This window comes from Bubalus bubalis, chromosome 14, assembly GCF_019923935.1.
Source record: "Bubalus bubalis isolate 160015118507 breed Murrah chromosome 14, NDDB_SH_1, whole genome shotgun sequence".
Classification (NCBI taxonomy): Eukaryota; Metazoa; Chordata; class Mammalia; order Artiodactyla; family Bovidae; genus Bubalus; species Bubalus bubalis.
In genome coordinates, this window is record NC_059170.1 from 6,161,956 (window position 1) to 6,298,935 (window position 136,980).

At 42.1% G+C, this 136,980-nt stretch overlaps 3 protein-coding genes and 1 non-coding gene across 13 annotated transcripts; 3 read left to right on the forward strand and 1 right to left on the reverse strand.

The window, feature by feature from the left end:
- Positions 1-17,676: 17,676 nt before the first annotated feature.
- LOC102397866 (NADH dehydrogenase [ubiquinone] 1 alpha subcomplex subunit 1-like) lies at positions 17,677-17,962 on the forward strand. The gene has a single exon (XM_044927560.2). It carries the CDS (start codon positions 17,739-17,741, stop codon positions 17,949-17,951), a length of 213 nt encoding a protein of 70 aa, XP_044783495.2. The 5' UTR covers positions 17,677-17,738; the 3' UTR covers positions 17,952-17,962.
- Positions 17,963-31,611: 13,649 nt separating this feature from the next.
- Positions 31,612-94,243, forward strand: STAU1 (staufen double-stranded RNA binding protein 1). Of its 10 annotated transcripts, XM_025263313.3 has the most exons (16): positions 31,689-31,744; positions 42,158-42,232; positions 50,268-50,556; positions 52,212-52,336; positions 55,619-55,775; positions 57,993-58,131; positions 59,385-59,550; positions 73,101-73,199; positions 84,982-85,212; positions 86,188-86,331; positions 88,293-88,439; positions 89,681-89,756; positions 89,957-90,276; positions 90,855-90,977; positions 91,740-91,825; positions 92,707-94,243. In XM_025263313.3, exons 3-16 carry the CDS (start codon positions 50,352-50,354, stop codon positions 92,720-92,722), a joined length of 2,034 nt encoding a protein of 677 aa, XP_025119098.2. In that variant the 5' UTR covers positions 31,689-31,744; positions 42,158-42,232; positions 50,268-50,351; the 3' UTR covers positions 92,723-94,243. The 10 variants fall into 10 exon arrangements, with proteins under 10 accessions (XP_025119104.1, XP_045018525.1, XP_045018526.1 ...); XM_025263319.3 differs by lacking the exons at positions 50,268-50,556; positions 52,212-52,336 and having other exon boundaries at positions 31,612-31,744; XM_045162590.1 differs by lacking the exons at positions 50,268-50,556; positions 52,212-52,336 and having other exon boundaries at positions 31,612-31,744; positions 85,000-85,212.
- LOC123464914 lies at positions 64,394-64,500 on the forward strand. Its single transcript, XR_006640017.1, has one exon. It is a non-coding gene; the product is annotated as a U6 spliceosomal RNA (small nuclear RNA).
- Positions 94,244-100,866: 6,623 nt separating the features above from the next.
- On the reverse strand, positions 100,867-135,986 carry CSE1L (chromosome segregation 1 like). Its single transcript, XM_025263311.3, has 25 exons — positions 135,830-135,986; positions 126,997-127,092; positions 124,511-124,653; positions 122,167-122,268; positions 121,948-122,093; positions 121,523-121,613; positions 119,825-119,932; positions 118,291-118,383; positions 115,972-116,139; positions 115,737-115,866; positions 114,864-114,929; positions 114,246-114,448; positions 113,726-113,810; positions 112,585-112,646; positions 110,195-110,331; positions 108,987-109,090; positions 107,208-107,305; positions 105,861-106,011; positions 105,507-105,715; positions 105,036-105,133; positions 104,847-104,932; positions 104,216-104,297; positions 102,847-102,993; positions 101,752-101,983; positions 100,867-101,085 (listed from the first exon to the last, which is right to left on the reverse strand). Exons 2-25 carry the CDS (start codon positions 127,085-127,087, stop codon positions 100,996-100,998), a joined length of 2,922 nt encoding a protein of 973 aa, XP_025119096.1. The 5' UTR covers positions 127,088-127,092; positions 135,830-135,986; the 3' UTR covers positions 100,867-100,995.
- Positions 135,987-136,980: the final 994 nt, after the last annotated feature.

Consider the following 136,980-nt stretch of genomic DNA (forward strand, 5'->3'; position numbering starts at 1 on the left):
GAAAGAAAAATACAGTAAAACAGTTACCAGTGATTGTCTCTGGGTGGTAGAATTTATAGATGATTTTTATTTTCGTCTTAGATTTTTTTTTTTCCCCCACAATAAACATTTATTTTCATCAGTTCGGTCGCTCAGTCGTGTCCGACTCTTTGCGACCCCATGGACTGCAGCACGCCAATCCTCCCTGTCCCTCACCAACTCCCGGAGCTTACTCAAACTCATGTCTTTTTATTTTCATAAAAAAGAAAAAGTTAAAAATAAGAATAGGTAACACCTATAACATTTACTCTGTACCAAGTAATGATCTAAGCACTTCTACAGGTATCAACTAATCCTCACCGCAGTTCTCGCAGAAGGTACCATTACTCTCGCTTTGCCATTTCACAGATGAAAAAACTGAAGGCTCAGACAGGTTCCCAAGGTCACAGAGCCAGTGAACTAGAGAGCCAGGATTATAATCCAGGCAGGGCCTCGAGGGTACTTAGGAAAGAAGATATCACAATTTACCAAGAAATTTCCATCTCTGCTTGCGGATATCTTACTGAATCTTAACTTTACTTAAACACACCTCCTGCATGAAGTCTTCCTGAACTACCCATCCTCCTTCATAGCTGTTTGCTGCTTCCGTATTAACACTCTACTTGCAGCAGAGTAGTAATTATGGTGTAGAAGTAGGTTCAGTTATCTTTTTTTTTTTTTTTTTTTTTGGCCACACCTTGTAGCTTGTCAGATCTTAGTTCCTCAACCCAGGATTGAACCCCAGGCCTTCCACCGTGAAAGCATAGGAGTCTCAACCCACTGGATCACCAGGGAAGTCCTAAGTCCTAAGATTTCCTTCTTTTTAATGGCTGAGTAACATTTCATCATGTGTATATACCATGTTTTCTTCGTTCATCCACTGATGGACACTTAGGCTGCTTTCATGTCTTGGCTGTTGTTAATAATGTTGCTATGGATATGGAGGTGCAGATATGGTTTTGAGTTAGTGTTTTCATTTCCTTTGGGTAAATAACTAGAAGTGGAATTGCTGGGTCATACAATTCAGTTCAGTCGCTCAGTTGTGTCCGACTCTGCAACCCCATGAACTGCAGCAGTTCTATTTTTAATATTTTGAAGAAACTTCATACTGTTTTCCATAGCAGTTGTACTAATTACATTACCACCAACAGTGCACAAGGATTCCTTCTTTTCTCCACAGCTTCACCAACAGTTGTTATTTCTTGCCTTTTTGATGATAGCTATTCTAACAGGTGTGAGGTGATACCACCTTTTGGTTTTGATTTGCATTTCCCTGATGATTAATGATATTGAACACCTTTTCATGTATGTAACCATTGGCCATCTGTATGTCTTCAATGGAAAAAATGTCTATTCAGATTTTTAATCAGATTTTCTGGGGTGTTTGCTATTGAGTTGTGTGAGTTCCCTATATATTTTGGATATTAATTAGACTCTTACTGGATATATGATTTGCAAATATTTTCTCCCATTTGGTATGTTGCTTTTTCATTTTGTTGATGGTTTTCTTTGCTGTGCAAAAACTTAAAAACTATTTACTTTTGGCTATACTGGGTCTTCATTGCTGCAAGAGCTTTTCTCTGGTTTCGGAGAGCAGGGGCTTCTCTTTGTGGTGGTACATGGACTTCTCACCTTCTGGTGAGCTCTCTTACTATGGACACGGCCTCTAGACATGTGGGCTTCAGCGGTTGCAGCCCTTGGCTCCCACACTCTAGAGCAATAAGTCGGTAGTTGTGGCACAGGGGCTTAGTTGCTCCGCAGCATGTGGGGTCTTCCTAGACCAGGGATTGAACCCATTTCTCATGAATTGGCAGGCGGATTATTTACCACTGACCCACCAGGGAAGCCCTGTGCAAATGCTATTTAAGTTTGATATAGTCCCACATGTCTGTTTTTGCTTTTACTGTCAAATCTAAAAAATCATTACCAAGACTGATGTCAGGGAGCTTACAGCCTATGTTTTCTTCTAGAGGTTTATGGTTTAGGGTCTTAGATTCAAGCCTTTAATCCATTTTGAGTTATTATTTGTGTGTGGTGTGAGACAGTAGTCCGGTTTTATTATTTTGCTTGTTGTTGTTCAGTTTTCTCAATACTATTTATTGAAGGGACTGTCCCTTCCCCATTGTATATTCTTGGCTCCATTGTCATAAAACCATTAACCATATATATTTGTGGCTTTATTTCTGGGCATTCTATTTGGTTCCATTGATCTATATGTCTTATTTATATCAATACCATACTAGTTTGGTTACCATAGCTTTGAAATATAATTTTAAAACCAGGAAGCATGATGCCTCCAACTTTGTTCTTCTTTCTCAAGATTTCTTTGGCTATTTGGGGGTCTTAAACAATTCAAAGTACCCCAGTACTTTGGCCACCTCATGCAAAGAGTTGACTCATTGGAAAAGACTCTGATGCTGGGAGGGATTGGGGGCAGGAGGAAAAGGGGACGACAGAGGATGAGATGGCTGGATGGCATCACTGACTCAATGGACGTGAGTCTGAGTGAACTTCGGGAGTTGGTGATGGACAGGGAGGCCTTGCATGCTGCAATTCATGGGGTCACAGAGTCGGACACGACTGAGGGACTGAACTGAACTGAAACAATTCTTTATGTTAAATTTTCTGTGTTAAAATAATTAGTATAGTTTCTGTCTTGTAACTGAACTTTGATACATAAGCCAATATATATATACATATATATACAGACAAGTATACACAATCATGTACATCAGAGTGCTATTTATAAAGGTATAAACTTGTACATGACCCTACTGTGTAACAGTGACAAAATAGTTCACTCAATTGTGGTACATTCTTGCTAAGGAAAACTGTTCAGTTCAGTTCAGTCGCTCAGTCATGTCTGACTCTTTGCGACCCCACGAATCACAGCAATCAAGGCCTCCCTGTCCATCACCAACTCCCGGAGTTCACTCAAACTCACGTCCATCGAGTCAGTGATGCCATCCAGCCATCTCATCCTTTGTCATCCCCTTTTCCTCCTGCTCCCAATCCCTCCCAGCTTCAGAGTCTTTTCCAATGAGTCAACTCTTCGCATGAGGTGGCCAAAGTATTGGAGTTTCAGCTTTAGCATCAGTCCTTCCAATGAACACCCAGGACTGATCTCCTTCAGAATGGACTGGTTGGATCTCCTTGCAGTCCAAGGGACTCTCAAGAGTCTTCTCCAACACCACAGTTCAAAAGCATCAATTCTTCGGCGCTCAGCTTTCTTCACAGTCCAACTCTCACATCCATACATGACCACTGGAAAAACCATAGCCTTGACTATGTTTTGTTGGCAAAGTAATGTCTCTGCTTTTGAATATGCTATCTAGGTTGGTCATAACTTTCCTTCCAAGGAGTAAGCATCTTTTAATTTCATGGCTGCAATCACCATCTGCAGTGATTTTGGAGCCCCCCAAAATAAAGTCTGATACTGTTTCCACTGTTTCCCCATCTATTTCCCATGAAGTGATGGGACCAGATGCCATAATCTCTGTTTTCTGAATGTTGAGCTTTAAGCCAACTTTTTCACTCTCTTCTTTCACCTTCATCAAGAGGCTTTTGAGTTCCTCTTCACTTTCTGCCATAAGGGTGGTGTCATCTGCATATCTGGGGTTATTGATGTTTCTCCTGGCAATCTTGATTCCAGCTTGTGCTTCTTCCAGTCCAGCGTTTCTCATGATGTACTCTGCATATAAGTTAAATAAGCATGGTGACAATATACAGCCTTGACGTATTCCTTTTCCTATTTGGAACCAGTGTGTTGTTCCATGTCCAGTTCTAACTGTTGCTTCCTGACCTGCATACAGGTTTCTCAAGAGGCAGGTCAGGTGGTCTGGTATTCCCATCTCTTTCAGAATTTTCCACAGTTTATTGTGATCCACACAGTCAAAGGCTTTGGCATAGTCAATAAAGCAGAAGTAGATGTTTTTCTGGAACTCTCTTGCTTTTTCCATGATCCAGCAGAAAACTGTAGCCATTAAAAAATATGTAACTCCAGTTATGCTAACATAGAATAATATCTAAGATACCATAAGAAAGCAGATTATAAAATAACATGTGTGGTAAGATTCCACTATTAAACAGTTGGTATTTTGTGCTTTTTGCTGCTGTGGATTCACCAGAAGCAGTCAGTGAGATGTTAGGCCCGTCAAGGAAGATTAAATTTAGAGAACCAGAGGAGAAAGCAGCAGAGGTGTGTGGCTTTAAGCTTGTGAGAAGAGTGTTGTCCAGTGTTTATGTTGGGTTGTAGGTTTTCTAAAACTAGTAAGAGGTGGAAGCTCCTGCTTTGAGTTGAAAATGGACAACTAATCCAATCCCAGAAAGTTGTTTATTGGTCAGTGAAATGATTAAATGTATGTGTCAACTTGAGTGAGCCAGGAAATGTCCAGATATTTGATCAAACATTCTAGGTATTTCTGTGAGAGTGTTTTGGGGTGAGATTAACACTTAAATCACTTGATTGAGTAAAGCAGATTATCCTCCATAAGGAACCTAATCCAGTCAGTTGAAGGCCTGAATAAAACAAAAGACTGACCCTTTTTTTCAGTGGTCATGTATGGATGTGAGAGTTGGACTGTGAAGAAGGCTGAGCACCAAAGAATTGATGCTTTTGAACTGTGGTGTTGGAGAAGACTCTTGAGAGTCCCTTGGACTGCAAGGAGATCCAACCAGTCCATCCTGAAGGAGATCAGCCCTGGGATTTCTTTGGAAGGAATGATGCTAAAGCTGAAACTCCAGTACTTTGGCCACCTCATGCGAAGAGTTGACTCATTGGAAAAGACTCTGATGCTGGGAGGGATTGGGGGCAGGAGGAGAAGGGGACGACAGAGGATGAGATGGCTGGATGGCATCACTGACTCAATGGACGTGAGTCTGAGTGAACTCCGGGAGTTGGTGATGGACAGGGAGGCCTGGCGTGCTGCGATTCATGGGGTTGCAAAGAGTCAGACACGACTGAGCGACTGATCTGATCTGATCTGATCTGACCCTTCCCTGTTTAAGGTGGAGCTAGTTTGTGGTAAGAACTGGAGATGTGGGTTCCATCCCTGGGTTGGGAAGATCCTCTCGGGTAGGAAATGGCAACCCCACTCCAGAATCCTTACCTGGGAAATTCCACGGACAGAGGAGGGCTACAGTCCATGAGGCTGCAAAGACACGACTCAGCACCATACCACATCTTAGTATGGTGAATTCTTAGTAAGAGAGAATTCTTCCTGCCTCGGGCATTTGTTGAACTGGAACTGGAATCCTCCTGATTCCAAAATAACTTCCAGCCTTCAGACTCAAACTAGGACATTGGCTCTACAGATTTTGGACTTACCACACATGATTACATGAACCAATTTCTGATAATCTCTATCTCTCTCCCAGTCTTCCTCTGTCTATCTATATCTCTATAAAATATCTCTAGATAGATGGGTGGATAGATGTATAGGAAGGAAGGAAGGAAAGGAAAATATCCTAACCCTTCATCACACCTCTGGAATGCTGCTTCCCTCCCATTGGCCAAAGTTCAGTCTGTGGGCATACCTACCTGCAAAGAGGCTGAGAAATACAGATTTTTATCCTGAGCAACCATATGCCCAATTAAAATTCTGTGGAAGAAGTGGACAAGAGCTATTGGGGACAACAGGAAATCTGTCACAGTCAAGAGGTACATACACCCCACTTTATCTCTGGAAGGAGGGTAAAATTACAGGTGAGTTTTAGTTCCTTACAGTTTTTTTTAATACTTGATTTTTAAATAACTGAACATATAATTAGAGGAGGGGGGTAAGCATTGTCACTCTTTTCAGTTTGCGAGGGAAATACAGTTTGAATAAAAGACATGGTAAAATGATACCAAGAGGGGCTTACCTAGTGCTCCAGTGGCTTAGACTCCGTGTTCCCAAGGTAGGGGGCCCCTGGTCAGGGAGCTAGAGCCTGTATGCCGCAACTAAGACCCAGCACAGCCAAATAAATAAATGATACCAAGAGCTAAGGCAGTCCTTAAAGAAACACATCTGCTTTCAGAAGGTCTTGAGCAGTGTTCCCAAGGCAGTAAAACTTCCCTGGAAATGCTGCTCCCTTTAGCAACCCTGTTTGGTTCTCTGCACCTACAGATACTACCTGCATTGACGTGTGTCTACTTGCCTCAGTCCTGGTGCGCCAGACTGTGTTCTGGGAGCTCTGTGTGTCTCCCTGCACTGCGTATGCTGCCCCCCGGGGCTTAGGCCTCCCTAGATGTGTATTAGCCCAACCCAGGCTGCCTTCACGTCTTAATTCCCTGAAATGATTTGCCATGGATAAGATCTGGGAAGATGTGGAAATCTTAACAACCTTGCCCAAGAACGAGCAAGTCCTCTGAAATCCTTGGAAGTCAAAGATTGGCAGCTTGCTGTACTTGCCTGTAAAAATCCATCTTGACTCTCACTCCAACTCTCCCTGTCACCATCCACACTTAATTTCTTATCTGCTTTCCAAACCAAAATCTAAGAAGAGCAGAATGGAAAAAGGAAAAAAAATTGATTTCTTATTTTTCTCCCTGGGGGTCTAGCATCAGTCCCAGATCTTTAGGTGCGTTTAGAAGAACCAAGTGTTTGCTGTCCAATTCAAAGCAGAGAGTTTCCTACCGATGTTATTCTCAGAGAGTTGAAGTGAATGTTCTCAACATTTGTGAATGTTCTCAACATTTGTGAATGTTCTCAACATTCTACTTCTGAACCGTGGTACCAGCTCAAGATTGGTTTGTTAATGTCATGTTTTTATTAATTCTGCAAATATTTATTGAGCTCCTGTTTTGCTCCAGCCTCCCTTCTACACACTGGGCATATTGCCCTCTCATTCCTCCTCTCTCCCTCTCGTCAGAACCAGCCATTCTCATGAGGTTGAAGTGTAGCCTTCCTAATGGTGCTATCATATCCTCATTGTACAGGTGAAGAAACTGAGACACAGGGAGATGAAAGAAACTGCCCAAGGTCACACCCTTGGTAGGTTGTAGAACCAGTTCAGTTCAGTTCAGTCACTCGGTCCTGTCTGACTCTTTGCAACCCCATGGACTGCAGCACTCCAGGCCTTCCTGTCCATCACCAAATCCCAGAGTTTACTCAAACTCATGTCCACTGAGTCGGTGATCCCATCCAACCATCTCATCCTCTGCCGTCCCCTTCTCCTCCCGCCTTCAATCTTTCCCAGCATCAGGGTCTTTTCAAATGAGTCAGCTCTTTGCATCAGGTGCCCAAAGTATTGGAGTTTCAGCTTCAACATCAGTCCTTCCAATGAACTTTCAGGACTGATTTCCTTTAGGATGGACTGGTTGGATCTCCTTGCAGTCCAAGGGACTCTCAAGAGTCTTCTCCAACACCACAGTTCAAAAGCATCAATTCTTCAGTGCTCAGCTTTCTTTATAGTCCAGTAGAAACAGGTTATAAGTAAGATGAAGAAACCAAGGGAAGTTGATAAGGGGACTGTTCCAAAGCAGAGAACTGAAGGTGAAGAAAGGCACCAAATGAAGCTTTCTTGGAAATCCTCCCCACCCACCCCAGCCCTAGGCACCTACTAATCTACTTTCTGTCTCTATGGATTTGCCTCTTCTGGAAAATTCATGTAATTGTATGATATTTTGACTGGCTTCTTTCATTAGTTTTTTCCCCCCAGGTTCATCCATGTTGTGGCATGTATCATTACTTCATTCTTTTATACACAGCTCAATAATCCACTGTATAGATATGCCAGGTTTCATTTATTATCTGTTTTTGTAGGGTGATTTTAATGGTATGTGAATTACATCTCAGTTAAAAATAAAGCAATAGATTATAACCTGTTCAATATAAGAGAAAAATAAATTGAAAGTCTGTATCTGTACAAACTACTGTGCATAAAATAAATAAGGTACAAGGATATATTGTACAGCACAGGGGCTGTAGCCAATATTTTATAATAATTGTAAATGGAGTATAATCTTTAAAAATTCTGAAACACTGTGTTTTACACCTGAAACATGAAATATTGTACATTAACTATACCTCAATGAAAAAAATTTTTTAAAGAAAGAAAAGTCCGATGAGGAATCTGATATTTACCTAACTTCAAAGTGCCTCTCTACAAAATACATAATAAAAAGGGAAAAAGAGTAACTATACAGATGTGAAGCCCAGCAGATGCCACCTGAATCAAGCGTGCAGAGTGAACACCGTCAGTTCAGTTCAGTTCAGTCACTCAGTCGTGTCTGACTCTTTGTGACCCCATGAATCGCAGCACACCAGGCCTCCCTGTCCATCACCAACTCCCGGAGTTCACTCAGACTCACGTCCATCGAGTCAGTGATACCATCCAGCCATCTCATCCTCTGTCATCCCCTTTTCCTCCTGCCCCCAATCCCTCCCAGAATCAGAGTCTTTTCCAATGAGTCAACTCTTCGCATGAGGTGGCCAAAGTACTGGAGTTTCAGCTTCAGCATCATTCCTTCCAAAGAAATCCCAGGGCTGATCTCCTTCAGAATGGACTGCGAGGGGAAAAATCACAGTCCCATGTCACCTGGCCAGATGTCAGTGAGAACATTCCATTGTTAGTGTTTCATTTTCCTGCCAAAAACCTGAATAGAATCATGGGGAAACCTCAATTAAACCCAGATGGAGGAACATGTCACAAAACAGTTGCCCTGCAATCGTCAAACGTGTCAAGGACAAGAAAGTTGAGGAAAGACTGATGAACTGTTCCACACGGAAAGAAACAGAACAATCCGAATGCAAAGGTCTTATAGCTGGAAGTTACATTATTTGGCATATTGGCAAATCTGAAGGGGGTCTGAGGATTAGATTACAGTTCTGTATCATATTAATTTTATTTGGATGTGTGTATCACATAGCAGAAAGTCCTTATTGTAGGAAATATGCACTAAAGTGTTTGGGATGATGAGGTATCAAGTTATCCTTTACCCTCAAATGGTTCAGGACAAAATATCTGAAACATATTTGCAAGTTTTTCTCTGCAAATCATATTGTTTTTAAAAATCCATACACCAGTTTCCACTGACCCTACACGCCACAACTGCTGAAGCCCAGGCACCCAGAGCCCATGTGCTGCAAGTAGAGAAAAACCCCTGCAGCAACAAAGACCCAGCGCAGTCAAAAATAAAAAGAGATAAAAATAAATAAATTTTTAAAAAAGAAGAAAGAAAATCATCCATCCATACTGTTAAAAAAAATTTGTACGCCATTTTCCAATGTGGTTTCATACTTTCTCAATTATTTTAACATTAATCTTCATTTTATAATCTCATATCTCATTGAATATGAATATCTACCATTTATATAGCATTAAATTCTTTATACATGTGTGACAATATGCATGAAAACCCTATAATTTATCATATCACAGAGTTCAGAAACCTGCTCTAACTTAGGTAAGAAAAGGAATTGACTAAAGGATGTGAGATACATGGCAGGCTCTGTTGGAAATAGCTCCTCCACTTAATAAAAGTTTGTTGATCTTGGGCAAGTGACTTAACTACTCTGCCTCAGTTTCTGCATCCGTAAGATGGAAGAAATTATAGTACCTACCTCATAAGATTGTTGTCGGGAGTTAATTAGGACATGTAAAGCACTTAAAAGAGTGCCTGACACATAGTGTTCCTCCATAAATATTATTTATTATCATTAACTGACTTGTCCAAAGAACCCAGTGGGTGGCCAGTGCAGGATTTGAACTGAAGTCCATTGGAAACCAAAACCTGAACTTACCAGTGACACTTTGTCCCAACATTAACCGAGCCATGATTCCCCTTCTTTTCTCCTAAACCTTGATGCAAACTGAAGGATGTTCCTTCTCCCGCCCCAGGAGCAGTTACTTCCTTTTGCATTCTCCTAAGCACTGATAAACAAAAACTTGTCAAGCCAGCTCCACCCTTTCAGAAGCTCTGTCTGTGTCCACACCCTCCAAAAACTTTTGCTTCACTGGTACACTTTGTTTGCCTTGAAAGTGAAAGTGAAGTCACTCAGTCGTGTCCCACTCTTTGCAACCCCGTGGACTGTAGCCCACCAGGTTCCTCTGTCCATGGGATTCTCCAGGCAAGAATACTGGAGTGGGTTGCCATTTCCTTCTCCAGGGGATCTTCCCGACCCAGGGATTGAACCCAGGTCTCCCGCAGGCAGACACTTTAACCTCTGAGCCACCAGGGAAGCCTTTGTTTGCCTTGGGTAATGTTATTCTTTTAAGTATGGAGGACATTTAATCTAAGTAATACTGTTTATGATCTTTGATCTAGGGCTGCAACAGTACAGCTATGAGTAACAAACTTGCTTCATGCAATGTCTATCTATTACTCTTCCTACTCATGCGTGTGTGCTGAGTCGCTCCAGTCATGTCTGACTCTCCGCAACCCTGTGGACTGTAGCCCACCAGTCTCCTCTGTCCATGGGATTCTCCAAGCAAGAATACTGGAGGGGGTTGCCATTTCCTCCTCCAGGGAATCTTCCTGATCCAGGGACTGAACCTACAGCCCTTGTGTCTCCTGCATTGGCAGGTGGATTTTTTTTTACCACTAGCGCCACCCGGGAAGCCCCTTCTTTCTCATATTTGATGGGACCTATCAGGTTAGCATCTGAAAGAGTAATGTAATTCCCTGGAAGGTGTAGCATCAATCATGTTTTAAATTTTATGTATTTTCTGATGTTTTGATATCTTAAAAACACAACTGCCTCATGGTCCAGGGGTTAAGAATCTGCCTGCCGATGTGGGGACATGAGTTCAGTCCCTGATCCAGGAAGATCCCATATGGCACAGAGCAACTAAGTCCATGTGCCTCAGCTACGGAGCTCGTACTCTAGAGCCTGCAAGCCGCAACAGCTGAGTCCATGTGCTGCAGCTAATGAAGCCCGTGAGCCTAGAGGCTGTGCTCTGCAATGAGAGAAGCCACTGCAATGAGAAGCCCATGCCCTGCAACAAAGAGTAGCCCCCCACTCACCACAACTAGACAAAGCCTGCACACAGTGACGAAGACCCAGTGCAGTACCCTCCCCCCACCAAAAAAAAAAACTTGTTGATGGGGAAGAGACTGCTCCTCGCAGGGCTACTCAATCCTTAGAGATAGCAAAGGGCTCAGCTCAGAGCACATCTTTCATACACAAGGCAACGAATCTCTAGTCTGTAACTCTAATCACCTCCTTATCTAACTCACTCACCAAGTCAATACACTCATCAAACCAATATTTCCCCTACCCTACATCATCCCAAGGCTAAGTGTAATATTAGGAATGTTAGAGAAGTAATTTTTCAAGGTCTTTTAATTGGCAAAAGCAGTTAGCCAGCCAAAGTGCCTTTTATCTACATGATATACGTGTGGTCTTTCTATAGCAGTAGTTCAACACAACAGAAGGCGTAAGAACCAAAATTCTCTGCTTTGTAAATACAATTCTATGATAGGAAAACAGTTGTGTGCTTTCTGATAGCTCTAGAGCTTGAGAACCTGACAATATAGAATTTTCCCCCACCACCAACAGCAAGAAGAAGAAAGAGGAGGAGGGGGAGGCAAAGAAAGAAAAAGAGAAGAAATAAGAGAAAAGTTGGTTCCCCATCTAAGTGTAAGGTTCTAAGGAACAGATTTCCACTCCCCCCATCCCCTCTGCCAGAATAAGATAGAAAAATTCTGTGTTCTGAAGGGACAGTGTTTTCTAATCTAAAGTTCTATACCCAGCCAAATTATCCATGAACTGTGAGGATAGAATGAAGACATTTCCAGATATGTAATCTCTCAAAATCTTCTCTTTCTCAGAAAGTGAATGGAGCATGAGGGAGAGAGCCATGAGAAAAGGAACTTAGGGAATCCAGGAAACAGGAGATCCAGCTCAGGAAAGAGGCAAAAGGAAGGGTTAGTGTTGCCACTTCTAGTAGGCTGAGAGGAATCAGTCCTAATCAGAGCAAGAGAACAGAGAAGCATGGGGGAAGTCTCCAAGACAAAAAGAAAAATATTAATAGGCTATCTTATGTATTTGAGTCTATTGAGAGGTTTCTATTCCTGTCAGCGACTTTGTGGGTCGACTGGTGATAAGCACATAGAAAACAAAGTGTAGCCAATTTGTTGAACAGATGGGACCTATGAGGTGTAGGCAAAAAAGAAGTTTATTCTTGGATGCAAAGTTTATTCTTCGCATCTTCAGATTGTCTCTGGGAAGACAGTTCTTCCCTCATACCCATTTGATAAAGTCTAGGGCAAACCTCACTCTGAGGTCATAAAACTCTCATCACTTAAAACCCCCAGACAGTCTCAGTTCAGTAATTATAATGTCCCCTCTTATGCATTCTGCTGAATCACATGAACTTGTCATTCTTGTGAACATAGGTGGTTGAATACTGGCAGTTTCACTTGATTCGCTCTAATGAGTCAAAACTTTCAAATTTATTTAAAATAAAATCATCTCCCCTTCTGTCTCTTTGGACTGGTCACCTGAGGTGAAAAGGGTTAGCCTGGTGGGCTTCTCTGTTTCCCCACCCAGGCCTTCCACCACCCTCCTCCACTCAGGAGTCAGCCTGTGGTGCCTCCAGGAATGAAGCGGGCTGTGGAGGCAAAAGAGAAGAGGCGATGTGGGTGCTCTGTGACCTTGGCAGGCGTTCACAAGGAACTCTACCTCTTCCATCTGTGAGGCTCCAGAGACACTCCTCCACCCCACCCCATCCCACCTACCAGCCTGCACTCTACTCCATGGGTGGGGCCTTGGTCAACCTGAAGACCCCTCAAGTTGATGACTGCTTACAATTCTGCCTTTAGCCCCCAGCCATCCAACCTCTTTTGATGGGGTCACCTCACACCACAGGGCAAACCTCTCAGAAAAGATGCAAGCTGGTGTTTGCCCAGCACAGCCCAATCTGGTCCTCAGGACACTGTCCTGCATCCTTGAAGGCCACCTCCCCGTGCCCTCTGCCTCTGTCAAAGCAATTAGCCAGCCTCGGTGCCTTTTGTCTACGCCTCTCGGCATGAGTCAGCACTCACTGTGTCACCTGGGCTTCCTGAGACTCATCAAGCTCTTCAAGAGGTCTTACCGAAGTGCCTTTCTTTAGGCGCAAAGAAAAAACACCTTTCTCCTCCCCTCCCCACAAACGAGCAAATGTATTACCACATCTCATTCTCTCCAAACTTTTTTTTTTAATAATCTCTGGAAATTTCAACCTCAGCCCTTTCATGCTCTTGAATGGGTAAGGGACCAAAGATAAAAATCAGTGTTTTTTTTTTTTATTGAGTAGGTTTAATTTATTATTTTTTTAGAGCAGTTTTAGGTTCATAGTAACATTGATCAAAAGGTAGAGAAATGTTCTGTGTATGCTCTGACTGAACAGATCCATAGCTTCCTCCACTGTCAACCTCCTGTACCCGACTGGTACATGTGTTACAATCATGAACCTACTCAGGGGATTTCCCAGGCAGTCCAGTGGTTAGGACTCTACGCTTCCAATGTAGGAGGCATGGGTTCAATCCTAGTTGGGGAACTAAGATCCCTCATGCCACTTGTAGTGACCAAAAATTAACAACAACAAAAACCTGCACAGCCATTATTATCAAAGTCCATAATTTACATTAGGATTCACTCTTGGTGTTATATATTCTATATAATACCACATGGTATCACATGGAATCTATTTGAAAAGATATATAATGGCATGTATCCACCATTATGGGGCTTCCCTAGTGGCAATACAGGAGCTACAGGAGATGTGAGTTCAATCCCTGGGAGGATCCCCTGGAGGAGGCATGGCAATCCACTCCAGTGTTCTTGCCTGGAAAATCCCATGGACAGAGGAGCCTGGCAGGCTACAGTCCATGGGGTCACAAAGAGTCAGACATGGCTGAAGCAACTGAGCACGCACGCATCCACCATTATAGAGTCGTGCAGAATAGTTTCACTGCCTGAAAAATCCTCTGTGCTCTTTTTATTCATCCTCCTTCCCTCCAAGCCCCCGGCAACCATTAATCTTCTTCTAACAGTCTCCATAGTTTTGCATTTTCCAGAATGTTATACACTTGAAATCACATGGTATGTAATCTTTCCAGATTGACTTTTTCTCAGTAATTTGCATTTAAGTTTTCGTCATGTCTTTTCATGGATTGATGCCTCATTTCTTGTTAGTGTAGAATAACAGTCCATTGTCTGAATGTACCACAGTTTATCTCTTCACTTACTGGAGGACATGCTTCCACATTTTGGCAATCACGGATAAAGCTGCTGTAACCAGTTTTTAATCACCTCTTTTACAAGTCCCGCCTGGGTGGATTTAACTTTGGAATGGGGAAGCATCAGTTGAAACTCAGACTGAAATAGTTCTCTATTACATCCTGTTACATGAGGAAATGAAAAATCAAGGCAAATAATAACTTCAGGGAAGGAAATGTATGTAAGAAATGCAATTGAACCATGCCTGCTGCCAAGTCGCTTCAGTCGTTTCTGACTCTGTGCGACCCCATGGACTGCAGCCTACCAGGCTTCTCTGTCCCTGGGATTCTCCAGGCAAGAACACTGGAGTGGGTTGCCATTTCCTTCTCCAATGCATGAAAGTGGAAAGTGAAAGTGAAGTCACTCAGTCGTGTCTGACTCTTAGCGACCCCATGGACTGCAGCCCACCAGGCTCCTCCATCCATGGGATTTTCTGGGCAACAGTACTGGAGTGGGGTGCCATTGCCTTCTCCCAGTTGAACCATAATGCTCTATATAATCAGTGGTGAATACCATTACTTATACAGTCAAATATATATTGAGTCAAGAATTGTGATAGAACCATATTGGAAGGATGAGAAAAGGAGAAATCTGTGTTGTGGAGTGGGTTGGAATAGGACTAAGAGAACAAAATTCTCTATACCATAGTAAGCGAGCAACAGTAGAAGTCTAAATGGAAGAATCAAGAACTATCTGTACAGGCATGTCATTTAGAAATACAAAGGAAGAGACTTCCCTGGTGGTCCAGTGACTGACTCCATGCTCCTAATGTAGAGGACTGAGATTCAATCCCTGGTCAGGAAACCAAATCCTACTTGCCTCAGCTAAAAGTCCTGACCACAGCAATGAAAGATCCCAAGTGCCACAACTAAGATCCGGCCCAGCAAAATGAAAGAAAGACAGACAGACAAAAGAAGATACCGGAAGAGCTGAAAGAGTTCACAGTGAGTGGGTTGGGGTGTTGTTTCATGATAAGCTTCTTAAAACTATTTGACTCTCAAAACTATGAACATATTACATTGAGTAAGCGATTTAATTTTAAAAACTATAATAAAATATAGGGCTTCCCTTGTGGCTCAGCTGGTAAAGAATCCGCCCACAACGTGGAAGACCTGGGTTCGATCCCTGGGTTGGGAAGATCCCCTGGAGAAAGGAAAGGCTACCCACTCCAGTATTTTGGCCTGGAGAATTCCATGGACTGTGCAGTCCATGGCGTCGCAAAGAGTCGGACACAACAGAGCGACTTTCGCTTTCACTTTTGCTTTCCTTTCAAGCAATTTAATTTTAAAAACGGTAATAAAATACAAAAGCTCTCTAGAGACTACGTAATATTTGAGTATAACAAGAGCACTTGTGGGAATCCCCTGGTTAAGATTCAGAGCTTTCACTGCCTTGGGCCCGGAGTTCAATCCCTGGTCAGAGAAAAAAGATCCCAGAAGTTGAGCATCGCAGCCAAAAAGAAAAGTGCCCTTAATGAGAAATTATTTGCACGAAGCCAAAAGTTATTTTGCATGACCAGAAAGCTTTCTAGTGTTACAGAGAAAATTGCTCCCTGTAGCTTTCTGCTTGCAGGATAATGTAAAAATACATCATCTTATTTCCAAATAACCTTGAGATAAGCAGTGGATTCTCCTACAGGATCAACTTAAACTTATATCGTGAGGGATCTGTTTTCCCTACTGGATTACTTAGTAATAAATTTGAGAGATAGACAGGTCGGCTAAGCCAACAGGGGCTACCTCATTGCCCTAGAAGTAACTCATGATCACTACTTCTCACCTCACTTATCCTGGAGCCTATAACATATCCCTATAATGAAACTCAAGCAAGATTTTTTAGGACAGGGGAAGTCCAATACTAAGACTCCATGCTCCCAATGCAGAGTTCAGTCCCTGGTCAGAGAATTAGATCCCACACAGTGCAACTAAAGACCCTGCATGCAGCACAGTCAAATAAATAAATTTTTTAAAAAAGATTTTTTTGGACAAATGGGAAGAGAAAATGACCAAAAAATGAAAAAGAGAGGGACGTTCTTCATGTAACCTCTATGAGAACAGGGGTCTGTCTTGTTCATTTCAGTATTCTCAGTGTCTGGCCCATAGTTATTGCTCAGTAAATATCTAATTTTGTTTATTTATTTATTGAATAAACAAATCAACGAGTGACCCTACCTCCCCAATTTTCCCAAGGTCTAGGTGCATTGGGAGAAAGTTATATCTACCATAAATCTAGAAAAGTCAACAGGCAAGAGGCCTTAGATAAGGGTTACCTCACTGGATGTTTTGTGAAACAGCCCATTACAAATATTGGAAACGTAAAATCTACCAAGTGTGTGAGGAGATACGTGAGGATGTGGACACTAGTCTTGGTTACAATAGCAGGAAATGGCACTAACCTAAAAGTCCATCGAGGGAAGCCTGGGTAAATACAAGATGGTATCCTCATTTGATGCCTTACTCCATAGCAGTGACAATGAGCAGACTAAAGCTATGCGTATAAATATAGATGAGCCATCGAAAAATGTAACGTTGAAGGGAAAACAAGCAACTCATAGAAGAATTCAAATAGTATGATGCCATTTATATAAGATTCTTAAATATACCAAACAATATTGTTTCCCAAGCCTTCATTTGCGATGTAAGTATAAAAATGCATGCTGTTGGTGTTTAGTTGCTAAGTCGTGTCCAACTCCTTTGTGACCCCATGGACTGTCACCTGCCAGGATCCTCTGCCCATGGGATTTCCCAGGCAAGAATACTAGAGACGGTTGCCATTTCCTTCTCCAGAGGATCTTCCTGACCCAGGGATCAAACCCCCGTCTCCTGCATTGGCTGGAAGATTCATTACTGCTGAGCCACCACAGAAGCCCCAAAAATGCATGGATATAAGAAATACTAAATGTTGAATGAATGAACCTGTGCCCCCTGCTTTCAATTTTATTGATATCTGCTCTTATCTTTGTTATTTCTTTCCTTCTGCCTGCTTTGGGTTTAATTTGATCTTTTTCTATCTTAAGTAGAGACTTAAGAAAGTTTCTTAAGAGACTAGGATTGAGACTTTTATGCTGTGCTGAGATAAGCATTCAACACTACAAATTTTCCTCTCAGTTCAGTTCAGTCGCTCAGTTGTGTGCCACTCTTTGCGACCCCATGGCCTGCAGCACGCCAGGCTTCCCTGTCCATCAGCAACTCCCAGAGCCTACTCAAACTCATGTCCATCGAGTCGATGATGCCATCCAACCATCTCATCCTCTGCCGTCCCCTTCTCCTGCCATCAATATTTCCCAGAATCAGGGTCTTTTCCAATGAGTCAGTTCTTCACATCAGGTGGCCAAAGTATTGGAGTTTCAGCTTCAGCATCAGTCCTTCCAATGAATATTCGGGACTGATTTCCTTTAGGATGGACTGGTTTGATCTCCTTGGAGTCCAAGAGAATCTCAAGAGTCTTCTCCGGGAGCTTACCCGGAAGAGATCGAAGCCGGGTCACCTTTAAGGGACCTGGAAGGGAGTGTTTGGCCTCCGGAACAGCGTCGCGATGTGGTTCGAGGTTCTTCCCGGGATCGCTGTTATGGGCGTGTGCTTGTTCATCCCGGGAATGGCCACCGTGCGCATCCACAGGTTCAGTAACGGGGGCAAGGAAAAAAGGGTTGCCCATTATCCATATCAGTGGTATTTGATGGAAAGAGATAGGCGCGTCTCTGGAGTAAACCGTTCCTATGTGTCAAAGGGTTTGGAGAACATTGATTAAGGAAACGTTTTCCTGGTTGATGAAGAACAACTCAGTCATGCTCTTCTATCCCTGCTAGTAGATTATGCAGCATATTGTGTAGCATGCATTGTATTTTGTAGTGTGTAATAAAAATAAAAAAAAAAAAAGAGTCTTCTCCAACACCACAGTCAAAAGCATCAATTTCTTGGTGCTCAGCTTTCTTTATAGTCCAACTCTCACATCCATACATGACCACTGGAAAAACCATAGCTTTGACTAGACAGACCTTTGTCAGCAAAGTAATGTCTGTTTCTTAATACGCTGCCTAGGTTGGTCATAGCTTTTCTTCCAAGGAGCAAGCGTCTTTTAATTTCAGGGCTGCACTCACCATCTGCAGTGATTTTGGAGCTCAAAAAAATAAAGTCTGTCACTGTTTCCACTGTTTCCCCATCTATTTGCCATGAAGTGATGGACCAGATGCCATGATCTTAGTTTTCTGAATGCTGAGTTTTAAGTCAACTTTTTCACTCTCCTCTTTCACTTTCATCAAGAGGCTCTTTAGTTCTTCGCTTTCTGCCATAAGCGTGGTATCATCTGCATATCTGAAGTTATTGATATTTCTCCCAGCAATCTTGATTCCAGCTTGTGCTTCATCCAGCCTGGCATTTCTCATGATGTACTCTGCATATAAGTTAAATAAGCAGGGTGACAATATACAGCCTTGACGTACTCCTTTCCTGATTTGGAACCAGTCTGTTGTTCCACGTCCAGTTCTAACTTGTTTCTTGACCTGCAGACAGATTTCTCAGGAGGCAGGTCAGGTGGTCTGGTGTTCCCATCTGTTTAAGAATTTTTCCTATTTTGTTGTGATCCACACAGTCAGATAGACAGAGTACCTGAAGAATTTTCCTCTAAGTATTGCTTTAATTGCATTTCCAAATTTTTTGATGTGTTATAATTGCATTTTAATTCAGTTCAAAATACTTTTAGATTTCTCATTCCTATGAGAAACAAATTTACCAACTGGAATGAGTGTTTTTTATTTTTTCAATTTTACTTTAAAGCGAGTGTTTTTATGCAGTTGTTTTTGCATTTAACTTTACAGTTACCAGTCCAAACACCATTTTCCAATGTTATTTAGGTCAGCTGCTTTTTTATCTCACGCCATCAGTGAGATCCATTTGTTATAGTCTTCATTCCATCTTGGAATCTTTGTTGATTTTTAAACATTTCCATATGATAAAGGTCATTCTGTAATGGTTTTGGAAAATGCAGAGTCATGGATCCACCACTTCAATAGCCTGCAGACCAGTTCAATCACTGAAACACCTAGACGTTCTCTGTAGCCTGTTGGTCAACTATGTCCCCTTCCCCCAACCCCGGAAACCATTGATCTGTTTTCTGTCCCTATAATGTTGCCTTTCTCAGAACGTCATATGACCGGAAGCAAACATCTGTAGGCTCTTGGGTTTTGTTTTTCTCATCTAAAGAGATACAATCTAGTTTCATCGTGTTATTTCACACACTTGGCTCCTGTTCCTTGTTATTGCTGTGCATGGAGGGACTGCTGTTTGTCCATTCACCTATTGAAGGACATCCTGGCTTTACCCATGATTGACTGTTACGAATAAAGTTACAGTAAACATTAGTGTAAGGTTTTAATGTCTTTTCAATTCACTTGTATAAATACCTAGAACTAGGATTGCTGGGTTGCATGATAAGTACGTTTAACTTTGTAAGAAACTGCAAGCTGTCTTCCCGGTGGCTATACTGTTTTACATTCCCGTCAGCAATGAATAAGCATTCCTGTTGCTCTGCATTCTTTAATTTGGTGGTGTTGTGTGTGTAATAGTATCTCAGTGTGTGTGTGTGTTTGTGTGTGTGTGTCCTATTAGCATTTCCCTAATGACATATTTTCATGTGTTTATATGTGTTCATGTGTCTCAGTTCTTTTGACCATTTTTTTCACTTGGGTTTATTTTCTTATCATTGAGTTTTAAGAGTTCTTATGTATTCTAGATACAAACCCTTTATCAGGTATGTGACTTGCAAATACTTTCTCCATGTCTGTCTTATGTTTTCATTTTCTTTATGGTGTTTTTCATCATTCCTTTTTAAAAAAAGAAATCCCTGATTATTATTCCATTGTATAAATTTGTCGTAATTCATTTAGCCAGTCTTTGGTTGATTGACATTGATATTATTTCCAGACTCTTGCTATTAAAATCTGTATTTTCTTGAACTCATGTTGTTATTTCTAAGAACAATTTGTTTTTCATTTCCCATGAACTGTTTGATGCTATCCTTTAATTCATTTTTTAATTTTTTTTATTTTTTGGCTGTACCATGTAGCTTATGGGATCTTAGTTCCCCCATCAGGGATTGAACCCGGGCCCTCTACAGTGAACCTCAGAGTTTTAAGCACTGACCGCCAGGGAATTGTCCTATCCATTCTTATTCTGGGTTAGTGATCATTTTGTTATTCATAGAAACTCTTCTTTCCCCAGTTTTCTTCAGGTGTAGCTGACCTACAGCACTGTGTAAGTTTAGGGTATACAACGTGATGATTTGCCTCACATACATGTCATGCAGTGATGACCACAAGAGGTGAATGAGCATCCATCATTTCATATTGATACATTCAAGACATAGGAAAAAATTGTTTTTCATGTGATAAGAATCCTTAGGATGTAGTCTTTTAACAACTTTTATTTATAACATGCAACAGTGTTGATCATCTTTATCATGTTGTATATTACATCTCTAGTACTTGTTTTGGAAAAGGCAATGGCACCCCACTCCAGTACTCTTGCCTGGAAAATCCCATGGACAGAGGAGCCTGGTAGGCTGCAGTCCATGGGGTCGGGAAAAATCGGACACGACTGAGCGACTTCACTTTCACTTTTCACTTTCATGCATTGGAGAAGGAAATGGCAACCCACTCCAGTGTTCTTGCCTGGAGAATCCCAGGGACGGGGGAGCCTGGTGGGCTGCCGTCTATGGGGTCGCACAGAGTCGGACATGACTGAAGCGACTTAGCAGCAGCAGTACATATAATTATATAATTATAATTAACCAAAAGTTTGTACCTATTGATGACCTTGACCTAATTCCCCTCCCCCTATATCTTAGGTCCTCTTTACATGTTATAAAATTTGCCACACTATGCTGCAGCTTATGTGATCTCAGTTCCCCAAACAGGGATGGAATCCAAGCCCTTGGCATTGAGAATGCAGTCCTAACCACTGGACCACCAGGGAATTCCTGAAATTCGCCTTTTCTGTAATTGAGATGTAAGTCTTCCTCCGGTTTGTCATTTGCCTTTTTACCTCACATGATTATGTTTTGTATCTTCTTGAAGTCAAATACATTGATCTTTCCCCCTCAGGCTTCTCAATTTTGTGTTATACTTAAAAGGGTCTTCTCCACTTCAAGATTATAAAAGAATTCTCCCAAGGATTCTGCTGGTACGCACATGGCTTCGTTCTTTCCATTTAAATCTTTGATCCTGGGGATTTCCCTGGTGGTCCAATGGTTAAGAATTAATCCTTCCACTGTAGGGGGCATGGGTTCCATCCCTGGGCTGGGAACTAAGATCCCACATGGACAAAAACAAAACAAAAAATAAACTTCTATCCTTTCAGTGCTTTTCCAGGTATAAGATGTGAAGTATAGACTTAGTTATTAATATATTTGTTTATTTATTCAGCTGCACTGTGTCTGAGTTGTAGCACTCAAGATCTTCAGTTGCAGCATGTGGGATCCAGTTGCCTGTTGTTGTTCCGTCACTAAGTCCTGTCTCTTTGTGACCCCTTAGACTGCAGTGTACCAGGCTTCCCTATCTTCCACCATCTCCAGGAGTTTGCTCAAATTCATGTCCATTGAGTCAGTATTGCTATCTAACCATCTCATCCTCTGCCGCCTCCTCTTCCACCTGCCTTCAATCTTTCCCAGCATCAGAGTCTTTTCCAATGAGTCGGCTCATCGCATCAAATGGCCAAAGTATTGGAGCTTCAGCTTCAAGATTTGTCTTCCCAATTCAGGGTTGATTTCTTTTAGGATTGACTAGTTTGATCTCCGTGCTGTCCAAGGGACTCTCAAGAGAGTCTTCTCCAGTGCTATAATTTGAAAGAATCAATTCTTCAGCATTCAGCCCTCTTTAAAAAATTTTTTTTTAATTTTAAATTGGAAGATAATTACTTTACAATACTGGGTTTGTTTCTGCCATACATCAACATGAATCAGCCATAGTATACATACGTCTCCTCCCTCTTGAACCTCCCTCCCATCAGCTTTCCTTGTGGTTCAACTGTCACATTCAAACCGTAGCTTTGACTATATGGACCTTGGTTGGCAAAGTGGTGTCTCTGCTTTTTAGTATGCTATATAGTTCTGTCATAACTTTCCTTCTAAGGAACAGGTATCTTCTAATTTAATGTTTGCAGTCACCATCTGCAGTGATTTTGAAGAAAATAAAATCTGTCACTGCTTCCACTTTTCCCCTTCTATTTGCCATGAAGTGATGGGACCAGATGCCATGGTCTTCATTTTTTAATGTTGAATTTCAAGCCAGCTTTTTCACCCTCCTCTTTCACCCTCATCAAGAGGTTCTTTAGTTCCTCTTCTCTTTCTACCATTAGGTTGTACCATCTGCATATCTGAGGTTGTTGATATTTCTCCTGGAAATCTTGATTCCAGCTTGTGATTCATCCAGCCTGGCATTTCACATGATGTACTCTGCATATAAATTAAATAAGGAGGGTGATAATATACAGCCTTGACATACTCCTTTTCCAATTTTGAACCAGTCCCTTGTTCTATGTTCGGTTCTAATGGTTGCTTCTTGACCTGCTTATAGGAGACAGGTAAGGTGGTCTGGTATTCCCGTCTCTTTAATAATTTTCCAAAGTTTGTTGTGATCCTCACAGTCAAAGGCTTAGGGTAGTTAATGAAGCAGAAGTAGATGTTTTTTCTGGAATTCCCTTGCTTTCTGCATGATTCAGTGAATGTTGGCCATTTTATCTCTGGTTCCTCTGCCTTTCTAAACCCAGCTTGTACATCTGAAAGTTCTCAGTTCACGTACTGCTTAAGCCTAACTTGAAGGATTTTGAGCATAACCTTACTAGCATGTGAAATAAGCACAATTGTATGGGAATTTGAACATTCTTTGGCATTACCCATCTTTGGGATTGGAATGAAAACTGACCTTTTCCAGTCCTGTGGCCACTGCCGAGTTTTCCGAAGTTGCTGACATATTGAGTGCAGCACTTTAACAACATCATCTTTTAGGATTTGAAATAGCTCAGCTGGAATTCCATCACCTCCACTAACTTTGTTCATACTAATGCTTCCTAAGGCCTACTTGACTTCACAATCCAGGATGTCTGGTTCTAGGTGAATGACCACACCATTGAGGTTATCTGGGTCATTAAGACCTTTTTTGTATAGTTCTGTGTATTTTTGCCACCTCTTTTTAATCGCTTCTGCTTCTGTTAGGTCTTTATCGATCCTGTCCTTTACCCTGCCCATCCTTGCATGAGATGTTCCCTTTATATCTCCAGTTTTCTTGAAGAGATTGCTGCTCTTTCACATTCTATTGTTTTCCTCTATTTCTTTGCATTGGTCACATAAGAAGGCTTTCTTTTCTCTCCTTGCAGTTGGGCATATCTTTCCCTTTCTCCTTTGCCTTTCGTTTCTTTTTCTCAGCTATTTGTCAAGACTCCTCAGACAACACACGTCAGGTTCCCCAAGTAGGGGTCTGGGTTCTGTCTCCTCACAATGTGACCTGACCTTAGCCACCTGATCACCAGGGAAGTCCCTGAAGTATGGATTTAACTCTTTATTTTTTTCTTGAAGACGCTACATAGCAGTTTTCTCAAACCACTTATTGAATGAAATCCATCTTAACCAGTTTGAAATACCACCTTTTTTGAATATTAAATGCCTACATGAGTTTGGGTCTATCTGGGAATTTCCTTTCTCCTCCACTGATTCATGGAACTTATTAGATACTAGTACCTAATAGTCTTAATTATAATAGTAAAGGCTTTATGATACATTCACTACGTGGTCAGGCATTTTCAGAAATGTTTTCTTGTTGATTTTTCCATAGGAATTTTAGATGTGGTTCATCTAGTTCTAAAACAAAATCCTGTTTGTGTTGTTCTTGGGCTCTCATTAAATGTCTATATTATATCTCATTAACCACCCTTATGGCAGAAAGTGAAGAGGAACTAAAGAGCCTTTTGATGTAAGTGAAAGAGGAGAGTGAAAAAGTTGGCCTAAAGCTCAACATTCAGAAAACTAAGATCATGGCATCTGGTCCCATCACTTCATGGGAAATAGATGGGGAAACAGTGGAAACAGTGTCAGACTTTATTTTGGGGGGCTCCAAAATCACTGCAGATGGTGACTGCAGCCATGAAATTAAAAGACGCTTACTCCTTGGAAGGAAAGTTATGACCAACCTAGATAGCATATTCAAAAGCAGAGACATTACTTTGCCAACAAAGGTCTGTCTAGTCAAGGCTATGGTTTTTCCAGTAGTCATGTATGGATGTGAGAGTTGGACTGTGAAGAAAGCTGAGCACAGAAGAATTGATGCTTTTGAACTGTGGTGTTGGAGAAAACTCTTGAGAGTCCCTTGGACTGCAAGGAGATCCAACCAGTCCATTCTAAAGGAGATCAGTCCTGGGTGTTCTTTGGAAGGACTGCTGCTAAAGCTGAAACTCCAGTACTTTGGCCACCTCATGTGAAGAGTTGACTCATTGGAAAAGACCCTGACGCTGGGAGGGATTGGGGGCAGGAGGAGAAGGGGATGGCAGAGGATGAGATGGCTGGATGGTATCACCGACTCGATGGACATGAGTTTGAGTGAACTCCGGGAGTTGGTGATGGACAGGGAGGCCTGGAGTGCTGCAGTTCATGGGGTCACAAAGAGTTGGGCATGACTGAGCGACTGAACTGAAGTGAACTATCTGGTATCTTAATAATGTAGAGTCTTGCTAGCCATGACATAGCTTATATTTCTATTTGTTGACATTTTCCCTGTGTCAATCTATTAAATTTTTTCTTCACGTAGGTTGTGAATTTTTGTTGTAATGTTTATTCCTAGGAATTAAATAATTCTTGCTTTGGAAATGGGGTCTTTCATTATATCTTTTGTTGCATCCCTAAGATGTCTGAAATAGCCCTAGGAAATTGGTCTACCATTAATAATCACTCTGACTGGCAAGCAGTTCTCAAGCACTTTCCCCTTGCAACATGTAGTATAGGTGACCTTGACATATGCCATTCAATCCTACAGGTGTTCCTTGTTTTTTAGAGACTCCGGCAGAGAAAGAAAGGCTCTGGTTCTTTAGCAGTTGATGGAAATTTATATGTATCAGCTATTGTGTTGACAGTTAGGGATACCATGGTGACCTGAGTCCCCGCCCTCATGAAAGCTGATCACATAGTCCTAGCCAAACTGAACAAACTCAGCAAATAATTGAATAATTATAAAGATGCAAAGTTCTGCCAAGGGGCTATGAGATTGGAGCAGTGATAATTGTCAGGTGTTAACATCAATTAACACCCACACTGAAAGCTTCAATTACCTCGCAAATGCTGCTCACTCACCTGCCGTGTCTCCAGTCCTGACTTTCCTTTAAACTCCATTTCCACTTCTCCCTCAGGAGGTAGAGTCTAATCGCACTAACCCAGTCTGGACTGGCTTGTGTTTTGCTTGTAGCCAGTGAGTGCCTAGTGAGTGGGCCAATGAGTGGCTTAAAGCTCAACATTCAGAAAACTAAGATCATGGCATCCGGTCCCATCACTTCATGCTAAATAGATGGGGAAACAGTGGAGACAGTGGCTGACTCTATTTTTTGGGGCTCCAAAATCACTGCAGATGGTGATTACAGCCATAAAATTAAAAGCCGCTTACTCCTTGGAAGGAAAGTTATGACCAACCTAGACAGCATATTAAAAAACAGAGACATTATTTTGTCAACAAAGATTCATCTAGTCAAGGCTATGGTTTTTCCAGTGGTCATGTATGGATGTGAGAGTTGGACTATAAAGAAAGCTGAGTGCCGAAGAATTGATGCTTTTGAACTGTGATGTTGGAGAAGACTCTTGAGAGTCCCTTGGACTGCAAGGAGATCCACCCAGTCCATCCTAAAGGAGATCAGTCCTGGATGTTCATTGGAAGGACTGATGTTGAAGCTGAAACTCCAATACTTTGGCCACCTGATGTGAAGAGCTGACTCATTTGAAAAGACCCTGATGCTGGGAAAGATTGAGGGCAGGAGGAGAAGGGGACGATGGAGGATGAGATGGTTGGATGGTGTCACCAACTCAATGGACATGAGTTTGGGTAAACTCTGGGAGTTGGTGATGGACAGGGAGGCCTGGCGTGCTGCAGTTCATAGGGTCGAAAAGAGTCAGACACGACTGAGCAACTGAACTGAACTGAATGAGTGCTGAGGAATTGATGCTTTTGAACTATGGTGCTGGAGAACTCTTGAGAGTTCCTTGGACAGCAAGGAGATCAAACCAGTCAATCCTAAAGAAAACCAACCCTGAATATTCATTGGAAAGACTGATGCTGAAGCTGAAGCTCCTGTACTTTGGCCACCTGATGTGAAGAGCTGACTCATTGGAAAAGAGCCTGATGCTGGGAAAGATTGAAGGCAGGAGGAGAAGGCAATGACAGAAGACGAGATGGTTGGACGGCATCACTGACTCAGTGGCCAAGAGTCTGAACCAGCTCTGGGAGATGGTGAAAGACAGGGAAGCCTGGCTTGCTGCAGTCCATGGGGGTTGTAGAGAGTCGGACACGACTGAGCGACTGAACAACAACGAGTGAACTACAGCGGATGTGGCTCTGCGTGCCATCCAAGGCTCAGTCAGATGAAGAGTGTAGGTCTGCCTTGTTGTTGTTGTTCAGAGCTCTGCCTTGCTCTGTGGGATTCTCTCTCTTTAAGCCTTCAGCTGCCAAGTAAACAATTTGATCGCCCTGAGGCTGCCATGCTGTGAGGAAGCTCAAAGTAGCCCATTGAGAGATCACACGGATGGCTTTCCAGAGGCCCAGCCGGCACCCAGGCACTCTATCCCCCAGTGGTCCATTCCACACTATGCTATGCTATGCTAAGTCACTTCAGTCGTGCCCGACTCTATGTGACCCCATAGACAGCAGCCTACCAGGCTCCCCTGTCCCTGGGATTCTCCAGGCAAGAGCACTGGAGTGGGTTGCCATTTCCTTCTCCAATGCATGAAAGTGAAAAGTGAAAGTGAAGTCGCTCAATCATGTCCGACTCTTAGCGACCCCATGGACTGCAGCCTGCCAGGCTCCTCGGTCCATGGGATTTTCCAGGCAAGAGTACTGGAGTGGGGTGCCATTGCCTTCTCCGCCATTCCACACTAGAGATCCCAAATTAGAAGATCCTTGTCAAGCTCCTTCCAAATTCCAGACCCACAGATCTACTAGAGATAATAAAATGATTGCTGTTCTTTCAAGCTACTAAATTTGGGATCGGTTCGTCTGGCAGTGTAGTAACGAGACCTGGGCCACGTGTTCCAACACAGGGCTTTGCACATGCTTTCCCTCCTACTTGAAACACTTGCACTGCTTTTGCCTAGTTACCGCCTACGTGTCTCCTTGGATCTTGGTAAAGCTACAAAGCTTCTGGAGGCTTCACTCTCCAAACCTTGAAACTGGGATTTCATAATGCCCTCATAACACCAGGCATCTCTGGTACTTGTCACAGTTGTACTTAGAGATACTTTCGCTCGTCTTTTTGACAAGTCTTCAGCTCCATAGACCAGCATTCAGTCCATGCAGTTATGTAGGCCAGGCATTGTAAACTCAAACATCAAGAGGAACAGGAGAGTAACATAAATGAGAGATGCGGGGAAGGCAGGGGTTGTGGTGAAATATAAGTACTCATCTCTAGGACACAGTTGCCACTCAGCAGGCTCTGTGCAGCCAAAACTGCCTCCTTTTTAAAAATGTATTATTTATTTATCTGGCTGCACCGGGTCTTACTTGTGACACTTGGAATCTTTAGTTGCCGCATGTAGGATCTAGTTCCTCCACCAGGGATGGAACTCAGGCCCCTGTAGAGAGTGTGTGGAATCTTAGCCTACTGGACCACTAGGGAAGTCCCAAATCTGCCTCTTTAAGGAAATGACACAAACCCAGATTATTATGTGAATGTTAGAACGACAGCTTCCCTGGCGGCTCAGATGGTAAAGCATCTGCCTGCAACGCAGGAGACCCAGGCTTGATCCATGGCCACCCACTCCAGTACTCTTCCCTGGAATATTGCACGGATGGAGAAGTCTGGTAGGCTACAGTCCGTGGGGTTGCAAAGAGTCAGACAGGACTGATCGACCTCACAATGACAGCAACAAATTAAAACTAAAAACCTAGAAGAAAGAAAAGCGGAGAAAAGAAAAACAACAATCACCTGAAGATTTAATACTCCTTATTTTTTTAGAACAACTTTCAACTCTCACTTTGTATAACCAAGGAACTGTATTTAACTGAGGCACAGGTTAGCCGTGGGCTGGCTGAGGTTCAGGAGTAGGTCACTTGGATTTGTTTTTCTCTATTTATACCTAGAGACTGTCAGTCAAATTCTCTTCCAAGGGCCAGAAGACTTGACTCTTGCCTAATTATTAAAAGAAAAAAGAATATTTTTAGGAATTACTTATTTTTCTTTAGGAAGAAGGTGGAAGTGAGGAATTGTGACCATTAAGTTACACTAAATCCTGTGCATTCCTTCCCGGAATTTACATTATATGTATTTGTAATAAGGAATGGGAACTCGCAGAGCTCATGAAGGTCCTGTGAGAGGTTGATATTTATCTAAAGATCATACCTATGATTTCACGTATCGGTTAGAAAATAGAGAAATGAGCTATCAAGCTATGAAAAGATATGGCTTGATATCTTTTCAAGGAATCAAGGAGGATGGACTTCCTGGCTGTCCAGTGGTTAGAACTCTGTGCTTTCACTGCAGTGCCCCGGATTCAATCCCTGGCTAGGGAACTAAGATCTCGAAGTTACACAGCACAGCCAAAAAGAAACAAAGAGCAGTTGGTCACCTTCGCTGATCAGAGCAGCATACTTAATTCTTTACAACACTAAGGCGAGTCCTACGAGTCTTTAGATGGGGAAGCTGAGAAAGGGTGTCTTCAAACTACTAATTCTCATGACTCCTAGGTCAAACGGGAACTTGTTCCTATTTAACTAAGAGGAAAACTGAGGCCCAGCTGTATTGAGGCCCAAGGCATAAGATAACATCCAAGGATTGCGTTGGGGCTGCGGGATGGGGAAGAGAAATACCCCCTCAATATATAGAAGGAGGGAAGAAAGCTGAGACAGGAAGTCACAGGCCCATCAGCTGGGTCACCAGGGGTGACAGTAAAATGGATCAAAACGCTACCTTCTACTTTTAAACCTTTGAAGAGATTGTCTGATTGTGCAGAGACCTCAGCACTGGGTTTAGGGAAACCTTTCTGTGCTCCTTTACCCAAGTGACCTATAGGATCTAGATTGCTTGAAAGTTAGAAAGAAAAAAAAAATTAACCTTTAGCAGAGGGCTGGGCAATATCTGAATGTTGCTTAGTACTGTCTTGCTACTGCTGCTGCTAAGTCGCTTCAGTCGTGTCTGACTCTGTGTGACCCCATAGACGGCAGCCCACCAGGCTCCCCGGCCCTGGGATTCTCCAGGCAAGAACACTGGAGTGGGTTGCCATTTCCTTCTCCAATGCATGAAAGTGAAAAGTGAAAGTGAAGTCGCTCAGTCGTGTCCGACTCTTAGCGACCCCATGGACTGCAGCCTACCAGGCCCCTCCGTCCATGGGATTTTCCAGGCAAGAGTACTGCTGCTGCTAAGTCGCTTCAGTCGTGTCTGACTCTGTGTGACCCCATAGACGGCAGCCCACCAGGCTCCCCGGCCCTGGGATTCTCCAGGCAAGAACACTGGAGTGGGTTGCCATTTCCTTCTCCAATGCATGAAAGTGAAAAGTGAAAGTGAAGTTGCTCAGTCGTGTCCGACCCTCAGCGACCCCATGGACTGCAGCCTACCAGGCTCCTCCGTCCATGGGATTTTCCAGGCAGGAGTACTGGAGTGGAGTGCCATTGCCTTCTCTGTGGTACTGTCTTACGTGGGTACTAAACGGACAGTGAAGTTCCTTTGACTGTTTTTGGTGTCCTAAAATTCAGGTTTCTTGTATTTTTTTTTAAGACTACATAAAAGTGCCTTTTTATTTAGCTGATTTATTATTTTATATACAGATTATAAGTAAGGAAAATAACAAGAGAGATAAAAGTCACTTTTTTAGATCAATGGAAAATAATAAAATTTTTAACTCAATATTACTTTCTCATCAACACGCTGTTATTGCAATTGTTTTTTAATTATTTTCTTTTTTTCCCCTAACTTTAAACTTTTTATTTTTTATTGGGACATAGCTGATTTAACAATTTTGTGGTAGTTTCAGGCGAACAGTGAAGGGACTCAGCCATATATACATGTATCCATTCTCCTCCAAACCCTGTCCTCATCCAGGCTGGCAAATAACATTGAGTAGAATTCCATGTGCTATACATGGAATTCCATACGTAGGTCCTTCCTTGTATTTCATAAGGAGCAAAGTCAGGAGGCTTGCCCGATCCGGAAAAGGGAGTCCTCTATGCCTGGGGCAAGGTCCCAAAGCACTGTTTGGAGCAGCCCCATCAGCCACTTGATATCATGAACGCATGCAAATTAAACTATATTGCCCTGGCAAGAGAGATTGAGCAATAGTTAGATTGAGAGATCCTGAGAGAGAGATAGAGAAACTATTTTTAAAGAGTAAGGACGCAGTCCTAGAATAAGCAACAGAGAACGTGCCTGGACATCAGCAGTCCCTTCGTTTACTGTTCCTCAACCTCCAACAACGTGTGCGGTTCTTGACTGCGGCTGATTCAACGTTCCCCATGCGCAAACCTCAATCTCTTATATGAGGGCTGCAAAACACTACTTAGTTCATCTAAAACTCGGCGAAAGAACTAAAAACCCGGCCCTTCCTGCCTTTTAACTCATTATAAAAGTTGGGGCTTTTATTGTGTTTTACTCTCCCTAGAACGGAAGTTCCATGACGGGAGGGGTTTTGTCTGATCACCACTATATTCTCAGCCCTCGGAGCAGTGTTCTGCACGTAGCCGGCGTTTAATAAACATTTACGAAACGAGGAATTGAGAGGCGAGAAAGGAGTAACGCAGGTCGGAGGAGACGATGACGGAAAGGGGGAAAGGGAAGAACGAAGCGGAAGGAGGAAAGAAGGAAGGCCCAGCCTCCGCTCCTCTCCAGCGGGCAACCCACACCCCCCCCCCCGACCCCCAGAGGACTACAACTCCCAGCAGGCCCCGGGCGCCTAGGGCTGGACAAGGAAGCACAGGCGGGGCCGGCCCGGCTCCAGCCAGCCCGGCTCCCGTCGCGCCTCACGTGACGGCGGCTGCCGCAGCGCCCGCCGGGACCTGTAGTCTGGGCCGCAGGTGGGGGTGGGGCTGGGCACGGAGACGGGCGGGGGCCGGGAGGGCGGGCGCAGGCCCCTCCCCCGTCACTTCCTGCGGGGCTGCGGGCGCCGGGGCGGCTCTTCAGCGTTTGCGCCGGCGGCGGCCGCGTCTGGCTCGGCTCCCCGCCTCCCTCAGACCCCCCGGCCCGGCGGCGTCCGCCTCCTTTGCGGCCACTCCGCCTCTCCCAACCCGACGTCTCTTCCTTCTGCCCCTTCCTCCTTCCCCTCCTCGCCGCCGCCCAGGACCGCCGGCCGGGGGACGAGCCCGGGGCAGCAGCCAGGTGAGACGGCCGGGCCTGACGGGGCCGCGGGGGCCGGTGGGCCGCGCGCCTGGGGCTTAGGCCGCGGCGGGCCTGCGCGCTCTCGGCCTTGCTCGGCGCCCCCTCTCCCCCCGCCCCCGCCCGGGCCTCTCTCTCCCGCCCGCGGGGCCTTCCCGGAGGAGGCGGGCTCTTCCGCGCCCCCCAGCCCCCGGGCGCCCCGCGCGGCCTGGACCCCGGGGCGGCCCAGAAAACAGGTGCCACGCCGCCTTGCTTCATTCCTTTTCCTCGCGCGGCGTTGCCGAAGTTATTCTCGGGGCCGGGGCGGGAGGGGTGCGGGGGGGGGGTCCCCCCGCTTCCAGTCCCTGGGGGTCCGGGACACCCAGATCACCTCAGCCGGGTATGGAGCGTGATACGAGCGTGGCCCAGGTGTCCGACGCGGGGGTTGGGGGGCAGATCCCAGCACTGTCCCCCCCTTCGGCAATTCGCTGGAAGTCTTTTGTGTTTTGGTTAGTAAAAAAAAGGGGGCGAATGCCGTCCCTGCCTCCGAAGGCTGGTAGGGTTCAGTGAAACGGGGCGTGGGAAGCGCTTATCAGGGTGCCAGACCCACAGCGTGTCCCAGTACACCGCCTGCATAGTTTATTAGCGTGATATTAGGGTCTAACTTAATGGGTAGAGAGATTGGACCAGAGTTGACCTACCTACCCGTTTTGGGTTTCCTTAGAGGCGGAAACGTTTCAGCTTCGTGCCCACCGCCAGCGCCGGGGCATTGTTTTGGGGTGGTCAGCATCTGAAAGGGGCGTCCGTTTCATGGGGACACTCTGAGCCGGCAGTCTGTGAAAGATAAGTGTTGTTATTTCCATCTCCTCCGCTGAGTCAACTGCAGGATTTTCACCAGTTCCCTCAAGTCGATGAGCAACCTGTCCTTTTTTTTCCCCTTTTCCCCTGCCCATCATCCGGCTTCTTGTTGTCATTCCATTTCTGGGAAAGTTTCCTTGAGTTTAGCAAACCATTCTGGAGCACTTGCTGTGTTTGTCAGGCTCTGGAGGGAGGGTGTCCGTGTCCGGAGCTGGAAAAATGTCTTGTCTTTTCTTGCCGCTGCATTTCTAACTTCTGACTTTTTTTCTTTTTCTTTTTTTTTTTTTTCTCACCGCAGCTTTGCTTTTAAGTCCCCTCTGTCCCCGCGGGCCGGCCTTGCTTTTAAGCCCTTGCCCCACCTCCGTGTTGCAGTGTTGGCTTATGTGGACGTTTCCTTCTGTTCGGGCGAAGATGTGTGCTTCCGTCTGTTCTGCCTCTGTTCTCTGGCTGTGGGGACGTTTTTAAGGTCACTCTTGCCCTTTTGTTTGTCGCTTTCATCGTTTAGAGGGTGGTGGAAAAAGAGACCAGATTTTTGGTTGATTTTGGACTTTTCAGGAATCAGTGTGCTTACCAAAGGTAGATTGCACTGCAGCTTGTTGAAGTCAAAACTAAAAATACAGTGGGGTGGTGGAGGGAGCTTCAGTCATCCTGGTCACGGGTGGGATTTTTAGTTTTTAATTTTTATTTCTTTTGTTGGTGGTGATTATTTAGTTGGAGCATAATTGCTTTCCAGCGGTTGTGTTAGTTTCTGCTGTACAACCTTGTGAATCAGCTGTATGTGTGTATATATCTCTTCCCTTCTTAGCCTCCCTTCCAACAAGTGGGATTTTTACACAGCAGCTTGATTTGAAGATACTGAGTTTCTTTTAATTCTGTTTTCAGTTGTCCCCTTCTTTAAGGAAACGCAGTTTATGGGGGTTCTAACTTATGGAAGAGTGAGGAAGGTGTGTTTGCTCTGCTGACTGACCCTCCTATATCATAGGGTTGTTTTAGGTAGTACATTTCCTTCTGAACTTAAACTTTGATTTACACCCATCTTTCAGTAACACACTGGATGCAAAGTGGCCTCCTGAATTTTGACGTTTTCCTAGAATTTTCTGACACAGCCTTACATCCAAGAAATAGTTTGAAGTCTTTGGATGACTCTCTAAAAACAGCTATACAGGCAATACAAAGCATGTCTTCTGCCATATTCAAAATTGTAGTATTAGGGAAATGACTTTAACTCTGCAGTTGATAATCTAATTTTTAAAAAAACATTTTATTATGGAAAACATACAAAAGTCGAATAGTATAGAGAACCCCCTGAATTGATCATTCACATTTGATAATTATTAACTCATAGCCAAGGTCAGTCTTGTTTCATGTAGTGCCCCCTCCCCCAAACTAGGTTATTTTGAAATAAATCCTGACTATCATACAGTTTTACCAGATTGCCCCAGACTCTAATCTGTCACAAGGTTTACTTTTAGTGGAATCATAGTTCTTATTTTGTTTGTTGGGCTTCTTATCTCTGTTTATACATGATTACTGTATATCGGGGCAGGGGGGGGGACCACCCTCAAAGACCTATCCAAAATGCTGCCCTGCTTCTTTGCGTACAATAGCAACAGTTCTTGAGCTATTGACTGTAATTGAAAAGCAATCATAAATACATATATCCCTAATCTTGTTTTGGTGGAGGCCTGCCTGTTAAACCACTTTTAATGGAGAAAAGCTTTGTGTCAAAGTTACAAGTACAGTTAATAATTCATTATGAAACCTCCAAAGTTTCTTTACAGTAGTTGTGTAAATATACTGCTGTCACCTTAGGGTAAGAATTAAGCAAAGGATATTTTATTTCAAAGATTTATTTTAAAGATGGCCACTCCCCACAATCTGCTGTATTTATAAACCAGTTTTGTAAATAATAATGAATTCACAGCATGAATATTCATGTTTTTCCTTCTCATCTAAAAAGAGATCTCTCTTAGAATGGAGGTTGACAGGAATATTGTTTGTTACTGTTACTTTTGAAATTTCTGGTTATGAACAGTTTTCAACTTGTAGACCTGTCATATCATTATTTCAATTGTTCAGATTTACTTTTGAGCTTAATCAGTTGTAAATTAACTTGTTAGTTACTACAACCTGGGAGATGAGCAGGACTATGCCTGCCTCTTAAAATTAGGGAGGGGGGAAACCCAACCATTTTGATACCTAAGAAAGGACACAAAATATAGTTTATTTTTAAAAAATGCATAGTGTGTCCCAGTAGGCATTAAGTAAAACTTTTAAATATTTGGAATTGTTACTGTTAGTTCAGACTAAAGTGCTCACTTTTAAGATTCGGCCAGAAAGCCTATTTATATACAGATTATCTTAAGTTTAGAAATGAGCATGACTCATGGAACTTCCCCCTCTGCGATTCTGAAGTCTAAGCCATTAACATTCTGGATATAATTATTAAACATGGGCTATAGCGTGCTGCTTTATCCAGAGTTTCTCTCCAATAAGACTTGACAATGGGCGGAGGCATAGAGTGGGTCTCAGCTTATGGGGCAATTTTCTCTGATGTGCTTTGACTGGATGGAGTGAGAAAGAGTGAAATTCACCAGCAGAAAGATGAAACTTTCATGAAAAAGGTATCTTTCTGTAGGATGTCGTATATCAATACTAGAAGCCTAGTTTATGAATCTCCAAACTGGATCATATTTGATGTCCTACTTAGTAACAGAATTGCTCAGTTTGGGGAAATATTAATTTCTCTCCCTCAAATGAGAGCTTTTGGAGTTGCTTTATTTCTCTCAGAATAGGATTTGGGGCCTTCAAAATTATTTAGAGAACTTTTGTTTCCCTTATGTATATGTACGTATTATATATGTGTGTTCATTGAATTGTTGTGTAAAATTATTTTTTCAATCAGAAGAGTTCACAAGCTACTATTGTTAAGTTATATTGGTGCTGCTGCTGTTGCTAAGTCACTTCAGTTGTGTCCGACTCTATGCGACCCCAGAGACAGCAGCCCACCAGGCTTCCCCATCCCTGGGATTCTCCAGGCAAGAACACTGGAGTGGGTTGCCATTGCCTTCTCCATATATTGGTGCAGATTCACCTAAAAAAAAAGTTTAGAGAATTTTATAGCATATTTTTGTTTCACATTAGATCTGTAACAGATTGTTTCAGATTAACTTCTTGTGACAGAGACCTTTGTAGTTAAAGTGCTTCTGGTGAATTTTCTGCATGGGCTTTTCCTTAAATGCTTGGTTTTGACCAGGTTTTATTTATGCTTTTCCAAAAAATATAATTTATACATTTAACCATGAGAAGACATTTTAGTTGCTATGGTTATTTTTCCCTAACATTTTGTTATGAAATTTTTCACACATATAACAGTTTGAAGAATTTCAGTGTACACCTCTATATTTACCACCTACTTTCTGCCATTATTTTACTATATTTGCTTTATCACGTGCCATTTCTGTCTGTCCGTCTCTTTTAATTCATTAATCTGCTTTATTTTCAGTACATTTCCAAGTAAATTATAGTATCAGCACACAGCATGATTATCTACCAGAGTTAATCTTAAATTGAGACAATTCTACAAAGTATTCCTTGATCCTGAAAGCCAAGAGCTTTGTTGACTTTTGTTTCCAAATTTTATTTTAGTTACAGAATTCTTTGCTTTATTTTTTTGGCTGCACTGTGCAGCATGTAGAACTTCCCTGACCAGGGATTGAACCCGTGCCCTCTGAAGGAGAAGCCCAGAATCTTAACCTCTGGACTACCAGGGAAGTCCCAGAACTTCCCTTTCTAAAGGGAATTGTTTTAAGAACTTTTTGCATGAAGATGTGCTTATCCATGTATCAGGTATTATAAAGTTTGAGTAATGTTGATCAGATCCTTTCTTCTCACATAAGGAGATAATAAGATTATAAATATGCAGCTATGTTGATCTTAACAAATGCTGCCAGATGGATGGCTTGGATATATTTTGCTGACAGCTTCATGCTCTGAACTAAAAAATTCTCTGAACTATCAAAGATAATTATTTATTTTAATAAAATGGTAGAGTGAGGAAATTACTGCCAATAGCTTGTTTATTTTAAATATGTACATTTCCATAGACGTGAATAAGGCTGATGTAAAGTGATTTGTGTCACCAGATAAATGGAGGTAGAAGCAAACTCTCTTCAGACTTAATTATATTTTCTGAAATAACACATGTTCAATTGTTAAAGGAGTATATTCAGGGGACTCCCTCAAAGTATATTTACTGAAAACAAAAGTAGGAAAATCTATCCAAGAATGTATTTGCTTTCAATTAAAAATTGGTCTTCTAAATATTAAATCTGTAGCCCATCTGCTTCTGTTTAAACTGGAATCTAATTTGGAAAACTGTGATGACTTTGTGAGTTTTTAACAGTAATGAAAGCAAAACAGAAAATTGTTTTATCATATAATAGAGGTCATAATTATCCTAGAGGCCTTTTGAAATGTCTGCTGAACTACAAAGTCTAAGAAAACCTATTTAAATGTCCTGGGGTCTTTTCCCAAAATGAAAACGGTTGCTCATCAGATTGTCTGTCTACCTGAGGTATCGGTACAGTTGGTTACCCAGTGAGTGTGGGTTGATTTTAATCAGCATGTTCTCTACTTCCATTAAAAAAATTTTTTTTACAAGTGGTATGTAACTGTAAGTTTATATTTATAGATGTTTTATGACTGAGGACAGGATCAGTGAATTTGCTGGACAATAATATTTGCTACTATTTATTGAGCTCTTACCATGTGCCAGGTTAGGATTACAGGGTGAGAGTTACTTGATGCAGCAAAGGAATCTGAAAGGTCAGATTGAATTTATTTAATAATATAAAAGCTGCTGTTGATTGAGCTCTTCCTTTGTGCTAGAGGTTGAAGTGGACACTTTATGTTGTATTTCTGATCCTTCTGAGTTGCCTTTGCAGTGAAGGGTCATAATAGCTGAGGTCCATCCAGGAGGCGCAGTACTGGAGCGGGTCCTGAGCTCCTTCTACTGAGCAACACCATCTCTAATTATTCTCAGGTGCTTTTTGTTTAGGATGATTGATTCTGCCAGTCAACAGTGCTTTCTTCCCAGTTCTCCCACCCATGGCAGTTAGGATGAATTTTGTTCACTAAGGCTTTAGACCAATCCGGGAAAAAGTCTGGCTCAGTAATACTCAGTCTTTTAAATGAATGCTGTGTCATTTCCTTGAAGTAGCTTGGATTTACAGTTTCCTTTTATTTGTTGTGATAGATTGCTCCAGTCAACTTATAAACTGTTAGGCTGATTCAAAGGTTGAGGGTAGGGCTTAGAAGTAAATGGGGAGGAGGAGGTTTCATTAGCCTTTCCCTAAATTATTGCTATAATCTCCCTTCATGAAGTTTATTATAAATGATTGATTAACTATAGACAAGATTGTTGCTAAGAAAACTAGTTTCTTTAGAGTCGCGTTATTCTGCTTTATTGGAAATGAGTTAACTAAGCCTCTAACTTTATAGGGCTGTTGCCCTCTTTGGTTCCCAGCCATTTCTAACATTCATTTCTTGGCTGACGGTACTCAGAATATTTAATGTAACTTTCTATTTGGTATTGGACTGCCTCTTAAACAGTTTCTTTTTTACTTTCTTTGAATCGATGATCCCCTGAATGAGAAGCCTCTTTGGTTCTCCAGCTCTGCAGTCGTCATCTCTTATGGCTAATCTTAAAAGGCTAGATCAGTGAAACTAAGTGTGCCTTTGGTTTTGGGGTTTTAGTGAGATGGTATTTGAGTTTCCATTCTGTGTTTAATCTCAACCAAGGTGCTGTAAGTGTGTCTCATTAATCAGGAAAAGGTGTTGGAAATAGGTCTTTTCTGGGAAGGGAGTGAGGAGATAATGCTTCTTAAGTGGTTACTGTATTAGCTCCTCTCAGGCAGGAGCTTTGGGATCTACCTGCTGCTAAGTCATGTCAGTCGTGTCCGACTCTGTGCAACCCCATAGACGGCAGCCCACCAGGCTCCCCCGTCCCTGGGATTCTCCAAGCAAGAACACTGGAGTGGGTTGCCATTTCCTTCTCCAATGCATGAAAGTGAAAAGTGAAAGTGAAGTCGCTCAGTCGTGTCCGACCCTCAGTGACCCCATCGACTCCAGCCTTCCAGGCTCCTCCGTCCATGGGATTTTCCAGGCAAGAGTACTGAAGTTGGGTACCATTAGATCTTGTCTAATTCTCACACATTTTTTTCTTTTTTGAAGTCCATGCTTTCTATAGATTAAAATTAACTGAGGCATGAATTTTCTACCCTTGCAGATTCCATCCTGATACAAATAGGGCCACTGTCTGCCGTTGCCATTGTGATTTGGTATAAAATGCTAGGTGGTCCTTTCCTCTGTTAGCAGAGAATTTATATGTAATAATAAGTCTGATTATTCTTGGACGCTCATGTTCTTTGTTGCACAGTTTAACCTGCTTCTTGAAGCTCCATGACACTTTACCTAGATGACAGTCAAATATGGTTAGGTAAATAAGTTTCCTTTTGGTTTGTAATAGAATGAACTTTTAGAGTCTGGAACAGTTAGAGGATGACTGCCTCAGGGAACTATTTTTCCCTGTTAACTGAGAATTCATTAAACACCAAACAAAAAAGAATAAAGTAAAAAAATTTTTTTTGGAGGGGATGAGGTTGTTTTTCAGTTTGCTACAGTCTTTTTTTGCCCTGTTACAAGGCATGTGAGAGCTTAGTTCCCCAACCAGGGATCAAATCCACGCCCCCTGCAGTGGAAGTGTGGACTCTTAACCCCTGGACCCCCAGGAAAGTCCTATATATTTTTTTCTTTCTCAAATAATGTATCTTAAACATAATTTATTAGTATTATAATGTTGGTTACTGTGTACCCTAAGAAAGTGATGTTTAACAGCTGACTTTGGTGTGACATGTCATCATTTACAAGCATTTCACCTACATTACCAGTTAATCCACCCAGGAATAATGATTATGGTTTATTAATCATGTGAAATTGGTGGCAGTAACTCTATTTAACATATTAAAAGGTTGAGCCTATAGAGTAAATTGCTCAGGGTGATTCAGCTGAGCACCAAAATTGGGACCCAGCCTCAGATCCCCAGTCGAGAGCTTTCTTGGCCACTCCTTCTGGGTTGGCCTGCCCTCAACGCTTTGAGGGTGCACTATCCTTTGTTTACCAAATAAAATTCTGAGCTGTAATCAAGCTGTTAAAAAAAAACAGTTTTCTGTACCTCACCCAAACAGCCCTGTAATAGCTAGTCTGCCTTATCCTACATCAGTGTCTTGCAGCCAAAGTGCCTTTTATGTTTTGTTGTGTCTTCTTTAGTGATGAGGTAATGTGTATTACAAATGATGTTACTACTAATTAAAATGCTACTGTAAATTATTTGGAGAAGGCAATGGCAGCCCACTCCAGTACTCTTGCCTGGCAAATCCCATGGATCGAGGAGCTTGGTAGGCTGCAGTCCATGGGGTCGCTAAGAGTCGGACACGACTGAGCGACTTCACTTTTACTTTTCACTTTCATGCATTGGAGAAGGAAATGGCAACCCACTCCAGTGTTCTTGCCTGGAGAATCCCAGGGATAGCGGAGCCTGGTGGGCTGCCGTCTATGGGGTTGCACAGAGTTGGACATGACTGAAGCGACTTAGCAGCAGTAAATTATTTATTTAAATTTGTGTGGGTTCAAGGTTGTTCCTGTACGAATGTGGAGTCCGTGAGGACAAGAACTTGTGTACTCCTCTCTCCCTAGTGCCCAGAATAGTGCCTACAGTGTAGTGGGTGTTCAGGAATTACTTGTTGAGTTGAATACAACAGTGAGTTTAATTCACTCTCTTGCATTCTAGTGTGTTTCTTGAGTGGGAAAGAAAGGGAGTTGGGCTTAACCTATAGTCTTCTCTGCTGCTTCTTGGCGTGAGTGCTATAAACATACACGGATAATAACCATGATGGCTTTGGAAATGGTTGGGGATTTAAAGAAAAAGTTTGCTCATGGAAATGTGAACGTGTATGTGAATCTCAGCTGTCACTTACGTGTGTTGAGACATTTGAAATCCAGGTGGTTGTAGACTGCCCTCCCCTCCACCCCCATTTTCCTTGCTGTTAAGTTGCTGGCAGTTGTTTCTCACTGTTTTCTGAATCTATTAATAGCAGCTGCTTTATTCCATTTAAATTTTTAAAAAATTAATTTATTTGGCTGTGCTAAGTGTTAGTTGCAGCATGCGGGACCTTTCGTTGAAATGTGTGAATTCTTAGTGGAGGCATGTGGGATCTAGTTCTCCAACCAGGGATCAAATCCAGGGCTCCTGCATAGGGAGCACGGAGTCCCAGCCACTGGACCACCAGGGAAATCCCCCATTTTAGTTTTTTAACTTCAGGTTTGGGCTGGAAAACCAAACCTACCAAAAGCATTCAGCATAGATTTAGATGGGCTTGGATTGAGGAAAGCCCCATTGATCAAAGGCACAGGCTCTGTTAGGTGGCCTTAGACACCTGTTTGGGCTCTGCACAGGCCTTTTCAGTTTCCATTCATGCTAGTCTTTGAATGGGCAAGATTGTGGAACAGTAGGGTTCTAGATTGGAAAATTGTTAGTGTAGTATACTATTTACAGAAAGAACTTGGGTTGTTAAAATACTGTAGAACATTAGAACTCATGATTTTATTTCTGAAATTAGTTGGACAGCGAAGTACTTTTTATTGCTTATTAATCACAGTAGCAGTGTGTAATTGAAATGAGCAACATTAAAATTATTTTATGTTGTAAGAATGCAAAAAGCATCTCAAGGTAAGGAATTCTGTTTGTTACTGACTATTGGCCATTTAAAGAGGAGGAGCCACTAGGTAAATGAGACTTGGGAGTTTGAGAGTTAAACTCTTATGTTACCTGAAATCCAGTCCTAAAGAATGATTATGATTTTAGATTTACTAGAGGTAATGTGTTTTTTCATATTTTGCAGTTTAATAAAGAATACTTGTGTACAGAGTGCCTTTTTGTAAATTTTCCCATGTAATTGCATTTGCATCATCAAGCGTATGGTAAGGACATTTATGCCCTAAAGTATTTAACCAGTAGTTAAAAGAGGGGGGCTGCAAATTTAAAAATCAGACTTGTGTGGTTGGAAAATATTTTACGTCTGGATCCTTTTTTTCCTTTTCGGCCACACCATGCAGCTTGAAGGATCTTAGATCCCCAGTGAGCAATCCATTGAGCCCGTTCCCTAGGCACTGAAACAGTGGAGCCCCAACTGCTGGACCGCCAGGGAGTTCCCTTGAGTTCCTTTTAAAAAATTAATTTCCGAGGTATTCATAGTTCGCTTAGCAGGAAGTAATTAAGACTTAAAAAGGAAATTTCTATTGTCTCTTATGTTTGTGCCTGCCAAGTGCTTTGCACCCAGTTGGTCCCCAGGCAGCTGTGTCCTCTAGTGGGCGCCACAGCGTGCTGCTGCAAGCCTTGACGTCATGCTTGCAGAAACTTCCCTGGTAAATGTTTAGTCTCCCCCAAACCTCAGCGGTATATATCTTTGTTTTCAGAAAAAGATCGACTCTAGTAAAGTACCATGCTTTCTTATTTTCCAGGAGTTTCCTAACCACGTAACTAACCTCTCAGAACTGAACCAAAACGACATTGTTGCTGAAGCACTTGTTTTTAAGGTATGCATAGTTTGGCTCTATAATTTCAGGCTTGTTCATAATCTATAATGTTTTTGAATTCTTCAGTGATTTATATGGCAAATGGCTTTTACTTCTGGCTATAATATTAGAGAAACAGAAGAAACTTTATGTAGTTTGATTTCTTTTTACTCAGGATTTAATTCGAAAGTAAATACAGGGAAAATTGTTGAAATAATGTAAAACCTTCTAGCCAGCCCTACCATGTACTTTAAATGTAGAGACATGAAAATTGACCACTGAAGCGGCATTAAACATAGCATCTTGGTCATAGAAACTTTATTTAGTTTGCCTTTGATTTAGAGATTTATTTAGAGATTTGCCTTTGATTTTTGCTAAACTTGGTTTTCAAGCTGGTGGGAATAATTCAGCATCATTTTCTATTGTGAATGAAAACAAATTCCATTTCCCACTGGCTGCTTTTGATTGTCTCAACCAAAAAAGGTTTACAGTAAGCGTGTTCAGGATTTTACAGTCCTTGATCAGGATACTGCAAAACACACTGCAAGCACTGGCCCTGCTCTGTGTTCTGTAGCAGGCTCCTTCTAAGAGCTGGAAGCCCATCATCACACCCTCTCTCTGAGGTGGCCATTAGGAGACAAGTGAGCCCTTGCTTTCCTTGGGAATGAGGAAAATTGATGCAAAACAAGCTAAGTTATACAAAGCCCAGGGAAATGGATATGTATGCACTCATCACACTGAATTTGTAAAATGCTTTTCTTTTCAAAGAACTGAGTAACCGTTACAGTGCCTCAGGATTCCATCAGGGTTGTGGCTTTCAGATCACTACAGCTGAGGCTTTGTCAAAGAGCCTGTACGTGGTGCTTTGGGCAAACTGAGGCAAGCAAGCAATGGATTGCCAGGAGTTGGACATAGAATTGCTGTCTGAGTTGGGAGTAGAACTGAAAGCTACAACTCAAAAGTTTGATCTGATTTAACATTGTTGGTTGCTACTTAGCAGCAAAGGGCTTCCCAGGTGGCTCAGTGGTAAAGAATCCACCTATCAATGCAGGAGACGCGGGTTCAATCCCTGGGTCGGGAAGGTCCCCTGGAGAAGGAAATGGCAACCCACTTCAGTATTCTTGCCTGGAAAATTACATGGTCAGAGAAGTCTGGTGGGCTGCAGTCTATGAAGTTATAAAGAGTTGGACACAACTGAGCACACACTTAACAGCAAGGCTGGTTTCTTAGAAACTAAGTCTTGGCACTGGTCCGTTTTGCCTGAAGATGGTGGTAAATGCTGTTGTGTTTCTAGGTAGATGGCACAGGGCTACAGTCTACAATTTCTCTTCTCTGAAAGGAAAAGCCAATTAACGGAGTTGAACCAAGCCCCTTCTTATTCAAGATATGGTACACAGTACTACTCTTAAAAATCTCCAGCGAATCACAGATGGATATTTTGATTTAAAAACATTTCCATTTTGGGAATGCCCTGGTGGTCCAGTGGTTGGAACTCCTTGCTTTCACTACTGAGGGTCCGGTTCAGTTGCTGGTCAGTGAATTATAGAAGATCCCACAAGTTGTGCTGCATAGCCAAAAAAACATACCAACCTCTCAAACCCACTTCCGTATTTACAAAAATAATGTATTTGTGTTATTTTTAAGAGTTTCTTCTAGAAGAAGGGAGATTGGTGGGGCGGGGAGCTCTTGATAAGGTTTCAAGCCTAGAAAAGAAAGATTTGCAACTTGCTAGGCTGCAGAACGAAATCTATTTTTTTTTTTTTCCACTTTAGCCTACGGTATGGTGTGATAGCTTTTCTGTGATAAACAATTAATAATGAATTCTCTTTTAGGAAGTATTTCTTTAAATGGACTACCCAGTGGTTACATTTGTGTGGAAAGAAAGTTGTCCATTGCCCACATGGCATTGGGCCAACTGTGTGAGGGGGCTGCAGTCAGGCTCTTGTATTGGGTGCAAAGGTCTTGACTAGTCTGGGTTTCCGGGCATTATTTTTGGCTCACTTTATTGCCTTGCAAGTGATTGTGCCTCAGCATGGCTGTTTGTCCTGTGGCTTTCTCCTGGGCACCAAGTACCTTGCTGTCTCTCTTTCTTTTTCCTCTTAAGTAGTTCAGTCATATTTCTTTTGAAGAACCTTTTATTATTGTGTGATTTGGTATATGGGCCTGCTGTTGAACATTATTTGCTTGACATTGACATTGTCTTTTTGGAAATGATTATGTAGGATGATAATGACTGCCATGTTTCTGTGCTTCTGGTGCTCTGCCTACGGGTGTTTGGATAACCTTTGGAGTCAGTGAGGTGCTGTCTCTGAGGGGTAGGGGGTGGAGGATGCTGCTGGGGGGGAGGTGAAGGTAGGGTGAAGTGGTGGTTGGGGGAGTGAGTTCACTTGCAGAAAACTGTATAACCTCATTGCAGCTAGAAAGATGTCTGGGAGAAGGATCTTGGAAGTAACCTGTTGGATGTAAGGGAATGATGTGGGTATTTTAGGTATATGTTAGGAAAAGTGATTTGTTCCTTAACTTTTTGTTGTTGTTGACGAAGTTGCTCTAAGTAAAGCCTCTCAGAAGCTGTAGAGAACAGATTAATAGATGTACAGTTGGTTGCTTAAAGAGCTCTTCTTGTGTCTTTGAGGAAAAGTTTAACAAGTAGTTCTAGCACTTGAGAATGTACAGTCTGCCATAGAAGAGTTCACATGTAGTAGAGGCTTAATAGATTTTGTTGAATAGTGAATAAATGTATCCTAAAATTGCTGTTGGTACTGCTAAAGCTGTGTTATGGTGAAGCACAGACCTTCGTATCTGTGTACCCATACTATGTAAGATTTATTAAGTTGGCACAGGAGTAATTGTGGTTTTTTCGGATCGTGAATTTTAAATCACTATAACTAGGCTCAAACACATCTTTGTTACTTAAAGTAGGGACCATTACAATCAACATATTTTTGTCAATGAGAAATAAGTTAGTTTATTCCTGTAGCATAAAAATCTGTGCTTCAGGATTCAACGAGCTCATGAAAAGCATGTCCTGCCTCCTGCTGGTTGTGGAAGTGTTTTTCCTGCAAAAAGTTCTCGAGATGCTTGAAGAAGTGGTAGTCGTTTGGTGAGAGGTCAGGTGAATATGATGGAGGAGGCAAAACTTTGTAGCCCAATTCATTCAACTTTTGAAGTGTTGTGCGACATGCGATTGGATGTTGTGGAAAAGAATTGGGCCCTTTTGTTGACCAATACCAGCTGCAGGCATTGCAGTTTTTGGTGCATCTCATCAATTTGCTGAACATGCAGAAAGCTATAGTGGCTCAGACAGGCAGCAGACCACCAGACAGTGACCATGACCTTTCTCTGGTGCAGCTTTGGCTTTGGGAAGTGATTTGGAGCTTCTTAGGCCAGCCACTGAGCTGGTCGTCGCCAGTTGTCATATAAAATGACAACTTTTTTTTAATGACACTTTTCGTCGCATGTCACAATCTGATCGAGAAATGGTTTGTTGTTGGCGTAGAGCAAGAGAAGATGACACTTCAGAACGATGATTTTTTTTTTTTGATTTCTGGTCAGCCCACAAGGCACCCACTTACTGAGTTTTTTCACCCTTCCAATTTGCTTCAAATGCTGAACGGCTGTAGACGGTAGACGTTGAGTTCTTTGCAGCCTCGTGTAGTTGTAAGAGGATCAGCTCTGATGGGCGCTCTCCGTTGGTCACCGTCAGCTCCTGTGGCTGTCCACTGCACTCATCTTCAGAGCTCTCATCTCCTTTGCAAACCTTCTTGAACCATCACTGCGCTGTACGTTCATTAGCAATTCCTGGGCCAAATGTGTTGTTGATGTTGTGAGTTGTCGCCACTGCTTTACAACTCATTTTGAACTTGAATTAAAACTTGCTCGAATTTGCTGTTTGTCTAACATCATTTCCATAGTCTAAATATAAAATAAATAGCAAATAATGTCGTTAGCAAAAAAAAAGTGAGAAATGTGCATTAAAATGATATATTAATACAACATAACCACATTTAAGGATGTATTTCCAGTATCAAATGGCAGAGTTTAACAGGGCAAAATTGCAATTACTTTTGCACCAACCTAATAATAAAGGCAAGAAGGGGAAATACTTAGTGCGGTGTTTTGGCTTTTAAAAGCTTGTCCAGAATTGGGATGACTTTTTTCTTTTGTTTTTCTTTCCTTCCTTCCTTCCTTTTTTTAAAAAATACATCTTGTTTGGAAACATCACTTATTACAAAAGGGAATGATGTGTTGATTGCACAAAAGTATGGACACTTATGTGTTAATCCTGTTAAAAAATGGATATTAGTAGTAGAAATGATGTTTTCCCATAATTGCTGAAGTAGATGTTTCATACTGCGCAGTTTAGCAGTCTTGTTAGTTGAAAGGGATTAGTACTAAGCAGTACTGTAGGTGGTTCTGTAAACTGTTTCTAGAAGGATCTGCCTTTTTGTGTATTAAGTCACTCAGGCTGTGCACTCAGTATGGCCCAGTTTTGGTAGATTCATTGGCTGAGTTAGGAATGTGCATTTTGTGCCTGATCACTTTTTAGCACATCATGTACAGTTTTTCAAAATGCTTTTATAATGTGCCCATATTCCCCTTACTGCAACCCATTAAAAAGTACTTGACACTTGTAAAGTGGAAATTGCCAGGTGAGACTGTTTTTTATGAGATTTTTATGTCGCCAGGCCCAAGTTAGGATCTGGGAGGACTTGGAATTAGGAATCTTTTAAAAAGAGGTACCCATAACTCTTGTCATCTCACCACTCACAATGTTGTAGTCCTTTATTTTCATTCCATAAATTTAGGATTTGAGAATAGGATGAAAATGGTTTCTTGAGTTGGTATCTCAAGCTCCCCAATTAGAGGAAAAAATCAGGAGATGAATGGTTCACATCTGTGCTGGAGGCAGGAGGCAGGGAAACAGCACAACACAGGCTTCACAGTCAAAAGTGTTTCCAGCCTCAGGGAAAACTGGAGTCTTTGTGTTTTAAACTTTTCAACCTAATTTTCCTGTGTGTGAAATACTCTTCTTCTGTAAGAAGACTCTAATAAAGCATTTACATCTCTTTGAAGTCCCTAATTTATCTGATGGAAAACAATGCTTAAAGACAAGTGTAAAGGAAAGTGTAAGTTTTCATTTTAGGATTTAATCTCAGTATGGTTGAGCAAAAGGTTCTTAATTTATGCAGAAATAATATCTCTGAAATTCTGTGATTCCCCTGAATGCTTCCATGAACTATATAGATGGCAGTAGTGAAAAGCTTTATTTGTAGCTGCCTGACTTCTCTTAGGGGAAGAGCATCTGTTTGGGTAAAATATTAGCATCAGTATTTCAGAGCCTTTTGAGATGAAAAGGGGGTTTTCTTTTCCTCTCTGAGAATATGAACTCCTCCATACGTTCGTAAGATTTTATTCTGTGAATGCATATATATGTGCTAGAAATAGCACCCTTGCTCCTCTACCCCACTGGATCACCAGGAGGTTCTCCCATTTCCCAGATGTGACAGCCAAATGATGTCTCCAGATATTGTCAGGTGTCCTTGGGGAGCAAAATTGCCTCTTTAAAACTACTTTTTTAGATTCTATTTTCAGGCTTAAAAACACATAGGAAAGTTAAATTAGTAAATGACTTAAAATGAGTACTGTGCTGAATTTTTATTGGTCATATTGCAAACTAAAAAATTATAAAATATAGAGCCTTATTAGGGTTTAAAATATTTTCTGTCTGCAGTTTTGAACTACTTATTTCAACCAGTTATTTGAAAGATAAAACTCCTCCAGGTGTACCTGAGGTTAGCATTTTGGGGGCAGTCTTAATTAATGTCCTGTTTGTTCCATTTCTCAACTTCTAGCAAACCTATGAATTTATGCCTGTCACTGGAAATGCTGGCAGTGGGCCTGCCGTAAGGAAGCTAGCCAACAAAGATCCCTTTGGGCCCCACCCTTTATAAATTTAGTTCATTCAGTCTCAGACTCTCAAGAGCCACCCAGGGCAGAGTTGGGTTGCTTCCCTGGGTCGGGAAGATTCCCTGGAGAAGGAAATGGCAACCCACTCCAGTATTCTTGCCTGGAGAATCCCATGGACGGAGGAGCCTGGTGGGCTACAGTCCACGGGGTCTCAAAGAGTTGGACACGATTGAGCGACTTCACTTTCACTTTCTGGGATGTGGGTAGACTCTGGAGCAAACACTGTGCTTTTGGCTTATGTTTGGACCTGTGATCTGTGGTTGGTGTTGTGAAGTTGTGAGTACAACTCTCAGTGGTTTTTTTTTGTTTTGTTTTGTTTTTTGCAGGGGAGGGTAGAAAAATGCCCTCAGGACAGAGTTGAGAGAGAGGGAGAGAATGAGTAAGAGTAGGAGGGGAAGATTGAGAGAGAAATATTTATATTTTGGCAGCTGATTGAACAATGAAAGGAGGTCATAGCTGCCTTCTAAAAGGTTTTGGACTTGTTGCTTGACACTGGCAACTTGTCTGCTAAGACCACTACCCAGATCTTCAGTGCATCTCCTCTGTTATTTTGTTCTGATTTCAAAAGTTGACAGGGAACAACTGTAATGTTGGAGAATTTTGTCGTGTAAGGTAGTATTTATGCCTGTTACTAACCAAAGTCATAGTTTAGCCAGGGTGCTTTTGTTTCTGATTTTTGCCTTGTTTTGAGTTTTGTAGTCCTTTTTGCTCTCTGCAAAGGGCTTCCCTGGTGGCTTAGATGGTAAAGAGTCTGCCTACAGTGCGGGGGGAGACCAGGATTCGATCCCTGGGTCAGGAAGATCTCCTGGAGAAGGAAACAGCAGCCTGCTCCAGTATTCTTGCCTGGAAAATCCCACGCACAGGAGCCTGGCAGGCTACAGTCCATGGAGTCACACAGTCCATACAGTCCATGGAGACACGAGTGAGCAACTTCACTTTTTCACTTTGTTCTCCACAAGGGAGGGTGTTCCAAGACTTCAAGTAACTTATGTGCTTTGGTCATTCATCTGTTTGTAGAGGTTTGGCCTTAATTGAAAATCATTTTGAGACTTAACAAAAAACGAAAGTAACAAATGACTTTATAGTAGAACTTCTAATTTGTTAGTTTGCTGGTTTCTGCCTTGCTTGGCTTTTTCTGTTCTTTGTTGCTTAATGGTTATTTTTGAGTACTTTTGATTTGCTTAAACATTTTCAGCTTTTTGAACGATGGCCATGAAAATGACCAGAACTGTCCTTATTTTTGACTGGTGCAGAAATTTAAATGTATTTAGAATTAATACCTTTGGAACTTCCAAGATACAATAAAAATCTTCTCTGTTCCCTTCACAAGCCACACTAGTAAAATTGTCAGCCTGAAATCTGTTCCTCTCTTCTGCATCTTCTCCACTTTAGCTTTTAATAATAAACATACTATAGAATGTTCTTTGCTATTCTGAGGATCCATGAGCATGGTTGTGGGTGCAACAATTCTTTTTTGGAATCTGTAAATAAATGAGACTGTCTCAAACAAACCTTACAGGAGAATAAAAAGGTCTTTTATCATCATAAGGAAAAAGACATGGCAAAAATGAGAAATTAATTCTTCTCTTTCTTCAGTCAACTTAAAGGAGAGCTCCAGAGGTGCCATTCTGAGCACATGGCCAAAAAATGGAAGCCGTGTTTACGTTCACCAGTAATGGTGTTACAAACCCAGTTTACTTTGAGTTTCTTATCATTTTCAGCCCAGAAACCTTTACCATATCCCATATTCAGTGGAAAACCTCTTCAGGTTTTTAATTTGATTTTTTAATGCAGGCTATAGTTTATAATTCTTAGTATTCAACAATAAGTATTATTGTACCCTGCTGATTGTCTTTGTAAAATGAGCGTGCAGGGTATGTGGGTGTTGTAAGTGATTTTAAAACACTCTGGGGAAAAAAACACTATGAGAAATTCACAAAGCTAGTGAATATTACTGTACATCACAGTTACAGACTGAACGGGCTGTTTTCATACTTGAGTAGGTGACACCAGTTTTTGACTGAATATTGGCAATTACATATCTCTTCTATAATTTATCTTTTTATTTTCTTTCCCTTACAACTTTCAGGTAGAACTTTAGACTTCATAGCACTGAATTAACCTGCACTGAAAGCTGTTTACCTGCAGTTGTTCACTTTTGTTGAAAGTGACCATGTCTCAAGTTCAAGTGCAAGTTCAGAACCCATCTGCTGCTCTCTCAGGGAGCCAAATACTGAACAAGAACCAGTCTCTTCTCTCACAGCCTTTGATGAGTATTCCTTCTACTGCTAGCTCTCTGCCCTCTGAAAATGCAGGTAGACCTATTCAAAGCTCTGCTTTACCCTCTGCATCTCTTACCTCCACCAGTGCAGCTGCAGGTAAGCGTGTGATCCAAGTGTCTTCTGTTTCAAATGTTTTCTTAGCCTGTTTGCTGACCTGATAAGTAGATTGCAGATACAGGGAGCTCTTGCACATTTACCTTCAAGAAGCAGGAGAAAGTATACTGCCCATACTTCTTTATACCAGATATAAAACACACTTGATGATATACTGGCTCACTAGAGGCCTTTTACAGACTATTTCAAAGTGTAAGGAAGAAAATTGGAAACCAAACTGTAAAGCCTACTCTGTTATAAACTGGTAGCTGGCAGAAAAAAATTGAGCAATAAATACCACTTTGGATATTCATTGTTAAATGGGAAAATTCTGCTGTTAAAATGATTTCCCAGAACTGATTTGTAGGTGTAAGTACCCTTTTTGGAGGTCTGTAAGATTTATCCCAAGCAAGGGGACAGCCAGATTTTGGGACACAGAAGAATGTGTTGGCATTTGCTAATTTTTATTTTGACTAAGTTTAAATTGCCATCCAGAGGTAGTTGAGAAATCACAGTGAGGGCCAAAGAGAAATTGAACAAAGCAGCAGAGATGTTTAAAAAGGAAGGCCTCAAATTTGAATATTAGGAAAACAAAAATGAAATAAAAATATCCATGGATCGGAAAAGACTTGGAACCCCTGGGGAAATAACCCTTAAAAACAATATTCTGCTCCCCATATCTCCCCCTCTCCTCATCCCAAGTTGCAAAGCTAAACGGGGGTGTCCACATAGGCGTCTCTGTACTGGAGTCGCCTTATAATAAACTCTTCGCAGCCCTTAATGCCTGACATCTCCCTTGCATTTCCTCCTCCGTCCTCTCGTTTCCTTTACTTTGTATCTCTCTCCTTAGAGTTTTAGCTTGTCCCACTCTCAGCTGCACAGACTCTATCACGCTGCTACCTCTAGACTTCTTGGACCAGCTCACCAGATGGCGTTCTTGACTTGTCATAGTCCCCTAGAGGCTCCGTGTTCCCCCTATTTGCCATTTGAAAACCATCTTAATAGGAAATGGCACGGACTAGTTCAGTCCTCTGGGATTTAATTGCTGTCTCTTCTAATGTGTTCTTATATCCACATTTTGTTGACTTGATAAAACTCCCGCCCTCCAAGACCATTTTATTTTACTTAGATAATTATTAAAGATAGGTAAAGTCTGAGGACGGCAGCCTCTGGAGATAAGACGAGAAGATGTCCCAGGAAGGAGACGATAGCTATTTGGAAAAAGACAGTCGTTTGAGAAATGGTGTTGGCGCATTGCGTTTTGTGGAATAATGAGCAGGTGCAGCTGACAACTGTTGCAGTCCCCAGTGTGTGTCTGCGTCTCTGCTCAAAAGACCTCGTTGTTATTCCCTTGCTTGTAATAGCGGTCCTTCATCCGATTTCAAATCTTGCGTGCTTGCCCTGGTTTAGTTATTCCTCTGACTTCTGTTCTCTCTCTTTTGAAGACACACCCCCTCCTAGGTTACCTGACTTCAACTGGTTCAGAAAAGATCCCAGCTGTGTCTTCAGATACGTGCCCTCAGTGTGGTTCGCAGTTTTGCATCACTGTTGCTCTAAATCATTAGACGTTGCATTTGTTTTCCCTCTCTTCATAGCCCTGGAGAGCCGCCCTCTCTAACACTGCTAGTTGACGTCAACGCTCTCACATTATTTTTCAGTTCCTTCTAACATGGCACACCCTAAAGAGAAAACCCCAATGTGTCTTGTGAATGAGTTAGCCCGTTTCAACAAGATTCAGCCTGAGTATAAGCTTTTGCGTGAGCAAGGTCCAGCTCACTGTAAGGTAAATATTGTCCATATGCTTGTGCATTGATAACCCACTAGGAATGTTTTCTTTCTTTTCATACAGTTGCAAGTGATGCAGTGATTCAAAACACATATTTGAAACTGCTGAGGTGGTTTTAAAGAGATGCAGAAGTATAGATTTTGGGCGAGTCACTTCTTTTTTCCATCCTTGCAGAGTGGGTCAAACAAAAGAGATGCTTCTCTGGGGGATATTTGGCTTTTAAAACTTCAGTTAGCATGTGGTTATTTAGGATTCTGAATCAAGACAAGTCCCAAGCACCTGTGAATGGTTTCCTATGAGTTTTCCGGGCTCTGGGCCTCCTGGCTGCAGCCTCCGTCTGGCTCCTTTCCTGTTGGTTTGCACGTGCATAGGTACCTTAGGTCTGGGCAGGGAAAGGAGGTGAATGGGAACTCAGTGTTGCTTCTTGTTCAGAATCAGATACAAGGTTTGAATGTGAGAGGTGGAAATTAATCTGCTTGAGTACATGGAATTACCTCTGATTTCAGGTACCCTTGTCACTGTCGCCTTAAAGGATGAAAGACTGACTGTAATTTGAATTTTTACTATTTGTTATTCAGGAGTTCAGACTTTTAAGCTTGCTTGATATCTGTGCTAATGTGCTTGGACCCTAAATGTTTGTGTATCTGGTTTTATCTTTTGCAACTACAGTATGAGAGAGAAGGAATTAGACCTATTTCTGATTCTAGCCTTGAAGTAAGATAATACAGTTTTATAAGGATGAGTTGTTTGTCTCTTTGTGCCTCAGTTTTCCTGACATGCAAACCTTAAGCCTTGAATGATACCAAGTTTCTCTTTTTTCTTGGACTAAAAAAGTAGCATTGACCACAATTATGAACAGGCCCAGTAGGGTAGCACATTTTGGTTAGTTACCTTTGGAGTCAGGCAGATCTGGGTTTGAATCTTAGCTTCTTACTAACTTGGTGACCTTGTGCAGGTTACTACTTTTTTTGAAACTCTGTTTCCTCATCTGTAAAATGGAGATAATAGTACCTACCTGATAGGTTTATTGTGAGAATATATGTCAAAGTGTGGAGCGCAGTGTCTGGCACATAGTAAATGCTTGAGAAATGGTAGCTATTACAATTAAGCAATTATACATTTAAGAAAAACAGAAATTTCCCACTCTCATGAAGGTTGTTTTAATATTATTCTAAAGCATAATTATATTTGAAATATTTCTTTACTTTTAAAAGGCAATTAGCCAATTTTTTGGTAACTGTTCTGTTTCTTCTACAGGATTTTTTTTGCAGATCTTAACTTTGGGATTCCCTTTATTAACTGTTTTTGGTATTTTTGGAAATATGTACTGTCTCACTTGAACTTTGGTACCTTTTAGGTAATTTGGCTGTGTGTTCAGTCTGTAGCTGCAACTTTTTTTTTGCTTACAAGTTCAAAGAGAAAATTTTATTCCCTCCTAGATGATTATTAGACTATTTAAAAAGTCAGAGGTCTGGTGTGCTTTTAATTCTGTCTGAACTGAGATCTAACCTCACCACTGCCCCTCACACAGAGGCAGCAGCAGCAGCAGCACCATCGGGACAGTTGTGGAGAAAGGCAAGACTGACCGTGGAATTAACTTTCTTCTGTCTTATAGCGTTTTACCCCTTCGATGTGTTTCTATGAAAGGATCACAAAAATGACTGAGGGGTTGCACAGCATTGCAGGCTGCTTCTGCTGTCTGACTTCTCGTGCCAGCCAGGGTTTTGAGTTCATGCTATCGGTGCTTTAATGACTAACTTTATGAACTGCAACATAAATACAGGAGACCCCTAATATTTCAAGGAGGGTGAAGGATTCTTTAATTTTTAGCCCTTTAGTGGAAGCTGTGCACTGAGGGAATCCTGAAGTTAAGACCTACAAGAAAAATCAGCTCTAAAGGCAAGTTGCCCCCATCCCTAGAGGCACCAAATTTAAATGACCTACTGCTATTGCTACTGCTAAGTTACTTCAGTCGTGTCCGACTCTGTGTGACCTCATAGACGGCAGCCCGCCAGGCTCCCCTGTCCCTGGGATTCTCCAGGCAAGAACACTGGAGCGGGTTGCCATTTCCTTCTCCAGTGCATGAAAGTGAAAAGTGAAAGTGAAGTCACTCAGTCGTGTCTGACCCTCAGAGACCCCATGGACTGCAGCCCACCAGGCTCCTCCGTCCATGGGATTTTCCAGGCAGGAGTACTGGGATGGGGTGCCATTGCCCTCTCCGTTAAATGACCTGGACATACTCAAATCACCATTTCTCATGTGAATTATTTGTAAGTTAAATAAAGTGATAGATTCCGTGATAAAGAAAACCAGAAGAATAAAAGCTCCAGAGCAGTGAATCTCAACCATTGAAGTGCATCAGAACGACTTTGGGAGCTTATTGAAAATACACAGGCTCAGGCCTCCCCTCATGCTGTTCTTTTCAGTCAAAACTCCTGGCACGTGTATTTTACCAGGCTTCCTGGGTTATTCTTCAGATGGACACACGTGTTAAAGAATCACTGTGATGTGGTGGGTCCTAGTGTTTTTTGGATGAATTATTTGTCCAATTCTGATGGGATTAACATAACCTAACTTTACGAATGGAGAGTGCACACAAGTTCCCTTTATACTTAAAAAGGAAAAAAGAGGCTTGTCATTGTCCGCAGTTGTTAAGGGCAAAATTAGCTCTTTTGAATGCCTCCTTAGAATTGAGTTCAGAAATGTTAGATCTTCGCTTGCAGTGAATCTCATCTTCTGAAAGAGGGGGCAGTGTCTGAATAGTACAGTCTTAGAAAAGTAAAAGGTAGCATTGTACTACCTGAATGACATTCCCAAATTCATTTGAGGTTTTGGCCTAATGAGATTGTATTTTCAGACAAGAATCAGTGAACAAATTACAACAAATGCTGTCTTCATTTGTATGAGGTACTATTATGTGTCTAAATTAAGCTTGCTAAATTTCTTCCATGAGAAGAAATGGGAAGACAATTTTTATTTGGATGGCTTCCAGATAATTAACATTTAATATTTTAATATATAAGAGAACAGTTTTTAATTTCTGTACTTATACCCATCTTTCAAAAGATGTTTTTTCATGGAGTGCTGTGCAGTACAAGTCGATGATGTATGTATCTTTTCATGTTTCTAGAAACAGTGAAAAGCGGGTGAAGGGATAAATTACAAAGATGATGACCAGGCCTTTTAAACCATGACCGTAAATTATGTTCAAGGTCCAAGTGACATATTTTAGTCAACATCAGGTTTCCTGAATTGAGAGCTCACAATTTTCATTTGTAGGTGTTTACAGTACAGCTAACACTTGGAGATCAGCACTGGGAAGCTGAAGGAACTAGTATTAAAAAGGCCCAACACACAGCTGCTGCCAAAGCTTTGGAAGGAGCAAAATTTCCTAAACCTATAGTCCGCCCTTTTCGTAGCGAAGGAAGAAATCCAGGTATTATGCGTGGGCCAAGACAGGTTCCTTTCAAAAGTGTGTCTAGAGGTATCCGTTTAGTGTGTATATGAGTTCTTTCTTAACTAACTTGTTGATTTTGAAAGCACAGAGTCTGCACTACCAGTGGCAAATGCTTATCTTTTAGGAATCTTAACCTTACTCGAAAGCAGTGGTTCCCAGTCTTCAGCCCCTCGATGCCTGATGATCTGGAGAGGTGGTCACGGGAGGTGGGGAATGTCACCAAACGATTTCGGAGACTTTCAGAAAAGCTTAATGAAAGGAATTTTTTTTTCTTTTGATAAGGGTTCTATAGATTATGAGAATGTGGGTTTTAACTAAAATCACTTCAACTTTGTGTGTTAATATTGATTATAATATGTTGATCGTAACCCCAATTGTCAGTTTTATGTCTCTTGATAATTAGCAAGAATGAGAAAATAGATATTTATTTCTTAAATTCAGATTAATAGAACCTCTTCAGGCAAGGGTCCCAGTTGGGGAGAATACTGTTAAAGAGGAGTGTCCTGTGAAAGCTTGGGGACCACCGGCCTGGCAGCTGTAGGTAGCAGTGGCTGTTTGAGGAGAGTCGCCCCTCAAGTGTGTGAAGTCACCCAGGCCCTTCGCACGCAGGAATGATCTGGGAAGGCCTCGGCCATGCCTTTCTTGTCCTTTTGCTTTCTCTGTGGGATCTTTGCTTCACATTTATCCTCTGCTGCTGCTGCTAAGTCACTTCAGTCGTGTCCGAGTCTGTGCGACCCCATAGATGGCAGCCTACCAGGCTCCCCTGTCCCTGGGATTCTCCAGGCAAGAACACTGGAGTGGGTTGCCATTTCCTTCTCCAGTGCATGAAAGTGGAAAGTGAAAGTGAAGTTGCTCGGTCATGTCCAACTCTAGCGACCCCATGGACTGCAGCCTACCAGGCTCCTCCGTCCATGAGATTTTCTAGGCAAAAGTACCGGAGTGGGGTGCCATTGCCTTCTCCGACATTTATCCTCTGCTGCAGATAAATTTTATGGGTCAGAGCTGCTCTTACTTAAAACACAACTATTTGAATTGTGTAAAAAGTATAGTTCATATGTTAGCTAAGAAAGAAAAAGAGAGAGCCTAATTACTTATGTGACCCTTGACTTTGCAGACTTAAAGATATTCTTATAAGTTTGATTTATGCACTAGATTAGTGAAACCAGTTATGGTACAGAATCAAGTCATTTTTATTTTCCTCTACCTACATCCTAAAGATGCATTTTCAAGTGGATTTTTGTGTGCATTTCAGTTGAACTTTGCCATTGCTAGTGTTGTTCTGTGTTTGATATGAAGCTGTTGATTTTAAATGTGATTGTGCACTGATGCTAATCTTTCCAGGTTGGTTTTCTTTTACAATGATTTTTAAAGGTTTATGAATTGGATGAACTTAGAGGGGAAAAAAGAGAAGGAAGAATGATGAGTATTTTCTAAAATTGATAATTTTGAGATAACCTAAGATATACTCGTTCCTGTTGTATATGGAAACAGAACTCATTTTTCTAACAAGTATTACCACAAATCAAATCCCATTATAAATATTAAGAAAGAAAACATCTAAGTATTTTGTGGATGTCATCTGACTTCTCCAGATAGAATTTACAGTCTTCTCCTCGGCGATTCTGCACCTTTCCTTACAGCACACATAATGTTGTATCAGAGTTCTTGAAGTGTGTCTTGTGTTCTCTGGACTCCTCTGGGACAAGAATTGTGTTTCTCAAGCTCAGCACAGTGCTTTGCCTCCAGTTAGTACTGAATAAATGCATTGTCCTATGAAATAATGTGTATGGACGTCCTTCTAAGTGTAAGGCAGTCAGTCAGTACAACCAGAGTTATATTGGTTGAGTACTGCCAAACAAATGATTTGGACAGTCCTGTGGGATCTTTTAATCATGAAATTTGATGTGCATTGGAACCTTTTTCTGACAGCTGATTCTCACTGCTAACATCTTGTGTTACATTGCTGCTCCTCAATAGCTGTTACCGTATATTTTGTGCTGTTGATTGTGTATTAATACCTAGAAATCACAGCAGATTCTTGGATTTCCTGACCTGATGCCTAGCAGTGAAGTACTTAGAGCCTTTCATGAAATGCATCATGAGTCCATTAGTAGAAAGCATGCTATTCTTTTTGATTTTAGTCAGTGTCATTCTCATATCAGGAAAAAAAGTTCTTGTTTTGATTCTGTGTTGCAGAAAGCATAACCCCTACTGTAGAGCTAAATGCACTGTGCATGAAACTTGGGAAAAAACCAATGTATAAGCCTGTCGACCCTTACTCTCGGATGCAGTCCACTTATAACTACAACATGAGAGGAGGTGCTTATCCCCCAAGGTACGTGTCTGTTTTGTTTTAAATCCAGGTGAAAATATATTTGCTCTTTCATGTAGAATGGTGAGATGTATGGATTGTAGCGTGCATAATGGTCTGGCCCTCTTTGCCTGCCAAAGGGTGCCGTCTGTCTGAATTGTCCTGCTGTCACTGGAACTGCATTTTGATGCTCTTTGAACTCCTGTCATTGGAAAGGTCTTGGGCACATTCCTCACAGGCAGTGCAGCTCGTGCCCCAAGCAGTCTGGTTAAAGGTCACCCGCGTGTAACTGCTTTGTGCAGCTGAGTCATACTTGAACATAATTCCTGTGACACCACAGTTCTCAGCCCTCATCGATTTCTTGATTAGTGTTTACTGGGTACTTCTTTACATTTGAACTTACTTATGTGCTTTGTAAATAGCCTTGGTATACAGGTGCAGTGCAGCATTAGTTGAAACCTGAAAGTGCCATGCATTTAAAACCTTCTGCTCCAGGTCTTAAGACACTAGTGGAGAGATTGATGATCAAACTGGAGGTCTTCATTTCCCTGCCCTACTTTGGGGTGGGAGTGAGGTGGAGGCCAAAGCCATTTTAAAAATAGAAACCAGCCTCTGCTAGGCTCTAGGCTGTTGGGATTTCTAGAAATGCGGGTCTAATCAATAGTTACTTTAAATATAAATGGATCCAATTGTCTAATTGAAAGACACAAGAGTGGACGACTGAATTTAAAGAAACAAAAGACCCAATTGTATGCAGTCTATAAGAGACTCTGCAGTTTCAGGAACACACAAATTCAAAGGTGAAGGCAGAGAAAAAGATATTCCATACAAATGGAAACTGAAAGAAAGAAGAAATAGCTATATTTATGTCAGACAAGATAAAGACTAAAAGACTTTGGTTAAAAAATTCCCATTCTTTTCTGGAGACATGAAAGTGAATTTCAGGTATGAGAAAGTAGAGCAAGTTAAGTTTTCTTTCCTAACCAAAGTCTAATCCAGTTTAGATTTTGTAAGTATGGGTTAGCTTTATACATTGAACTCATGTAATTTGTAAGTCAGTTTATTTTGTGAAATGTAAACAGTATTTGCTCATACTGTGTGGCAGTTCTAATCTAGCATAAACGTATGAAATCTCTGGATGTGCTGATGAGGACTCATTATTGGTGAGCAAACACTGCTGTAATTAGGACCTGTGATGAAGGAAATACCTGGAATTTGTCAGAGATGGTATGGTGACTTATCTGAGACTAATTTTCCTCATCCCCTTCTATTTTTAGGTACTTTTACCCATTTCCAGTCCCACCTTTACTTTATCAAGTTGAACTTTCTGTGGGAGGACAGCAATTTAATGGGAAAGGAAAGACGAGACAGGCTGCAAAACATGATGCTGCTGCGAAAGCCCTGAGGATCCTGCAGAGCGAGCCCCCCTCTGAGAGGCTGGAGGTGAGGCGAAGCCCGAGCTGGGGCCCCTGGGGGTTGGGGTGGAGCGGGAGGGTGGTAGGAAGACATCGCTTCAGGTTGGTTTTTCTAAGAGGATGCATTGAGAGCTGTGCTTAATATTTGTTGTTAGATAACGTACAAGTTCTGGTGCCCTGTAGGTTTCTTGCCTTTTTGCCCCTCCACCCACCTCAGAAACTTCAGCAGGAAAGTCGGGTTCCTTCTTGTGCACTCAGCGGCGTAGTTCTGAACATGTTAGAAAGATTGTGACTCACTTGAGTGGTGAAGAGCATGCGATGAACTCTTCCATGTTGAACATTATTCTTGTCGGAATCTGTTTTATGGTATCAGGTTAGGGGATTTTCTGAAGCCATTTTGACCAGATGTTTTCTTTATTATCTTGAAATGCCTGTTAACCATTTGTGCTTAACGAACTGTCCCAAGACTTCGTGGCTTAGATACCTCCAGGCCTTTATCCTGCTCACAAGCCTGCGGTCCAGGGAGAGAGTGGCATGGAGACCTCATTTCTGCTGCGCAGCTCACGCCGATGTGGCGCTGCGGGGCTGGAGGGTCTGGTCCAAGGCGGCGCTCTAGCCAGTTGGCTGTGCTGTCGTCTGCGATCAAAGAGGGGGCCTCGGTCCCGCGACCTCAGTTCCCCTCCCCTGTGGCCTGAGCAGAGACTCTCTATACACCCTCACGGTATGGTGGCTCGGTCCCAGGAGGGCGCGTTCTGGAAGACAGGAGGTGGAAGCCGCTGCCAGCGTCTCAGGGCCCCGGCTTAGAATTCAGCCCAGCACCACTTCTGCTGTATCTTGTAGGTCAAACAGTCAGGGAGCCCAGACTCAAGAAGGGGCTACAGGAGCTCACTTTTATTTATTGATTTATTTTTGTATTGAGACAAAATTCACATAATTTCATAGTTTTAACCGTTGTAAGTGTACAGGTCAGTGACCATTGGTACGTTCACAATGTTGAGAACCCCACTTGTGGATGAGAGGAGTATCAAAGAATTGGGGACTTATTTTTTTTATTTTTGGTTACAGCGTGCAGCTTGTGGGACTGTTCCCCAACCAGGGGTCCAGCCCAGGCCCTGGGCAGTGAGACTGTGGAGCCCCGTCCACTGGACCCCCAGGGGACTCCCCTGGGGGCTGTGTTTTAAAATGATCATGATAGGTATAGGATGTTGTGACTAAATAGGAATATAGGTCTTAGAACATCACTAAGTCATCACTAAAATGACTCCATGCTATTGAGCGGCCAGAGCGTTAGTGGCTGGCTCTGATAAAGCAGTTGGATCACCAAAGGTCCAGGAGAGCCCACTGAGTAGAAAACGTTGTGATTTCATGGTTCTGTTTATCACAGCGGGAAATGCCTCCTGAACATATCCCTTGGAAGCATTTGACTTTTCTTGCTCGAGAAACAACTTCTCAAACAATCAGAAGATCTTGCACAGAACGTTGAGCCAAATGGGTGATAGGTATGAAGTTGGGGGGCCTTTGGCGGGGTGCTTGCAGAGGTCTGTTGTGTCCAGCTGTCCTCTAGGGTGACCCAGCTCAGGGCAGTGCTCTGTGGTTCGTGGCTAGCTGCATGGGAAGGTTTTATTTTTCTTTTGTTTCGGTGCATTTTCAGCTTGAGCGCAATCACACATTTTAACAGAGATGTTCTATTTCCAGAGTTCACTGAGGACCAAATAGAAAGGAATGGGCTATAACTTAGGAGGATTTATTGAAGTGAAAGGATGAGGCCCTTAGTGGTGAAATTTGTTAAAGTACTGAAGGTTGTGAAATCTGAGTCATTTTTGGAGGCATTGCATTTGTTGAGTTGACTTTGGTGCTAATCTAATTGGAATCAGATGGAGTAGGTATTTCTTGGTTCCTTCTAGCCAGCAGTTGTTAAATGATTACTGAACACTGGTATGTGGGCCGTCTGCTTCGGAATCACTTGAGAATTAAAAAAAAAAATTCCTTGGCCTAACCCACACGATTCTAGATTCTAATGCAGTAGGCTAAGACCCATGAATCTGGCTTTTTTTTTCTTTTTTTTCCTGGCCATGCCACATGGCATGTGGGATCTTAGTTCCCTAACCAGGAATTGAACCCGTGCCACCTGCATTGGGAGCACAGAGTCTTAGCCACTGAACTGCCAGGGAAGTCTGACTTTTTATTTTATTTTTTCCTTTTTAACAAGCTCTTAGAGTAACTGAAACAGTCAGGGTTTGGGAATCACAGGTCCTAAATATTGTCAGTGCTTCTTAGGCAGTTTTCGGCCTTTGAATCCTGCTTGGAAGTTTGAACTCACTGTATTGCTGCAAAGGGAAAGTGCCTGTCAGAGCCTTAGAGTGACCCATCGCCCACTGGAGCAGTTGGTTGCCTCAAGCCTGAGGGCAGAGGCTGGAGCAGCGGACGCCCTTTCCTCAGCTCATCTGACTTCTGTAGGCAGCTTGGATGGGAGTCATGGGCATCATTTGTGCCCTTGTTTCCTCCTCTTTGCCTGTTTTCTAGTTCTGTGTGATTTGAAGTAGAGACAGTTCCCTTAAGAAATGGTGCAAAGACTGGCCCAAACAGTGCTTCAGAAATGACATTTTCTTTGAAGTTGTAAGTGAAACACACTTGGCTTTCCACCTGACTGAGCTGTCGCTGGTCTCCCAGGCCCTCCGGAGAGTGGGCAGCAGGGCAAGGAAGAAAGACAGTTTTAAAAGATAGCTTTAATTTTTTGTTCTTAACAAGGAATGCCTGTAAACTATAACAATTTTTAACTTCAAAAAAAGAAAAAATAAATTTCCCACTTGTAGGTAGTCATTGTAAACATTTTTGTGTATATCAGGGCATATGTAAGTAAGCACACACTCCTATCTATTTCACAAAAATGGGATGGTATTGTACAATAACCTTTTTTTTTTCCCCCACTGAAGTGCTTATTATGATGTGTTGATGCTATTTACTTAAAATTCCATGGAGGACTCAAATTCAGCATGCCTTTAAGCCATCTTCAAGGGCTGCAGAGTGCTCCACTGTGTGAGCATACCAGTTTAGTTTTTCAACAAAAGAGGCTTGATTTTTGGGTTGTTTGCAATTTTTCCTGTTATAAAATAGGTAGTGAAGAACATTGTTGTCATGAAACCTTTGTGTATGTCTGTGGTTATTTTTGTGAGCCATAGTCCTCAAAGTGGAATTGCCTGGTAATGTATGTGGCCAGGTTCCCCACCAGGAAGATGGTACCTGTTTAGGCCTCTGCCAACAGGGCCCGAGGAGCCTGTCTGCCCACAGCCTGGCTGCGTTGGAAGTTCTCATTGAAAATAGTCTGTTTTGTTCTTGATAATTTTAGCACTTGTGATTGTGTGGTGGATCAGTTCATCTTCTCTAGAGCATAGCCAATAAAGCCAGCAGTTTCCATCTGTAAGACAGGTGTAGTCTGACCCCTTGACAACAGGCCCTGAGCTTGGCCATCCCTGCAGGTAAACAGCGGCAGTGCCCCTCCCCGTGTGGAGCTTGGTTGATTGGAGTGCCATCGAGAAGTGCAGCGAATGCTTGGATGAAAGTAGCACGTATCACGAGAGCATAGAGGGTCTTGTTTAGGTTGGAGTACTGATGGTGCCCTGAGGGACGAGCCATTTAAGCTCAGGATGAAGATGAATAAGAGAACAGGACAAGTACATTCCCAGCAGAGGGAGCAGCTTGTGCAAAGGTCCTGAGTTGGGAAAGCGGTTCTTTTCTGTTCTATCTATTCTGTTCCTTTCTTTTCTTTTCCCTTCTATGGCTTGTACTAATAAAAGATGACTTACTCAGTGTTGAGGTGTTAGGAGTAAGATGGTCATAGCTACAGTGTCTGTGATAGGGAAAAACAGGAGCTAGCCTCATATGGCCATTCTTAGGGAAATGGTTAAATATAATAAATGAATACATTTATCCTAAGACTACCAGAGTGTGGTAGATCTATTTACGCAGACCTAACAGAAGGCGTATAATCTATTGGATGGGCGGGGGAACCATGACGCAGAGCTATTACTGCAAGTATAGTGCTGTTGTTTGAGTTGAATAAATGAAGGCGCCAGCTGTGTGTGTGTGTGTGTGTGTGTGTGTGTGTGTATCTCTGTATATTTGGATGTGCATATTTCTGTCTTTGGAGAAGGCAATGGCAACCCACTCCAGTACTCTTGTCTGGAAAATCCCATGGACAGAGGAGCCTGGTAGGCTGCAGTCCATGGGATCGCTAGGAGTCGGAGACGACTGAGCGACTTCACTTTCACTTTTCACTTTCATGCACTGGAGAAAGAAATGGCAACCCACTCCAGTGTTCTTGCCTGGAGAATCCCAGGGACGGGGGAGCCTGGTGGCCTGCCGTCTCTGGGGTCGCACAGAGTCGGACACTACTGAAGCGACTTAGCAGCAGCAGCAGTTTCTATCTTGAAGGTTATATCAAACTTTAAAATTAGTTTTCTCTTGGTCCAGGTAGTGTTAGAAGACAGACTTCTTAAAATTGTACTGTTTGAAGTTTTCTTTTTTTAAATACCATGCCGTGCTTAGTCACTCAGTTGTGTCTGACTCTTTGCGACCCCATGGACTGTCGCCCGCCAGGCTCCTCTGTCCATGGAATTCTCCAGGCAAGAATACTGGAGTGGGTGGCCATGCCCTCCTCCAGGGGATCTCCCCAGCCCAGGTCTCCCGTGTTGCAGGCGGATTCTTTACTGTCTGAGCCACCAGGGAAGCCCAAGAATACTGGAGTGGGTAGCCTATCCCTTCTCCAGAGGAACTTCCTGACCCAGGAATCGAACTGGGGTCTCCTGCATTACGGGCAGATTCTTTACCAGCTGAGCTACCAGGGGAGCCCTGGTTTTTAAATACTACTTCTGGTGCTTGCTTCGGCAGCACATATACTAAAATTGGAACGATACAGAGAAGATTAGCATGGCCCCTGCGCAAGGATGACACGCAAATTCGTGAAGCGTTCCATATTTTAAAAAATAAAAAAAAAGAAAAAAAGAAATACTACTTCTGTAAAAATACATAAATGTAGCTCTTCCTGTTCTTGAGTTCTTATCTTCACTTGAGCCAGGGATGTGTTTAAGTAGGAATAAACTAAAATTGGAGACCTTACTTTTCATTATACTATCTATATTTCACTATACGCTCAAGGTCCATTGAACCCAATTTTTATTTTTGAGCTTTTTTCTAGTTCTGTAAGAAATGATATTACGTGACTTATTCTTTTTCTAGAGGTTTAAAAGAACAAGGTAAAAATATACTTAATTTTGAAAGTAGAATGATAATTTGTCTTACAATCATGAGGGTCCTTTGGACCCTTTTATAAATCTTAACATTATGGACTCTTAATTTTCTTGTGTTCTGAAACATTTTGCTGCTTGTCATCCTACATACTATTTCAGCACTATTATGTGTTCCCAAATCTGCAATAAACAAGACTAAAATAATAAGGAAGTGGAAGAATGATGAAATCCCTCAATGGATGATATAGTTGTGAAATAATTGTCACTGTTGCATCATCTTTGATGTTCTTATTGCATTGCCTAATATATCATGTTATCTTTCAAGAAGATACAAAGGAAGACTGGAGACACCTGTCTTTTTACTCTGCTTTTAGCTTTTGTTGAACCCAGGTGAGAATTCAGAATTTTTCTTTTTCCATCCCTACTGGCAAACAAAAGAAAACTGATGGAGGAAGACATTTTCCTTGTTAGACCAATCGGAAGATGAATGCAGAGAGACAGACAGCAGCACTCTGGCCTCTCAGGGGGACAGGGAGATTGAGTATGGATGTGACTTGGACTGGGGGTCTTCAGATGATACCTTAGATAAGTTTGCCCAGACTCAAGAGTCTGCGAGGGGACTGTGTTTCTGTGGTATATGAAAAAGAGATGTGCATTCTCTCCTGGTCAGTCATTCAACAGGAAGGACTTTTACCACATAGTATTTTACAAGAACTGAACCATCCTGTTTTGACTTTCTAAAAATATTTGTATGACAGATTTCTTGCATATGATGCTTAGCCACCAGAATTTTCTTGCCACTTAATATCCACAAAATAACTGGATCATGCAGAAGGAGGTGTGGGTGTTAGAAGGAAATTGATGATACAATAATGAAAAAAAGATCATTAGGCTGATCCTTCTCTTGGTGTTTATAAACCTGGAAATGAAAGCATTTTGTAGTTATGGAGCAAAGGAGAAGGCTGTTCTCCCTTCAACAGTTATGAGTCATTTTCAAAAGTAATATGTTTTGACAATAACAGTACAGGAAGAATCGGAACCACCATAGGCTGGCACCCACGGGAGAGGGCGTGCAGCCTGGCGGCGTTACTGTGGGCTGTGCTCTGAGGTTCAGGCGTGGCAGCTGGAGAGCTGTTAGCTGTGTTTAGTGTCTTTGCCTGTTTTGGGTATATTTGCCTTCATTCCTGACTACAAACCTGGAATAAAAAGTTAAGTTTGTTATTTTTTTTTATTAAAATCTATAATGGAATGATTTTTTGTTGTCCTCTTATTTTGTATGTTACTTGTAAAATGACTTTAAGTATAGAAAAATCTAGAGGGTCCATTGGAGCCAGATGGTAAATGGTGATGGTTGTTTTTCCCTGGCATGTTGAGGGTTAAGCATGGTTCAGAGTGTTTTTGTTTTTTTTCCTTAATGTTGCCTAGATTTTATTGCTGAACCATACACTATGGGATTGATGTTAACAATAATTCCCACTTCCTGAAGGTAAGACTGAAGGCCTGCTACAGTTTCTTCATCTCACTGGGAATGGTATTTGTGTATTTTTTTTTTTTTTTTTGAGTCATTTGCTGCTTCCCCCATTGCAACATTTTGTCCAGTCCAGATAATATTAAAATTATTTATGTAAAAGAGCAATATAATCTCTCTTCCAGATATATGTATATCTTTGTTTTCTGTTTTGCATTTTTAGTTTACTGGCTGCTTTGTCCAATCTGCAGTTCTGTTTGAAGCAGTAGCTTCGAGCTGTGAATCTCAACTCTGGTCACTAGGGGATTTTAAAAAAAAGAAACCATATATAAAATGGATATCCAGGCCCTACCTGTGGAAATTTGAGTTCACATATCTGGAGCGGGGCTCTGGCATCTGTATTTGTACAGCTCCCAAGTAATCCTGATGCTGTTATGCTTGAGAAACACTGGCTGAGAGTTTAGAATTCAGTAGTAGACTTAGGTAGTTCCTGATAGATTTAGGTGGAACCTCAATATGCAAAGTACAAAAGAAAGTTCATTAGTAGAACTTGTCAGTTTGAATTTTAGAGTATTTATAAAGGCAGTCAGTGAGAATGATTTATGTGAATTTTCACAACACCAAATTACCCTATATATTGTTTTTGTCCATTAAAAAACAACAACAAAAAACCCACATGGCTGGGAAAGATCCGGTCCCATTTTAGAGTAGTGGTTAACTCTCCTGTGGGAAGGAGTGTGAGAAGGACTTAATTGTTTTCCTTATCAAAGGAAAAAAATAATGTCAGTGGTGTTTAGTGTTGCCGTTTGTTATATCCAGTAGAGTTGTGGGTTACATTATTATCTGTACTTTTCTGTATGTTTGAAACAGGTCATAACTAGAAGTAAAAATTAAAAGGAATTGAACTGGTATAATGAACAAATAAAACAAATGGAAAATTGGGGTGCAAGTCTTGTGTCAGCAGCACCTGGTTTGTTTCCAGATTTGGTTCTGGTTGCACCTGAGGAAAACATTCTCATTGACACAGTTATGTATCATGAGAGAGTGTGAATAGCTCATGTATTGTAAAAATCTCTGAACTCTTCAAATAAACAGCTGTCAACAGATGTGGTTGTGCACAAAAAGTGGCCTTAAATACATTCTCGGTGCATGCCCCCGTCACCACTGTCCATTTTCAAGACCCTTTCTGCACGTCACACCCAAACTGCAGCAGTGACGGACCCCGCTGTCCTAGGCCCGTGGTGCGCCTCTGTCCTGCGTCTGTCTGTGCTTCCATTGGAGACACCGCGTGGCAGTGCACGTTTGTCTTCTGTGTCTCACTTACTTCATTTATCATAATGTTTTCAAGGTTCCTCTGTTTTGTAGCTTGTTTTATAATTCCAGTCTCCCACGCGCACCCCATTACTTTTTAAGACTGACCGCTGTATCTGTACATTTTTTTCATCCATTCATCTGTTGATGGACGTTTGTATGATTATCATCTTCTGGCTATTGTGAATAATACTGCTGTGAACATTGATGTACAAGTATCTGAATGCCTGCTTTTAATTCTTTTGAGTATGTGTTTAGCAGTGAAATTGCTGGATCATACTGTAATTCTATGTTTAAATTTTTTAGAAACCCACCATACTGTTCTCCACAGAGGCCACACCATCTTACATTTTCAACAGAAATGTGCAATTTCTTTCAACAGAAAGATTTCAATTTCTACACAACCTTGACAACACTACCATTTTCTGTGGCTGTCCTTATGGGTGTGAGGTTTATCTCACTGTGGTTTTGATTTGCGTTTCTCTTTGCCATTCCCTTCTCCAGTGGACCACATTTGACAGAATGTGGTCCACTGGAGAAGGGAATGGCAAACCACTTCAGTATTCTTGCCTTGAGAACCCCATGAACAGTATGAAAAGGCAAAATGATAGGATACTGAAAGAGAAACTCCCCAGGTCAGTAGGTGCCCAGTATGCTACTGGAGATCAATGGAGAGATAACTCCAGAAAGAATGAAGGGATGGAGCCAAAGCAAAAACAGTACCCAGCTGTGGATGTGACTGGTGATAGAAGCAAGGTCCGATGCTGTAAAGAGCAGTGTTGCATAGGAACCTGGAATATCAGGTCCATGAATCAAGGCAAATTGGAAGTGGTCAAACAGGAGATGGCAAGAGTGAATGTTGACATTCTAGGAATCAGCGAACTGAAATGGACTGGAATGGGTGAATTTAACTCAGATGACCATTATATCTACCACTGTGGGTAGGAATCACTCAGAAGAAATGGAGCAGCCATCATGATCAACAAAAGAGTCCGAAATCCAGTACTTGGATGCAATCTCAAAAATGATGGAATGATCTCTGTTCGTTTCCAAGGCAAACCATTCAATATCACAGTAATCCAAGTCTATGCCCCAACTTTTAGAACTAACACCCAAAAAAGAAGTCCTTTTCATTATAGGGGACTGGCATGCAAAAGTAGGAAGTCAAGAAACACCTGGAGTAACAGGCAAATTTGGCCTTGGAATACAGAATGAAGCAGGGAAAAGGCTAATACAGTTTTGCCAAGAGAATGCACTGGTCATAGCAAACACCCTCTTCCAACAACACAAGAGAAGACTCTATACATGGACATCACCAGAAGGTCAACACCGAAATCAGACTGATTATATTCTTTGCAGCCAAAGATGGAGAAGCTCTATACAGTCAGCAAAAACAAGACCAGGAGCTGACTGTGGCTCAGACCATGAACTCCTTATTGCCAAATTCAGACTTAAATTGAAGAAAGTAGGGAAAACCACTAGACCATTCAGGTATGACCTAAATCACATCCCTTATGATTATACAGTGGAAGTGAGAAATAGATTTAAGGGCCTAGATCTGATAGATAGAGTGCCTGATGAACTATGGAATGAGGTTCCTGACATTGTACAGGAGACAGGGATCAAGACCATCCCCATGGAAAAGAAATGCAAAAAAGCAAAATGGCTGTCTGGGGAGACCTTACAAATAGCTGTGAAAAGAAGAGAAGCGAAAAGCAAAGGAGAAAATGAAAGATATAAACATCTGAATGCAGAGTTCCAAAGAATAGCTGGAAGAGATAAGAAAGCCTTCTTCAGCGATCAATGCAAAGAAATAGAGGAAAACAACAGAATGGGAAAGACTAGGGGTCTCTTCAAGAAAATCAGAGATACCAAAGGAACATTTCATGCAAAGATGAGCTCGATAAAGGACAGAAATGGTATGGACCTAACAGAAGCAGAAGATATTAAGAAGAGATGGCAAGAATACACAGAAGAACTGTACAAAAAAGATCCTCACGACCCAGATAATCACAATGATGTGATCACTGACCTAGAGCCAGACATCCTGGAATGTGAAGTCAAGTAGGCCTTAGAAAGCATCACTATGAACAAAGCTAGTGGAGGTGATGGAATTCCAGTTGAACTATTCCAAATCCTGAAAGATGATGCTGGGAAAGTGCTGCACTCAATATGCCAGCAAATTTGGAAAACTCAGCAGTGGCCACAGGACTGGAGAAGGTCAGTTTTCATTCCAATCCCAAAGAAAGGTAATGCCAAAGAATGCTCAAACTACCGCACAATTGCACTCATCTCACACATTAGTAAAGTGATGCTCAAAATTCTCCAAGCCAGGCTTCAGCAATATGTGAACCGTGAACTTCCTGATGTTCAAGCTGGTTTTAGAAAAGGCAGAGGAACCAGAGATCAAACTGCCAACATCTGCTGGATCATCGAAAAAGCAAGAGAGTTCCAGAAAAACATTTATTTCTGCTTTATTGACTATGCCAAAGCCTTTGACTGTGTGGATCACAATAAACTGTGGAAAATTCTGAAAGAGATGGGCATACCAGACCATCTGATCTGCCTCTTGAGAAATTTGTATGCAGGTCAGGAAGCAACAGTTAGAACTGGACATGGAACAACAGACTGGTTCCAAATAGGAAAAGGAGTTCGTCAAGGCTGTATATTGTCACCCTGTTTATTTAACTTATATGCAGAGCACATCATGAGAAACGCTGGACTGGAAGAAACACAAACTGGAATCAACATTGCCGGGAGAAATATCAGTAACCTTAGATATGCAGATGACACCACCCTTATGGCAGAAAGTGAAGAGGAACTCAAAAGCCTCTTGATGAAAGTGAAAGAGGAGAGTGAAAAAGTTGGCTTAAAGCTCAACATTCAGAAAACGAAGATCATGGCATCCGGTCCCACCACTTCATGGGAAATAGATGTGGAAACAGTGTCAGACTTTATTTTTCTGGGCTCCAAAATCACTACAGATGGTGACTGCAGCCATGAAATTAAAAGACGCTTGCTCCTTGTAAGGAAAGTTATGACCAACCTAGATAGCATATTCAAAAACAGAAACATTACTTTGCCAACAAAGTTCCGTCTAGTCAAGGCTATGGTTTTTCCTGTGGTCATGTATGGATGTGAGAGTTGGACTGTGAAGAAGGCTGAGTGCCGAAGAATTGATGCTTTTGAACTGTGGTGTTGGAGAAGACTCTTGAGAGTCCCTTGGACTGCAAGGAGATGCAACCAGTCCATTCTGAAGGAGCTTAGCCCTGGGATTTCTTTGGAAGGAATGATGCTAAAGCTGAAGCTCCAGTACTTTGGCCACCTCATGCGAAGAGCTGACTCATTGGAAAAGACTGATTCTGGGAGGGATTGGGGGCAGGAGGAGAAGGGAATGACAGAGGATGAGATGGCTGGATGGCATCGCTGACTTGATGGACGTGAGTCTCAGTGAATTCCGGGAGTTGGTGATGGACAGGGAGGCCTGGCGTGCCGCGATTCATGGCGTCGCAAAGAGTCGGACACGACTGAGCGACTGATGTGATCTCTTTGAGTAGTGATGTTTTGTATTTGCATGTCTCCTTTGGAGAAATGTCTGTTCAAATCCTTTCTCCATTTTTGAATTGCATTATTTGTTGTTGAGTTGTTATAGTTCTTTATGTATTCTGGACATTAATTCTTTATCAAATATGTGCTTTGTGAGTATTTTCTTCCATTCTGTGGGTTGTCTTTGTTCTCTTGTGTCCTTTAATGTACCAGCGTTTTTTGGGTAGTTTTTTTGTACTAAAGTTTTAAATTTTGATGAAGTCAGAATTTACGTATGCTTTTGGTGTTCTATCCAAGAAATCATTGCCAAATCCAGTGTCATGAAGCTTTCCCCCTGTGTTTTCTTCTAAGAGTTTTATACTTTTAGCCCTTACATTTAGGTCTTTGATCCATTTTGAGTTAATTTGTGAATATGGTATGAGGTAAGAGTCCAACTTCATTTTTTCTGTGTGTAGATATCTGATTTTCCCAGCACTATTTGTTGAACAGGCTTACTTTTAAAAATGCTTTTTAATAGGTTTGTTTAAACCTATTTAAAAAATAAATTTCAAACTAAACTTCTGTGGAAACCTAGAATTCTAAGATACCTTGCTTGGAGATTTATGGCTTTAAAGATTCACTCATAAAACGGCAGGCCCTCTTTCTCTTTAGGATTTAAACAGCAAGTGTAAAAATGTGTTCCGCTTACTAAACCATCAGAAATTGCTATGTAAACAGTATATCACCAGGCAGCAAGTAAAATGAAACCAGATGGAAAGAAAATTTTATCATGAAAGGAGAAATTACATTGTCTGGTTAAATTTGTGTTTATAGGATCCTATTCTTAATTCTTAATTTTTTTTAAAATTTAGAGCTTTCTTTTGTTTATAGCTTGAAATACGGATCCTAGGTTAGGGTTAGACTCTACCTCAGGAAATACACAACAGATCGAATCCTGGATTTGGCTGCACATTGCCTGTTCAGTAATTTCAGCCACAGGTTCCTGTCATAGAAATCCTGATCTTGAAACTAAGATTTTACAAGTTCTTTGATTAAAGAATCCCCAGGAATAAGAAAAACACGGGTGCATTGCCCTGTTTTGGGATCACTGCTGATCTTGTTTCTCATATTACCACCCCTGCACAGTATAGAATCCATGTGGGCCTCGTGCACAGAGATCTCTGCCCCTCTTAGTCCAGCCCCTGGAGGTTGTAAATGAACCTTGTTACAGAGCTGGAGGCAGCTTTTGTTCAAGGCTAGTGGTGCTAGTGGTAAAGAACCTGCCTGCCTGTTCAGGAGACATAAAAGTCATGTGTTTGATCCCTGGGTTGGGAAGATCCCTGGAGGAGGGCATGGCAGCCCACTCCAGTGTTCTTGCCTGGAGCACCCCATGGACAGAGGGGCCTGGGGGGCTGCAGTCCATGGGGTCGCAAGGAGTTGGACACGACTGAAGCAACTAAGCCGGCAGGCAGTTTTGTTGGTTTGCATCTTGCGTTTTCACCAGCAGCAGTGAAGTGTGAGACCCATAGTGGTTTTATAACTGTTCCACTGCATCTTTTTTTTTAAAGTGGTTTCCAGCGACTTTTTGTCCAAATAAGAAACCCACATACCCAGGTGGAGAGTCCTCCATTTGTCCTTGCTGTGGCCCACATAGACTGACTGCTTGTTTCCAGAGTGTGGCTTGCCTGTCCTCCGGGGGCGAGGGGACAAATCCAGGGGGCTTCGGGAGCCCCACTCCCTGAGTGGCCATGGCTCTCACCATCAGGCTGATTATATGTAGAGCCCTGCTATATGTAGATTGTTTATGGTGGATTTATGAGGTGTAAACTGACCAAAATTTGATAGGACGTTTTTTAAAACCTTTTAAATTTCACTGATGCACAGTACACGTGTTGCTGTGTTCATGGGGTTAGTGCTCAGTCCATAGAGCCTAGGTTCAGTGCTTTTAATTTTAAGGTTTATCATTGCAGCTGGGATATTGACAGCTTTTTAACATGAGTTAACTCTAACCGGTTATTCTTCCTTTAGGTAAATGGAAGAGAGTCAGAAGAAGAAAATCTCAATAAATCTGAAATAAGTCAAGTGTTTGAGATTGCACTTAAACGGAACTTGCCTGTGAATTTTGAGGTAAGCTTATTTTACGCATCTGTTATACTCCTAGTGTTCATCATCAGAATAGTATTTTTCCTAAATAACATTGGAATGATGATCACATATATGCAAATCTTCACATCTAAGATTCAGACTTCATATTTAGCAAAGCAGTATTTGGTCCTAGGGCAGCCGTGAATCTCCAGACAGCACGTAGGTGGCCTCAGTATGTCTGTGAACCTCCTAAAATGGCCTGAAGGGGATCGTGTTTATGTTCCCATGCGTTTTCTTCTGGAGGAGGGTCCATTGCCTTCATAAGAGTCTCAGAAGCATATGCTACCCCCCAAATATCAAGACTCTGCTTATGTGTCCAAGTACTTGTTAAAAGAACTTAGGTTTTGTCATTGTGCGGTGTGTGCCTCCCAGTTCGCCCATTTAGTAACCTCAGTCTGTTATTGGAGACTTTGTGATCTAAAAACAGTAATTAACAATTACCAGTTCAAAATGGAAAATAAGATCATTTAGTGTATGTTTCCTTCAAAGGCACAGTGAGTCCAGATAGATTAGGCAGGTTGGGGAAATTTTTTTATTTTAGGTTTCCCTAGGTTTTGAAAATTCTTTGCAAATTCTTTCATTTGAGTTCTGTGCTTGGCTATGCAGGGTTGTGTTTTAATAGTTTTTTTAATCAATTATTTGGTTTTTCAAAATTATAAAGTATGTATATATCTAGTTTTCCAAAGAGCTTTAAGCTCAACATACTAGTTACTTCAGACAAAAGAAATTTGAGGTGGGACATCTGCTTAAATGGAGAAGGAAATGGCAACCCACTCCAGTATTCTTGCCTGGGAAATCCCATGGACAGAGAAGCCTGATGGTCTACCAGTCCATGGGGTCACACAGTCAGACCCAACTGAGCGACTAAGCACAGCACATCTGCTTAAAACAATTTTAAGTGGTTCATAAGTTCTTTTGGCCCATTTCTGTTTTAAAAAGCCTACCTGAAATTTATTATCCTGTAAAATACTTTAGCTCTGTAGTTTTAGGTAATCCCCAGATTTCATGTCTGACTTACATGACTTTTATAGGATATCTCCTGTTACGTACTAGTACCCTAAGCTGGCTCCTGAGTTCAGTCCTTACTCTCTCATTCGAATAGAGATGATTTCTGACCTAGCTGGCCGTGCTCACCTGCTGCCATGAGGCCCAGATGGGGCTGGGGAGCTGCCCTTGGGTCACAGGGTCACCCTGCATCCCGCAGCAGTACCCCGCCCTGCTGCAGCAGTCAGGACCAGCGTCTTTTCCCCGCTTCCAGGGCACAGCATGCCAGATGGGGACGAGTGTCTTTTCCCCGCTTCCAGAGCACAGCATGCCAGATGGGGCTGGCATCTTCCTCCCTGGCCCCGCATCCCTTCCAGCCTTTCTCTGTTCTGGAAGGGAAGCAGTGAGACAGGACATTCAGAATAACAGGGCTGTTGCTGGGTGGGAACCAGGTGGGCAGTCCACCCGAGGAAGCCACAAGGTCTCCCTGGGAACCTGTTGTGGAAAAGGGAAGAAACACTTTTCCCCACACTAATCCCTGCTGAAGAATTAGTGTGGCACACGAATGGGTGGAGGGAGGGATCTGAAGACTGTGGGGTGGGAGAGGCCTGCCTTCTCAGGTCACAGTAAGGTCATAGAGATGAGTGCTGGCCAGGGCCCGAGACCCTGGTGATGTGTCTCGCCTGCTCACACTAATCTCTGCCCTGCCTGAGGGTCCCCGAGCTCCCTGGACCTCAGTAAGGGATTGCTAGTTTCTGTTTTTGCTTTGGAATTTGTGGACGAGATTGCCTCTGCCCCACCTCTACTTGTGTTTAGGTTTTAGATTTGGCTTTCAGACTTTGCTGTTCAGGAATAAATAACATACAGCAGGGAATTGTCAAGTAGTCACAAAAGAAATTGTGGGAATGCCCTCTGGTGGTGACTGTCTCTTAAAGTAATTATTTTAAAACATGACAGTTTCTGTGTACGTGTGGCATTGAGTTTGTTTCATTGAGTGCTTTTATTATTAATTAGCTCTCACGGATCAAATGTTCATCAAAAGTCAAATGTTAGCTTCCATTATTAGGTTGGGCAGGAGCTTGCATTTTTTTCCCAGAGTTCTGTCTCTGGCACCTGGAAGATTAGTTGGCATATATTGGATATTGGATGCTCAGGGAACAGTTACTAAGTAAATGAAAAGAATAGTTTTTTTTTTTTTTGACAGCAAGATATGTCCTGTTGGAAGCAATAGGAGAAGACAAGAACCATTCATATAATTTTTCAGAAAAGTATAGACCGCTTGCTTTTTGATAAAATCGTTGTAGTTAAAAGTATTGTGCTGATTGACAAGTCCCTGGGAGGAAGTCGTGACTTGATCCCACTGAATTCAGATGGGCTCGGTGGCGGGGCTATGATGTGAGCAGCCAGTGAGAGTGGGCCCAGGATGGGCGTGGATTTGACGTGAGCATCGGGGTGGATACTGTTGATTCTTGGGTCTCCTCTGAGGACGTGAGAACCTTGCCCAGGGAGGTAGCGCTCGGCAGGTGGGCTGTCCGGGTTGGGGGCAGCCGGCGGGCTTGCTGAGGTCAGCCTGCGGGCGCCCTGGAGCGGGGCTCTTTGCCTCAGCCTCCTTCATAGGGCAGCCGGCCGCTCCCTGAGCTGCGGTGCTCCCGCTCTCCCCTCGGGACCACAGCACATGTGGGCTCACATGCTTTTCCTCATCGCCTTTTCCACTTTTTCCTTTGAAATTTTTCAGGCCGATGGAAAGTGGTAAGGATGGGACTGTGACTGTGGCCTTCACTGGGTCACCAGCGCTCCACATTTTAGCACCTTTGCTCTTCTGTTCTCTAAACCTACATGTTTTTCTGTAGTTCATTTAGCTGAATCATTTGAGAGCAAGAAGCAGTTATCATGAGCTTTGACTCCAAATATTTCAGTATGTGTTTCTTAAGAGCAAGGACATGCTCTTAAATAACTATAATCTGATTGTCCACACAGGAAGCATAAGGCTGCTGTAGTACTGCTTCCTAATGTACGTCCCAGATTCACATACTGGCATCGCCCCCATGATGTTCCTTTAGTTTCCTGGTCTTGAGCCTGGTACAGGATCACACATTGTGTTTAGCTGGTGCATCTCTTTAGTCTCCTTTAATTTGTCACTCTGCTTTTTTTTGGTCTTTTATGACATTGGTATTTTTAAAAGTCAGTTTTATGTAATGGCCCTGAATTTGGGTTGGTTGGATTTTTTGCCTCATTATTAGTTTCAGTTTATGCTTTTTTTTTTTAAACAGGAGCACTGAAGAACTGACGTCAGTTCTTCTCAGCATTGCATGGTGTCATTTTACCTGAGTTAGTGACGCTAATTCTGTTGTCTGCACCAGATGTATGCCCCTCCAAGGAGACTTTCTTTCCCTTTGTAGTTAACCCATAGCCTGTGGGGAGATGCTTGAAGGCTGTGTACGTCCTTACAGAGTTCCTCAGTGTTTCTAGCAGTCATTGATGATTCTTTCCAGCACCAGGTATCACTGTGGTGGATGTCAAATGTTCATTTTCTGCATGTCCAAAGAAAATCTCCTCCTGCCTTATATTATTAATGTGCGTAGTCGCTCAGTCGTGTCTGCCTCTTTGCAGCCCCATGGACTGCAGCCCCCCAGGCTCCTCTGTCCATGGGGATTTTCCAGGCAAGAATACTGGAGTGGGTTTCCATGCCCTCCTCCAGGGAATCTTCTCAACCCAGGGCTCGAAGCCAAGTCTCCCACACTGCAGGTGGATTCTTTACTGACTGAGCCACCAGGGAATGCGTTAATTTATATTAGTACAGATTCATTCTACACGTTACTCCATTATTCTCGCTTGTCATTTTAATGTTCAGATTGCCCTTCAGACTACTCCCGTATCCTTTGACATGCCTCTATTAGGTTATTTTTGGGGGGTGAGGGGATGAGAGGTCAGACTTGTTGAGTATAATCTACATGAAGTGAAATTGCCCTGTTTGTGTGTCTGATTTGGTGTGTGCTTTGATAGGCTGTGTATCTGCTGCCACCACTGTGATAAAGAACGTCTTTCACGCCGTTAAGTTTCCCCTAGTCCCCTAGCGGTCAGTCCCTTTCTCTCCATCCTCACCCTTCGGCAGGCATCGATCTGATGTCTGTCCATGCCTTTTGCTTGTTTCCAAAATATTACATACATGGCGTTATTGAATATACTGCCTTTTTTTGGTCTTTTGGGGCTTTCCCTTTGTCTATTTATTTAACAGGAATGGGTAATAACATTTTGAGAAGCCTGGAAAGAGCACATAAAAATATAAAGCCATCTTAGAAAACACAACCCAGACATGACCTTTCCGTAATTATATTGTAAATCATGATAAGAAAGGCCATCGTCCCTTGTTCTGTTCCTGCCCTCAGGCCTCTCATGTTGTAACAGATGGTCCACCAGCTACAGTGTGTTCAGTGTTGTCCCTTTAGAAATTCTAGTTATAATCTGAAAAGATTACAGATCTCCTGGCAAGAGTCTCTTATTGCCTATTATGCAGCTTCTTTAATGTAGTGTAGACTTTGAGTCCATATGTTGTATGTATCAGTAGTTTATTTCTTATTTCTGAGTAGTATTCCATTGTCTGAATTCACCACAACTTACTCATCCATTTCTCAGCTGAAGAACATTTTCATGGTTTTTAGTGATTATGATTAAAGCGATCATGTACATGTATAATCTCATAATCACCAACAACTGAAAACCATGAAGATGTTCTTCAGCAGAGAAATGGATGAATTCAGTTCACTTCAGTCGCTCAGTTGTGTCCGACTCTTTATGACCCCATGAATCACAGCACACCAGGCCTCCCTGTCCATCACCAACTCCCAGAGTTCACTCAAACTCATGTCCATTGAGTAAGTGATGCCATCCAGCCATCTCATCCTCTGTCATTCCCTTCTCCTCCTGCCCCCAATCCCTCCCAGCATCAGAGTCTTTTCCAATAAGTCAGCTTTTTGCATGAGGTGGCCAAAGTACTGGAGTTTCAGCTTCAGCATCAGTCCTTCCAAAGAAATCCCAGGGCTGATCTCCTTTAGAATGGACTGGTTGGATCTCCTTGCAGTCCAAGGGACTCTCAAGAGTCTTCTCAACACCACAGTTCAAAAGCATCAATTCTTCGGCGCTCAGCTTTCTTCACAGTCCAACTCTCACATCCATACATGACCACAAAACCATAGCCTTGACTAGACGGACCTTTGTTGGCAAAGTAATGTCTCTGCTTTTGAATATGCTGTCTAGCATATTGGTCATAACTTTCCTTCCAAGGAGTAAGCGTCTTTTAATTTCATGGCTGCAGTCACCATCTGCAGTGATTTTGGAGCCCCAAAAAATAAAGTCTGCCACTGTTTCCACTGTTTCCCCATCTATTTGCCATGAAGTGATGGGACTGGATGCCATGATCTTCGTTTTCTGAATGTTGAGCTTTAAGCCAACTTTTTCACTCTCCTGTTATAAGGGTGGTGTCATCTGCATATCTGAGGTTATTGATATTTCTCCCAGCAATCTTGATTCCAGCTTGTGTTTCTTCAGCCCAGCGTTTCTCATGATGTACTCTGCATATAAGTGAAATAAGCAGGGTGACTATATACAGCTTTGGCGTACTCCTTTTCCTATTTGGAACTAGTCTGTTGTTCCATGTCCAGTTCTAACTGTTGCTTCCTGACCTGCATACAAATTTCTCGAGAGGCAGGTCAGGTGGTCTGGTATTTCCATCTCTTTCAGAATTTTCCACAGTTTTTTGTGATCCCCACAGTCAAAGACTTTGGCATAGTCAATAAAGCAGAAATAGATGTTTTTCTGGAACTCTCTTGCTTTTTCGATGATCCAGCAGATGTTGGCAGTTTGATCTCTGGTTCCTCTGCCTTTTCTAAAACCAGCTTGAACATCAGGAAGTTCACGGTTCACGTATTTCTGAAGCCTGGCTTGGAGAATTTTGAGCATTATTTACTAGCGTGTGAGATGAGTGCAATTGTGCGGTAGTTTGATCATTCTTTGGTATTGCCTTTCTTTGGGATTGGAATGAAAACTGACCTTCTCCAGTCCTGTGGCCACTGCTGAGTTTTCCAAATTTGCTGGCATATTGAATGCAGCACTTTCACAGCATCATCTTTAAAGATTTGAAAGAGCTCCACTGGAATTCCATCACCTCTACTAGCTTTGTTCGTAGTGATGCTTTCTAAGGCCCACTTGACTTCACATTCCAGGATGTCTGGCTCTAGGTCAGTGATCACACCATCGTGATTATCTTGGTTGTGAAGATCTTTTTTGTACAGTTCTTCTGTGTATTCTTTCCACCTCTTCTTAATATCTTCTGCTTCTGTTAGGTCCATACCATTTCTGTCCTTTATCGAGCCCATCTTTGCATGAAATGTTCTCTTGGTATCTCTAATTTTCTTGAAGAGATCTCCAGTCTCTCCCATTCTGTTGTTTTTCTCTATTTCTTGGCATTGATCGCTGAGGAAGGCTTTCTTAGCTCTCCTTGCTACTCTTTGGAGCTCTGCATTCAAATGGGTAAATCTTTTCTTTTCTCCTTTGCTTTTGGCTTCTCTTCTTTTCAAAGCTATTTGTAAGGCCTCCTCAGACAGCCATTTTGCTTTTTTGCATTTCTTTTCCATGGGGATGGTCTTGATCCCTGTCTCCTGTACAATGTTATGAACCTCTGTCCATAGTTCATCAGGCACTATCTTATCAGATCTAGTCCCTTAAATCTATTTCTCACTTCCACTGTATAATCATAAGGAATTTGATTTAGGTCATACCTGAATGGTCTAGTGGTTTTCTCTACTTCCTTCAATTTAAGTCTGAATTTGGCAATAAGGAGTTCATGATCTGAGCCACAGTCAGCTCCTGGTCTTGTTTTTGCTGACTGTATAGAGCTTCTCCATCTTTGGCTGCAAAGAATATAATCAGTCTGATTTCGGTGTTGACCTTCTGGTGATGTCCATGTATAGAGTCTTCTCTTGTGTTGTTGGAAGAGGGTGTTTGCTATGACCAGTGCATTCTCTTGGCAAAACTGTATTAGCCTTTTCCCTGCTTCATTCTGTATTCCAAGGCCAAATTTGCCTGTTACTCCAGGTGTTTCTTGACTTCCTACTTTTGCATGCCAGTCCCCTATAATGAAAAGGACTTCTTTTTTGGGTGTTAGTTCTAAAAGGTCTTGTAGGTCTTCATAGAACCGTTCAACTTTAGCTTCTTCAGCGTTACTGGTTGGGGCATAGACTTGGATTACTGTGATATTGAATGGTTTGCCTTGGAAACGAACAGAGATCATTCCATCATTTTTGAGATTGCATCCAAGTACTGGATTTCGGACTCTTTTGTTGATCATGATGGCTGCTCCATTTCTTCTGAGTGATTCCTACCCACAGTGGTAGATATAATGGTCATCTGAGTTAAATTCACCCATTCCAGTCCATTTGAGTTCGCTGATTCCTAGAATGTCGACATTCACTCTTGCCATCTCTTGTTTGACCACTTCCAATTTGCCTTGATTCATGGACCTGACATTCCAGGTTCCTATGCAACATTGCTCTTTACAGCATCGGACCTTGCTTCTATCACCAGACACATCCACAGCTGGGTATTGTTTTTGCTTTGGCTCCATCCCTTCATTCTTTCTGGAGTTATTTCTCCACTGATCTCCAGTAGCATACTGGGCACCTACTGACCTGGGGAGTTTCTCTTTCAGTATCCTATCATTTTGCCTTTTCATACTGTTCATGGGGTTCTCAAGGCAGGAATACTGAAGTGGTTTGCCATTCCCTTGTCCAGAGGACCACATTCTGTCAGACCTCTCCACCATGACCCGCCTGTCTTGGGTGGCCCACGGGCATGGCTTAGTTTCATTGAGTTAGACAAGGCTGTGGTCCTAGTGTGATTAGATTGACTAGTTTTCTGTGAGTATGGTTTCAATGTGTCTGCCCTCTGATGCCTCTCGCAACACCTACCGTCTTACTTGGGTTTCTCCTACCTTGGATGTGGGGTATCTCTTCACGGCTGTTCCAGCAAAGCGCAGCCACTGCTCCTTACCTTGGACGAGGGGTATCTCCTCACCGCCGCCCCTTCTGACCTTGAACGTGGAGTGAATAAGTTGTGGTGAATCCAGACAGTAGAATACTACTCAGAAATAAAATGAGCTACTGATTCATACAACATATGGACTCAAAATCTGCACTACATTAAAGAAGCCACATAAAGGGCAACAGGATACTTGTATACATGGGCTTTCCTGACAGCTCAGTTGGTTAAGAATCCATCTGCAATGGAGGATACCCCAGTTTGATTCCTGGTTTGGGAAGATCTGTTGGAAAAGAGATAGTCTACCCACTCCAGTATTCTTGGGCTTCCCTTGTGGCTCAGCTGGTAAAGAATCCACCTGCAATGTGGGAGACCTGAGTTCAATCCCTGGGTCAGGAAGAGTCTCTGGAGGAGGGTATGGCAACCCATTCCAATATTCTTGGCTGGAGAATCCCCATGGACAGAGGAGCCTGGTGGGCTACAGTCCATGGGGTCGCAGAGAGTCGGACACGACCGAGCTGCTTGAAAGCACAGCACTGTCCGTGTGTGGCGGCTTTGGTGGTTCTGTGCCCTCTCTCACACTCAGTGTGGTCCGTTTCTAGTTGGTGTGTAGTCGTAACTTACAGTTTTAATTTTTATCTCCTTGCATACTAGCAATATTGAGCATGTTTTTCATATGCCTATTTACCATCTGTACATCTTTGGAGAAGTGTCTGTTCTTATCTTTTGTCAGGGTTTTGAGTTATCTTTTATTATTGGATTTTATTTGTTCTTTATATATTCTGAATACAGTTCTTTCCTCAGATAGGTATTTTTCAAGTATTTTCTCCCAGTCTGTGGCTTGTCTTTTCATTTTTAAACAATATTTTCCCAAAAAGCAAAAATAATTTAATTTTGGAGCAGTCTAGTTTGTTAAATTTTTCTTTTATGGCTCATGGTGGTTGTGATCCATCTGAGATAATTTGCCAAATCTAAGGTCCTTCTCCTTTGTTTTCTTCTAGAAGTTTTGTCTCTTAAGTTTAGATTTATGGTTCATTTTGAGTTATAATGTTTATATGTACCGTGAGGTAATAGGCAAGGTTGTTTTTTCTTTTGTGTTTTGTATTTGGAGGTCTTAGTGTCCCTGGGTGCTGGCTCTCAACTCCTCTTTTCCGACTTTGAGAGACCTTCATTCCTTTGTGATACAACAGTGTTTTCGCCTTACTTGGAACTTTCCCTGTTCTAACTTTGGCCCTGGCAGAAACGGAAATTCGAATACAAATGGTCTCAACTGTTCTTCCAAGGAGTTCTGGTTCCCTTTAACAAGTGGCATGTAGGGGCTGGACTGAGGGGAGGTCAGCTTGTTGCTGCTGCAAGTCATTGCTTCCAGACCCTGTTAGCAGAAGATAGCACTAGGAGATAGGTGCACTGTTTACAGAACCACAGGTTCATCCGTCTGATTTCAATCCATCATCACAGGGCTCTTCCTTGGTTTCATTCCTCCATGTTTGGATCTTTTCCCATCATGAGACTCGGGCTCCCAACAACATCAATATATTTATCCACACCCTCACCAGCAAGCATCCTAAGTAAAGTCCAAGTTATCTGAGCTTTTTATCTGCACACTGAACGTGTGTCTTCAGAGCATTGCTTTCGTGACTTCTTGATTATTCTTCCTCTATGCTAACAGTCTATTATATAGTGAATATAGGTATCTTAAGTGCACAGCCCACTAAATTTTAGTATGTGTTAACAAAAAAAAAGTTCATTACCCAGATCAAGATATGGAACTTTATCATAACCTCTGTAAGTCCCTGTGCCCCATTCCACCCAGAAACAGCTGCCTTCTGCAGTCTCTGTAGATGTGTTTTCTGTGTTCTTAGACTTCGAGTACAGTATGGGTTGTTTGTTGTTAGGTCCCATCCATATGTTTCAGTAGTTTGATGCTGAGTGCTGTTCCGCTGTATGAATAGGATGCAGTGTGTCCGTTGCTCTCTTGGTGGACACTGGATAGTTGGGAACTGCTATGAATGAGGCTGCTGAGTCGTCCTGGGTGCGTGTCTATTCAGAGCTGCTAGGTCAGGGGGCAGGTGTTCGTGTAAAAATTGTCAAACTATTTCCCAAAGTGATACACTTCTACCACTTGGTCCCTGTCCTTGCCAAGAGTGCCTGTTGAAGTATTTTTTTAATTGAGTATTTGTCTTTTTATTATTGACTTGTAGGATTTCTTTCAGTGTTCTGGGTATAATTCTTTTGCTTGGTACATATATTGCAAATATTCTCTCCCATACTCTGAGTTCCCTTTTTTACCTCTATTCCCCGCCCCCCCCCCAGATTTTAAACTTTTTATTTTGTATTGGGGTATGTAGGCAGTTAACAGTGTTGTGGTTGTTTCAGGTAGACAGCAAAGGGACTCAGCCATACATATGCATGTATCCATTCTTCCCCAAACTCCCCCTTTTTTACTTTTTAAATATTATCTTTTGATGAGCAGTATTTTAATTTTGAGGAATTCTAATTTTACTTTATGGTTTGTGTCCAAGAATTCTTTGCCAGCCTCATGGTCATGAAGTTTTCTCTTACGTTTTCTTCTGAAAGCTATTTTATAGTTTTAACTTTCATATTTGTGTCTGTTTTAGTTTACTTTTTGTTTTGGGTAGAATTTGAGATCTTGGTTCTCTGGTTGCTCCAGTGGCATTAAAAAAGGAGAAGGACTTTGCTTTTGCTTTGGTTCGTGTTTGCTGAACATCAAGAGGCTGTATATGTGCAGGTCTCTTTCTGCATTCTGGTTTATTGATCTGTTAGTTTTTCGCTAAAAAATACCATGATGTCACAGATTCTGTAACTACAGGAAGTCTTGACGTTTGGCATTGTAAGTCTGCTGACTCAGTTGTTCTTTTCAAGGGTATCTTTCCTAATGTAGGTTGGATTTGATTCTTATCTTCCTTCTGTGTGATTATGTAATCACTTTAATATACAGTTAGGTTTCTGTTCATAATCCATTTTAGTATTTTCCCCCATTTCTCTTGACTTACATTTTTAATATATGTAACAGTAAATGGTCCAAAGTGTCAAAACTACACAAAAAGATACTCAGAAGTGTCCTCTTGTTCGCCTACCTCAGTCCTTCCCCCCACCTACTGTAGGAAACTGTTTAATTCCATTGGTTTGTGCTTTATCCTTCCTGAGTTTCCTTTTGCAAAAAAAGAAGCATATAAACACATACGTATGACTATTTGTGTGTGTGTATGTATATATAGATTTAATACGCTGCACCTTTTTTTTTTTAAACACTCTTTGCAGTTTGCTTTCTTTACTTACCAAGTGCTAGAAATCACTTTACGTGTTTGGAGATTTTCTCATTCCTTTTTATAGCTCAGAGCAGCCAGTATTTAATAAGCTCGGTCTTGGCTGGCGGCTCAGCGCAAACATTAAACTTGAACTCTTAGTGCTGTGTTTATTTCTGGGCTTTGCTGGGCCAGCTGCCTTGCTGCCATTTGCAGGGGAGCACGCTAAACTCAGGACCGTCTGTGACCCTGGGTGGTGGAAGTAGAAAATGGTGCCCTGTTCCATGGCTCTTTTGGACTCATCAGACCTGAGAACTTTAACAAGTAGCAGGGAAAAAGAAAGGGGAAGAAAGCATTCAGAATTCTCCACGTTGACACTGCCTTCGTTTAGTGAGTCTTGTCCTTACGCGCCCTTTCCCGGCTGCCACGCTGAGCAGTGTGCCTCGCAGCCGGTAATGCGTGTCTGTCACGCTTTCACTCAGTCTTTCCCTCCAACACAGGTTGCCCGGGAGAGCGGCCCACCCCACATGAAGAGCTTTGTGACCAGGGTGTCGGTTGGGGAGTTTGTGGGGGAAGGTGAAGGGAAGAGCAAGAAGATTTCAAAGAAAAATGCTGCTATAGCTGTTCTCGAGGAGCTGAAGAAGTTACCACCCCTGCCTACAGTGGAGCGGGTGAAGCCTAGAATCAAAAAGAAAACAAAATCCATAGTCAGGGTAAGAACGTGCCTGAAAGAAGAGGGCGTTTCCATTGCCTGAAGACAGCTGGGGGTTTGCAAGGGGTTTGCAAGGCTGGTGAGAGAGGCAGGGCACTGGCCTGCACACACCCACCTTGCGAGTCCATCCGGGGCCGCCTGGTGCCTCTCCCAGGAGCCCTGGGTCTGGCAGCGCCAGGCTCAGCGGAGGCCCTGGGTGTGGACCCCGCGAGCGGCTGTGGTCATCTGCGGGGAGAGGAAACCCGGCTGCTTGTCTCGTGCCCGCTGCACGGTTCTGCGTGAGCGGGAGACTCCTGGGCAGAGGGGTGTCCGGGGCGGCCAGGAGTCAGACGCGTACAGTACAGTACCTTCTGCTAGGCTTTTGAGTCACGCTCGTGAGCCATTCAAGCATTACACTGTCCCCCAGCCTCCCAGGGAAGGGAGGGTCCCCTTTGGGATGTTTAGGAATGCCAGGGTCCGTTTTGTTCTCATTGTCCATACAGTTTCACGTTGTGTCAGAATACAAGTTTTCCTCACACACGACTTAGCATTCTTTGCATAGGAACGTTAGGAATATATATATATATTATATATATATATAAATGATCTCTGGATTTTGAGTCATTGTTAAGAAAGCTGGAAACCCATCCTTATAATGTAGGCTTTGGGGTAGTTTTAGGGAGAGTTTGTTAAATTTTTCTGCCTCTTTATTTATTATCATCCATTGACTTATTGTTCAAAAGCACACATTACAACGATGCTTGCCTACTCATGATGAATGGTGACATTGGTTTGCTAAGAAGACCTAAAATCACCTCAGAGCAATCAAAATCATTGAGGCATCTTTCAATGAAAAAAAATTTTTTTTTAAATGTGATTAATTCTCAGCCATTAGATCAACATAGAGGTGTTCAGCTGTTGTGTCCCGGTCTCTGAATCAGCAGGGTCTTCTCTGTGACTAACTCAGCACATGGTTTCTACCCTGACTGTTTCTCAGCTACAGGGCGGCCCCGAGTGTGGCCAGGGGATGAACCCGATCAGCAGACTGGCCCAGATCCAGCAGGCGAAGAAGGAGAAGGAGCCGGAGTACCTGCTGCTCGCCGAGCGGGGCCTTCCGCGACGCAGGGAGTTTGTCATGCAGGTGGGCCAGCCGGGCTGTGGGCGTCCTCCCGTCTAGGCCGGAGGTGGTCCAGGGCCGGGCCCCTCCCTCAGGAGGCCGGGCCCAGTGCGTTGCCCTGCCACCAAATGTTTCTAAGATCATTGCTTGCCGTAACTTGATGCCTTAACATGTGCTGCACAGCACACGTGCTGCTGTGTCAGCAGGAAGGCGCCTGTTTCTTCTTTGTTACCCCTCACAGGTTTATATTGTCTTATAAACTGTGTAAAGGATCTATTCCCGCTCCTCCTGATCCTTCCGTAGGATCTGGAATCCATGGACTGGGGTTACACTTCAGATTGTGCAGAGGGAACAGTTACTCGTACAGGCAGCTGAATTTGTGATGGGAATTTCATAGTGTTTTCTGGTGAAAAACGGAAAACTCTGTGCAGCAGTTTAGAGCTCATAGAGCACCAGCAGTTAGCCTGGTGTCTCACTCCACTGTCAGGGCAGGAAGAGGAATGATCCTTCCACATACAAGAGAAAACTGCAGCGTGCTCAGTAATTTGCCCAGAATCAGATGGCTGGTGGATGCCAGGTTGGGATTCAACCTCATAGCTCTCCTCACAGGCCAGGGTTTCCTTAACGTTTGTGACATGGGGCTTTTGGTTTTGGTCTGTCGTCAAGACCCCCTTCCCAGGTGGCCCGGTGGTAAAGAACCTGCCTGCCAATGCAGGAGATGCAGGTTCAGTCCCTGGGTCGGGACGATTCTCTGGAGAAGGAAATGGCAACCCAGTCCACTAGTCTCACCTAGAGAATCCCATGGAGAGGACCCCTGGCAGGCTACAGCCCGTGGGGTCACAGAGTCAGACATGGCTGAGTGACTAACACACAGCAGCAACAAGACCAGCTTGGAAGGGGATGGTGAGCTGTGACGTGCTGGTGTGTTTAACGTAGTAACGGCCGCTGTTAGGGGAGGCAGCGCGCTGGGAGGAAGGGTGTGTATGCACGTTACACGGACACGTGTGTGTGATGAATTTCACTGGTGGGACGCGTAGCACACAGCTCACAGGTTCTGCGTAGTAGCCGCTGTGCATTTCATGCGTCTGTGCCTTCAGTGTGACGCTCAGCGTAGCCGTGTCACAAATGAGACTCGTGTGAATTCTTTATTCCTCTCCGGTCCAGCAAGGAGGTTTGCTCATGTCATTGTTGAATGACTGGTACTAGCGTGAGTCCTGATTGCTATTTTTGTTTACATGAACAACAAACACGTATCAGAACTTAACTTATATAAACAATACGAACAGCTTCTTTGCTGTATCAGAAAATTTTCCAAGACTGGAAGTTTTGGTTTGTTGTGCTGGTCACGTCGTGGCTGCAGGCCTGATGACGCTTGAAAGCTTAATCTGCGCTGCTAACCGCCACTTGCCTGTGGGGATAGTTACACAGCTCTAAATATGCCAGAAATCACTGAATTGTGCAAGTAAAGGAAGCAAGTTGTATGTATGTAGATCATAAAGCGATAAAAAAATTTGTTTTAGATAGTTAAAAAAAATAAAGAATAGGTAAATCAGCAGAGTAACTTAATCCTGAAGAAGCAGTATTGCCGGAGTCTGTGGTGTGCATGCTTCTCTGAGCAGGAAAGAGTTGTGTCGCTGCAAGTGGACAACGAATGCACAAGTACAGAGAGCCGCTAAAGTGTAGATAATTTTAAACTGGAGTCCAGCTAGGAAGTGATGCATTTTAAGTATTCATTACCTCTGTTGGTTAAAGGAATTTAATTACAAGCTTATATAGTTAGTTTAATAATAACTACCTTTAACCACCAGTCCTCCAACCAATTTCTCAGTGTTTCATGATGCGCTGTTGCGGGCTGGTGCAAACCAGCTCCAGGGCAGCACTGTGAAGCCATCCGGGTTTTGATCGTTGTGGGTTCTCTTCCATTCCTGGCGGGTCTTTATTCTGAAGGTTTGAGCACTGATTCGAGTCCTGCCTTCGTTATGCAGGTCAAGGTGGGAAACCACACGGCAGAAGGCTCAGGCACCAACAAGAAGGTGGCCAAACGCAATGCGGCCGAGAACATGCTGGAGATCCTCGGTTTCAAAGTCCCGCAGGCCCAGCCCTCCAAACCCGCCCTCAAGTCGGAGGAGAAGGTACGCTCGGGCTCTGTGTCCTTCTCTCTAACTGCAGGATGACCTGCTTAGCTCATCCGCGGGGCCTCTGGCTCCTCCAGGGCAGAGCTTTGGGGCACGGCCGCCTCCTCCTGGCTGCAAAGCAGCCGTGCTGAGCAGGGTCTTGGCTGTTGCACCTCTCCAGTGTGCTCGGGAGGGGAGGTGCGTGTCCACGGCTCCAGGCATGGCGCTGGGTTAAGTTGTTACTGCGCAAGTGTCTTTGTGCTGTGGGATGCTTTGCTGGAGGGCAGCTTGCTCCAAACCAGTGTATGATTCTATCATTTGTGCTCCTAGAATGAGGCCTCCATAAAGGACTCATCAACCTTAGGCTTTTGTTGTAGAGCAGGCTTTGGTTTTCCTGGGACACGGGGATAGCGTGATGTTAGATCCAGGGCCAGATCATAGTCTCAGTTTGCGGTTTCTTTTTCATTATGAATTGAACGTTAGATAGAAATGATCCCACGTTGAAAATTGCACTTCTGCCGAGGCTGGTAAGCAGGACCCGCAACGAAAGCTGTGGCTGACCTTGTTTCCAGACACTGGATGGTCCTTTTGGGATAAACTTGAAAACACCAGGACTGGTTGAGTTCTGGCGGCCAGTGCTGTCAGCAGAGACAGATGGATGGCACCAGCTGTGGCCACATAGTTAATAATGGGATCCCAAGCGCTCACCAGAGAATCTGTAGAGATCCTGGACTTGGCTTTGGGGGTTTTCATTCCAAAATCTTGCAGGGCATCACAGGCACCTTTATCTTCCCAGAAAGGAGACTGCTGTGTTTGGCATAATTTTTATTGTGTAATATTTTCCCCCTCTATTTGTTACCTTTGTCACCTTATCCTTTAGTTGGACATTTACTTCAGGAAATAATCTTTATTTAATTGTTTAGCATCAACCTAAAAGTTTCTTTCTTGGTCAGCTCTATCAGTCTGGTATCTTCCGGCTCTTTCCCGTTAAACGTTCCCCTCTCCTCTCTTGAGCGCAGAGCAGAGGCCCCTCTGTTAGATGCTGTTCATGGACAGGCTGACGTGGCTGCATGTGTGCCTGGGGAAGAGACGGGGGCTCTGCTGGGGGGCACGTTGCACAGGCCTTCCTGCCTGTGCCCTCTTATTTAAAAGTTAGTAAACCAAGAATTGTTGCTTGGAGTTTGTGTAGTTTTGGACAGCAGGAACTAATTTTTGAACAGTTTCATTGATGCTCATGGCCTTTTTTTTTTTTTTTTAAGACACCTATAAAGAAACCAGGGGATGGAAGAAAAGTAACCTTTTTTGAACCTGGCTCTGGGGATGAAAATGGGACTAGTAAGTGTTATGTTAACACTGTCCTGATCTGATTGTGCTTCTGGCCTTTGCGTGGTTCCTGGTGGTAGCAGGTACCTGGTGAGCGAGGTACAGAGTTTGGTGTTTGGCTCCGCCTTGTCTCTGTGCTGTGCTGAGGGCGGGCCAGGGTGGGGCTATGTAACATTTTTCCAGGCAGTTGATTTGTCCTTGTCCCTCCGCAGGCAATAAAGAAGATGAGTTTAGGATGCCTTATCTTAGTCATCAGCAGCTGCCTGCTGGAATCCTTCCCATGGTGCCCGAGGTTGCCCAGGCAGTAGGAGTCAGTCAAGGACATCACACCAAAGATTTCGCCAGGGTAGCTCCGAATCCTGCCAAGGCCACGGTAACTGCCATGATAGCCCGAGAATTGTTGTATGGGGGCACCTCGCCTACAGCCGAGACCATTTTAAAGAGTAACATCTCTTCAGGCCACGCACCCCACGGACCTCTGACGAGACCCTCTGAGCAGCTGGACTATCTCTCCACAGTCCAGGGATTCCAGGTAACTGTTCGGCCCGAGCTGTGCGGTCTGTACCTCAGTGTGGTCCTCTCTGGTTTCTCTGAGAATCAAGTACCTTGTTTTTTAAAGCAAGCTCGGTGTCTAGGTGGATGGTTGGGGGATGCCTGGTTAAGGGTGATTCTGAGGAACGGAGTAGGCACGGGAAATGTTAGAACCCTGGACAGTAAGAGAATATCCTAAACCTTTGGTGAATTTTAAAATTCCAGGGCAACCATAATAATGAAGCCTCTAATCCAGTGGTTGTTACAAATTTAGACTTCAGTGAGAACAGATGTGTTGTGCTGGCCCTTTCCAGGGCTAGGAAAGGACACGGGGTTCTTCCAGACTAGGGTTTTTGAGTAGATGTCTAGATTCTTCGGAGATTCTGGAAGCTGAGGCTCTGGTATCATGCCTGCCCCTTCACAGCAGGCCCCACGGATGGCCTTTCGTGCCTGCAGAGCAGGAGCTGGTGTAGACACACTGGGCTGAGACAGGGACACAGACCCAGAGCCACAGCCCTGTGCCCCCTCGACCTCGCTTCCTCTCCCAGTCCCTCACCTCAGCTCTCTTTTCCCTTGTAGGTTGAATACAAAGACTTCCCCAAAAACAACAAGAACGAATTTGTATCTCTTATCAACTGCTCCTCTCAGCCGCCCCTGATCAGCCACGGTATCGGGAAGGATGTGGAGTCCTGCCACGACATGGTGCGTCCCCCACGCGGGGCCTGGCCCCAGCTTGCCGCTGGCCTCAGAGACAGGGAGAGGGTTCTCCGCAGACTGTGGGGACAGTTGGCTGTTCTGTGGATATCATATTTCTGAAGACTGCTCCTAGATTACTGGCATGATGTCTCATTCTGTTATCAGAACTCAGGGGCTTTGGCCAACCCTCTCCTGCCTTTCCTTGCTGACCTGAGGGGGACCCAGATCTTGAAAGGCTCCAGATACTGAATTCATTTCACCTCTGACCAGAACAAGGAATTGCAGCCCCAAGTTCTAGCAGCTTAGAAAGACTCTCATTTTAATGTTCTGTTCAGATGAAATTGTTACTGTTAAGAAATACTAAAACCAAGAAAAGGAATTGATTAAAATAATAGACATAAACTATGGTATATTCATCTAATGGAATATAATGCATTCATTATATGTCACTGAGGGGAATGTATTCTAATGCTAACACAGAAACAGGTTTTACATTAAAGTGGGGATATAAAATTTGTAGTCTGGTGACCACAGGATGAAATACTGTAATGTGATACATAATAAAATTAACAGAGGGTGTGATTCAGTGAGGTAACCCTGGATAACTTTGTACATTTATATTTTTAATTAAAGATGCACGTGTGAGAGGGTTATTCAGTGGCCCGTGTATTTTCTTGGGCAGGAGAAGCCTCGGGTCGCTGTGCAGTGTTGTGTACTAGAGTCCTGAGCGGTGGCCACGGTTTGACTTTGACTTTTTATTCTCTCTAGGCTGCACTGAACATTTTAAAGTTGCTGTCTGAGTTGGACCAACAGAATACAGAGATGCCAAGAACAGGAAATGGACCAATGTCTATGTGAGTGAGCTGATTTACATGGAAAGGCAGTTCTCTTCCTCATTTGCATTACATTCAAATTGTCTGCTCGACTTCGTAGGGAAACGCTTGCTGACCTAGCCACTTTCTGTCCCTTTCCCCTGAAAGTTCCCAAGTGTCGGTCGGAGGCGCTGCCTTTACAGAAAAAAACGTGTGAATAGGTAACACATCCACGTGGTGCACGTCACACTCATTTTAAAGGCGGCGAGTCTGGCCCTCGTGTGGCCCCCCGCGCCGCTCTGCCTGCCCAGGGACCGCTTCTGCGCCAGTTCCTTGTGTACCTTTCCTTATGTTTGTTTTTAATGCAAATACATTTCTTTCCTTATTTCCTCCTTTCCCCCCTGGAGATAACATACTATCTACCCATTCTCTGCTGTTTTCACTTGATTGTATGTGTTAGTTGCTCAGTCATATCCGATTCTTGGTGACCCCATGGATTATATAGCCCACCAGGCTCCTCCTCCCATGGAATTCTCCAGGTCAGAATACTGGAGTGGGTAGCCTATAGCTTCTCCAGGGAATCTTCCCAACCCAGGGGTCAAACCTGGGTCTCCTGCATTGCAGGCAGATTCTTTACCAGCTGAGCCACAAGGAAAGCCCAAGAACACTGGAGTGGGTAGCCTATGCCTTCTCCAGCGGATCTTCCTGACCCAGGAATTGAACCCAGGTCTCTGGCATTGCAGGCGGATTCTTTACCAGCTGAGCTAGCAGGGAAGCGCCCTCCAGCCCCCAGTGTGCATCAGTTATCATAAACTGGGGCCTGAATAGCAGGCTTCTTGATGTCTGCTAGTTCCATTTTTAACATGGCGTAATTCTCTTAAATTTTAAAACTTAGATCATTTTCATGTTTTTCTTTCTTAAAGGTGTGGGAGGTGCTGAACTTTATCTGGCCATGAATCATTGAAAAATCCCAACATGTATACTGAAAATGCTGAAACTGCTTTGAACATTTGGAATTTCTGATACCTCCAGTGGGCCGAGACACACGATGGGTAAAGGCCTGGAGACGGCAGTGGTGAAGACGGCGGGGCCGGAGGAGGCGGCGGCGGCGTGGCTGCTGGCGCGTGGCTGTGGCTGCTGGGGGGCCGGGCGGTCTGCAGCCGCCCTGGCTCCCTTGGGAAATCGCAGGCCTTTGCCCCAGGCAGCCTAGTGTTGGTTTTGGTGGGGTTTTTTTGTTTGTTTTGGGTGTTGTTTTTTTTTTTTTTTTCTTGCTGTGCGAAAGAAGAAACAGAAAGCACCGCCCCTTCTCAGACTGGCTCACTCAGAACACTTTGGGACAAACCCTGGACACCCGCGCTGGAGAGAGAGGGCTGAAAGCCCCAGAGAAAATCACATACGCTTCCTGCTGGGCCGCAGCTGACCTCGGCGCGCTCTGGCCCACGCCTCCCGCGGTACCCACACTGTCGCCACTGCTCTCTTCCAGGAGAGATATGTATTCTTAGTTTCATTATTTTCTTTTGATTGAAATGACACTATATAAATTTTCATTTGAGAGTTTCTCAATTGTATCGAGTTACATAGCACAGTTTAGAAACTTGTCTGAGACTGACTTTTATCAGTAATCTAACCGGCAAAGATCATATCCATGTGTATGTGGTTATACATTTTTATTTCATTGGACTTAACCCAGGACCATTTCAGTGATGCAAATTGTGTGCCCTCTGGTTTAGCTGAAACAGTCCTGGCCTTGATGAAACCTTGATGAAGTCTCCCACAGTGGTATAAATTGGACAACTTAAGAATTTTAAACTTTAACCGATCATTTGGTTCCTTTTCTATTTTATTTTTTTGTTAATGCAGCAGGATTTAAATGAACTTTGATCTTTGTTTTAAAGATTAGTAAACAAATTGTGTGTATATAATACAACTCTTGAGGACACACAGCTCTCACTACACTACAGGATATGGTCTCCATGTAGCACATATACAACTGCAGATTGATCTTCCTTGAGTGCTTTATACTGTTGATTACATCTCCATGAGGGCTGGAAAGAATAGCCCATGTTTATCTCTGTAACTGTTGCTTCTGAAGTAGTGTTGCTGTGCACAGAGATGTGTGCGGCGAGGTCCCGCATAACAGCCCAGATGACAAGCACGGTAGCCTTGCGAGTTAAGTACTGCTTGGATTCGTTGTTTATGCTGGAATTTTTTCTCCCCATGGAATGTAAGTAAAACTTAGTGTTTGTCACCAATAAATGGTAATACTAAATTTTTTTTTTTTTTGTTAATTTATTCTCAAATGCCACTACTGCTAGGTTGGTCCTTCCCAACCTGCCCCCGACCCCTTTTTTATTTTTAAGAGAAAAACTTTGTAATGCTTGTGATTCCATTTGGGCAAAATTCTGAAGATCTGAAATAACTTTATATCAAACCATTGATCAATAAACAGCTACTAATGAACGTGTGGTCCTGTCGAGCAGTAACTGAAGAAGGGAAGATGTGAGAGGGTATGAAGTATGGTGCTGGGGGCGGAGCTGCCAGCGAGGGGCGTGTGGAGCTTGTTGCTAGTGGGCTGTTGGGGAAGAGCATCTGTATCTGTCTATATGTACATATCTGTCTATACATACACACACACCTGCTGATGCCTTCGGCACCTCGGCATTCTGCAGCCTTCCCTGCTGCGTGTTTTTATTTGGCTGCGTTGGGTCGTGCAGGATCTTTCACTGCGGCGTTTGGACTCTCCGGTGCGGGCTCAGTTGTGGGCTTAGTTGCTCCCGGGCCTGTGGGGTCTTAGTTCCCCAATCAGGGATCGAACCTGTGTCCCCAACATGGCACGTTGGAGTCTTAACCACTGGACCGCCAGGTAAGTCCCTTGGCTAATTTTTCAACTGTGTATTGGCTCCAGCTGCCAAAGTCTTCTGCGGGAACTGGCCTAAGATTCCCCTGGGCCTTCGTTCTTCTGTGCGTGTCCCCCGGTCCAGGTACGTCTGCCTGTCTGTCCTGTATGCCGAGCATATGCTCACTGGGTGGATTCAGAATGTGTACCTGAAAACGCTTCTTTGGATTGTAATAACTGTCGACCGGCTCCTTGGGTTCACGGACAAGAATAGTGTAAACCAGGCTGAATCCAGCTAAGAAACCTGGGAACACTCAGACCTCCCACAGCCCAGGGACCGTGACTTCCGGAATGGTGGGTGGCTAAGGGGGGGTTAAGCCTAGACTGTGTGGGTAGCCAGGTGAGCGTGTTCGAGATCCCCAACGCCAGAGTGGGCCCAGACCCGGCCCGGTTCTCTCTGCAGTGGTTTGTCATCGCTCCCCGCAGCCAGGCAGCGTTCTCCCGAGGCCCCGGAGGCGGGACAGCCTGGGAGATGGTGGTTCTGTGTGGCCACGTCTTCTGTGCGGCCACGTCTTCTGTGCTGTGAAGAGCGCCTGTAACTAGATCACCTGGTGAAGGGCCCAGATGTTTTAACAGGTGGATGCTGGCCCGGAAGCAGCTCCCCAGTGTGCAGAGCTGGTACTGCTTAGTCAGCACCTTCCACTGTTATGCAGCCCAGGCGCTGGTGCCGTTTCGTACAGTCCCCCCTCTTGGGGGCTGAGGCACGCCCTCATTCTGTCCTCCTGTCCTGTGCTCAGGGCTCTCCTCTCAGGGACGCAGACCCTCGTTTACTCCTGAGACTCTCCCAAGAAACAGGGCCATGAAAGCACGAGTTCCTGTCCGTTTCAGCTCGGTGGGAGAGAATGGATGACTTCTGGAAGAGACCCTGAGGCTTGTGGCTCTGTCGGCCACAGCTGTGATGTCTGCCACCCTTTATGCAAAACTGAAGCCGCTCATTCCGTATCTTTGAAGTACGATCCCTTCTCCCTTCCGAGCCCATAAAACGTTGAGACTGACCGTGTTCACAGCTTTTGCCATGCCCACTTGCCTTTCCGATTCACTTTTACTTCATCCAATCCTTGTTCAGCTGCTTGAGCACGAGCATCCACTCCCCGGGGAGACTTGTGTTGAGGCTGCTGGGTGCCATTCTCAGAGGTTCTGTCGCAGTAGGTCTGGGTTCGAGAACGCGTTTCTAATAAGATCCCAGGTATTGTACATGTACTTCTAGAACTAGCGTTCTGAGCCGCAAGACCATGACATTGCTAGTGATTTTTATTCTGATACAAAACACAACTCTAAATGATGGATGGTTCTTTGGATGGCACCCCCAAATTCTGCAAATTATGGCACGACGTGGTACCTTTGACTAAACAGGAAAGACGACTTTGGCCTCACTGTTGGGGGCTCTGCAGGCCACTGTCCCAGCGACTGGAGGCAGTGTTCTCAGCTGCCTGTTAGGACGGGGGTGTGGAATGTTCAGTCTGCGGCAGTTGGCTTCCTTCGTCTGTCGTCCCCAGCCCTCACCCCCGGCTCTTGTTGGGAAGGTTTCTCTGCAGGGACTTCTTCCAGCCTGAGACCTACAGTCACGACAGTGGGGCTGGCCTCAGCTCAGCCACGGCTCAGCAGGACTGTCGGCCTTCCGAGGACACCCAGCTCTGCTTTCTTGAGTGGCGGGACCTGGTGGGAGCGAGGTTCCTCCCCGCTGCTCTGCGGACCCACCTGGAGACCCTTTAGGATCTGTCTCCTTAGGGGACATCTCCTGAGAAACCCAGCTTCCTGGAGCAGCATTTCCCTCTCTAGATTCGGAAGGGTTGACTCAACTGCTTGCAAGGAGCCGGACCCTCTTCCCAACACAAGGTAAACCCCTCCTTTCGCTCCCCACCTCTCCAGTCCTCCTCCCTCTCACGTCAAGTCTGAGCAGCTTCTCCCTGCCTGCAGTGGCTGCTCTGCTCTTCCTTCCATGTTGCCACGTTTGGCTCTCACATCATCCACTGTGAGGGAGAAAGGAGACTTTCCTAACTTTTAAAAAAGTCTCCTGTCACACAGCAACCCCAGAGAAGGGCGGGTGGCTGAGGGCGGCTGCCTGCCCAGGGGCAGCGTGTTCGTCTATTACTGCATTCTTAGCTCATAAGATCCACAGGAAACTGCCTTGTACATTCTTTTCACTGGATTTCAATACTCCTACCAAGAATACGCCAGGGTGGACCCAAAGCTCTATCTTGCCTTGTTGCACATGTAGGTCATGTTTCTCAACCAAGGAGCAGGGAGCAAGGAATAATAATGAGTTGGGTTACAGAGCCAACACTCAGGTTTTCTGAAATGGAGGAAAAGATCACAACCAAACAGAGGGGAGAGACCGCCAACAACATTCCCGGTGTTTGCCTCGCAGTCACACCTGTATTAACAGATTGCACGTGTGCTAAAATGCTTTAGTCATGTTACTCCGTGACCCACGGATGTAGCCCGCCAGGCTCCTCTGTCCATGGGATTCTCCAGGCAAGGAGTGGGTTGCCACGTCCCTTCCAGGGTGTCTTCCCAACCCAGGGATCAAATCTGCGTCTCTTATGTCTCCTGCATTGGCATGTGAGTTCTTTACCACTAGCACCACCTGGGAAGCCTTGTTTCTAACTTTTGTGGAGCCACGGCATAGCGGCCAAGTCCTGAGCTCCAGAAACCATGCTGCCTGGGTTTCAGTCCCAGTGCCAGCCAGCTGTGTGGCCTCTCAGACCAAAGCCTCACACCTGCTTCTCAAGTTTCCATGAGACACTGGATGAAGGAGGCGCAACTGGAACTCGTAGCAATTCACCTAAAGAACCTGCATGACCCACAAGAGCCAGTGAGTTGTACAAAGAACATCTCAGAGAAGAGTGGAAAGGATTCCATGTAACCCTCAGAATGAAGAAGGCTAATAAAAACCCATCAGGATCCAAGTATATCACAAGATAAAATGGGGCATGGCTTGCTCTGAGCAACTCATGGAATATGAAGGAAAAATAATCCATTTGACCTTGACTCTAAGAATGGCCTCTTTTGAGGGAAAACAAACACTGGACCTTGGGAGGAAAAAACAATCTCTACACACTGCCAAGTCCAGTTCTGAATACTATTTATACCGTTTTAATAGTTCACTTACTGATTATCCATTTTTACCTTTTAAGAGACCTACAGACGAAGCACAGAAAAGGGCTACTGCGCAGGATGAAATGCGAGCTGCTGTTAACAGTGTGAAAACGAAGTCAGAGGTGGAGGGTAGGGAGACATCAATCCAGAGGACAATACAGAGATGAAGGCCACAGCTGATGGGGACGAGAGTTAGGACTACTAGAGAGAGAGAGGAGAACTACAAAGTGTAGGCTGGAAGTAGTGGTGTGAGCTAAGTTCTCATCTGTCACAGCAGGGAAGGATGAGGCCTTATGGTTGATAATTAAACTAAAGATTTAAGAATTACAGGCAGTGTGAGTTGAAAGGTGTTGCCTCTGGGAGGGCAGAGACGCACCGCTCAGCTGCATCTCAGCCGCTCAGTTGTGTCCGCCTCTTTGCGACCCCGGACTGTAGCCCGCTAGGCTCTTCTGGTCCATGAGATTCTCCAGGCAAGAATCCTGGGGTGGGCTGCCATGCCCTCCAGGGTATCTTCCCAACCCAGGGCTCCCACACTGCAGGCCGATTCTTTACCAGCTGAGCTAGATGCCCTATTTATTATTAGACTTTTACCACATGCAGCTAATATTCTGACTGAATGCCAGATCCGTTGTGCCCCACAAATAATGAAGTAATGCCCAGTGTGGGTAGGGACGTGTGACAGAAATTGGCACAACCTTTCCCACAGGATAACTGGCCCAATAATTCCACCTTCAGGAAAAAAAGAGATGAAGATTGACCTAAAAGGTTGTCTACTTCAAGATTTATAAAATAAAAACTCTACATACCTAACAATGATTGTATAATTTGGGACTGATATATCCAAATGATAAAACTACAACCACTGAAAATTTTATTTGCCAAGTAAATGTTTTAAATGGTAAAAGGTTTTTCTAAAAAGCATATAAAATTTTATTTGCAGAATGATCTAAACTTTGCTTAGAAAGAGAATAAAAATGCTTGAAGGTATAGGAATATGAATGATTTTTAATTGTTAAAATATTTTCCTGTATTTGCTACAAGGAAAACATTTATAAAAGAAAGATACAAACAGCAGGGAGGATCAACGGGTCCAGCAGGAGACTCTAACGAAGGGCTCTGCAGTGACAATGGCCCCGTGTCTAGAACCGTCCTGCGACAGGGCCTTGCCTGGGCCGGGACGCCCCGTCTTCCCGTCTACGGGGCTGCTATGCAGGCAAACACCGCCTCCCAGGCACGTCCACACCCCGCCCTAAACAACTCAACCAACAGCTTGGTACTGATTTGTCCTCCACAGGTTCTCCTAAGTACTTCAATGTTTTGTTAAAACCATCCTGACGGTAAGTAGTGGTATTCTCCTTTTTCAGAAGAGGAAATAGAATCGTGGAGGTCAAGGCCTCAGTGGCAGACATGTGATTTAAACCCAGGTTGGCCTGATCCCAAAGTATGAACCCAGCTCGTCATACACACACACAGCTGGCCCCACCGAGGAACAGTCACTGAGACGTCTTGAAAACACACCATAGCAACTCCAGCCTCCCATCTTTAAACTCTTTATAAGATAGATACAAAAACTTTCTTGGATGCAGTAGGAAATCTCAATTTTAAACATTAAAAAAAAATTTAACAAAATATTCATGAATTATGCTCGAGTAAAAGAATGCAAGTAACCAGCCTTCCTGTTCAGAAACTATTTTAAGAGGTGCAGTTACAAAGTGAAATGGTTTCTCATTCGTTTTAACCGAAGAAGGAAAAAATTCAGAACTCGAACTCAGAAGACTGATGAGGATGCTGAGCCCAGCGTCCTCCCGAACAGTGGCCTGCCTGCCCCCCTCAGCTGTTACCCAGCAGCTTTAGCAAGCTCAGGACCAGAGCTCCGCCGAGCGCCAAAGCAGCACCAACTGTTTGCCATTCCAGACGTTTCACCCGTATCAGATCATGTTCATAGTTCAAAAACATCTCAGTGCTGTCTCAATATTCATCTGCCAGTGACGACTTAAGCCACATAGTAAATATGATTTAATGCTTCCATTACTATTCAAATCAAAAATAATTATTAGGTTGGTAGGTATGAGTACACTAGAGTAAACTGGAAATCTCTCAAGCAACACAACAAAACCAACATGAAGAAAATAAAGCATTCAAGTCAGGTGGGAAAAAAAACACCACATAATCTGTACAGAATCAGATTTCGGTCTCACTGCACTAAACAGACAATCCCCACATCCTCTGTAAAAACTGCACCTCCCCACGTCGATAGTCTGATTCTTTATCCTCTAAAGACAGAGGCCACGGAACCCTGGACTCTGTCCAGGGAGGAGCCGGGCTGGCAGCCTTTGCCAAGATGGATGCCATGGTTCAAAAAGTTCCAAGGAGCCTCTGATCTGCAGAGAAGACACTGAAACAGGAGCAAACGCCTGCACCAGCTAAAGCAGTCCCACCAGCCTTGTGAAGCCAGGCCGAGCATTTCTTCCCAATTCAGAGGAAACCATTTCCCATAGTTCACGGTGCCACCCAGGACCCGGGCTAACTGCAAGTTCTAACACACAAGCCGCAAACCTAGAGTGATAGTTCCCTTTCCCTTCTTAAAAAAACACTAGGTAATCTGAATTGGAATTGTTTAGAAATTAGGATTTTATGGAGTCCAGGAGAGGAAAAACTTAAAGCAATTCTTCATTATAAAAATATCAGCACCAAAAACCTGTCCTTAAGATGTTCTTAGATACATATTTTAGGGCTTTTTCTTTTTTATTGCTCATTACAGATTTAAAACTATGAAATGTGCATTTCTTGGCAAGTTACACAAGTGATTTCTTTGCTTATTCACATTTCCAGTAAAAGCTTAAGGAAACGGACAAAACCACAAAGGACAGGACAAACACGAACGGCAGCAGCCTCGAAACAAAAGGACTTGGTAACAGAAAACATGTCTCCACAGTCAGTGTCCGTCAAAACTTTAGAATTGCCAAAACAGTGCAAATGCTCGAATCAATGTCATACACTAAGCTAGTAGTAGTACTTGTCTTTGTAGCTGCAAACTGAAAAAGTCACTCACTTATATTTATGATCACACAAACTAATCTGCTCAAGGTTCAGCTTAAAACAACATTTAATAGACAAGTTCAAAACGAACACGTTTTGTTTTAATGCAGCTGTGCTCAGATGTCTACATGATGTCCTCAGAAACCATTCTGGACTAAGCCAATTCAAAAAAGGCAGTTCAAAGCAGCGTCACACTAGCCGCCTGAAGGTACCCCTGGAGATACTGGAGCGCTTCTGCATTGAGGCTGGTGCTCACCATTGAGGGGACCTACAGATGGGAAACAGATGACAGGTCTAAAACGTGGACCCACAGGAATGACTGTTCTATTGTTCAGTGTGGTAGTGGTGTTATGGTTGCTTAAATCATGTCCCGTTGGTTACCGAAACCTAATGAAGTACTCATGGTGAATACCTGATGCCTAAGGCTTGCTCTCCAATTACTTAGTAAAGGTCTGTAATAAATATAAGTATTTATTACAGTTTCTAAGTTATGTTCTAAATTTTCCATAATAAAACAATCAAAAATACAGATTTTCTGACAAAATTTCTAAGACTGTTTCTGGCTAATGCAATATAAAGCCATTATTAGATTTACTCTATGGTTCGTTATTTCTGAATATGTTGCACTTAAAAACAATACCTCCATTTTAAAAATGGAAGGATTATTTCATTCTGGGAAATAAATACATTTCTAGTCAAGGGTTTTATCCTCCATTTTGTCTTGACTCCTAAAGTCACTTGAACATCATCATAAAGGAAAAAAAGAGTCTATCACTTAAAGAGACCTTGAATGCAACTGCCTGCGGGTGACTGTGCGGAGCAAGGAAGACAGGCGCCAGAGCAGCTACCCTCAGCGCCGTCCCACGGGGGCCTGGGAACCAATCAGAGTGATTCAGAGAAGACTCGAGTTCTCCGAGGTAACAGAGACACATACCCTTCCTGGACAGGCAGTGGACAGCTTGTGCAGCGACTGAGCCAGGTGAATTTTGGGGTTGTTCACCATCTGACCAACAGGGTCGTGCTCCTTCTTCCCAGCAAATGCCAACTGTGAGAAGGCAGTTTGGTATCCTGGGGTATCTTCTATATCAATAAAATGTTCTTCGTCAGGAATGGTATCATCCTCGGGTAACTCGAATAGGCCAATCAGAGACTGTAATAAAGGAGTCCTGGATTGGAAGATGACAAGATTTAAGTAAGCTCTTAGAAGATTTAAATTATTAATAAAGGAGCAATGTCTTCAGAGACACAAAACTATAGACGCGTGGTCTCAGGAGGAGTAAGGGATCCTTGAGATTAAGATGGACACCAGTGATTTTGTCTAGCTGGAAAGCATTCTTCAATTCTTTGGGCCACAGCATGCTGATGTCCTCTGCCCAGAACTCTGTGCTGGCTGTGTGACCCAGGCTACTTAGGAGGCCATGTGTGTGAAGTCAAATTGAGATTCAATGGTTTTAAGTTAGAAGAAATAAGCTTCCAGTTGACAGATCATTTGATGGAAGAGGCTGCCTGACTGAAACCGTAAGGGAGAGGCAAGAGGTCAAGAAAGCTAGGTTGTCATGGAGCCCAACATCAAGCACACATGTAAGATCTTCTGCCTATTCAGTGTCTCCTTCTAAAGACTTAGGCCAGTTTAATGGAGTGACTGTGTAAAAGCCTTAGCGATCACCTAGACCAGGCACTCTCGGCAGTCTCTCTAAGGGGTCCATGAATTCCCCCACAAACTTCCCTGGTGGTCCAGTGGTTAAAACTCTGCGCTTCCACCACAGGGGGGCACAATTTTGATCGCTGGTTGGGGGAACTAGGATCTTACATGCTGCTAAGCATGGCCAAAAGAAATAAAAACAATCAGGAAACAAAATCTTTCCAGGCCCCGAAGAATCCACAAGTCATGTCTTGGATTTGATGGTAGCTACAGAGGAGGCTGAGGTCAAAACCCATTCTCTTGGCCCCCAAGAGAATAAGCTTGGTTAATTTTGCCATGATAGGGGAAGGAAACTAATTTCCCTAAACTCCAGAATGGAGTACTTACCACAGTTTGGTGTACTCTGTGTCCATCATTGGGGGACATTCTGTTAGTAATTTGGTTATCCCAACAGCACAAATCTTTTTCTCTACATTTCCAGATACTTTCTGAATTTCAGGAATAATGATTTTTTCCAAAACCATTCCAAACATTCTGTTAATTAAAGCAAAACAAATTCACTCAATATTTAATTACAGTAGTCTAACTTATTTACACTCAATGACTCCTTAGGAATATAATAAAATACCAAAAAAGGCTGCTAATTTTGGTCAACAGAAAGAAAGAGACCTAAAAAATCAAACCGCCACTCTGACCACCTGTCACCATCTTTTGTGAATACGCCACCTTAAGCCAGGCTCAAGGAAATTCTTTAGAGCCATTTTTTGGTCTTGCATGTTTTTTTTAATTACTCAAGAAATCTTTAAAAAACTAACAATCAGAGCACAGATAAGCAAGAAGAAAAAAGAATCACTATCACCTCACCATCCAGCAATGACCAGTTTTAACATTTTTGGATTATAAACTTTCCAACTTTCTATGCTTACATAAAGGCTGTCTTTTAAAAAAATTATTTGGCTAATCAATATTGTTGTAAACATCCTGGAATTAAAGTTTTCCATAATTCTACATGGTATAAAATTCTTAAGTTTATATACTTCTGTGATTAAGAATTTATCTTATTAAATTCTTTGAAGTGGAAATGGTAAATACCAAGGCATGTGGACATTCTGATCTCTGGACAAGTGCGTATTTTTTGCTCTGCGGAAAGACCATGCTAATTTAGGCGCCACGAGCACTGAGTCAACCTGCTCCTTTCTTCATGACTTCCTATAGCTAGAAAACATATTTTCTGGTACTTCTCAGGTTAATTTATTTTTCACATTTCAATCAGGAATTATTTTTGATTTACTACAGATATCTATAAAGTTTTTCTCCAAGAAGTTATTCTCTATCATTACTTTACTGCCTTCCTTCCCTAGTAAATGGGTAATGCTGCTTAACTGTATTCTTAATGCATATATACTAAGTCAAGAGCAAAATTTCACTAATCCAAACTATTCTCACTCGAAAAACCACTGTTAGCCTTAACAGAGGGAGGCTCCTGGAGACATGTCAGACATCTAACACAACATAGAGCCCTGGCTGTAAAGAGTACAGTGGGTAAGGGCAGGGACCTTTAGGAATTAGAAAAATGTGTGCAGGTATTTTCCTCTTTACAGCCCAACCACCGCCCCCGCCACCCCAAGAATATTTTGGAAACCACAAAGATACTATCACTGCATCAAGAACTATACAGTCATCTATAAAACAGAGACTGAGAGGTCAGATGTTTTGTTTTTAAAAACAGGATGATAAATAATAGAAGCAGACTTACTTTGGTTGTATCCCATCGAATATTTCCTGCAGCGCTAGCGGCCCGTATTTTATACAGTACAAATTAATAAAGACCAAGAAACCTGTCGACAGGAGATGCAGAGTATCAATACAGAGGACTGCATCAAATAAACAGTTTAGTCAAAGTCTGACAAAGAGTTTGGCATCAATACTGGCCTTCCCCCCCACCGGCCCCAATACTGGCCTTTTAATACAACTTAGCATTAGTTGCTCAGTCATGTCTGACTCTGCGCCCCCATGGACTGTATAGCCCACCAGGCTCCTCCATGGATTTCCCAGGCAAGAATACTGCTGTGGGTTGCCATTTCCTTTTTCAGGGGATCTTCCTGATCAAGGCATCGAACCCACACCTCCTGCATTTGCAGGTGGATTCTTTACCATCTGAGCCACCAGGGACAAAAGGTTTACATATGGTCTCTCTCTGATTTATATTTCTTTATGATTTTTCTATTAAAAATATTTTGATGTTTAAACTTAGAAACTAACCTTTGGAGCATAGTATATTGAAAATGATTTTGTTTAGAGAAAAGAAGCATCTTAAAATATTTTATATATAAAATTTATAAATGATTAAAAAATTTCTGTAGGAAAACTTAAATGGCTTTACTTACTCTTGATAAACTTTGTTGTTTTGGAATTCTGAAGTCTTTGGAATAGAAGAATGAAGATTTGCTTTCTGTATTGGTCAACTGACTCACTAAAGAATTGAAGAAAAAAAGCACCAAAATAAATCCAGCATTTTTCTGAGTCCTGAACAGAATCCTCAATTAAACGTACAATGAAGCTGCATTCATACTCACGGGGGCATGTGCTCTATTATACTATTTAGGAGATAAAAACCTTGGTGGTCATTGGCTTTGGATGCAATCAGCTTCTGGAAGACACCTAGTAACCCAGGCTACAACAAATTAGATTAAATAATGATTAGTTAAAGAGGCAAGGATTAATTTTTCTAAAAGTAAAACAGGTGATCTGTTTTGGAAAAGAGTGCATGCTGTAATTATCTAAATAGCATTTTCTCCGTTTGTCTTCTGAAGTATAGAGGGGGGAAAGATCCCAAATAATAAGCCCGCAATGTTAAGTTTCTACCAAAGAGATAAATAACTAAAGGATACCTAGTTCTAACAAAATGTATGTTAACATTTTCTACTAATTAATTCCCCTTATAGTACGTTCATTTTAAGAAATTTTTAAAAAATTAAAAAGAATCTGCCATCTCTAGTTTCCCAGTTATCTTAAAAATTAGTTGTATCAAAATAAATCTGACTCACAATTTTGTCAGCTGCAGCACTTGCTATTGTATTTGAACCTCGTTCTAAGAATGCCTGGAGAAGCCTCACTAGAGCAGGAATATTTCCTGTTCTTTCCCAAAGCACTGGCTGAAGGAGATGAGGAAATAAGGCCATGTAGGATGACGGGATGTCATTTTTGTGTGTTTCCAGAAGCAAAGACATCACTTGAAAGACATACGGAATAAATTCTGTTGATAGAAGTAAAAACAGAGCTTTCAGCTTCAGAATTAATGGCTCTGACACAAAAGACACATATCTCTTAGGCAGATTGCATTTTATAATCACTTGAATAATTTTTAATCAACCAGAAAGAAAATAACTTTCTTCACTTACCTTGTACATCATTTTGTAAAATTTCAGTAAACACCAGAAACAAAGCCTCCTCAAAATTTACAACAGCAGCAGGGTTAGACTTGCAAGTTATTCTTATGGATAAACATATTGCCTCAAACATATAGTGATTAAAGTGAGGTTTGCTTGGGTTCTGAAATTTAAAAAAAAAAGAAAAAGCTTATGTCTAATAATCTAATTCACTACCTAAAACACATTTAACCTTACTGAAAACACTATTAAGAAAAAAAACACCAATTATACGAAAAAGCCTAGATGTTAAAATTTTATAGTGACTTGAAAATTCAGAACATGACATAGTAATACTAATGCCCGTGTGGACTTTATTTTTAATGGGCAAATGTCTACTTATGAAAAATAGTTCAGAGGCACCGGAAGGTGACTGCACGAACCTCAGCCCCCAGCGTCTGTAAGGAGCTTTCTCACGCCCGAGTGCCCCTGAGCCGTCACCGTAACGGTGACGGAGGCGACGGACAGGGACGTGCGGGGCCCCACCTGCCTCCGGCCTGCTGTGGGACCTCAGGCAACTCTTCACCTTTGCAGGCCTCAGTGTGCCTGCACCTGCAGTAGCAATCCTTCAAACCAGCGGTTTTCAATTTTCTCTTTCAACCACAACCCTTGGAAGGCTGCCACAGGAAGCCGAGGAACTGAGGATGAGCGTGCAGCCCAGGCCAGGTGCAAGTGGAGAGACCTTACGTCTCTTTTCTTTCAATTCCCCAAAACCCAGGTAGGCCCTAGAGGCTTACCCAGGATTCAGTGGAAAAATGATCACTATTCTCAAAGTCTCCCTTATACTTCCTAGGACTTTTAATAGAATAATTAACAATAACACATGAATTTTATTGGCTTTAAACCAACTTTTCTTTTCTAAAACTTAGTATTTATATTTAAATACAGATCAAAATATCTGTAACATTTTTGACCAAAGAAGGAGTAAACTTTATTTTTGGGGAAATGAGTCAGAAAGAAGAGACACAAAAGGACATTAATCTGAATAGCCTCTTTTGTGTCCATTTGGGGCAAAGCCCACTTCTTTCATCTAAGATTATTTCAGATTGTTTGTACTTTCTCAATTCTCTTCAATGAACACGTTACTTTTTAAAGTGAGCATAAAACATTTTAAAGTTTCCGAGCTTACACTTAAAGGTGACTGCTGCCATGTCTCCAATCTATGTCACCCCACACTTTCAGAATCATATATTAACTGCTGGTCAGGAAGAATTCATAGATCTTTCCCTGTCCGACTGATTGCCAAGGAGTTCTGAGGCTCAAACAGTTTGAAGCATTTAGGTTAAAAAGCAACCGCACTTTCAAAACTGGCTCTGTTACCTTACTAACAGCTAATAGCTTCTGTGTGAGCTGAGTGATGAGAGTAGGGATGTAGGGGATTATGGCTTCCTGTAGGAGGGAAAAACTTCTCATGATAGCTGTAAAATATAAGAGCAGAAATAAACAGTTTAGTTAAACCTCAGAATAAAACTTGTTAGGGGGAGAAAAAAGTCTTCTGATTCATAAAATAAAATTTTAAGACTCTGAAACAACCCTCAGATACATTTAAAAATAATCTGAAATTTCCCTTCCTTTTACAATCCGACAATAAAATGTATTTGTTATTTCCAGAAGGTTTAAGGGACTGTAAGAAATACAGAAGTGACTAAAGGGGCAGGTAGAGAGGCGGCGAGTGAAACAGGAGGTGGACACGGAGCAGCAGTGGGGAGGGAGCTTCCTCCATCAGCAATCAGGGGCGTGGAATTTTACCCGCAGTCTACTGGTAATATCACAGCCCACCACAAGCTGAAACATAACGCCACCTGCCCATCTTCCCACAAAAGAGAGACTAAGAGCCTGAGAAAAATCCAGAAATACACATCAAGAGATAGAAGGTCCATGTTGTGAAATTAACTGTTCATTAACAGACACCCAAAACACACTGGGCAGCGGAGATAAATACATTAGGCTAAAACTATATGATGGCTCTTTCTACACAAATGGAATAGACGTTTACTAAGTAGAGCATCTATGATATGGCAGGCGCACAGAACAGAAAGCTATCCTCTTTCCTCCTCAACTTTGCTGTGATACCCAAGGCTCACCCTCCAAGTAGCTAAGTGCTCCCTATCCTGCAGCTCAGCTTAGATACCACTTGCTAGAAAGCTGAGGTTACAGGATGGATCAGCGTCCCTCCACTGGGCTGGCACAGAATCCCTGCATTCACTCACACAACAGTCTTTACTGGGAAGCTGCTACATACTACATACATGCTCCTGCACACCCTAGGAACACAGCAATGAAGGCCATGGAGCAGTTGGCTGCCTCAAAAAAATGGATATTAAACAACAGTAGTTACACATCACTGTAGGGAGAAATACAGTGCTGAAAACACAAATACACCTAGATACACACTTACAAACAGAAACACATGCACACACACCCACCCATCCACCTAAGGGTTCTGACCAACCAAGCCAGAGGCACCGGGAACAGTTTCTTCAAAAAGCATTTCCTGCTGCTGCTGCTCAATCGCTTCAGTCCTGTCTGCCTCTGTGCGATCCTATGGACAGGAGCCCACCAGGCTCCTCTGTCCACGGGATTCCCTAGGCAAGAATACTGGAGTGGGTTGCCATTTCCTTCTCCAGAACATTTCCTATGTGTCATATAAACTGTGCTGGACTCTTGGAATGTCCCAGAACTGTTACTAAGACACTCCCCTAACACAGCACAGATGCCTACAGCTAGCTGCCTGCTTCCTCGGCAGTGCGGTCTATGAAGGCAGATCTGTGTGGGGTCCATCAGACACACCCAGGTTTCACACCCAGACCTAGCAGAGCATGCTGTCAATAAATGTAGTCCCAGCTCATCTCTGCCCTCGAGAATGTCAGTCAAGGAAAAGAAAAAAAGAGTTTGATACCTTTTCTTTAATAAGAGGAGTTCTGTATCAAGTTAGGGTAAACCTTTCTCCGAAAACACTGTTAACAGTAGTATTTTTCACTTAAAAATATCTAAACCTATCAAATTCTCAATATAACCTGAACTACAACTCAGTGTTGACCACCCCTGCAGTCTACGAGATGAGATACTTAGAGTCTGTATACCAGGGAAATGGCCTACCTTTCATAATATATTCATTTTCTGAAGAGCCAGGAAGTGTGAGAGCTTTGAAAAGGTTTGTTAGCAGAATCTCAACAAACGGTGCGATTTCTGCAGCTGTAAAACTATAGATGAAAAAACAGCTTTCAGTCACCACCAACTCTTAACGGTCACTCTGGAATACCCTTGGCAACTATGGAATCACACTTCTTGGCATAAAGCGAGCCATCTCCCACCACAGACAACTGGCACACAACTTAGGAAAAGGTTTCTTTTATATATGCTCACGTTAAGTTCCTAAGAAGGCATGTCTGAGACCAAACACAATTAAACAAACCCCAAACAAGGCAAACCCAACACTGTCTAAACTGCTGAGGCCATAACTAGTTTACACTTGTCAACGTTGAGAATGGAACTTGGACTCTCAATCATCTAGCTTTTCAGGGGGTGGAGCAAGTTCAGAACTCTTTTCTGCATAAATTCTGAGCCTGAAGACAGTACTGTCTTAACTTACCTCAAAGGATAACCTTTTAACCCTTAACTAGCCACTGAGTATATCTGGAATTCAAGTTCTTGATGAAGAAAAGAACCCAGAATGCTTTCCATCTCAGTTCTCAAGAAATAACACTGTTGAAGAAAGGCCTGAAAGGAACACAGACCATCCAATCCCCCCTTCTTTTTATCCTTGGAATAGGCCTCAAGAGCCACTACCTCGAACCCCAGAGAATTACTTTCACTCAGCTGTCTCTTGTCTCAGCACTAAGTAAGATGACAAGAACAGCCAGGTCAAAGGGGTACTACACAGGATTCCCTTAACCGAGGTCTACTTCTGAGATGCCTTCTGAATAACCATTTTAATTTTAATCTCATAGACATTATGGACATTTAACTCACCACATTTCTCTCTTTGCCTTGGCTGCTAGAGGATTCCACATAAAACTCCTGACTTTCTTTACTATACAGGATCCTCTGACAAACCTCTCTTTATTAACCTCACACCCCAGTTATTTTCCTTTGCTCCAATCGCCTCCACTTAACTTTACTGTCATAACACAGCTACTCTGGCATGCAGTCTCAAATCCTTTCGGAATGAGACATAGTATAAATGAGTGAAATATTCACATTTATTTTTCTAACTTCTAATGAAATTATGAATACACCGAGCTATCTCTAACCGGTACCGATGGTCTACACCCCAAGATGAAAAAATATACACATCAAATACTTACAGAGTGGCGCTGTTAGGCCCTCTCATAGTAAACAGTCTCTCAAGAGCATGTGCTGCGTAAGTATGAACAACAATGCTTTCAGCCTGAAGATGATTGATTAAGAGGGGAATAGAGACTAAAAGATGCTCTTTTGGTACCTGAAAAAAACAACAATATATATGCCATATATATGCCAACAATATATGCCATAACTTACTGATGCCATCTTTGAGTAAAAGCCAACTGGAAGAGAGTGCTTTGCTGACTTTATCTAAAAAGTCAGAACCTAATTTTAGAAATCAGAATCTGATTCTAATTTCCAGCTACTATTATAATGGAGATGATATGATATGGGTGAGAAATCAAAACTTCTTCCTCCACGCAATGGTTCAACTCATTCACTTTTCCAACCAATTCTCCTGCTCTGAGCATGAAACTATGACTTAAGGGTAAAAAAAAAAAATCATGGAGAAGCAGACTGATTTAACTCCTCTTAGGAACTATACTTCCCACTAGGAAGTTTCTTAGAAAAATCACTCAAACTCTTTGTGCCTCACTTCTCTTCTTCAAAAAACAAAGCGGACAGGGGAGGCATAAACATAAGCATACTACTCTTCATTAAAAACTTCTAAAACTTTGGAATATCTAAGATCCCACAAGCCATGTGGTACAGCCAAAAAAGAAAAAAACGGAGAAAAACTGTGTTTAGCATACTCTCTTCTGTGTAGGAGAGCAGGAAATATATAAACAGATATAGGACAATTTTAGGTTATATTTTCAAAATTAAATAATGGAAACATAAACCAAAACTTAGTGAAAAATGGTTACCTTCAGGAAGAGAGAAGGAATGGGGAGGAAAGCTAGACCTTTCTGAATGTACCCCGCCTGACTCTGGAGGCATGGACTGTAACCTTTCTCAGGCTTCCCGCCAAAAAACAAAACCCCACAAAGTAGGAATCTAATTATTTATCAAGTTAGTGGCAAAAATGCAGAATAATTTCAAGTTGTTTTAAACAGTTATTTCTTGACTATCCATCCAATAGGATAATATGCTAAGGATATAAGATGCACAAAGAAATCAAACGGCACTCAGCAGTATTACTTTGGTGATAATATTGGTTTTACTTATTTCCCGGCTATCTTCATGAAAAAGCCTAGAATCAGTTTCCCCAGCATCTAGATTATGGTCTCTAAATAACATTTCCCACCTTTAAGGGTAGCAAACTCAGGTCTGGGACAGGAAATATACAAGATGAACCTGAAATATTGTCATACATGAAAGAAAAGCTGCTAAAAAGTTACTAAATTTATGTCAAGACGACACAGGACGTATGTATACCTATGGCTGATTTATGCTGATGTACAGCAGAAACCAACACAATACTATAAAGCAATTATCCTCCAATTAAAAAAAAAAAGAAGAAACGAAACCCTACATAATGGGGCCCCTACTGGCCAAAGATGACACTGCTGCTGCTAAGTCGCTTCAGTCGTGTCCGACTCTGTGCGACCCCATAGACGGCAGCCCACCAGGCTCCCCCGTCCCTGGGACTCTCCAGGCAAGAACACTGGAGTGGGTTGCCATTTCCTTCTCCAATGCATGAAAGTGAAAAGTGAAAGTGAAGTCGCTCAGTCGTGTCCGACTCTTAGCGACCCCATGGACTGCAGCCCACCAGGCTCCTCCATCCATGGGATTTTCCAGGCAAGAGTACTGGAGTGGGCTGCCAGTGCCTTCTCCGGAAGATGACACTAAAGAGTCAAAAAATAAATTCCATTTGTCCTCTGGAGGTTGGTAAGGCATCAAACTCACTACTCTGAACTTATAAAGGAGAAAAACACACAAACATGTATCCCGTATTCCCTACTGGTAATTAATTAACCTATGAGGCAGTAATGTTGGTTGTGCAAAAGAATAAACATATTAAAAAACTACACAAGTATACATTTAAAAATGGTGAATTCTATATTAAGGTTACCTATATCTCAAAAAATGTGATCTCACTCTTAACCTCACATTAGAAATACAGGGAACAGAGGAACAGGGGTAAATTATACCACTGAGGATGCAATCAGCCAAAGGTAGAATGAGAAACTCTACAAGATAAATGACTGGTTTCTTTAAAAAAAAAAAAAAAGGGGGAGGGTGCATAGGAAAGGGGAAGAAGGACCCCTCTGTTGTAAACTAAGGGACATGAGACGTATCAACCATAAGCAATGTGTAAACAGTATTTTTGAGAAGCTGAGAAAAATTAATCATGGCCTAGTATCCTAAGTTCTTAAGGAGATATTGTTAATTTTGTTAGATGTGGATATCAAATATGACTGCACAGTAGAAGGGAAGCAAAGCTGGCATACAATAAAGCTCTTAAGAGAGTAAGTGGCATGTAACATATAAATGAAAAGCTACTTACTTGATTCCTAAAAATCATGATGTATTTGATGCCATCAGCTTTAAGAACAGGAAACTCATTTACTATTAAAAGAAATAAAAAGTCACAGTTATTTAACTCTTACTCTCAAATCAGTCACAATATTATCAGATTTTAAAAACATGGTTCTGGGAAGCAAATGTCAAGTAATTATATAATGTCAAGTTATATTTAAGTTATATAATGTCAAGTTAATTATGTAATGATCTACCACACAACTATTAATTCTGGTAAGTTTATGAATAATTCTATTTTTTTCACCTTTACCTTTAATTTTCACTACAAAGGAACATACGTTACTTATGTAATTGAACAAAAATGATTTGGGCCACAGGAAATAATGACAGTATCTCTTCCCAGAACCAAAGCTATTCTGAATCAGGAGCAGGCCTCTCCAGATGAGCTTACACGAGCAGTGGGAAGCAGGCTGACTAGTGAAAGGGACAGAGTATTGGGCAGTTGTCAAAGCTCTTGAAGTGACGGTGACGAGGGAGTCCTCTGTTATGCCCGCTGTGCAGTGATTTTAAGTCTCCACAACTTTACATGTCTGTCTGTCTTGATTAACATACTTTCATAAACATATGCAAGTATCCTGAGCATCTATTAGTCTCAACTGCTTTAAACGTACTTCCATTTTTATGAGTTCATTTTTTTTCAAGTTTTATTTTATTTTTGGCCATGTTGTGAGCTCTTAATTCCCTGACCAGATACTGAACCCAGGACGTCAGCAGTGAAGCACAGAGTACCAACCACTTGACCGCCAGGGAATTCCCAAGAGTTCTTTTTTTTTTTAAATGAGAAGGAAAACAAAAACCAAAGTATGATTTCTAGTGTGAAATTATTAGGATAACAAAGCTGAGTGACAATTCAGTCTCACTTGTTTCTATTTTCCTTCTATATAAGCAACATTTTCTTTAGGGAAAGTTAATTTCACCTGGGCAAGATCGAAGGCACCCGTTAGAAATTTTATCCGACAGAAGTAACTGCAAGGATAGGAGCCACTGTTTTCAGTATCATGAATGACACAGCCACGACAGCATTCATTTGGTAGTTTAAAATAACAGTGCACGTAAGAATTACAGGTACACTGTAAGTTGTATTAAAAACATTTAACAAAACTCACCATTGGCTGATTTTAAATCAGGGAGAATGTGATTCACGAAGAACTCAGTCAGGTTTACAAGCTCATTTGCTTGTGTAATCCCATGCTAAAAAACAAATTCATAACAGTAACATGAACTACCTGTATAAATCTACCACAATGGAAATTTAGGCAGCTTTAGAAAACCAGGTTAAAGATGGAGATAAATACTTCAAAACATAAACTGCTTACATATAAAGTAAGACTGGTTTAAAAGATAATAAAGAAACTTCCCTAAATTAAAGAACAGCTAAACTTAAGCTTAGCAAGTCTCCTATACTGAGTCTCACCTAAAGAAACAAGTGTACCATCTATACTTTGGTCTATGAGAAACATGTAATTAAAAAATCAATATAAAGTCATTTCTGGAGACTATGAATTCTAATCAGAACACATTATCTAGCAGAGTAGGCTATATAACCAGAAATTTATCACTTCTTTTTGACTTCTGTGCTAAAGGACAACTATGTTTTGGAAACAAAAATAAACTGAAAAGAGTCACCTTCTGTGTTTGGGCTTTCGATGCCAAAGATGTCACCAGGTAAATGGCTGCATCTTTGTGTTTCCAGTTGACAGATGGATTTTTGGCATATTCCTGCAGCATGGAATTAACATAACCAGAGAAGATTCCTGTCACGGGTCCCTCAAAAAACTTGCATAATCCTCGAACTAGATCACAAGCAGCCCTGCGTCTAGTATCAATATCTACAAAATCAAAGGGAAATACATCATGGGAGAAAGAAGCAACCACCAACCAACTGATCAAGTTTATAAGAAAACAAATTGCCATCTGATAGCTATAAGCAACAAAAAACAATGAAAAAAAATTCTCTCCCCACAAACAAAAAAATGATAATGAAACTAAAAGATCATAGTATGATAAATACTAATAAGTATATAAAAAAAGAGAAGACAAATGATTCACCATCTGATACTTTGATATAGCTCATATAAGGGCTGCTTTCTACCACGCACAAGTTAAAGAAGGAAAACAGTTCTCCAGAAAAAGACAACTGAAATGACCCGCTTACCCTGACTCCCTTACTTCCTCAAATCTTTCCAAAAAAAGCGCAACTTTAACACTGGCTCCTAAGAGACCAACAGTTAAAAATCAACATACCAGATCCTTCCAGATCTCTTCTTATGTACTCCTCAGAATTATCTTCAAAGGCTTCTTCATCAGCAGCTGCAAAAGCAAGATGACATTCAGATCACCTCTTACAAGACATGGCAAGTCATTCTAGCTTTACAGTTGGGTATGCAGAAGAGCATGTGGAACCACCGTGTTTTACAGCAAAGTGTTCTTTCCCAACCAATGACTATTTCACATATTCTTATTAATTGTTCTTAGAGCAGTAAATGCTACCCTGAAAGCATAGGTAACAGGTAATTTACACAACTGTGAGACAGGCTCACTGTTTTAATGTGAGCATCCACAGAAATGCACTTTATCACCAACTTTCACAAGTGCTGGAGATCAATACAGGGAGGCCAGCTCTTTATTCTGACAAGTAAAGACAATAAACAACAGCCTAACCCCTACCATCACCATTATTTCAGAAAAGTCACTTCAACACCAAAACGAGAAGGACAGTATCAGAATACAGATCTGTCCTTTAAATATGGTTTTATGAAAAGGAAAGGAAATAGAACCCCATGTTACACTTTTATTTCCTCATTCTGTTCCAGACTGAATGATCTAATGACTGCTCTTCCTACTCATAAGAAAGACACTCTGTACAAATAGACTCTTAGGACTATTTTAACCTTAAAGCACGAACTAGGTGGGCTTCAATTCTGTATTTAAAAGTTATCAATCACTTCTAGTCTCAAGTCAGCTATTCAAAAATAGCTTTTGCCTTGGTTAAATACTAAATCCAATAAAACGTAGACTGTATTTGTTACTAAAAGCAACACAGAGAAGACTTCTTGAATACACTCTTTTAAAAAATGAGCTTTTAATTAATCTCCTGAAAAAGCTTTTTACAATTACCTCTAAATTCCATGTTAGGCACAATAACCTTTTCACAGATACTTGTCAGCGTGTTCTGGTCCTCAAAGAGATTCTTATAGTGAGGTCTCTCACAAACTGAAGCCAGAAACTGAATTGCATTACTTACCAACTGGAATAAAACACAAAAATAAGCATATTTAAGAGCAAACTGAACCATTTACTTCATGGGGGAGGGAGGGGATGCCTTAATTACTTGTCTCCACCATCATCTTACCAAGTCATATTTAACCTCTTGACCTGTTGTAACTAGTAAATTCCAGATGGCCGTGACAAAACGAGGCAGGTACCGTTGAAATTCTTCATCGTATTTTTGTGCATAAAGTGCAGCATTATCACAAATTTGGGATTTTAAGAGCTCCAGTAAGCCTGCTTCCTCTTCATCCTCACATAAGAGAAAACAGAAAACTCAAACATACAACTTCAATGCTACCGTAAACATGGAGAGTAGCCAAACCTTCAAAAATTATAAATTCAAAGTGCTGTAAACACATCTATGCCACTGCAAATGTGTTCACCTGGTCTTTCAAATAAATAAAATATGAAAATGCTTCTTATTTATTCATCAATGAGAACAGTTATCAAAAGTTTTCAAGTTAAAGCCCTTTCTTCTGGTTGCTGAATTACAAAATATTTATGTATTAAATTGAAAATAATATATTCCTTAAAAAACCTGAGTAATAAACATCAATCATTTCACACTTCCACTTGTAACATAGTCTTACTCTCTCTCAAAAGGTTCTCATTTTCAAATATATTAAAATGTGTTCTCTTCCCCATAAGTTAATACTATAACATTCTCACAAATAATAGTTTGCTCCTGTGTCCAGGGGATTTCCCAGGCAAGAGTACTGAAATGGGTTTTCATTTCCTACTTCAGGGGATCTTCCTGACCCTGGGATCAAACCCAGGTCTCCTACATCGGCACGCAGATTCTTTACTACTGTGCTACCTGAAAGTGAAGTTGCTCAGTCGTGTCTGACTCTTTGCGACCCCATGGACTGTAGCCTACCAGTCTCCTCAGTCCATGGAATTTTCCAGGCAAGAATACTGGAGTGGGTTGCCATTTCCTTCTCCAGAGGATCTTCCCAACCCAGGGATCGAACCTGGGTCTCCTGCATTGCAGGTAGACGCTTTACTGTCTGAGCCACCAGGGAAGCCTTATAAAATGTTGGAGAAGGTCGCAAAGAGTCAGACGTGACTGAGTGACTAACACTTGACGTTTACTGTAAAATGTTAAACAACCACCTAAAGCAGGGGTCAACCTGCTGCCTAATTTCTGAAGCACAGTTTTATTAAAACCCAGCTACACTCATTCTTTGTTTTCATTTATACAACTTACAGTATTGCCCACGGCCGCTTTCAACTACAACTGCAGAGCTGAGCACATAGTGCCCAAGTCCAAAATACCTGGACCTTTATAGGAAAAGTCTGCCAGCCCCACTCGCAACCATGACAGTGACTAACAGAATAATCCTTAAGACATACAGCAGCGATCCACACATACTTTCTGAGCTGTATTATGTGCCAAAGAACTCAAATTGAGAAGAGATAAAAAGTACAGCTCCTCAAAGCATAAATATCAGGGATGCTACACACCTATGACACACAGTTAAATGGGAAACAACTCCCTTAAGAATCCTGTGTGAGAGACTTCCTTTAGACTTAAGTGTACAGACAAGCTTGTTTTCTGAGGGACTGGTTTCTCCCTAGTGGACTGAAGGAATTATTTTTCTTGGTTGCATCCTCTGTAAATCTCAGGTAAAATGTGCTGTATACCCACAGTAATATTCTTCCTCTGTATACCACTCCCCAAACAGATTTGCATCACCAATTGTAACTTTTATCTGGTGTTGAAGTATTCTTACTATACCACCTTTTACATTTTTTTTTTTGTTTCTTGAGAAAGAGGTAAATCATAAATATAATAATAAACAAGCAAATAAGTAACACAGAAGAAGCGTTATTATGTTGAAAAGCACTTTTTACAAAACCCAGATCAGAAACTTACACACATTACCAACTTTCATATACCCTCTTTCCTGCACTGCAGATGACTTTTTCAAGAGAGGCTGTTATTACAAAGGTTTAAGTTTTCTTAGTATCTTCAATGACAAGTGATTTTCTATTTCATAAAATGCTCACAATGTGAATATTCTTGAAGACTTACTTTCAATAATGTAATAAAACAGCCTTACCTATAAATCGTGACATAAGTCAGTATTACAAGAGTAATTCTGCACATTATAAATAATCAAATGTGGAACACCCCACATAATCAAATTTCACTTGCATTCTTAGAATTTTATCTATTAACGATGCAAGAGTAAATAAATTATAAGGAACCACAATGCTAAATGTTCTCAAATAACTTTCATTTTTCTGAAGAATTAACTATCCTCCCTCCAATATTCTCAGAGGTACTCAAATAATTCTTTCAACATTTAAAAATACTGAGATACAATTGACATTTAATATTGTATTCCAAATAACTCTTAGTTTAAAAAAGTCTACTTAGGAAATAAATAGTACTCACATCAGTTTGTAGAAGCTTATTATCTAATGTTAAGAGGGTATGAAAATTGTTCATCCAAGTTTCCATATTATCTTCAAAAAACTCAGGGAGATCCTAAAGAATAAATGGTGACTTGAGACTCTGGGTTGAAATAATTATATTTCAGTAAGTTTTCCCCACAACGGCAAATGTTTTCCACATGCCTATAGATTCAAGTCCACATTTCTCAGCTGTGTCAACCAATATCTACTTTGACAAGAATTCGCTGCTCCAGCTGGGTCTGGCAGCTGAGTAAACTATTCTGACTGTCTCTGTAAGCTTTCAATCACAAATGATGCCGCCTGTTTCCTGTCCCAATGTAAATCTACTTATTCCTTTAAGGTCAAGCTAAGGCTAAAGACTTTCCTTACACAACACAGTGCTTACCAATACATTTCTTTTCCTTTCTGAATTACTGCAATTTTTTTTTAAGATGACCACTAAGTCAGGCTTACTGGCTGATACAGTTACTGATTTCCTATGGCACAGAACTGCCCTCTTAATGAGGAATAATCCCCCAAGGGTAAAGATTATGCCTCCTTCCTACTTAGGCTTCCATGACTAACAAATTATTAAGCACCTCATTCTACCCGACTTCTAGGAAGTAGAATTCACAGGTGTTAAAAAAAAAAAAAACACCAAACCCAGTGATATCCTTTAAGAATTTCTCAAACTGCTGTCCAGCTGGACACGGATGAAGGTATGCCATTTTGGGCTATTCGTCTCCTATTCATTCTATCTATTCTTTTCAGGAATGCTGTCCCTACCACTCTGAGGGAGTAATGCTGGGAGAATCAAGTCTGGTACTTGGCTCTGGCTAAAGTCAACGAAAAGGCCACATCCTTCCTCTTAAATCTCAGTATAGGAATCTGTACCAGTAAGACTTCCTTCTTGTCCTGAAGCCCCAACTCTTATTTAAAGTAATGACGCAAGAACAGAAACGAAGACTGGAGCCACTACCTCACTAGCAACAGAGTGACCAGGCATTTTCTACTCGAAGATTGTAGCTGTGTTTCCTAAGAAACACAGAGGTTCCGGTTCTTACACTTTCCCAAGCCTGCTTCTTCACTGTTTTGTCTCCCAGATAAGCTTCCATTAAAAGCTATAAGCTTTTTTTGGTATTACCTACCTAGAGGCCTCTAATCAAAACATGGTTCCCCCAGCGTCAACACCCACTTAAACGAACTAGAGGAAGGCCTGGGAATGTGCTGTGTCTTCAGTAAAATAGAATATAGGATGACACCCTAACAGTCATTTAGGATGTGGGGTTTCCCTAACTTACCAGACTAAGAGAATGCTACTTTTCTATATATCCACCCACTAGCATGTCTAGGAACTACTATAAAATAGAACACAATTTGTAGATAAAAAGTGGAGGGAATCAGAAAACAAAACAACTAATACTTATTCTTTGGGCGGGGGATGAAATCAGTGCTAGCAAAGAAGTCTTTATCAAGTGAAAAACTTTACATTTGACATCAAAGAATAAGAACCAAAACCAAGAAATAAAACTTACCTGAAAGTTTAAACTGTAGAACAATTTTGAGATTAGGATCAGAGAAGAAAATAGAATCCTCAGAGCAGAGGCATCATTTGCATGGGTGCTGCAGAGTTCAATAGTGGCCTTGGAAAAGAATTTAGGAAGATGGCTTTAGTGTATCGTAAACCTTAGTGAAAAAGCCTTGTACTATGCTGAACCCCTTGGCCAACTCAATATTTATATATCTTCTCCAAAATTTGGCTTTTAAATAGTAGTGTGCGCTCATTTAAGATTTTTGAAGAATACTTTAAAGTATATATTTTTAAACTGTCCATAATAACACTACTGCAAAGTCCAATGTTAATATTTTGGACTAGATCCTTCTATTCTCCTCTGTGTATATATGTAACTATTAAATGTCTTCATATGTGTTCATTAAATAATTTCCTGCAACCTGGCCTTTAGGTTGTTTGCAACTATTTGTTATTCTAACTGCAATAAACAAGTTTATCTACAAAACTTTGTGCACATACTTCTAGTTTTCTGAGTCTGAGATTCTAGAACTATTACCAATGCAGAATGGTATGCTGTGAGTAAGGGTTTTGGAAGCCAGACAGATCTAGATACAACCCAGACTCTTACTCACAATGAGCATGACTCTGAGTTATTTCAGAGCCCCCATCTCCTTGTCTGTAATTAAGCATAATACCTATCTAATATACATCAAATGAGAAAATATACATAAAAGGTCTTGGTAATTTGTGCACATTTATTATGTAAAACATACACAACAAATGTTGCTAACTATATCCTGGAGTTAGGAAATACGAATCTTATGGTTTTCTCACTGAAGTGTCAAACTCCATAAAGCTAGTACCATTTATAATCCATCGGGGAGGACATGAGTGTTTATTTCAGTGCACTCTGGCTAAAAGAACCCCCCCACCAGTTCTACCCGTTCCTGGCTAAAACTTTTAAAGTCACTGAAAAGAAATAAAAAATCGCTGCCAATCCAACAGGTGAAAAAAATGATCACATTTGTCCAATTTTATTTTTGAAAATAAGAATGTACCCTCAGTAAGATATCCTAACCATGAAAAATTCTGTGCATACTCTATAATTTAGAAGTTGTGACAATCACACAACCTTTCCTTTTTGAAAACAGGAAATGAGCAGCTGTTCTTGAGTTAGAAAAACTACTGAGGCATGGTTCTTTTTATTGTTTGTGAGACCAAACACTCCTCTTTCCTTATCGGGGGGAAAAAAAAAGGCTGACATTACTTCTTTTTCAATCTTAAAGGATTCTCTAGAAAGATGAAGAACATGTTTAGGGAAGTTGCTTATGTACTATATGATGGTGTATATAAATTAAATTTCATAAACAGTAAAATCAAAATATAGACCTATTCCTTTAGAGATACACAAATACTTGAGTGAAATACTATGATGCCTGGAATTTGCTTTTAACTATTCATACCAAATCAAAAAGATAAAACAAACAAAGTAAAAAGAAACAAAATGCTAGCAACTTGTTAAACCTGTGCAGTCAATACACGGGAATTCACTATACCATCTTCTCTATTTAGATATAGGTTTGAAAATTTTCAAAAGAAATGTTGCTCTAAACCATGACCTATCAAATAAGCTTTCAAAGCAATCTCTTAAAATGTATACAAATATTAAAGTGCTCTAAAATGTTAACTAGAAAAATACCACCAAAATGTTATTGTATACCTTAAATAGATTCGTCAAAGGCAAAGCAAAGGCATCCAGAACAAGTTTAATTTCAGTCCATAACTCGTTTGACTTAAATTCATGGCGATATCTAAAAAATCAATGTAAAATAGATAAATTCACAAATTTTTGTTAACTGACTTTAGGTTTTCAAGGCTAGATTAGACAAAAATCTACAGCTAGACAGCTTTCTGAAATAAAAAGGGAATTCAAGCACAGTTTATCAAGACCAGGTATTTTGCAAGTAATAGGGCAACATGAAATAAAAATCCTACACTTAATAAGAAATAAACATGATAATGAATGGAGAGGCTTATGTTCTTATTCTAGGATTATCATAAAAGAATGACAACAGTCACAAAAATACACACAAGGAAAAACACCTGAAAAAAATATTTTTAAAATACCAATTTACACATCAATACCTTTTAAATAAAGAATGTGCTGTACGAAGGACTCCGTTAATAACATGGAAATCTCCACTCTGAAAGCGATTCACCATTTCTGTCAACAGGTCAGGCCATTTCTGAGGGAAATCTTCTCTGCCAATAATGCTAATAGCATCACTTAACTGGGGGCAGGAAAGAGACTAATTAGATGAAACCTCTACAAACAAGCCCCTTAACAAGCAGGGCCTCACATACCTGCTTCTGAATTTGCTCCGGGCTGCTAAGCATCAAGTGCACTATGTTAGCTTTAATGGCTACTCTGTCGGCTTCACAAATTTTATTTGGTTCATCTTCAACCTAAAAGCAAAACATTAATGAGCAAGTAACATAAATTCATAGCCATGACTGTATGCATTTGTAGATAAAACAGAACCATTTCTTATTTCCTGGTTTCCTAAGAAAAACAGAGGAAGACAGGGCTTTTCTTCTGTATGAATGGGTCACAGATTTCTTTAATAATCAGCTTCTCTGACTCTCTGATGTCAATTGAGAATCTCAGTTCTATATGATAATTAACCAAAATGTGGTTAAAATCTTCATAGACATATGCTACTCAGCCCATATTCATCCTCAATTTGATCATTACCTTAAGTTAAAGAAAGGTCTAGTCAGTGAAAACTTCTTGACAGTTACCAGTTCAAATGCAACCAGGACTACATCACCCAAAGAGATTCTGAGTCTCACTAGTTTTATAAATCAAGACAGAGGGGGCTTGAATGTCTACAAGTAGACGCGTGGATTTTTAAACATTCTAAAATTCACCAACTCATTTCTTCACTACATGTGAGAACACTTGACTACACAAGTTTAAGAACAGTATTTACTATTTTTAAATTCTTCTATAGAATGAAGAAAAAAGACTCTCAGTGAATAAGCCGATGTCAAGTTGATTTTTTAGAAAAACGGACCATTTCTGTCCACTTTAATATCCTTCTAAATGTGATTACTATTATTACTAAAAACATTCCCTTTTTCTTTATCCTAACCCAGGTTTACCTCAGCCGTGCCATTACTGACATTTTGGGTCAGATAAATCTTGGTTGTGGGGGTCTTCCTTGTGCATTGTAGGATGGTTACCAGTATCCTTGGCTTCTTCCCACGAGTTGTCAGAAACACCCCCCACCCTCCGTGACAACCAAAAAATCTCTAAATATCCCCAGATGGGCAAAACCACCCCCAATTTTAGAATCTCTGTCAAAAGCTAAGCTAGGGAAAATACCCGTTTCTGTTTCTTAATGTATAATTTTATACTGATCATTAAACTTATAGCACAATAAGATTCACCTTGGAGTGGTGGCAGTTTAGTCACTAAGTCATGTCTGACTCTTTGTGACCCCATGGATTGTAGCCGGCCAGGCTCCTGTCCATGGGATTTCCCAGGCAAGAATACTGCAATGGGCTGCCATTTCCTTCTCCAGGGGATCTTTCTGATCCAGGGATCAAACCCACATCTCCTGCTCAGCAGGCAGATTCTTTACCACTGAGCCACTTGGAAAGCCCCCATTAAACTTGCAGCATATTAAGATTCACCTTGTAATTAGAAAATATTTCCATATCCAAGACAGAGGACAAATCCCTTATCAAAAACTTCAAGTGCATTATACATATTTTATATATATATATATATATATATTTAAAATGTGGTTTTTCCAGCTTTATGTAATTTTTCTTTGTCCACAATAGAAACTGCTTCAATTATTCATTTAGACTGTGTAACTTTCCACATAATGTCTCTTCAGCAGAGAGCTAAAGTTAAATTTCAACCATGGGACTTCCCTCTCGGTCCAGTAGTTAAGACTCCATGCTCGCAATACAGGAGTCACGGGTTTGATCCCTAAGATCCCATGTGCTACAGGGCGCGACCAAACAAAAAAACAAACCAAAACAACAACAAGAGAACACAAATTGGAGGTTAAAGCAAAGTCTCACTCTCTCGAGCAGCCCAGGTTATGAAGCTGACTTAATCAATATGAGTTTAAATAAAACGGGAACTTTCTGTGAGCAAAGACAGTTTTAAAAATATCTTTCTTCCCAAATGGCATACTCCTTTACCTACTGCATTATCAAGGACCTCCAATAAAATATTGCAAAGGAGTGGCGAGGGTGGCCTTGTTTTGCACCTGACCTTAGTGGGAAGGTTTCAAGTTTCTCACCATTATGTATATTAGTGATAGCTTTTTCATAGTCTTTATCATGCTGAGAAAGACCCACTATTTCAAATTTACTGAGTTTTTAACCACGAACAGATGTTGGACTTTGACATAGGCTTTTTCTGCACCTATTGAAATAATAATATGACTTACCTTTTCTCAGTCTATAGGTTTTTGAATGCTGAAACAGCCATGCATATTTGGGATAAATCTCACTTGGTTATGGTATTTTTATACTTTTTGTATGTTTTTGGGTTTGACTTTTTAATATTTGGTGAGGAGGGTCCTGTTTTTTATCTTTAATCTGTGTCCGAATCACTCAGGAACACTGCACATATAAATCTTTTAAACATGCAGGGTCTTAAACTAGGTACTCACAAAATACTTACAATTCTCCAATTTCTTTTAATATAGTTCTTGAATGTTACAGAGGCACACACTTTAATAACATTATCCTGGGACTTTTCTAGTAATGTTAACAGCAACAATGGGTAGTTCTGATTTCCTTCTACAGATTCAAGAAACTTCTCAGCTGGAAAACAATTCCCATGTTAGAAGATATGTTATTAAAACCAAATCTTAAGACTGTATGTATATGTGAACTATGTATATTTCTGACTGAAGCATCAGCAAATGGAAAGATTAGGATTGTACATGATGTTACATTAAATTTATATAGTATCTCAGTTTTCAGATCACTTTACCATCCATTAACTCATCTCACAAACCTATGAAGTGGCCTGATCAGATGATCAACTCATGTGAAGGAGAATCTGCTTTTCAGAGACAGTAAGTGACCTTAGGGCAAAAAAGTCATACACCCTGTCTTGTTCCAGAAGGATTATTATTAGTACTATTAGTAATGGTAGTAACATTTCTTTTATAGGACTGTGACTAAGATTAAATTTGTTGATTCATTTTAATATATATTATTATTAACCATATGGGTCTGATGTTTGACTCACATCTGTTAGGTTGTCACTACTACCCAGAGAAGTAGGTAGTATTACCCTCACTTTAAGGACAAGGCCACTGAGGTTAAGTAAGCTTGTCAAAGATCACACAGCTAGCAGATTTCATCACTGAAAAAGTTTTAGTCCAGTCCTTATTCTATCCTACTAGCTCTGAGTATTCTTTTCAAACTAAACATTTCTAATATCAGCAATAACCTTATACAAAGATTTTACTCATATATTTTAAACTCATACTACAGTTAGGGATAAATCTCCTGGGTTACAGATCAGACCATGATGATTTATAGCACTTCCAATTTTTCCCTATCTTAAGCTTCCTAAGGCAGCATCCAGTCCAAGGTTTCAATATTTACTGAAAAGGTCAGCGGTTAGCATTTATTATTCTACAATTTAGTATGATTTAACACCTTCTTTCCGAATTAAGTCCCGAGTTTAACTTCCACCCTCAAACCCTCCCTGCTTTGTGTCTACCATGTGTTTCTTGAAAGATAAAGAATGCTGAACTGAAAAAAATTTTTCAAGAGGGAACACACTATGGTTTATATGGTTTTATAGAAAGCTTTTGTTGCTTCAATATTTGGTTGGTCAATATTTCATATCCAGCAATCCCTGTGAAATGTATGGTTGCAACTCTTATCAGAAACATCAATTTATTCCTACATTTTGTCCTGGATTTATAAAACAACAGCACCTCCACCTTACAAAAACATAGTTATTAAAAATAATTTTCATTAAACAGTGTTGGCAGAGGCTTTCTGGTGAAGTCTTAGAACCATTAATTTCCTTTTATCCAAGAATAAATTACTTCTTTAAGCACTAACAGGAAAATCACAATTTTCCCTCACAGAAATCACAAAAGCCTTTCTAGACTAGGATGGATGCATTAACATGTAAATAATAAACAAATAATTCTATTTACTATATATAATATACAACATACTATATACAACACATATAATAAACAACAATATAATATATACTATATATAATATACAACACATATGTGCAAACATTCATCTGGGTCTTCATGGAATGCTTCCAAAATCCTCTTTATGAGAATGCACATCGGTAAATTCTGAAGAAGCAGATTAAGAGCATTTCTGGTTAATATGGCTTACAACAAGACTCATCAGCATACTACCCACAAGACACATGTGGCCCCCAGAAGTAGTTTGTTTGGTTTGCGTGTTATTTCAAAAGTTTTTGATGTTAATCACTATCATTTAAAAATGAGAACGCTTCATATAAGTATCCTTATTTTTCAAGCAAAGCTGGAAATCTGATCTTGCAAGACTGGTTTGAATCCCCCCGAGTTAGATGGTTCCAAATATTAATAATATCTGTCCCTTAACCAAGGCAGTTAACCCCGCAGCCTGCCCCCCGGGCCCCGGCTTTTACCTTCATGTGCAACTCCTACAGGCATTCAAGTTTGCAATTTTAAGCTTACACTAAATCTCTATTGAAAATTGGTCAAATCTGGGAGAAGGAGAAGGGGAGGAACCCTAGGTCTTAAAATATTAATTAAACCCAACATGGGGATTACCTAGTTTCATTCACTTAATCACTTTTAAGGCAGTTAACTCTTACCTCTATGCTCTGATTATTGTATCTCTAAACAGGAAGGTGTAGGGATTTTCAGGAAGGTCAACGAAAAAAGCATCCTAAACTTACTAGTCCTTTTTATTCCAAAAGGGATAAAAGTTATTTTACTCAAGAAACAAAAACACAACAAACAAACAAGGAAAAAACCCACTGCCATATGTTATAAATGAAAAATAAACTATGCCTAAGAATTCAAGTGTTAATCTCCTTTTAAAAATTTACAAACAGATTGCACAAAGGTTTCTCTCACCTGTCCTTTAAGAATAAATCAACCACAAGAGAGTATTTATTCACTTTACCTGGACGCCTGATGGCAGGATCAGGATCGAGAGTCTTCTTTAAATATTCTGTTAGTGTTTGCAAATTTGCATCACTGAGCTCCATTGCCATTGAGCCTAAAACAAAAATGAGGTTTGAGTAATTGATCACATGAGGACACAGGGATGTACAGAAGAGAATCATTTTACATTTTGGATGTCCCCCTCTCTGAAAGTCATCTACTTGATATGCTCTGGGTATCGCTTATAAGCTTTATTCTTCGCCAAGACAAGGTTCCAGAAGACGGGCTTTTTTGAATCAGTGATGAGACAATTTTGAGATACAGAAGAAAAAACATATCACAAACTAAAGGTTAAAAATATGAATTATTAGATTTTTAAAAAAACCCACAATAAAATAAGGATCCCATTGAGTTCTGAGATTAAAGAAACTAGAGTAAATTCTTTTGTGTACAACATGCAGCCATAGGTATTGACAACACACTATATACTGAGAATTTGCATCTGGGAAGATAATTTTGGGTTCATAAGATGACAGCTGCAGTTGTAATTAAAAAGCAACTTTCCACACAAAAGCTAAGTCAAAGCAAAAATAAACAAGTGGAATGACATCAAACTAAAAATGTCTGCGCAGCAAAGCAAACTATCAACCAAAATGAAAAGGCAACATACTAAATAGGAGAAAATATTCGCAAATCGTATCTGATAAAGAATTAATATCCAAAACATAAAAAAAAAACAAACTCATACAACTCAGAAAAAAGAGTCCAACTGAAAAATGGGCAGAGGAACTGAATAGACATTTTTCCAAAGAACATATGAAAAGGTGCTCAACATCACTAAACACAAGGGAATGCAAATCAAAACCACAATGAGATTATCACCCCATACCTGTTAGAACGACTATAATAAAAAAGACAAGAAATAACAGGCATTTGGCGAGCACGGGGAGAAAAGGAAACCCTGGTACCTGTTGGTGGGAATGTAAATTGGTACAGCCACTCTGGAAGTAAGTATGGAGGTTCCTCAAAAAATTAAAAACAGAATTACCACATGCTCCAGCTATTCCACTTCTAGGTATTTATCTGAAGGAAATGAAAATTCTAACTAGAAGAGATATCTGTACTCCCATTGTCTGCTGTTCACTGCAGCGCTGTTAACAACAGTCAATACATGGAAGCAATCTAAGCATCCATCGATGGATAATGCAACGTAGTATACACACAGAATGGAGGATTATCCAGCCACACACAAAAAGGGAAACCCCTGCTATTTGTGACAACATGGATGGATCCTAAGGGCAGTATACCAAGTGAAATAAATGATACATAAATACCACAGACTAGAGATCTCTTCGGAGAAGGCAATGGCACCCCACTCCAGTACTCTTGCCTGGAAAATCCCATGGACGGAGGAGCCTGGTGGGCTACAGTCTATGGGGTCGCTAAGAGTCGGACACGACTGAGCGACTTCACTTTCACTCTTTGCTTTCACGCATTGGAGAAGGAAATGGCAACCCACTCCAGTGTTCTTGCCTTGAGAATCCCAGGGACAGGGAAGCCTGGTTGGGCTGCTGTCTATGGGGTTGCACAGAGTCGGACACGACTGAAGCGACTTAGCAGCAGCAGAGATCTCTTCAAGAAAATCAGAGATACCAAGGGACCATTTCATGCCAAGATGGGCACAATAAAAGACAGAAACGGTATGGACCTAACAGAAGCAGAAAGTATTAAGAACAGGTGACAAGAATACACAAAAGAAGTGTACAGAAAAGATCTTCATGACCCAGATAATCACGATGGTGTGATCACTCACCTAGAGCCAGACATCCTGGAGGGGCCTTAGGAAGCAAAAATACTACGAACAAAACTAGTGGAGGTGATGGAATTCCAGTTGAGCTATTTCAAATCCTAAAAGATGATGCTGGGAAACTGCTGCACTCAATATGCCAGCAAATTTGGAAAACTCAGCAGTGGCCACAGGACTGGAAAAGGTCAATTTTCATTCCAATCCCAAAGAAAGGCAATGCCAAAGAATGTTCAAACTACCACACAATTGCACTCATCTCACATGCTAGCAAAATAATGCTCAACATTCTCCAAGCCAGGCTTTAATAGAATATGAACCATCAACTTCCAGATGTTCAAGCTGGATTTAGACAAGGCAGAGGAACCAGAGATCAAATTGCCAACATCCGCTGGATCATCAAAAAAGCAAAAGAGTTCCAGAGAAACATCTACTTCTGCTTTATTGACTATGCCAAAGGCTTTGACTGTGTGGATCACAACAAACTGTGGAAAATTCTTCAAAAGATAGGAATACCAGACCACCTGACCTGCCTCTTGAAGAAATCTGTATGCAGGTCAAGAAGCAAAAGTTAGAACTGGACATGGAACAACAGATTGGTTCCAAATCAGGAAAGGAGTATGTCAAGGCTGTATATTGTCACCCTGCTTATTTAACTTATATGCAGAGTACATCATGTAAAATGCTGGGCTGGATGAAGCACACACTAAAATCAAGATTGCCAGGAGAAGTATCCATAACCTCAGATATGCAGATGACACCACCTTTATGGCAGAAAGCAAAGAAGAACTAAAGAACCTCTTAATGAAAGTGAAAGAGGAGAATGAAAAAAAAGCTGGCTTAGAACACAACATTCAGAAAACTAAGATCATGGCATCTGGTCCATCACTTCATGGCAAATAGATGGGGAAACAGTGGAAACAGTGACAGAATTTATTTTTGTGGGCTCCTAAATCACTGCAGCCATGAAATTAAAAGATGCTTGCTTCTTGGAAGAAAAGCTATGACCAACCTAGACAGCACATTAAAAAGCAGAGACATTACTTTACCAACAAAGGTCTGTCAAGTCAAAGCTATGGTTTTTCCAGTAGTCATGTATGGATGTGAGAGTTGGACTATAAAGAAAGCTGAGCGCTGAAGAACTGATGCTTTTGAACTGCGGTGTTGGAGAAGACTCTTGAGAGTCCCTTGGACTGCAAGGAGATCCAACCAGTCCATCCTAAAGGAAATCAGTCCTGAATATCCATTGGAAGGAGTGATGCTGAAGCTCAAACTCCAATACTTTGGCCACCTGATGCGAAGAACTGACTCATTGGAAAAGACCCTGATGCTAGCAAAGACTGAAGGCAGAAGAGGATGGCAGAGGATGAGATGGTTGGATGGCATCACTGACGCGACAGACATGAGTTTGAGTAAGCTCCAGGAGTTAGTGATGGACAGGGAAGCCTGGCATGCTACAGTCCATGGGGTCGCAAAGAGTTAAGACAGGACTGAACTGAAATACCACATGATCATGTTTCTATGTGGAATCTTAAAAACAAAAATTCATAGATAAAAAGAGCAGATTAGGGAACTTCCTCAGTGGTCCAGTGACTAAGACTCTGCCTACCAATGCAGGGGGCATGGCTTCTATCTGTCCCACATACCGTGGTATGCGGCAAAACAACAACAAGAAAACAGATTGGTGGGGGCATGGCAAAACAGCAACAAACAGACTGGTTAAAAAAAACAAAAAGATTGGTGGTTGACTGCATGGCAGGGGCAAATGGATGAAGGTGGGTAGAAAAGTACAAACCTCCAGTTACGAAATAAATATATAAATCAGGAGGATGTAACGTCCAACACAGAGACTCCAGTTAATAGCAGCGTGTTGTATATTTGAAAGTTATTAGGACAGTAAATCCTAAAAGTTCAGAACAAAAAAGACAAATATATTTGTAATTATGTGTGACGATGGACGTTAATTAACTAGGTTTATTGTGATCATTTCACAATATATACACCATTATGTTGTGCACCTGAAATTAACAATGTTACATCTTAATTATATCTCAATAAAAAGCAACTTTTCAAATATTTAAAGCTTAAAACTAAATATAAATCACAGAATATGCTATGACTGACCAAAAAAATCCACATCTAATACATTACAAATGATTAATAGGCTTTATAAAGGACTACAGCTAATGCTGAGGTTGTGAAGAGTACTCCTCCACACCCAGAAACCACAGCCTTCTAAGGAGACCAATCTTTGAAGCTATCTGTATTCTCCTCAACACACTCGTTTTTACCACAAGGGAAGCCAACATGATGGCTAATTTGGTAGACTCCACCACTTATATATGTTTACTTCCTTTGATCCAGGGCAAACCACTCTATGGAGTTCCACTCAACCACACACACAATTCACTGAGAAGCAACTCTTCCTGTTTTTTACACCAAAGGTTTGGAAAATGCTATGCATCATATTCACCCTCTTTTGGAGATGCGCTTTAAGAGCTTCAAGAACCCAGAGCCTGGCCACAGAACCATTTTATTATGGAACACAGGCCGGAAAGCAGTGATTTAATCAATTTATTTCCCATTCTTTTTTCTGTGTTGAAATGCTGAATCTATTATGAAAACATGAAAGTTTGCTGTTGCCAAAGAAAACCGTTTACAAATATATATGAGATTTAAAAAAAAGTCTTTGCTACATGCAAATTATTCTACCTTTTGGGATTTACACAAGGCAGCATGTGTGTTTAGGGGATTACAGAAGTTAACTGAACCTATTTTGTTGAGTTTAAATTTTAAATACACTCCTTAATAAATTTGCATTTTACTAACTTTCTTCATGACAGAGTTCCATGCAAGCTGGCACCTGTCAACCTTATCTCTGACCTTCTTGCTGTCCAGCCACCAAAGCCTTCTTTCTGTTCCTCAAACCAGACAAGAGTTCTCCCTGACTGTAATAACCCTTCCTTCTAATTTGACATCAGGCATCATCCAGCCCACTGTCAACTCCTCAAAAAAGCCTTCCACAACCATCATCTACCTCATCCCTATTGCACTGTTCACAGCACTTATTCTCATCTGAGATATCTTTGACTTGTCATCTCTTATTTGTAAGCTCCCTGGGGCAGGGACTTTGTAGGTCTTGCTCACCTCTGTAGCCCAGGACCCTCAACATTGCCTGGCACACAGTATTCACTAAGCATTTGCCGCATGAACTAATGGATAAGCTAATATGTCAGTCAAGCGGCTAAAACATGGATCCAGTCTGGATTGGAGACTATTCTCTGAGCATCAGTTATTAGCAAGCATGACATAATGTAGGAACTCAATTGTATCTGTCAGATAAATAGTGACCAACATACTGACATAATTGGTTTCCGTTCATTCAAAAATGCTTCAAAGAAGATGGGAGTTTGATCTTTATCCTGTATATTGTTCATACTTGCCAGTGCTTATTTCGGGGGTCAGGACTCACTGTCTCCTCCACCTAGACAGCTCTGCCCCTGGAGAGCTTTGTAGTTCACTCCCTGCTTCATTCAGGTCTCTTTTCAAATGTCACTTGTTTTGAGCTGCTGTCCTGGACCATCCTTTCTAAAATAGCACCCAGCTCAGTCGCTCTCCATTCTCTGGTTCTGCTTCTCCAATTTTATCAGGCCTATAAATTGCTTTCTTGTTTACTATGCTTCCCCCTCCACTGGACTGTCAGCAACATGGGAGCAAGGACTTTGTGTTTTGTTCACTGCACTCTCCCTCGATTCTTAAAACAGTGAAGAGCACCTACTGTGTATTTGTGCCCTATTTTCAAAAGCTACATACCCTTTATTGATCTTTTTTCCCCCATCAAAAAGCAGTCATGCTTCACATTTATTCAGTCAATTGCCTGTGAGACAGAAGGGCTGGAGCCAACCGACTCTGAGAGACACGACAGTGTCCCCCACGAAATGGAGAAGCTGAAGGGCCAGGTTAAAATAAAGTGTATGGCGGGAAAGAGTGTGTGTGTGTGTGCGTGTGTGCGTGTGTGGTGGTGGTGGTGTCGGTGGAGGAATACAAGCATGCATGCTAACACCCCCAAAAGTTAAAATACTATATAAATCTTATATTTTTAGTGTTAAGGGACTAAATGTTTGTCCAAAAATCCCTTTTCTGTCTCCTCAGTGAAAGTGTCTATAAACCCAAATTGTAAGCTTAGTCCTGATTTGCGAAAATATGACACATCAGGTAATTTTAGAGAATACTCCACAGGTATTCACCATACATCAGCAAGATTAAGGTCTAGTTATCTTTATTTGCCAGAGGGGGAGGTACACTGACATTCTGAAATATATGCAATATATAAATGTAAAAAGCATTACTGACTTTAAAGAAAAACTAGAAATGAAAAAATTCACTCTTTTGCCTTTAAATGAAGGCTGATACTTTACTTCTCCACTGAGCTATTTTTGGAAATCTCTACCCAAAAATACATGAAAAATATGTACCACAATGGGCTTCCCTGGTGGCTCAGCTGGTAAAGAATCTGCCTGCAATGCAGGAGACCTGGGTTCAATCCCTGGGTTGAGAAGATCCCCTGAAGAAGGGAAAAGCTACCCGCTCCAGTACTCTGGCCTGGAGAATTCCATGGACTCTACAGTCCACGGGGTTGCAAAGAGTTGGACACAAATGAGTGACTTTCGCTTTATGTACCACAATAAATCAATTATGCCAGACTTTTTGTTGAAAGACTGGCTGGACCTAAGTCTAGCCTCTTCTCAAAGGTCCTCAATTACAGATGAAGACATTTGGAATAAAAGTTTTGCTTTCCAAGGCCACCACACAGACATCTGTGACGTAAGCTGACCCAAGATGTATGCCTTTTCCTTAAGATATTTCCTCTGCATTAGAGAACCACTCCAGAGGCCCTACATCTGGGGAAGGGAGAGAGATCCAATAAATGAAAACCATCTGGCACACACACATTAAGAATACACTGCAGCACCTCAGTCCACCTTCTGCTTTCTCATCACAGGAACGTACCACTGAGATGCAGAACCAAACTTTTTACATTGTCTACAAAGCCCAATGTGATCTGACCTCCAAATACCTGTTCCTTCACATACTACTCTGTGAAAGCTAGATTTTCCTCGAACCCTTTGTACTTTCTATTCGCTCTGCCTGGAATGTTCTGTTCCCTCATTTTTCCATAGCTGGTCTCAGCTCAAATGCCACCTCCTCAGAGAAGTCGCCTTCATCTGTCATTTGTCTGGAATTATTTAAGCCATTTATTTGTAACCTTGTCTCTTTCCCCCTCTAGAATATAGGCTCCCCGAGGGAAGGAACTCGGTCCATTTTGTTTGAGACAAAAGAAGATAAATTTCACTGTATTCAAAGAGATTAAGTGGATTAAATGAAGTTATTTACCAAGTTATTAAATGAATAAAGGAACAAATTAATACCAAAGGTACAGCACTGCCCCCAAATCTATCTAATATTGTACAGAAAATGGTTCTCCTCTATCCTAGCTCCCATAGCAAAAATCAAAGTAAACAGAGGGGAATAAAGAATTCCCCTGCACTGGTGCAAAGAAATGAAAGATATAGGGTCTTAAGAAGTAAGAGGCTGGGTAGATCCAGTCCCACGAATTATGTGAAAAATGCAGACACACAAAAAAGAGCCAAAATCTTCACTGTGGTGGTCCAAGCGGAGGCGAAAAAGAGCACTGGTAGGATCCAAGAGTAAAAAGTCCCTTTCCGTGCATGACTCTTCCAAGGAATAATACTTGTGCATCTACCATGTGGCAAGCACTGGCCATCTGCTAACAGCAGCAACAAGACAGGTGAAGTATCCGCCTTTGAAATTTGAAAAAGACAATAACCAAGTAAACTATTAGTGATTCTAGAGCATGATAAAAAAAACTATGAAGTAAATAAAACTAGAGTGATGTGATTAGTTGAAAAAGATCCTTTGAAATGTTGGTCAAAAAGAGGCGTAATGTGAGTGAAACCTGAAGGACAGGGAACCAGCCTTGCAAGGATCTGCTGTTGGCATGTCCAAGCAAACGAAAGGCGCGTTTGAACGCTTTCTGGAGGACATGCGCTCGGAACACGTAAGAAAAAGAAAACATAAGCAGCGTGGCTACAGGGTCAAGGAGAAGAGGTGGGTGGGAGAGGTGGACAACGGTCACCCCAGATGGGGCTTGGTAAACCAGGGTAGTAACTCAGGGGACCCGCAGCCACTTTACGACGTAAATGTTTTCAACCCCGCTTTTCCAGATGAGGAAGTGGAGACTCGGAGAGATCAAGTGACCAGCCCTAAGGAGGGGTTAAATCTGAAAACGAATCCAGGCCTTCCCGTTCCTAAGCTGAATCCCAAAGCTCCGAACATTGTAGGTGTTCCCTCAAGAGGTGGACCCTGGTCACCCGACAGGTGCACGGACCTCTTCGAGGACACAGACCCCAGTCTAAACCCTCACGAGCAACTCAGCAAAGTGAGATCACCGGGCCCGTTTCACAGCCGCGGAGACCAAAGCCCTCGGCGGTGTGGCGCTCCGCCACCACCGCCGCCGCCCTAACGGGAAAGGGAGGCCCAGGAAAGCGGCGGCGGCCGGGGCGGCGGCTCGTACGCCCGCTTCGCAGCCGGCCAGGCCCCGCAGCCGCACTCGCCTCACGATGCGGGCGGCCGGGTGCGCCGAGAACGGACGCACGGGTGCGACCAATGAGAGCAGGCCGCCCCGAGAGCGCGGCCAATCAGCGCGGCGTTAGGGAGGAAGAGGCGGGCGCTCGCGCCGCACGGGCTAGGCCTCGCCTGGGCCGCCCTAGCTCCTCACAGGCCCGGGCGGGGGTGGGGTTGCTTACCGGAGCCTGCACCTCAGACCTGGGATGCCGCCTGGGCAGGCGAGACGCGAGAGCGAAGCCCCTGCCCCCGGGCGCTTCCCCAGACATGGGCCAATGTTCCGCTCTCGCCCGGAGGTGCGGTTCTGGCTTCCCAACGTTCGGAAGCGCAGGGAGCGCTTCCACCCTCCCCCAGCCGGGTCCCGAGAAGCCCCGACACTAGGCCGTGCAGGCCTGCGCCTCACCTCGTGGGGACGCGGGAACGGAGAAGGGAAGCCCAGTCACGGACCGTAGCCGGCACTCTCCACTCCTACCGCCACTCCACACCTCACATTCAAACCCCGGCAAAATGGCGCGGCAGGGAGGCTGCGGCCGGGGCGCATGCGTACAAGGGGCCGAGTAAGGGGCGGGGCCAAGGGCGCTCGGCTCCACCCAGATTCCAATCACCAATCACGGCCCCGCTCTGAGGGGGCTGACGTCATGCGCGGCAATGGTCTTTGACCGCGCTAGTGGGCATCCCTCTAGCGGTTCTGAGAAGGGCACACATGAGGTGCGTGTCCGCTGAATTGTGCCCTCTTTTGATGTCAGGGCTAGAGTCAGGCATCTAGTGGGTCTTATACAACTATCGAAGGAACTGTCCAAAGTCATGGCCAAAGCATCTCCGATGGAAGAGAACTTTTCTGCCCCTTGTGGAGCTTGTTTTAAAGAGAGGAAAGGAATAAACAAGATCTTTTCAGATTTGATAAGTGCTGTGAGAAGATTGAAAGACAGTGATACGGCAGGCAGTGACGTAGATTGTCAAGGGGATGGCCAGAGGAGACCTCTAAACAAGTGACCTGAAGTTCAACAAGAAGACAGCTGTGGATTAGCCTGCAGAGCTTTCCAGGAAGAGGGGATGCTAATAGCAAAGGCTGTGAGACAGGACCCGGCTACACTGGGGCTTAAGAAATCAAGTGGAGCATGACAGGAGAAGGAGTTAGATCTGCAGGGGCCAGATGATGTAGGCCTATATTGCATGGAACATACACTAAAACAAAACAAAAACAAAAACAGTGTCTATCTGAAATTCACATAGAACCAGGTGTCCAATATTTTATTTGGTGGCCCTATCTCCATTATATTTTCTTCACAGCATTTATCAGTCCTTGCAATTAATTGTCTCTTTTTTCAATTGTCCCCCAACTGCATACCTAAGGACTCTGTTCAAACAAAGGCAACCTCTTTACAGCTGTATCCCAGCACCTAACACAAGGTAACTGTTCAATACATATTTGCTGAATGTTGACTTAAATGCTGTATATAAATAGGTGAAGTCCATTGCGAAAGGTGTACATTATTAGAACACTGGTGGAAAAGATGTATTTCTACCATTGAAGCAGTAGTACAAGCAATCATC

What these genes read in the sequence shown, in the direction of transcription:
- LOC102397866 (XM_044927560.2), top strand. Translation starts at nt 17,739, where the DNA reads ATGTGGTTCGAGGTTCTTCCCGGGATCGCTGTTATGGGCGTGTGCTTG.
- STAU1 (XM_025263313.3), top strand. Translation starts at nt 50,352, where the DNA reads ATGTCTCAAGTTCAAGTGCAAGTTCAGAACCCATCTGCTGCTCTCTCA. An exon ending in CTCCACCAGTGCAGCTGCAG is followed by an intron (nt 50,557 to 52,211) that starts GTAAGCGTGTGA and finishes ATTATTTTTCAG; the next exon opens with TTCCTTCTAACATGGCACAC. An exon ending in AAACAAAATCCATAGTCAGG is followed by an intron (nt 85,213 to 86,187) that starts GTAAGAACGTGC and finishes ACTGTTTCTCAG; the next exon opens with CTACAGGGCGGCCCCGAGTG.
- CSE1L (XM_025263311.3), bottom strand. Translation starts at nt 127,087, where the DNA reads ATGGCAATGGAGCTCAGTGATGCAAATTTGCAAACACTAACAGAATAT. An exon ending in TTCGATGGGATACAACCAAA is followed by an intron (nt 102,994 to 104,215) that starts GTAAGTCTGCTT and finishes TTTAATTAACAG; the next exon opens with AATGTTTGGAATGGTTTTGG. An exon ending in ACAGAGTACACCAAACTGTG is followed by an intron (nt 101,984 to 102,846) that starts GTAAGTACTCCA and finishes CTTCCAATCCAG; the next exon opens with GACTCCTTTATTACAGTCTC.